General features: G+C 44.0%; 3 protein-coding genes and 1 long non-coding RNA gene across 6 annotated transcripts; 3 read left to right on the plus strand and 1 right to left on the minus strand.

The window, feature by feature from the left end:
* Positions 1 to 15650: 15650 nt before the first annotated feature.
* LOC129149027 (uncharacterized) lies at positions 15651 to 31705 on the minus strand. The gene is made up of 3 exons (XR_008556010.1): positions 31575 to 31705; positions 31276 to 31307; positions 15651 to 16056 (listed from the first exon to the last, which is right to left on the minus strand). It is a non-coding gene; the product is annotated as an uncharacterized LOC129149027 (long non-coding RNA).
* Positions 31706 to 51901: 20196 nt separating this feature from the next.
* Positions 51902 to 84628, plus strand: SEPHS1 (selenophosphate synthetase 1). Of its 3 annotated transcripts, none has more exons than XM_008150430.3 (9): positions 51902 to 52215; positions 55084 to 55353; positions 63870 to 63973; positions 65351 to 65458; positions 66388 to 66542; positions 69005 to 69095; positions 71324 to 71423; positions 79196 to 79408; positions 82704 to 84628. In XM_008150430.3, the coding sequence occupies exons 2-9, from the start codon at positions 55161 to 55163 to the stop codon at positions 82916 to 82918; spliced, it is 1179 nt and encodes a 392-aa protein (XP_008148652.1). In that variant the 5' UTR covers positions 51902 to 52215; positions 55084 to 55160; the 3' UTR covers positions 82919 to 84628. The 3 variants fall into 3 exon arrangements, with proteins under 3 accessions (XP_008148652.1, XP_028014732.1, XP_054572537.1); XM_054716562.1 differs by lacking the exon at positions 51902 to 52215 and adding an exon at positions 52638 to 53032; XM_028158931.2 differs by lacking the exon at positions 65351 to 65458 and having other exon boundaries at positions 66421 to 66542.
* Positions 84629 to 92362: 7734 nt separating this feature from the next.
* PHYH (phytanoyl-CoA 2-hydroxylase) lies at positions 92363 to 109355 on the plus strand. The gene is made up of 9 exons (XM_008150429.3): positions 92363 to 92487; positions 94888 to 94943; positions 96214 to 96324; positions 96947 to 97115; positions 100265 to 100346; positions 101974 to 102155; positions 103974 to 104123; positions 106841 to 106975; positions 109033 to 109355. The coding sequence occupies exons 1-9, from the start codon at positions 92413 to 92415 to the stop codon at positions 109084 to 109086; spliced, it is 1014 nt and encodes a 337-aa protein (XP_008148651.2). The 5' UTR covers positions 92363 to 92412; the 3' UTR covers positions 109087 to 109355.
* A 24513-nt stretch (positions 109356 to 133868) lies between these two features.
* Positions 133869 to 144100, plus strand: UCMA (upper zone of growth plate and cartilage matrix associated). Its single transcript, XM_008150428.3, has 5 exons — positions 133869 to 134012; positions 134170 to 134235; positions 134338 to 134433; positions 139134 to 139232; positions 143730 to 144100. Exons 1-5 carry the CDS (start codon positions 133955 to 133957, stop codon positions 143825 to 143827), a joined length of 417 nt encoding a protein of 138 aa, XP_008148650.2. The 5' UTR covers positions 133869 to 133954; the 3' UTR covers positions 143828 to 144100.
* The last annotated feature ends 79 nt before the right edge of the window (positions 144101 to 144179 follow it).

Below are 144179 nucleotides of genomic sequence, written 5' to 3' on the forward strand. Positions count from 1 at the left end.
GGATTGCTCCCTTTAGCATTATGAAGTGGCCTTCCTTATCTCTTGTTATGTCCTTCACTTTGAGGTCTAATTTGTCAGATGTAAGTATTGCTACCCCAGCTTTTTTTTCATTTCCATTTGACTGAAAAATCTTTTTCCATCCCTTCACCCTCAGTCTGTGTGCGTCTTTTTATCTGAGGTGGATTTCTTGTAGACAGCAGATATATGGGTCTTGTTTTCTTATCCAATCCGTTACCCTATGTCTTTTGATTGGGGCATTCAATCCATTTACATTTAAAGTTATTATTGATAGGTACTTATTTGTCACCATTTTTATTCTTTACCCCCGTGTTCTTTCTTCGCTTCCTATTTCTTTTTTTTACAGCAGACTCTTTAGCATTTCTTGCATTGCTGGTTTGATGGTGATAAATTCCCTTAGTCCTTTTTTGTCTGTGAAGCTCCTGATTTCACCTTCAATTTTGATTGGTAGCCTTGCTGGGTACAGTAGTCTTGGATTCAGACCCTTCCTTTGCATGACTTTGTATATTTCATTCCATTCTCTTCTGGCCTGATGAGTTTCTGTTGACAAATCAGTTGCTAGTCTGATGGGGGTTCCTTTGTATGTAACTTTCTGTCTCTCTCTGGCCGCTTTCAAGATTCTTACTTTGTTGTTGGTGTTTGCCAATTTAATTATAATGTGCCTTGCCGTCGGTCTTTTGGGGTTCATTTTGCTTGGGACTCTGTGAGCTTCTTGGATTTGTGTGGGGGTTTTCTTCCCTATATCAGGGAAGTTTTCTGTCATTATTTCTTCAAACAGGTTTTCTATTCCTTGCTCAGTTTCCTCTCCTTCTGGAAGCCCTATTATGCAGATGTTGTTTTGTTTCGTGTTGGCCCAAAATTCCCTTAGGCTCTCCTCCTGCTTTTTAAATTTTTTTTCTAGAAGCTGCTTTACTTGGGTATTTTTTCCCACCTTGTCTTCTAGCTCACTGATGCGGTCCTCTTCTTCTTCTAGTCTACTCTTGATGCTTTCTATTGAGTTCAGCAATGTCATTTTTCATTTCTTCTTGGTTCTTCTTCATTTCCTCTTGGTTCTTACACATATTGTCCAATTTGTCTTCCATTCTTTTCAGCCATCTTATGACCATTTCTCTGAATTCTTTCTCTGACAGGTTGCTTGCCTCCATTTCATTTACTTCCTTTTCTGGTGATGCCTGCTTTTCTTTCATATGTGGGCTGTTTCTTTGTCTCCCCATGATCTCTCTTCTCCGGATGTTTGGTTATGTAGTTCTCTTTCTCCTTTCCATGGTGGAGTGTAGAGCTCCTCTGAATCTGTGTGTTTGCGCCAATTGGGGACCGGTGCTCTGGGGTTTGCTACTGTTCGGTGGGTGTTGCAGTTGTAGATTTTCAGGCTTCCGATAACATCCACTTTCTTCTTCAAGATGACGCAGTCTCCGCGTCTGAGCCAGTCACTCTGGGAGGGGACCCAGCAGCAGTGGGGGCTGCCCAGTCAGGGGAACCCCATCCAGCAGTCCCCCACCTTCTCCTGGAGTATAGCTGTCCCTTAACTTGCCAACAAACACTCCCCGTGTGACCCTCAGCTGTTCTTTCTTTCTGTTCCAGGACAAGGCTCAGGACATGTCTGTGTATTTCACCGCCATTTTTCCCTCCTCTTTAAAACATTTTAAAGCTGCCTTCACTGGTGTGGCTCAGTTGGTTGAGTGATGTCCCATGCACCAGAAGAGGTCACTGGTTTGATTCCTGGTCATGGCACATGCCTGGGTTGTGGGCTTGTTCCCCAGTGGGGGTCAATCAGGAGCAGTTGATCAATGTTTCTCTCTCATCAATGTTTCTCTTTCTCTCTCCCTCTCCTTTTTTTCCCCTCTCAAATCCATAAAAAAACATTTTAAAAAGTACAGTAAAATATAAAAAAAAAAAACCAGAAACATTTTAAAGCCAAAAGTGTTTTATTGTCTAAGTGTAAACACTCCAGTTCTGTGAAACACTGGGATGTTTAGAACAACTCAGTCCCTGATGGTTTATCCAAGGTTTTACTATAACAATATATTTAAGTCTAAGTGACTGTTTGATGGTTCAACCGGTAGCTATGATGCTCACTGACCACCAGGAGGCAGATGCTCAATGGAACAGGCTGATGAATCTCAGAAGAAAGGGGGGAGGGGGGAGGGCAAGAAGAGATTAACCAAAGATCTTATATGCATACTAGAGACCTGGTGCATGGATTCGTGCACCGGTGGGGTCCCTCAACCAGGCCTGCGAGGATGTCAGCTCCCTGACATCCCCCAAGGGGTCCTGGATTATGAGAGGGTAAAGGACAGGCTGAAGAACCCCACTGGTGCATGAATCTGTGCACCGGGCCTCTAGTATTAACATAATAAAATACAGAATGATCTCTGAGGGGGAATAAAATTATAATAAAACTTTTTCTTTTTTTAGGTATTCTTTAAACAAGGATGTAAGTACATGTTACTATTTCCTTTCTGAGAAGTCTTTGATTTATTTCCCTTTGGAATAAACACACCACAACAAAGTGAGAATGAAAAGGTAATTCAGAGGTAAAATGGAAAGGAATTATACTTAGAAATATGTCTTCATACAAACTTAAAATCTGTTAGCATTTACATGTGTGAATATCCAAGAGGCTCTCTCAGGACTCCTGTGGGACATTGAAAATCCCTGGCATGGATGAGTAGCATATTAGTCAGGATAGGTAGGGTCATAGTGCGTGACAGAGAAACCCCATATTCTCAGTGGCTTAATACAATGGTCATTGTCTGTCATGGGTCAGTCAATACCATTGTATTGACCTTGGTGGCTTTCCTCCAATAATTGATTCAGGGGTTGAGGCTCCATCCATCTTGTAATGGTTTCATCTTAGTCATGTGGCCTCAAAAATTTGCCATAGAAGAGGAAGAGAGAGTGTGGATGATGACTTAGGAATTCTATGGCCATGTCTGGAAGGGGTGTACATCACTTCTGTCCAAATCTCTTTGGTCAGAACCCAGTTACATAAGCCCAACCTAAGTGCAAGGGGGGCTGGGAAATTGGGCTTCTTGTGTATTCAGGAAGAAGAAAATGGGATTTAGTGAACATATAGAATTGTCTTTGCCACAAGTTCTTAATTTTTTTATTTGATGCTTTTCAAATTATAAAAAAATACATGCTATTGTAATAAGTGAAATGGGTGTATAAATGTGAAGCTAATCACCTCCCTATTTCCAGTCTCCTCTCACTTCTCTTTCCTTGTAGATCCTGCCACACCCCTCTCCTTGTTCACATAACTGTATCCCATGTATATGTATAATTCAGGAGAAATGGATTCTGGAGGACACTTCTGAATTGGACTTCTTCCTGATAATGCTTCTGGAGTTGCTAAGAAACATCTGAAATGAAATTTTCACCAAGAGGTACCTCATGTTGATGGAATAACGATAAACTTTAGCAGAAATTTAAAATCCAGTGCTTTGTTCATTTTTACTGGCTGATTGCAGGTCTTAGGCACTCACTTCTGCCCCTGGGAAGCCTCTCTGGACTCCCCTTGTCACTGTTAGAGGTTCTGCCTCTGAATGTGGAACCAGCAGGAGCTTCAGCATCAGAAAGATCTGGGTTCAGATTCTGACTGCCTCCTACAATCTCTGACTTTGGACGAGTAATAAATTCTTCCAAGAACAGATCTGGAAACAGAGATCTAATACCTATAGATTGTGGTATTTGCAGTATTATAAGATAAAATCTGCTCTTAATCTGCCAGGTTGCTGGATACCTATGACATCTTTGCGTTCACAACTAGAGACTGAGGCAACTGGTATTTAAAATGTGTACAGTGTGACTGAGAAACGGGGGAATCCTCTGCAAAACACAGTGCCACAAGATGGGGAGGAAAGGAAGAGAGAATACAGACCTGAAAGAGTTAGTGGGCCAAAGAGGATTTGGAGAAATCATTTAGAAAGGAAAGAAGATGTGTAGAGAAATGAAGACTGGGAGATGTAGAAGTTATTAGAAATATGTTGAGACCGGTCAGTCCATTTTACTACCAGTATTCCTTTTCATTAGTTATGCATAGCTCCCAGCCAAAGGGGCAGAGTCCTGCTGTGGCAGATTTTGTTTTGTTTTGTTTTGTTTGTTAATGACCCAGTGGAACCCAGAGGTGTCCCCAGGGGAAGGGATGGGGCCTGCTCAGTGCTTTAAGGCTGTCTTACAGTTTTTGTAACAGTGGTCTAAAAGCAGAGGAGCCCAATTAGTGGCAAGCAGCAAAATTTTGCCAATATTGAGAAGCTGGTAGGAAGAAACAGCTACAAGCAAAAAATTAAGAAGAAGAAGATATGAATGAAGAACTCAACAAAATAAGGACAAAAGACAGGGACCCAAACATGGGTACTGACACAAATGCCCCAAGGAAAATAAATTGATAAAGGTTCTTCAGTAAGTATTTGGTAAAAAACAAAAAACAAACAACAACAGAATTCAGGTGTTTCAAACAAGAGAGAGATATTTATTTATTTACTAGTAGCCCATTTGCAGGAAGAATCCTGCAAGCGGCCGCTGCGGCCGCGTGCGCTGCCGCTGCCGCTGCAGCTGCCGTTGCGGCCACCACTCCTGCACCAGCTTGCTGCTGCAGCCCGCCCTGCTCCACCCTGCCCAGGCTTTCCCTCTGGCATCCACCTTGCTTTCCGCTTTTCCTTCCTCTTCCTTCTAAGTTGTCTTTAGTCTTCACTCCTCCCTCCCTCAGCGTACGCAAATTAACCACCATCTTTGTTGGGTAATTTGCATACTCGCCCTGATTGGCTGGTGGGCGTGGCTTGGTCGTAGCGAAGGTGTGGTTAATTTGCATATTACTATTTTATTAGGTAGGATTTATTTATTTATTTATTTATTTTTTTTAAAATAAATCTTTATTGTTCAGATTGTTGCAATTGTTCCTCTTCCCCCCCCCCCATAGCTCCCCTCCACCGGGTTCCCACCCCACCCTCTGCCCTTACCCCTATAGCTCCCCCACCACTGTCCTCATCCATAAGTGTACGATTTTTTTTTAAGTTTTAAAATTGTTATTTTATTTATTTATTTTTTATTTTATTTCTTTATTGATTAAGGTATCACATATTTGTCCTCATGCCCCCATTCCCATCCCACACCCCTCCCCACACATGCCCCCACCCCCCTGTTGTCCTTAACCGCTGGTTAGGCTCATATGCTTGCACACAAGTCCTTTGGTTGATCTCTCCCCTTTACCCCCACCCTTCCCTACCCTCCCTCTGAGGCCCGACAGTCTGATCCATGCCTCCTTGTTTCTGGGTCTGTTCTTGTTTATCAGTCTATGTTGTTCATTATTTCCCCTAGATGAGTGAGATCATGTGCTATTAGAAATACACTTATAAGAACCGAAAATGAGACAAGCAATAATGGTATGCTGACAGGCAAATGAATCAGTTTGTAGTGAGTTTCTTTCTGGGCCAACAGTTCTTTTGAGACCCAATTTCAATGTCACATAGTTCCTTATGTGTACATGTCAGCCATGACATTTCAGTTCTGGATGGTGGACAAATGGTGGTAATGCTGGTCTGACCCTCTCTGGTTTGGTCCTGGGCAACCTGTAGTGATGCACAGCTGTTAACTGCTAGTATGGCAAGGTGACGTCAGTGTCTTCCATCTCTGGACTGCTTCTCTTCTGTCTTGATGGCTGGAGTAGTCCTGTCGATTCCTCTCTGTTGCTGGAATCCACATGGTCTCGGAGTTGTTTTCTGAAAATATACAAACATATTCTCGACCAAAAGTTAATAAAGGAATATTTTCTATAAATTTGACTTGGGATCCTATTTCATTTTTTTCCCAAATGATTTTGTCTAGTCTCTTCCCGTACCTCCCATACACCTTTCCCCCTGAGAATTGTCAGTCCACTCCCTTTCTATGCCCCTGATTCTATTATATTCACCAGTTTATTCTGTTCATCAGATTTTTTATTCACTTGATTTATAGATTCACTTGTTGATAGATATGTATTTGTTGTTCATAATTTTTATCTTTACCTTTTTCTTCTTCTTCCTCTTCTTAAAGAATACCTTTCAGCATTTCATATAATACTGGTTTGGTGGTGATGAACTCCTTTAGCTTTTTCTTATCTCTGAAGCTCTTTATCTGACCTTCAATTCTGAATGATAGCTTTGCTGGGTAGAGTAATCTTGGTTGTAGGTTCTTGCTATTCATCACTTTGAATATTTCTTGCCACACCCTTCTGGCCTGCATAGTTTCTGTTGAGAAATCAACTGACAATCGTATGGGTGCTCCCTTGTAGGTAACGAACTTCTTTTCTCTTGCTGCTTTTAATATTCTCTCTTTGTCTTTTGCTCTTGGCATTTTAATTATGATGTGTCTTGGTGTGGTCCTCTTTGGATTCCTTTTGTTTGGGGTTCTGTGCGCTTCCTGGACTTGTAAGTCTATTTCTTTCACCAGATGGGGGAAGTTTTCTGTCATTATTTCTTCAAATAGGTTTTCAGTATCTTGCTCTCTCTCTTCTTCTGGCACCCCCATAATTCGGATGTTGGTATGTTTGAAGTTGTCCCAGAGGCTCCTTACACTGTCTTCATATTTTTGGATTCTTTTTGCTTTTTGCTTTTCCGGTTGGGTGTTTTTTTGCTTCTTTGTATTTCAAATCTTTGACTTGATTCTTGTGATCCTCTAGTCTGCTATTGGATCTCTGTATATTATTTTTAATTTCAGTCAGTGTATGCTTAATTTCTAGTTGGTCCTTTTTTATATCCTTGAGGATCTCACTAAATTTATCAGCCTTTTCTAGAAAATTCTTGAAAAACCTTATAACCATGGTTTTGAACTCTATATCCAGTAGTTTGCTTTCCTCCATTTCTTTCATTTGTGACCTGTTTCTTTGTCTCCACATTTTGGCTGCTTCCCTGAGTTGATAGAGTGCCTTTGTGTGCGAGGTGTCCTATAGGGCCCAGTGGCTCAGCCGCCCCAGTTACCTGAGGTGGACACTCTTGGTGCACTCCTTTGTGGGCTGTGTGCACAGTCTTGTTGTAGTTAAGTCTTGATTGTTGTTGGTATCACCGGGAGGAATTGACCTCCAGGCCAATTGGCTGTGAGGATCAGCTGTGTCTACGATGAGAGAACTTCTGTGCTGGAGACACCCTTATGAGGCAAGACTTGCTTCAGTGGGGCTTTGGTGCTCACTGAGTCTGCCCCCTGAGTGTGTCCCTTATGGATCTGAGGAGTTGTAATCTGGATGGTCCTTCTCTGATCCCTGGGTACACTGGCTCTTGGATCTCCAAGGAGATGCTAATTTAGCCTCTGCCTGAGGCCACCCAGCAGGAGCTATGGAGAGATCTGCAGATTTCTCTTCTTTGTTTGGGTTTTGGAAGTGCCCTGATGAGGCCCAGCTGTGAAGCAATGCAAGCTGCTGTGGGGCCTTGGGCCTTCTTTTGGAAGTTCTGGGTCTCACTGACTCAGCTGCAGTTTGTTAGGTAAGTTTAGAATTCAAAAGACCAGACCATTTATATGCAAAAGCCTCTGCGCTCAGCTTGGATGGGGCAGAGTCTCAGGGCGGAGCAAACAGCAATGGCTTCTTGTCAGCCCTGCCCTAAGAGGCCCCTGGGTCTCAGTGTCCCACAGTAATCGCTGCAAGCACCTCTGAGAGAAAGCCGCCTTCGAGTTTTGCCCGCTGCCAGACAGTCCAGTTTCTCCCCGTATGAGTCTGGGTCCCCAGAGTCTCGCCCAGAACTAGAGTTCAGAGCAGTCGGGAGCTTTTGTCTCCCTCCCGATTGAGAAAGCCAGCCACATACTCAGTTGCCAGCCCTCTCCGAGCATGCGCCTCCATACCTCTGCACTTCCGCAGCTCCTCTGAGTCTCAGTGTGCTTTTCTCTTTCCTTCTAGTTGTAGAATTTCCACTCAGCCAGCCTTCCTGTGGTTCTGGATGATGTACGTTTTGTCTTTTAGTTGTATTTTTGAAATTGTTGTGCGAGGCAGCAGTTCAGGTGTTTACCTATGCCACCATCTTGGTTTCTCCTGAAAGTTTACTTTTTATAAACTTAATGGTAACCACAAAAATCCCCAGGCCAGGATACATAGCTTTAAAAAAGGAAACAGAGGAAAGAAGTTGGAATACCACCCAAAACAACAACAACAATAACAATCCAGAAACACAAAGGAAAAGAACCAATGCAGGCACAGAGCTAACAGAAAACAAAAGATAAAATGGCTACAGGAAATCCTCATACATCAACAATTACCGTAAATGTAAATGGTCAGAATTCATCAAGAAAGAAGCACAGAGTAGCAGAGTGGATCAAAAAACAAAACCCAACCATGCTGCCCATAAGAGACCCATCTAAGCTGCAAAGACAAAGGTAGATTCAAAGTAAAAGGGTGGAAAATGATTCTTCAAGCAAATAACATCCACAGAAAAGCAGGTGTAGCCATACTTATATCTGACAAAATAGATTTCAAAACAACAAGAGACAAAGACAACAACAGCCAATAGATATATGAAAAGCTGTTCAACCTCACTCACAATTAGGGAAATGTAAATCAAAACTACAATGAGATACCACCTCACTCCTGTTAGAGTGGCCATTATCAATAAGACAAACAATAACAAGTGTTGGAGAGAGTTGCGGGAAAAAGGAAACCCTCATTCACTGACAGTGGGAATGTAAACTGGTACAACCACTATGGAGTGCCAGGACCAAACCAGAGAGGGTCGGACCTGCATTACCACCATTTGTCCACCATCCAGAACTGAAATATCATTGCTGTTATGAACACATAAACAACTGTTGGACATAGAAATCGGGACTTAAAGGAACTGTTGGCCCAGAAAGAAACTCACTATAGACTGATTCATTTGCCTCTCAGCATAACCATTATTACTTGTCTCATTTTCGGTTCCTATAAGTATATTCCTAGTATCACATGAGCTCACTCATCTAGGGGAAAAGATGAACAACATAGATTGAAGAACAAGAACAGCATTGATCAGACTGTCAGACCTCAGAGGGAAGGTAGGGGAAGGTGGGGACAAGGGAGATAGATCAACCAAAGGACTTGTGTGCTTGCATATGAGCCTAACCAGTGATCACGGACAACAGGGGGAGGGGGGCATGCGTGTGGGGGGGGGTTGGGAAGGGAATGGGGAGGGGGTGGTTGATGACAAATATGTGATACCTTAATCAATAAAGTAATTAAAAAAAAAAAAAAAGAAAGAAAGCCGTCTGGCCATTCCTCAAAAAATAGAGAATAGAGCTACCATACAACTCAGTAATCCCTCTCCTGGGTATATAGCCAAAAACCTCGAAATCATGTATTTGGAAAGATATATGCACCCCTATGTTCATTGCAGCATTATTCATGGTGCCCAAGACATGGAAACAACCAAAGTGTCCCGAGATAGAGGACTGGATAAAGAAGGTGTGGTACATATACACAATGGAATACTACTCAACCATAAGAAAGGATGAAATAGCTCCATTTACAACATGGATGGAACTTGAGAACATTATGTTAAGTGAAATAAGTCACTCAGAAAAAGCTAAGAACCATATGATTTCACTCATATGTGGGATATAAAATTGAAAACTCATGGACACAAACAGCAGTTTGGTGGTTGCCAGAGGGAAGGGGGTGGGAGAGAGCAGGGGGATCCTAATATATGGTGACAGAGAAGATTTGACTTTGGATGGTGGGCACACAGCTGTCTAGTATACTGTCTGACACACCCTGGGGGCTCAGTATTGCTAAGAGTGGAGTAGTCATTCCTGTGAGAGTGCAATATGCAGATATTGTAACATAGAAACCCATATCTGAAATCTATATGTTCACATTGACCAATTGTCCCCTGATAAATTCAATTTAATAAATAAATAAATAAAAATTGTCAAGTTAATGATTCCATTAACTTTTATTCTTTCTCTCTTTCTCTCTCTTTTTTATTAACCCTCACCCAAGGATATTTTTTTCTCATTGATTTTCAGAGAGAGTGGAAGGGATGGGGAGAGACAGAGAGAGAAACATTGATGTGAGAGAGACACATTGATTGGTTGCCTTGGGGTCAGGAATCAAGCTTGCAACCGAGGTACGTGCCCCTGACCGGACTCGAATCTGAGACCCTTCAGTCTGTGGGCCAATGCTCTAACCACTAAGCAAAACTGGCTAGGGCTTTATTCCCTCCTTCTTAACAGCCCACAGAGTGGCCACAGATTGGAAAGCACAGCTCCTTCCCTTAGATCAGTGGTTCTCAACCTTTCTAATGCCGCGACCCTTTAATACAGTTCCTCATGTTGTGGTGACTCCCAACCATAAAATTATTTTCGTTGCTACTTCATAACTGTGATTTTGCTACTGTTATGAATCGTAATGTAAATATCTGTGTTTTCCGATGGTCTTAGGCGACCCTGCTAGCGGTTGCGACCCACAGGTTGAGAACCACTGCTGTAGAGCCTGCTAGTTTGCTGACCACGGGCCTGGAACATAAATCCATTTTTATAATTACTCGAAAAGTTTAGTAGATAATTCAAAGGGTATGAAAGGGTATCTTTCCCTGTGCCAGTCACTAGGTTTCCTACACACAGGCTACCACTGTCACCATTTTCTTGCAGCTCATGAATTGTTGATGTCATTTGCTAATTCAAACAGGTCTGTGTAAATACTTGAGTTTCCCCTGTGGCTTTAGGCTATTTAAAAGAAAATTCTCTCATTCAATTTAGCACACTTGCATTGCTACTCCACCTTCAGTGTCACTAAAATGGCACTTCCTCCTGGAAGCCTCTCCGGTTCCTCCCCAGCCCATGTCAGGTGACCCTCCTTCATGCTCGTGACACTAGCGCTTCTCCGGGCTTACCCAGCAGAGTGGAAATTGCCTGTCTATTTCTCGCCTTGGGGCAGAGACCAGGACAGCGCGTGGCACAGAGAATGCATTCAGGAAATAATGTATTATCTGAATACCTATGTATATTCTGAATTGTGCACTAAGTTCTGGGAATACAAAGGTAAATAAAGCATGGTATCTACCCCAACCTTTCTGGCATCTTCACATAATTTACAAAAAAAGAAAAAAAAAGGCAGAAAGAGAAAAATCCACTTTTATTCATTCTACTCTTAATCTAGGTTCACTGGGTAGCACAATCAGCATTTCTCATCTGCATAATCTCTTCTTGCTCTTGCCATTACTAAGTGGCCTACAGCCTCCCTTTATTGCCAGAATGTGATCTAGTTCTCCATCAGTCTGTTGGCTGAAGCATCAAAGGCTGAAGATTTTACCTTGCCTTTTTATTTTCTTCAAAGTGGCATCTGAGTGCTAACTACTGAGACTACTGCAAGGCAAGAGTGTAACATCTGTTTTTTAAAACTTCCCTCGAAAAGTAACAGTTTACAACTATAATGTCTCAAAATATCCTCAGAGACAGCATGCGTGGGTACACTTGAGAATGAGAGCAGTAAGGTGGTAAAAAGGCAGCCAGCCGGCAGACCTGGGTCAGGCTGCCTGACAGCCGTGAGCGCCTCCTGTGGGACAGGGACTGCGGAGGCTCCCAAAGGCAGAGTCATCGCGGGAATACAAATGTCTAGTATTCTGTCTGACGCACCCTAGGGGCTCAGTATTGCTAAGAGTGGAGTATCATTCCTGTGAGATGAAGACTTCTTTACACTTACCATTTTTTAATTATCTTAAATTATCAAGCTATCTTAACTCTAAACTCCTACTTACGCAAAATGGAACTGCTGCTCCTTGCGATGGCCTCGGGCAAATCCCCTTATCCCAATGGTATTTTTCTCTTGTCAGAAATGATAAGGTTGGGCTAAAAAGACTGTAGACTCCCAAGAGATCAAACAATCAAATGCAATGGGTGAACCTTAATTAGATTCTCTCTTTAAAAAAACACCACACACACAGCTAAAAATATTCTTGGCTTTAATGATATTTAAGTCTAACTGCCTGTGAGATATTATGGAATTCGCTTTCTTGGGCGTGATGGTGGTTTTGTGAGCAAGCAGAATGTTACTCGTAGGAAATGCATAGTGAAGTACCACGATGGCTGCAAACGTTTAGAAGGAATGTGTGAGTTTGGGTGTGGGTGTTTGTACAGAGCCAGGGAGAAAGAAATAGAGAAAATCTATCTTGAAAATGATTTGTGAATTCACTTTTTGCAATCATTATCAAATTTCTAAATTGCATCAAAATCCTTTGGCCAAATACTGAAGAAAAGTTTTTATAAATCAATAGTACGTCTATCTGAATAAGAAACACATTTCTCTTTTTTCTTACCTTTCAAGCTCCAATATTTGCCTTTAAATATAAATATTCTGTGCCATCTGTAACATCTTAACGAAGTCTAAAACCTCTTAGTATATTAAAAAATTGTATCTTTTAAAAATTATTTCCATTAGCTTTATTTATCCTCATTTTTAACAACATTTTTACTCCCTTTCCTTCCCTCTAAAGCCTCATGCTTCAGGCTTTAATCAGGACCTGCCTTGCCTTCTCTCTTTGGATTCTTAATGTGTGCTAGTCTTCATCTGTTCTTTCGTATCCATCATTTCCATAGATTTCCCTCCTTCTTGCTGGCTGACAATATTTTCCCGTAGATTTGTCTCCTGTTCTGGGCAGTAATTTAGTTCTCTAATTTGCCCTGCCTTCACCACACTTCTTATTACCTCTTCATCTTTTTCATTATCTCCTATCACCAGAGGCTCCCTGGAAAGGGGGGCCACTTGGCACTCCCTGCTCCCTCCCCACCTCTCTGCCTCCCTTCCTCACGCCCAGTCCTCTGAGTTCCTTTTCAAATCTGGCATGGTTTTCTTTAAAATAGAAATGTGTGTATATATTGCACTTAAATATATCTATATACATATACAAAGGTTTTTTAAAAAATATATTTGTATTGCTTTCAGAGAGAAAGAAAGAGGGGGGGAGGGATAGAAACATCAATGATGAGAGAGAATCATTGATTGGCTGTCTCCTGCCTGCCCCACACTGAGGATCGAGCCTGCAACCCTGGCATGTGCCCTGACTGGGAATCAAACCCTGACCTCCTGGTTCATAGGTCGACCACTGAGCCACGCTTAAATATTTTAACCAAAAAATTGAAATGCCTTGTCAGGAAGTTTCTCTCTGAGGGTACAACAACGGAGCCAGCCCAGAGACAGTCCTCCACTGTCCTCTCTAACCTGATTTTTAGAGTATCTGGTTGATGAGGCGCTTTGAGAGAAGGAAGGCTGGCCCACCTCAATCTGTTTACTTAGGTTCCTCGCCCTCTCCCTCTGTGCACCCACTTGTGGCGCTCACTCTAAATGAGTGCTTCCCTCCCTCTCCCCCTGTCTCCTCCCATTCTGCCACCACCACCAACAACACCCCCCCAACACCACCCCCACCCCCACCACTCCCGGGGCTCTGTCACTTCACTTTTACTCTGGTTCACAGAACCTTAAATGATAATCCTCCTTTATTTCCCTGAACTTCTGAACTCTTCTTGAGTCTTGTACCTCCAATCTTTGGCCATCGGGCTTGGATTCCTTGGCCCGGCTAGAACTGCTGCCCGGGGAAAGTTACCAGTTTCCACTGGTTCTTGGTCCTTTCTCGCCGATGGGCCACACTGCGCTTTCCTTTCTCACCGTTCGCTCCTTCCTTTTCACTAACCGGACTTCTTCTTTTATGTCTGTTCTCAGAATCCAGTGTTTCATTTTTTCTTGCTCTCTAGTCTCCACTGTGTGGGCTACCTCCCCCACCCACCTCTTCCATTCTGATCCAGTGCAAACTAAAATCAAACTAAAATGTCCTTTAATCCCACAGGGGACAGAGAGATCATTTCACCTCTAGGAGGAAAGGCTCCCCAGCCTACACACTGAGCAGGTCCGTTTCAGGAGCCCCAAGTTTAAATGCTCCATCAACCTGTGTTTACAGGCTGTCACTGCCTGGGCTCGGTACAATAATCCGGTAACCCGGCTCTGCTCTCAGAGGTGGAAGGATTGCCCTGGCTGGTGTCGCTCAGTTGGTTTGACATTGTCCCTTGCACCAAAAGGTTGCAAGTTCGATTCCTGGTAGGGGGCGTGCAGGAGGCAGCCTATCAATGTTTCACTTTCACATCTACGTTTCTCTGAAAAGGTGGAAGGATTGTTCCACCATCTCCCTGCCATGTGCAACTGCACATTCCTCTGTCTACACCCCAATCTGGCTCAGTATTTTACTTGGCTGGCATTGTAGCTGCTTGACAGCCACATTAAAACAGCATATTTCCTAACCACGTTATTTCTCACTGAAGACATAAAAGCATTTGTTTTGTTTTTGTATATTTTTATTGATTTCAGAGAGGAAGGGAGAGAAAGCGAGAGATAGAAACATCAATGATGAGAGAGAATCATTGATTGGCTGCCTCCTGCATGCCCCACACCAGGATTTGAGCCTCCAACCCGGGCATATGCTCTAACTGGGAATCAAACCATGACCTCTTGGTTCATAGGTCCATGAGTAAACCGCTGAGTCACACCGGCTGGACTAAAAGTGTTGGTTTTTCGTCCTGGTTGGTGAAGTGCAATTGAAAACTTAAATCAGAGGCTCCCATTTCTATCCCTAAATATTTTTTATGATGTGTCATGTATTATCTTTCTCCGAAAGCTTAGTAAACACTTATTCTAGGAAGCGAAATGTCACTAACATGTCTCTTGGGATTACAGTTGAGAGACATGTACTCTAAATTCTTTAAACAAACTCTTGCTTTGGAAGGTTTTTCAGATGTCTAAACATCCTTTCTGAACAACTGGACGATCACTTCTCTTCAAATCAACCAACAATGTGTATAACTCCCTTTTACCTTTGGTGTAAGTTTCCTTTTTTCTTATGTAAATAAGAGAAGCTAATAACAATACCTCTGGCTGGTATGGCTCAGTTGTACTTTGTACCTCTGACTCTTGTCAGTAAGCACAGCTTTTCCTCTTCTCCCAAGTCCCACCTTACCATCTGCCTGCCTCTACTCCCTTTTCTGTTCTGAGTCTATGACTAAAATTCATTACAAAAATGCTGTTCTCTGCTAATTCCTGTTAGCATGTCATCAGCCAATTTGTCAACAGGTATTTACCAAGCAATTCGAGTGAATGGTCATCACAAAAACAGCCTTGGCAAATTCCCATACTGCCAAGGCATTGAAGCAAGTTCTGAGATGGAACCCTGATCTCCAGTGGCAAAAAGCAGAGCATGCCTCTGGTCTTCCACCTGTTGGGTCTGATCAAATAATTGAATGGATATCGCCTCCCCTGGGAACTGACCTTTAGCCTACTTCATAACTGACTTTTTCTTTTGCTTAGACCATATTCCACTTGCTAAGACCAGTATCATTTTCTTCAGGACCCACCCAGAAAATTCTCCGTCCAGAAAAAAGCCTGCCTAGAATCCTTTAAAATCTCTGACTCCCTGTCCCTGGGTGCTGGCCCATCTGGTATCCAGATGACCTAATAAATTTATAATCCCAACCTACTTTGGCCTCATGCGTTCTTCCTTCGGCGACCCTAACACCACCCATGTTGTAGGCACATGCTATCAGGGAGGAAAAATTTTCCTCTAGCCTCTTAAGTTCTGTACGTGGAGGCCTACAAATAAACTAACAAAAGACAAATTAACAAAAGGCATACACTTTTTATTAATATTGTACAAGCACAGGAATTCATAGAAAAGAGGTAAAACTCTAAGAGATAAATTTATAGCTCATATATGAGCATTTATTCCAATAATGCTGGCAGTATGGGAGAGCAGCAGGTCATTCACAAAAATCTGCTCTGCACCCCTCCATAAGCCAGCTGCTAATATTGGGACGAAGATTACATGGGGAAGTAGGCAAAAGAGTATGCCAAATGGGCAGTTTACAGGTAATGTGGGCTGGGGATTTGCAAAGGCCTGCAGGTTTACAAAGGGCTGGGGGTCTTCAAAGGGCTGGCGGCTCTGGTTTCTGCAAGAAGGTTGTTAATCTTTCCATGGTAATAAGCAGCTTCCAGGTGTGGAGGATGGGCCACATTTCCAGGTGAGCTCCCAGGTCCTATGTGCAACTCCCAGCCAGGTTGGAATGTGCTTTCTTTAATCAGAACAAAACAATCACAGTTAACAAAGCATGTTTAATATTTCATTTAATTATAGCTGGTCCCCAATATTCTATTTCTGCCCCTAACAGAATCAGAGGCTTTATTTACATCTATTTTCTTCTGCCAATGATTCTTCATAGTGCCCAAATTTCATGATGTTATTTGAGTGGAATTAAATTGGAATAGCTTACACTATCTGATTAATTAGAGTTGGCTTTGACTACAGTGATTAATAGGTTCAATCCTGTTAGAGTAATATTCTGTCCATCAGGCTGTGGTTACGTAACACTGTGAAGGGCTGGTAGAGACTGTTGGTCTATTTGTTACAGGAGAGCCACCAAGTCAGAGGGGGCTCTCCCCTCCTCAGCTCTTGTCACACTTGAGAGAAAGAAGTTAGACGAGTGACAGAAAGCAGTATTGAAGCATAGCAAGGGAATTTAATAAGAATAGACTTGGCATAAAGCATACGCAGGCAACTCAGTTAGTACAAGTGCCCTGCCTGGTGGGGGTTCAAAGGTTTTATACTCCTTCTGTCCCCCATAGGTTTCAAGGTTTCCCTGCTGGATAGACTAGATATCAAGGTTCCCCTTTTATATTGTTGCAGCTTTTCCCAGAATTTATGAGAACATCTGGTGATTTTATATTGGAAAGTCCCAAGACTGCTGACTTCTTTGTTTATTGGGTGAGATAAATTCCCCTTTTTTCCCCTTCCCTTCCTCCAGCCCTCACAGCTATCTTTCCTGCCTAACACATTTGTTTCCAGATAGCAAGTAATTAAATTTAATATTGTTTTAAAAATATTAGGAGGACAACACAATGGAATATTATTCAGCCATGAAAAGGAATTAAGTACTGATATATTCTACAACATGGATAAACCTTGAAACACTGTGCCAGGTGAAAAGAAGTCAAATACAAAAGGTTACATATTGTATGATTCTATTTATATAATATATATATATATATATATATATATATATATATATGCCCCTAAACATGGTCTTCGGTCTCCTCTCCCAAATTTATCATGTTAATCCTTCTGCCTGGAGCACGTCACTGTCTCCTGTCAGAGTCCACAGGACTATATATATATATATTGATTTCAGAGAGGAAGGAAGAGGGAGAGAGAGACAGAAACATCAATGATGACAAAATTGATTAACTGCCTCCTGCACGCCCCACTACTGGGGATCGAGCTGCCGCAACCTGGGCATGTGCCTTGGTAAACTGCCTGGTTCATAGGTCCACACTCAACCACTGAGCCACACTGGCTGGGCTAACCAAAAGACTGTTAAGGTTAAGTGCATACTTGATAAAAGGTCAAGTTTATAAGACTCACAAAAATGTTAAATAAAGTGGCTCTAAGCTCAGAACAAGTCAGCAGATGATGTTCAGGTCAAGGCCACTAGTATTAACTAAGAACCTACAGTGTTCAATGCAGCAGAGAAATTTGACCCAGCCCCCCAAATTCAACATTCTTAAGGAGCATGTGGGCACAAAGCAGAATGTAGCAAATGTGCAAATAAAAGTGTAAACAAGGCCCAACGGAGGGTTGTTGGCTTCAGTGTCCCTCCGTAGGGGCTGCATTGGAGACAGGCCTGGAGGATGAGGACTCTGACAGGAGACAGTGACGTGCTCCAGGCAGAAGGATTAACATGATAAATTTGGGAGAGGAGACCGAAGACCATGTTTAGGGGCATCATCTCCAGTTTGGATGGGAAGAATTTGCAACGGGTGAATTATACAGGTATGAAAAGTGGTGTTTTCACTCTCTATTTCCATTTCAATTCTAGTCTGCATTCCACTTTCTTTTCAATCCCGTGTCATATTTCTCAGACCCTCAAGCAATGCCTATTTGTACACACACACACACACACACACACACACACACACATACACACACACACACACACACACACACCGAGGTATCTATCTCAGTATTGATCTGTGACCTAGTGTTTTCTAGAATACTAGTAGTTTGAGTGTTCTCCCTGCCCCCCACCCAATCCTTGCTGACTTGATAGTTATGCTTACATTATTTCAAGTGAAGGCAAAGACTGACATTCTATAACTAAAGCTAAGGTTTAAAATATAAGTACACTCAAAGAGGTGACATAGCTTAAAAATAACCTAAATATGAGGCACCAAATTAAAAAATAAACAAATTGGGCTTTGTCAAAATGAAAAATTTCTGTGCTTCAAAGAAAGCTATTGAGAAAGTAAAAAGATGATTTACAGAATAGAAAAAAGCATGTGCAAATCATATATCTGATTAAGGTCTAGTATCCAGAATACATAAAGAACTCTTAAACTCAACGATGACAGTCACAAACCAATTGAAAAAATGGACAGAGAATTTGAAGATACATTTCTCCAAAGAAAATATATAAATGGCCAATAAACACATAAAAAGATGCTCAACACCATTAGCCATTAGGGAAATACAAACCAGAACCATAACAAGTTACAACTTCATGTCTACTACGATAGCCATAACCAAAAAGCAAGACACTAACCAATGTTAGTGAGACTGTGGAGAAACTGGCACCCTCATACATTGCTAATGGGAATGTAAAATGGTGCAGCCACTTTGGAAAACAGACAGTTTCTCAAAAAGTTAAACATTGAGGCCCACGCCATCTTGAAGGGGAGAGCGGCCTCCACTAGGAACCCAGCCTCACCACCACCCAGACTGGCCTTGGACACTGCCAGGGCCCTGCAGCCACTCCAGACAAAGTTGTGCTGCCCCACCCGCAGACCTGCAGACCCCAGGACATCCACCTCCAAGGGTGCAAGGCTCCATCAGCAGAAACTGGGACTTCCCCCTCTCCAGATGCTGGCCTCTGGACACTGCGGTTGTGCCATTCCAGAGAGCAGGCCCTCTGAGCCCACCACCCAGCAGATGACTCCTGGGCCCCTCTGTGAGCTGCCTCTGGGTCCATGCCTCTCAAACCAAGGGCACACATCTCTCTCAGCAGGATCTATGACTTCCCCCTCCTGGCTGCCTGCTTCTGGACACCTTAGTGAGTTACTGAGGACTCACCTCCCCAAACAAGGTCATGCTGTTTCAGCCACAGACTCTGAGATTCCCACAACCCCAGCCGCTGGCTCCTGGATCCCCTTGTGATATGCCGAGGGAAATAACCCTGGCCAGAGTCCCACTGCTTCAACTGCAGACTATGGGACAGCTGCCTCCCACTGTCAGGGGCTCCAGGACCCTTGTAGTGAATTTCAGAGTGACACTACTCCAGCAAGAGTCACACAACACCGGCCAAAGTCACACTACCTGAGCCTCAGGCCATGGACGCCAGGATCTCACAGTGAGCACATACCAGTGAGACCTCAGGCAACTCTTTCCACAAGAGCCGGAACCACAACCACATCCACAACAGCTTGCACAACAAAGCTAGGGGTGAGTCACATTGCCAAACAACCCATAACAAGACTTCATTCACAAATAAGAAACTAACATTCAAGAGCCAACTATATCAGGAGAACACAACTAGTTCAAGTAGGGGCTCCATTAGAACACCAAGCTCAGGAGACCTGAGAGACTGCACCACTGGGCCCCCAAAATCACCAACTACATAGAACCACCCCCAAGAGAACCTGGGTAGCAAAGCAGTTGGATCTAAGACCGAAACAATTAAAATGTTACAGCAACAATGGGAAGACAAAGAAACAATCCCCCAAAGGAAAGAAAAAGAGGAATCACCAGAAAATGAATTAAATGAAATGGAGGCAAGTAACTTGTCAGAGAAAGAATTCAGAGTAATGGTTATAAGGATGATCAAATATCTGGATGACAAATACACACAATTCAATGAGAATTATAAGGAGCTGAATGAGAATGTCACCAACATGAAAAGGCATCAAGAAGAAATGAAGAATGACATAGCTACATTAAAGAATCCAATGGAAGGTTTCAACAGTAGACTAGAAGAAGCTGAGGACTGCATCAGTGAGTTAGAAGACAATGTAGAAAAAACACCCAAGCAGAACAGCAACTGGAAAAAAAAAAAACTTTAAAAGCAGGAGGAGAGCCTAAGGGAGCTTTGGGACAACATGAAACAAACCAACATCTGCATAATAGGGGTGCCAGAAGGAGAGGAAGCTGAGCAAGAAATAGAAAACCTGTTTGAAGAAATAATGACAGAAAACTTCCCTGATGTTAAGAAGAAAAAAGACATACAAGTCCAAGAAGCACACAGAGTCCCAAACAGGGTGAACCCCAAAAGACACACACCAAGACACATCATAATTAAATTTGCAAACATCAATAACAAAGTAAGAATCTTAAAGGCTGCCAGAGAGAGACAGAAAGTTACCTACAAGGGATCTCCCATTAGACTATCAACTGATTTCTCAACAGAAACACATCGGGCCAGAAGGAAATGGAATGAAATATACAAAGTGATGCAAAGCAAGGGACTGAATCCAAGAATAATATACCCACCAAGGCTATCATTCAAAATTAAAGGTGAAATCAGGAGCTTCACAGACAAAAAAAAAAAAGACTAAGGAAGTTTATTACCACCAAGCCAGCAATGCAAGGAATGCTAAAAGGACTGCTGCAAAAAGAAGAAATAGAAAGGGAAGAAGGAACACAGGCATAAAGAATAAAAATGACTATAAACAAGTACCTATCAATAATAACCTTAAAAGTAAATGGACTAAATGCTCTAATCAAAATACATAGGGTAGCTGAATGGATAAGAAAATATGACCCATATATTTGCTGTCTACAAGAGACCCACCTCAGAACAAAGGACTCACACAGACTGATAGTAAAGGAATGAAAAATAATTTTTCAGGCAAATGGAAATGGAAAAAAAAAAAGCTGGGGTAGCAATACTTATATCTGACAAATTAGACCTGAAAGTGAAGGCTATAACAAGAGATATGGAGGGCCACTTCATAATACTAAAGGGAGTTATTCAACAAGAGGATATAACTCTGGTGAACATATATGCACCCAATACATAAACAAACTTCTGGAAGATATCAAGGGAGAGATTGACAGCAATACAATCATTGTAGGGGACCTTAATGCCCCATTGATACCACTGGATAAATCCTCTAAACAAAAAATCAGCAAAGAAACAGCAATGCTAAATGACTCACTAGATCAGATGAAATTAATTGACATCTTCAGAACATTTCATCCCAAAGCAACAGATTACACATTCTTCTCAAGTGCACCTGGGACATTTTCAAAGATAGACCACATATTGGGACACAGGCAAAGTCTCTTCAAATTCAAAAGATAGAAATCATACTAAGCATCTTCTCAGATCACAATGGCATAAAATTAGAAATCAACTACAATAAAAACAATGAAAAAAATCAAGCACTTGGAGGCTAAATAGCATGCTATTAAACAATGATTGGTTTACCAAAGAGATCAGAGAAGAAATAAAAAGCATCCTGGAAACAAATGACATTGAAAACACAACAATCCGATTATTTTGGGAGGAACCAAGATGGCGGCATAGTTAAACAACTAATCTGCTGCCTCACACAACAATTTAAAAAATACAACTAAAAGACAAAACGTCTACCACCCAGAACCACAGGAAAGCTGGCTGAGTGGTAGATTTACAACTAAGGAGAGAAAGGAGCACAAACGCTGAAAAGCTGAGTGAGGTATCGAGGCGTGCGAACCGGGCTGGCACTGGGTGCGCGGCTTTTCTTCAACCCAAAGGGAGACAAGCTCCCGATCACTCTGAAATCCAGTTTCTGGGGACACTCGGGGGACCCAAACACCTACGGGGAGAAGCTGGACTCTCGGCCATCAGGTCGGAAAGTGAGAGTGACTTTTTTGCAGAGGTGCGCCCAGCAATCATTGTTTTACTGCGCTGGAGCACGGGGCGCAGGGACTTGGAAACGTGGAAAGGCAGAGATGGCTGACACCAGCCATCGCTGTTGGCCACGCCCTAGCCTAGTGACGCCCTGAGACCCCGCCCCGCCCTGAGACCCCGCCCCGCACATTCTACAAACCCGCCCAGGCTCCACACAGCGGCTTTTGCATATAAATGGCCTGTTCTGTGGCAGCTCAACCAAATTAACTGCAGCTCCAGTCAGACTGCTCCAAAACCGCCCAAGCAAAGGAGGAGAAAACTAGTTCTTGCTGTAGCTCCTGCTGGGGGACACACAGTACACAAGGGTACACCAAGAGTGTCCACCTCAAGTAACTGGGAGGCTGACCCATTGAACCAATAGGACATCTAGTACACAAAACTACCCTACCAATTCAGGGAAGCAGAGAAAATGAGGAGGCAAGGAAACAGATCACAAACCAAAGAAATGGAGGAAAACAAGCGACTGGACATAGAGTTCAAAACCACGGTTATAAGGTTTTTCAAGAATTTCATGGAAAAGGCCGATAAATTCAATGAGACCCTCGAGGATATGAAAAAGGACCAACTAGAAATTAAACATACACTGACTGAGATAAAAAATATTATACAGCCGAGACCGGTTTGGCTCAGTGGATAGAGTGTCGGTCTGCGGACTGAAAGGTCCCGGGTTCGACTCCGGTCAAGGGCATTTACATGGGTTGCAGGCACAGCCCCAGTAGGGGGTGTGCAGGAGGCAGCTGGTCGACGCTTCTCTCTCATCTATGTTTCTAGCTCTCTATCCCTCTCCCTTCCTCTCTGTAAAAAATAAATAAAATATATTTAAAATATATATATATATATATATATATATATATATATATATATATATATATATACTAGCTTTCCCGTTGCAGGAAAAATCCTGCAATAGGATTTCCTGCTGCACTCTACCCCGCCTCCCCTCCGCCCTTGTCACCCGGCCCGCCTTCTCCTCCAGCCCGCCTGCTTTCCCCGTCGCCCCCGGCCCCGCCTCCGCTCCGCCCTTGTCACTCGCACCGCCTTCTCCTCCAGCCCGCCTGCTTTTCCGTTCGCCCCTGGCCCTGACTTCGCTCCTCCCTTCTCCTCCCCCGCCCCCTCCCGGCTTGCTTGCTTCTTCGAAGCTTTACTCCCTTCTGCAGCTCTTGGCTTCTTTCGACGCTGTCTTGATATGCAAATTAGCCGCCATCTTTGTTGAGGTAATTTGCATACTCGTCCTGATTGACTGGTGGGCGTGGCTTGGCTGGTGGGAGTGGCTTAGGTGTAGCGAAGGTGCAGTCAATTTGCATATTTGTCTATTATTAGATTAGATATTATACAGAGACCCAACAGCAGACTAGAGGATCGCAAGAATCAACTCAAAGATTTGGAATACACAGAGGCTAAGGACACTCCTCCAGAGAAGCATGAAGAGAAGAGAATTCAGAAAGTTGAAGATAGTGTAAGAAGCCTCTGGGACAACTTCAAGCGAACCAACATCCGAATTATGGGGGTACCAGAAGAAGAGAGAGAGCAAGATGCTGAAAACCTATTTGAAGAAATAATGAACGAAAACTTCCCCCACCTGATGAAAGAAATAGACTTACAAGTCCAGGAAGCACACAGAACCCCAAACAAAAGGAATCCAAAGAGGACCACACCAAGACACATCATAATTAAAATGCCAAGGGCAAAAGACAAAGAGAGAATCTTACAAGCAGCAAGAGAAAAACAGTTAGTTACCTACAAGGGAGCTCCCATACGATTATCAGCTAATTTCTCAACAGAAACCATGCAGGCCAGACGGGAGTGGCAAGAAATATTCAAAGTGATGAATAGCAGGAACCTACAACCAAGACTACTCTACCCAGCAAAGTTATCATTCAGAATTGAAGGTCAGATAAAGAGCTTCACAGATAAGAAAAAGCTAAAGGAGTTCATCACCACCAAACCAGTATTATATGAAATGCTGAAAGGTATTCTTTAAAAAGAGGAAAAAGAAGAAGAAAGATAAAAATTATGAACAACAAATACATATCTATCAACAAGTGAATCTAAATGTCAAGTGAATTAAAAATCTGAGGAACAGAATAAACTGGTAAACTTAATAGAATTAGAGGCATAGAATGCGAGTGGATTGATAATTCTCAGGGGGAAAGGGGTGTCTGTGTGGGGAGTATGGGAAGAGACTGGACAAAAATCATACACCTATGGATAAGGACAGCAGGGGGGGAGGTAAGGGTAGAGGGGGGGTGGGAACTGGGTGGTGGGGAGATATGGGGGGAAAAAGGAGAAACAGTTGTAATCTGAACAATAAAGATTCATTAAAATAAAATAAAAAAAACAACAACAATCCAAAATCTATGGGATACAGTGAAAGCAGTCCTGAGAGGGAAGTTCATAGCTCTACAGACCTATCTGAAAAAAAAAAACAACAAGAAAAAATGGTAATAAATTATATAACCCTGAAACTTAAAGAATTAGAAAGAGAGCAACAAGAAAAACCCAGAGTAAGTAGAAGGAAGAAAATAATAAAGATTAGAGCAGAAATAAACAACATAGAGACAAAAAAAAATAATAATAATAATAATAATAATAATACAAAAGATCAATAAAATCAAGAGCGGGTTCTTTGAAAGGATAAACATGATTGATGAACCTCTAGCCAGGCTCACCAAGAAACAAAGAGAGAGGACTTAATTAATAAAATAAGAAATGAAAGAGCTGAAGTAACAACCAATCCCACAGACATACAAAGAATTGTTAAAAAATACTATGAACAACTCTACTCCAACAAACTGGACAACCTAGATGAAATGGGCATATTCCTAGAAAAATACAATCTTCCAAAACTCAATCAGAAAGAATAAAAAAACCTGAATAGGCCTATAACTACTGATGAAATTGAAAAAACTTCCAGCAAACAAAAGCCTGGTCTGGATGGCTTCACAGGGGAGTTTTACCAAACATTAAAAGAAGAACTAAAACCTATCCTACTCAGATTATTCAAAAAAATTCAAGAGGAAGGAACACATCCAAGCTCTTACTATGAAGCCAGCATTACCCTAATCCCAAAATCAGATAAAGACACTACAAAGAAAGGGAATTACAGGCCAATATCCCTGTGAACATAGATGCTAAAATCCTCAACAAAATTCTAGCAAATCGGATCCAGCATTACATCAGAAAGATCATACATCATGACCAAGTGGGATTTATTCTGGGGATGCAAAGCTGGTACAACATCCTCAAATCAATAAACATGATACATCACACAAACAAATTGAGAGATAAAAATCACAGAGTCATATCAATTGATTCAGAAAAAGCATTTGACAAAATCCAACACCCTTTCTTGATAAAAACTCTTAGCAAAGTGGGAATAGAGGGATCATACCTCAACATAATAAAAGCCTCCTATGACAAACCTACCGCCAACATCATACTCAATGGGCAAAATCTAAAATCATTTCCCCATAGAACAGGAACAATACAGGGATGCCCACTTTCACCACTCCTGTTTGGCATAGTACTGGAAGTGCTAGCCATAGCAATCAGACAAGAAAAAGAAATAAAAGGCATCCAAATTGGAAAAGAAGAAGTAAAACTGTCATTATTCCCAGATGGCATGATATTTTACATAGAAAACCCTAAAGACTCCACCAAAAAACTATTAGACTTAATAAATGAATTTGGCAATATAGCAGGATGAACACCCAGAAATCAATGACTTTTTTGTACACCAACAATGAACTCACAGAAAGAGAAACTAAAAATACAATCCCATTTACCATTGCAACAAAACAATTAAGATACCTAGGAATAAACTTAATTAAGGAGGTAAAAGACCTGTACTTGGAAAATTACAGGACGTTGAAAAAGTGATAGAGGAAGACATAAACAAATGAAAGAATATACCATGCTCATGGATTGGTAGAATCAACATCATTAAAATATCTATACTACCCAAAGCAGTCTATAGATTCAATGCAATCCCCATTAAAATACCAACAGCATATTTCACAGACCTAGAACAAACTCTCCGAAAATTCATATGGAATAAAAAATTAAAAAAAAACAACCCTGAATAGCCGCAGCAGTCCTGAAAAGAAGAACAAAGTTGGAAGGGTCACAATACCAGATATCAAGCTATATTACAAAGCCACTGTTCTCAAAACTGCCTGGTACTGACACAAGAACAGATATATAGACCAATGGAACAGAACAAAGAACCTAGAAATCAACCCAAGCCATTATGCTCAATTAATATTTGACAAAGGAGGCAAGAGCATACAATGAAGTCAAGATAGTCTCTTCAATAATTGGTGTTGGGAAAATTGAATAGATACATGCAATAAAATGAAATTAGACCACCAACTTACACCATTCACAAAAATAAACTCAAAATAGATAAAGAACTTAAACGTAAGACAGAAAACCATAAAAATCTTAGAAGAATCCATAGGCGGCAAAATATCAGACATATGTTGTAGCAATATTTTTACTGATACAGCTCCTAGGACAATGGAAACTAAGGAGAAAATAAACAAATGGGACTACATCAAAATAAAAAGCTTCTGCACAGCAAAAGAAATCATTAACAAAACAACAAGAAAGCCCACTGCATGGGAGAACATATTTGCCAACGTTACCTCCAATAAGGGATTAATCTCCAAAATTTACAGGGAACTCATACTACTTAATAAAAGGAAGATAAACAATCCAATCAAAAAATGGGCAAAGGACCTAAATAGACCCCTTACAAAAGAAGACATACAGAAGGCTAAGAGACATATGAAAACATGCTCAAAGTCACTAATCATCGAGAGATGCAAATCAAAACAACAATGAGGTACCATCTCATACCTGTCAGAATGGCTATCATCAACAAATCAACAATGACAAGTGCTGGCGAGGATGCGGAGAAAAAGGAACCCTCCTGCACTGCTGGTGGGAATGCAGACTGGTGCAGCCACTGTGGAGAACAGTATGGAGTTTCCTCAAAAAACTAAAAATGGAACTACCATTTGACCCAGTAATCCCACTTCTAGGAAAATATCCCAAGAAACCAGAAATACCAATCAGAAAGGATATTTGCATCCTTATGTTCATAGCAGCACAATATACAGTAGCTAAGATTTGGAAACAGCCTAAGTGCCCATCAGCAGACAAATAGATTAAGAAGCTGTGGTACATCTACACAATGGAATACTACACTGCTGCAAAAAAGAAGGAACTCTTACCATTTGCAACAGCATGGATGGAACTGGAGAGCATTATGCTAAGCAAAACACACCAGTCGGAGAGAGATAAATATCACATGATCTCACTCATATCTATAATAATAAAAGTGTAATATACTAATTAGACCGGAGAGCCAAACGACCTTCGGATGAAGCTGTGGCTGTGAGGGCGGAGCTCCTTGTACAAATTTCGTGCATCGGGCCTCTAGTGTGGAATATAATGAACAACATAAACTAATGAACTAAAATAGATCCAGAGATATAGAAGCATCGAACATTCCATCCAACCTCAGAGGAAAGGTTGGGGAGGGGCGGCCGGGGGGTTGAGAAATCAACCAAAGGTCCTGTATGCATGCATATAAGCATAACCCATGGACACAGTCAGTAGCGGGGGTGAGGGCATGTGCTGGCGGTGGGGGGGGGGGAATGAGCAGGGAGAGGTCAGTGGGGAAAAAAAAAGATTCATAGGTAATACTTTAAACAATAAAGAATTTTTTTTTTAAGTTTAACATTGAGTTACCATATGACCCAGAAATTCCATTCCAAAAGAAACAAAACACAAAAAGCTGTAAAGGAATGTTCACAACAGCATTATTCATAATAGCTAACAGGTGGGAATAACACAAATGTTCATTAACTGATGTATGAATGAACAAAATGAAGTACATACAGACAATGCAGTATTAGTCAGCCATAAAAAGGACTGAGTACTGATTCATGCTACAACATGGATGAACCTTAAAAACTGTATTCTAAGTAAAAGAAGCCAGACACACTGATCACATATCGACTTATTCCTTTTATAGAACATATCCAGAACAGGTAAAGCTCTACAGACAGAAAGTAGATAATGCTGAGGGAGAAGCAAATGGAGAGTAACTACTAGCAGACACGGAGTTTATTTTGGGGTGATGAAAATGTTCTGGAATTAGATAGTGGTAATGGTTGCACAATTTTGGAATATACTAAAAAAGCACATTAAAGGGGTGAATTTTATGACATATGTATTGTATCTTTAAAAAATCTTAAGGTATAAATAACCTTTATCAGCTTCTGAGAGTAAATATTAACCGAGAGGAGAGTAAGGTTGAAAGAGCAAGAAGTCACAGGAGCCCCAAGCTGACAGGCCCAGACAGGAGCGTTAGGGCCCCTTGCCCTAAACTCCTCTCCCTCTCTGTTTATAGGCTGTTTAACCTGCCTACCTTTCTTCTCCCGCTGCAGAAGGAAAGTAACCTCAACCACAGGAGGGAAAGGCACCAAAGTCAACATTCTTTGCCTTAAAAGTTGTTTTGTCACCAAAAAAGGTTCAAGTAACTTTCAAAAAGTGCGATCAAAATACGTGTAGATATTTTTTTCACAGCTAAGTCAGGGAAAGGATCATAAGGAATCCTGGCTTAACAAAGTGCTTACTTTCCAAAAAATTTATCAAACGCATGTGGTCCCAACTCAAAGCCAGGATCTATACACAAGTCTCAAGATGATGGAGTGAGCTGTGCAAGTTTACATAAAACAGGCTCCTCTGAGCCCAGCAGATGCCTGATGCCTCCAAGAGGAGCAATCGGATAGTGGCTCTGTGACACGGCACGGCCCGTTGGAAAGGTAACTTGGGAAGTTAGTGCTTCAGGAACATCCTCAGGAGATCCACCTTGGATCAGGTGTCTGAACCTGGTCCAGCTAATTACACACCTTCCTTCACAACAAAAGGAGATACCCATTAGGTAACCCTAGAGGAGGCTCTGCCTTTTACATTGTTAACAGACTTTAGACCAAGGGAAATCCTTGCGAGGGAAAAGCAAGCATCGCCGAAACCGGTGTGGCTCAGTGGATAAAGCGTCGGCCTGTGGACTGAAAGGTCCCAGGTTCGATTCCGGTCAAGGGCATGTACCTTGCTTGCGGGCACATCCCAAGTGGGGGATGTGCAGGAGGCAGCTGATCGATGTTTCTCTCTCATCGATGTTTCTAACTATCTCTCTCCCTTCCTCTCTGTAAAGAATCAATAAAATATATTATAAGAAAAAAAGAAAAAGCAAGCATCCTTTGGGAGACTTCTGAGGTAGGCTAGATATTCTCCTGAAAGAGTCCTAGTCTGATTAAACTTCTGCCAACTTCCTTCCTACACAACCATCTGGAGCAACCACTAGAGAAAGGCTGAGTGAAGGTCTTTGACCTGTGATTCAGGTTCATGGTACATTTACGCAGCACTGATAAAGAACCACATGGATTAATACGTGGATCATAAAAAGATTTTACAGAGGCATGTGAGAGGAAGTATTTCTGAGCAGGTTAGGAGGAACTAAATATTTCAAGTTGGTTGCTTTTTCTGGCTGGGGGAAGAAAGCTGGCCCAAGGAGGAGACAGATGGGGGAGTCGGGACGGGGAGTGAAGAGAATGTCAGCACGCAGCCACGTTGGGCACCAAAGAATTGGAATGAGACAGCAGCAAAAACAGTCTCTTGCTAAAGAGCTTGAGAAGTAGTTGCTGTTCATATACCTGAATTTTAAATTTTAAAAAAAATCGCCCAACACTTCATAGCCTCAACCTATAGCCACCTAGAAGCAGATAAACACAAGACAAAACTAAAATTCAAAGCAAGAATAAAAACAAGACAATACCAGCACCTGGCCTCCCCAAGTGGGGGGAAGGGGGGGTGGTTAGAGAAATGCTGAGAGTGGTCATTAACATTCAACAAGTTTTAAATCCTAACTTATTGTCATTAAGCCTTTTCCTGGACAAGTTCTATTCTGAGATCCTGGCCTTTAAATTAATCTAAATTCACCTTCTATTCTTTTTCAATATTTCCCCTTTAACTTTTTCATGACTTTTCAGGTTCCATTTGGGGCTCCCTCCAGGGCACAGATTCGCTGAGCCCCAGCCATCCTCTTGAGATGTGGTTAATTCAAACTGGGATATAGGCTGTCTGTATTTCAAATATTTAGTAACTAGGGGCCCAGTGCACGAATTCGTGCACCTTGAAAGGAACTGTGGACTGCGAGGCTGCGGTGGGCACAGGGGTGGGTCTCAGCCCATCCTCTGTGCCCCCGTCCAGCCCCTCCCGCTGCATCTCCGGTCCCCTCTCTGCTGGCAGCCCCACTCCTGCCGCCACCACTCCCACACGCTGACGGCGCCAGCCCCGCTCGCACCCCGCACCCACTGATGGCATGGAGCAATTGGGGCTGACACCAGCAGTGGGTGTGAGAGGCAACTGCTGGCCCCGATCACCCCTCAGGAGCAGGGAGAGGTGGAAAAGCCCTGAGGGGCCATCAGGGCTGGCAGCTGCTGCTGGCACCCACTGACAGCACCAAGCAATCAGGGCCGGTGCCGGGCACTGGCAGCGGGTGCGAGCATGGCTGGTGCCAGCAGCAGGTGTGAGTGCCAAGCGGGACTGTGGCACGCAGGAGCAAAGAATTTTCAGTAACCACCAGAGGCTCGCCCTGATGACAGCAACCAGTGCCCCGTCTTGGTCTGGCGCCCCCACTCACCTCCTCCACCATCCTGCTGCGACCTATGCCCACCATGTTCCATGTTCTGCTGCCTGCTACTGATGCCCGACATGTTCCACATGTGCCCCCTGGTGGTCAGCACGTGTCATAGCAACTGGTTGTTCGGTTGTTCCACTGTTTGGTCTATTTGCATATTAGACTTTTATATATAAAGATATGTTTTAAAAATTTTTTAAAGATCAGTTATATGTTTAAATGATACCATTTGGGGTATATTGGGCCCAATAAATTATTAAAATTAATTTAATCTGTTCCCTTCTTTGCTTTAACGTGGCTGCTAGACAATTTAAAATTGCATCTGTAGCTTGCATTCTATTTCTATGGGATAGAGCTACACTGAGCTTTTAATACACACAAGCACCTTATGACTAAGAAGAGACTGTAGTAGGCCTGCTTTCCAAACACATACAACCACACAACCATTTTACACAGAACATCTTGCTCTAGTTATATACTCTGTCTCCTTTGTGGGGTCCAAACACAGAACCCAGTCCATTAATTCCTTCAAGCTGCCTGGAGTCTGTTTAGTGCCTGGCAGTCATTTCGGTGCTCTGCCGAGAAGCATACCTCCCAAAGAAAACAATTTATGGAAACAAAGCAGCTGAGTGATGTACCTTCGAGGATGTACCTCATTATTCCGACAGCTCTAACATGGTCAAGATCAGCAGGAGCAATGTCCATGTAGGTGTTCAATGTGTGAGTAGTTTTAGCAAAAAACAAAACGAAAGTACATTTTATCATTTCACCAACTCTCTCAGAATCACAGAATTGACATTTGGAAGGTATCTAATTCAATACCCTGGGTCGTATTCCAGATTAGAGGCCAAACATCCAGCTGCTGATAATTCACCAAATATTTATTCAGTGTCCACTGGGCGCTAGGCACTCACTTCATCCTCGCCAACACGCTTACCAAGTATTGTTATGACCAGTCCAATTTCATAGGTGCTGGGAAGATCAGAGAGGTTGGACCACTTCTCTGACGTCACACACAGGGAGGGGCTGGTATACTTCACTGGCTCTGCTGCCTCTGGCAAGTGGAGAGACGAAGTATTCTTGCTACAGCCGATAGTAATAGGCAGTGTTTGCATTAGACACATGACTGCTAAAATGTATTCAGAAAACTTAACAGTTATTTTAAACAATTTTAGACCATGAAGGTGATAGTTTGGAAATGGAGACTGTCAGGAAAACCCTTGCTTTTCCTCTTTTTCATACCTACAGGTGGGAGTTTGCTGTGATATTTATTACAGTTACACACACTGACATACTGGAGATCTACCAGGCATCTTTCCCTAACCTACATTTCATGTCTCTTTTGAATTTACATACTAGAGTTTCTGTTTGCAGAAATGAAACAAGACTCACATGGAGAAAGCTTTGAGCTTTTCAGATTTCAGGGCCCCGTCAGAGCACAGCCCAGTCAGAGAGAATGGTGTTCTGTTCAGCTGTGCTTTCTGCAGTGGTGCCTGGCACCCCCACAGAAGTTAATGTTTGAAGATGTTTGGCTATTAGTTAATTCTTACCTTTTTCAGGATAAAGAGAAGGAAACAGGCGCAGAACTGATGAGCGGGACTCCTTCCCTGGCCCAGAGCTGACTCTAGCAAGGATCCTGACTCACTCAGAGCATTAGGTTCTGCTGCCTCCTACTGGCCAGAGTGAGACTTTGCACAAAACCCACAGGCAGGAAAATTAATTCAGTGCTTCTCAACTTGATTAATACACGGACTCTTTATAAAGGGAGAAGAAAAAAAAAAACCCTCTTAAATAGATGTGCAATCCCCAGATTGAAAAACACCATTCTAAATCATGCAAATAGCAACCAAGACTCACATTCTAAGAGGTGCTTTAAATGCCTGTGGGAGATCCTGCAGGGCCCAGAGGTTACCTTTGTTCTCAGAATTAGGAACTCATGTAGTTCCCACAAATCTTGCAGTAATGACGACCCTTTGACAGGGCACCTCTCTACTTAATTTTGGTGTTTATAACTCCATTTTTACAGAAACATACTTTTCTCTTAGTTTCTGTGAAACTACTTATTTCTCTTCCTTGCCTTATATGCATTTGTCTCCCCTGCCCTTTCCCCGAAGATAGGGATGTTTTTGCCTGCCATCTCAGCATTCTGTCCTTTGATGCTCCTTGTTATGAGTTATCCTTACTCCATGGCTTCCAGTATCACCTTCTTTGAAAACTCCTCCACCTCCACCCTTCCACCTCTTCACAAGCAGAACCCGCCCCTCTCTCCTCCAGGTGACTGTCACCCTGTCCTTAGCTTGATAGCTGCTGTCACCTTTACACCGTAGGTGTAGGTCAACCACTAGACCTCCAGCGATTTAAGAACAGAGGTCAGGTCTCAGACATTTTTAAGTAATACACTTGTTTATATCAGTTGAATTTGAAAATATGCTCAGCATTATTAAAGGAACCGTCTTGACTAAGATGTTTGAATCAGAGGTTTATGAGTTAATAAAACATAGACATACACAACTGGAACACAAGACGCAATGGGAGAGATAAATGGCAGGTTACGGAGCTGATAAAGCCACAAAACACAAAGAAACAGAAAGAAGCAGTTGCCTCTCCCAAGAAGAGGAAATAGAGTTTGAGACCGATCTGAAATGATAAGTTATACGTATATGTGGGACTGGAGGGAGGAGACTGTCATATATGGAAACTATTCCAGAGAGAAGAAATCCAAATAAGATAATATACATGCCTGTGAGACAGAAAGAGTGTATTTTCTCTGAGCTAGGAGAAGTGCTATTTTTCCAGAGTCCAAGGTGCTTTTTGGGGAGAGAGAAAGACAGACAGGTCAGGTCACTGAGGGCCTTAAAGATAAAATAAGAAGAGTTGTCTGATGTCTTGACTAGGCAGAGACTGGGTGGAGTGTCTGTGGGCCAATGGAGCACAGACACCCTGCACCCAGGTATCCAGCTGAATCCCACTCTTCCATGAGAGTGGTAGTACTTCTGGGGGATAGACATTCTGTTCCTCTCTTACCCGTTGGGACAGCATGGAGAGACCTGGAGAGTACTATGCTAAGCGAAATAAGCCAGACAGAGAAAGACAAGAATCACATGACCTCACTCACATGCGGAATCTTATGAACAAAATAAATCCAGAGGCATGGATACATGGAACAGACTGACAGAAGTCAGAGGAGGAGGGAGGATAGGGGACTGGATGCAAGAAGGTGAAGACATTGGCCAACGAACATATATACATAGCTCATGGACAGACAACAGAGTAGTGAAGGCCAGGGGAGGGGTAGAAGGAGCTGGGTGGAGGTGGGCAAAGGGGGTGGGAATGAGGGGCATCTGTAATAGTGTCAACAATAAAAACAGAAAGAAAAGAAGGCTGTTCCTGGAGTTGGGACATACACAGACATGGTCTGGGCGGGCAGCTTTGAGGGAGGGTCCATGGAGCTGAGTCTACTTGGTAAACCAGGCAGAGCCCCAAGACTGTGCATAAGGGAGAGGGGCTCCAAGTGTCCCAGGGCAACATGCACCACAACAGGACTCACTGTGAGGCGGCTTGTGCAGCCGTGATGAAAGGGCTGCGCACAGGATTCTAAAGAGCATTCTCTTCCCTCTGGACACTTCAAGATACAGAAAACTTTTGGAGGGACACCCCTCCCCACCCCACCTCAGATTGGGTGTAGGGAGGAGGCAGCATTCCCTTTTGTACAAGAGCAGTGGTTCCCAAATGTGAGTGTGTACCCGAATCACCTGGAGGGCTTGTCACAACAGATTGTCCCAACCCAATAGTGTCTAAGTTTAACAGGTCTGGGGTGGGGCCCCAACTTTTGCATTTCCACTAAGTTACTGGGTGAGGCCGATACCTGATGCTGCTGGTCCAGGGACCACCTTTGAAAACCATTATACAAGAACAGCCCTGGGAGGAAAATGCTGATAGAATCCACACCTGCTCTGTTCCTCACGGAGTCCCCACACCTCCCAAAGCACCCGAGACTAAGACAGCTCCCGGAAACATGTGGATATTTATAAACAACTGCACACCAGAGAGCATATGACTCTAGATAAGGTCCCTGTTACATGCATTCACAGGAGATTGTTCCAGACGAGTGTAACAAATACCCATTTCGTTTTAACATTTTAATATTTTTTTATTGATTTCAGAGAGGAAGGGAGGAGAGATAGAAACATCAAGGATGAGAGAGAATCATTGATTGGCTGCCTCCTGCATGCTCCACACTGGGGATCTAGCCAGCAACCTGGGCATGTGCCCTGATCAGGACTCAAACCATGACCTCTTGGTTCATAGGTTGGATGTTCAACCACTGAGCAACACCGCCTGGGCTGGTTTAACATTTTAATAAATTCTCTTAGATATTTTTTTAAATAAAAAACTGTCACAGAGTTAAACCAGAGCTCCACCTCAGACAGTCCTCTCCCGCCCAGAAGTCAGCATGTCTTGCATTTGGTGTGATTCCTTCTCATTCTTGTCTTTTTACATTAACATATATATGTGTATATATATACACACATATGTATATATATATATTCAATAATAAATATTGTGTGTAGGAATATTATTTAACGTTTGTAACTGTTATGTGCACTTATTCTGTTTAGTATGGATTTAATGTGGTAAAATATACATAAAATTTACCATTTTAACCATCCTACCTAATAAAAGAGTAATATGCAAAATTGACCATACCTTCACTACACCCATAAGCCATGCCCACCAGACACGCCCACCAGCCAATCAGGAGCAAATATGCAAATAAACCCAACCAAGATGGCTGCAGCCACAGAGAGCAGGAGAGCTTGGGTTTCCTCGGCAACAGAGAAAAACAAGCTTTCCACCTGCCCTTGCCAGCCTAGGCCTCCACTCAAGGCTACAAAGTTTCAATTATAGAAGGTAAACAAATCCAAACAGAAATGGTGGCAGCCACTGAGCTGGAAAGAGTGGGAGGCAAGCGTTGCCCCCGGCAATGGAGGAAGCTAAGCTTCTGCAGCCCTGGCCAGCCCAGGCCTCCGCTTAAGGCTACAAAGTTTCAATTATATTAGATACATAAGTCCCAACAGAAATAGCTGCATTCACGGAGCCAGCAGAAGGCTTGGCTCTGCTCCAGGCTACAAAGTTTCAATTTTAGAAGGTAAATAAAACCCAGATACCAGGGCCTCCGCTTGGGTCACAAGGGGGCATGGCCGGCCTGCAAACCACCACAGGCCCCTCACCCAGGCCTCCCTGTGCCCCAAGGGAACCCACACCCTGATCCAGGACACCCTTCAGGGCAAACCAGCTGGCCCCCACCCATGCACCAGGCCTCTATCCTATCTAATAAAAGAGTATATGCAGATTGACCATCACTCCAACACACAAGATGGCTGCCCCCAGGTGGTCAAAGATCCTGCCCCCATGTGGACACAAGATGGGCACCACAAGATGGCCAGCAGGGGAGGGCAGTTGGAGGTGACCCAGGCCTGCAGGGGAGAGCAGTTGGGGGGGACCAGGCCTGCAGGGGAGGGCAGTTGGGGGGGACCAAGCCTGCAGGGGATGGCAGTTATGGGTGACCAGGCCTGCAGGGGAGGGCAGTTAGGGGTGACCAGGCCTGAAGGAGAGGGCAGTTCAGGGCAAACAGGCTGGCAGGGGAGCAGTTAGGCATCAATCAGGCTGGCAGGGGAGTGGTTAAGGGGTGATCAGACTGGCAAGTGGAAGCGATTAGGGGCAATCAGAAAGGCAGGCAGGCGAGCAGTTGGGAGCCAGCAGTCCTGGATTGTGAGAGGGATGTCCGACTACCCGTTTAGGCCCAATCCCACCGGGATCCGGCCTAAACGGGCAGTCAGACATCCCTCGAGGGGTCCCAGATTGGAGAGGGTGCAGGCTGGGCTGAGGGACACCCCCCCCCCCCCGTGCACGAATTTCGTGCACCGGGCCTCTAGTTTATATATATATATACATATATGTATGTACACTGAGTGGTCAGATTATTATGATCTCTGAATGCATAATAATCTGGCCACTCAGTGTATATCCTATATAATAAAAGGCTAATATGCAAATTGTCCCCTCGACCAGGAGTTTGACCAGCAGGCAGGCCGGCCAACCGCCCATGTCCCCTCCCCCTGGCCAGGCTGGCCGGACCCCACCTATGCACGAATTCATGCACCGGGCCTCTAATACACACACACACACATACACACACACACACACACACACACACACACACACACTGAGTGGCCAGATTATTATGCGTTCAGAGATCATAATAATCTGGCCATTCAGTGTGTATATATATATGTGTATATATATATATATCCAATAATAAGTATTGTATGAGGAATATTATTTAATGTTTGTAACTGTTATGTTCACTTAGTCTGTTCAGTATGGGTTTATTGTGGTAAAATATACATAAAATTTACCATTTTAACCATTTTTAAGTGTATGGTTTTGTGGCATTAAGTACATTTCTTGTTGTACAACCATCACCACCATCCATTTCCAGAACTTTTTCATCATCCTGAATTAAAACTCCATAACCCTTAAACAATAATCCTTTAACATAATGTTTTAGGATTTCTTCACATTGATACATTCAGTTATCATTTCAACTGCTAGATAATATTACATGATCTAAATAGACAACATTTATTTTTCCACTCCTTTCTGATGGACATTTAAATTATTTCCAATTTTTATCTATTACAAACATTCTTGTATATGTCTCACTGTGCACATATTCATCTAGAAGAGAAATAAATGAGAGGACAAATGCATTTTCAACTTTACTAGAGAGCATCCAAAATTCTTTCTGGCCCTGGCCGAGCATCAACCCCATATGCCAAGGTTGTGGGTTCAATCCCAGGTCAGGACACATACAGATATCAACCAGTGAATGCATGGATGGGTGGAGCAGCAAGTCAATGTTTCTCTTTCTAAAAATCATCAATAAATAGAAAATTTATACAAAACTAGAGGCCCAGTGCAAGAAATTCGTGCACAGGGGTTTGTGTCCCTCAGCCCAGCCTGCACCCTCTCCAATCTTGGACCCCTAGAGGGATGTCCGACTGCCTGTTTAGGCCTATTTCCCGGTGGGATCGGGCCTAAACGGGCAGTAGGACATCCCTCTCACAATCCAGGACTGCTGGCTCCCAACCGCTCACCTGCCTGCCTGCCTGATTGCCCCTAACTGCTTCTGCCTGCCAGCCTGATCACCCCCTAACCACTCCCCTGCCAGCCTGATCGACACCTAACCGCTCCCCTGTTGGCCCAATTGCCTCTAACTGCCCTCTCCTGCCAGCCTGGTTGCCTCCAACTGCTCTCCCCTGCAGGCCTGGTCCCCCCCAACTGCCCTCCCCTGCAGGCCTGGGTCCCCCCCAACTGCCCTCCTCTGCACTCCTGGGTACCCCACAACTGTCCTCCCCTGCAGGCCTGGTCGCCCCCAACTGCCCTCCCCTGCAGGCCATCTTGTGGCAGCCATCTTTGACCACATGGGGGTGGCCATCTTGTGTTGGAGTGATGGTCAATTTGCATATTGCCTCTTTATTATATAGGAATACTTTCTATGGCTGAAACACAAAAGCCTCAATTTCCCCATATTTCTAACATTTGGTCTCAGTGAACTTTTATTTTGGCCAATCTGGTGGATAGGTTGAGCGTCAACATATGAACCAGGAGGTCATGGTTCAATTCTCGGTCAGGGCACAAGCCTGGGTTGCAGGCTTGATCCCTGATGGGGAGTGTGTAGGAGGCAGCCATTCTGTTTCTATCTCTCCCTTGAGCTCTCCCTTCCTCTTTGAAATCAATAAAGATATTTTGTTAAAATGACCTCTTGTTTTAATTTGCATTCTCCTGATTACTGGTAGGTTGAACATCCCCTCCTTTATTTATAAGCAACTCAGAGGTCTTATTTTGTGAATTCCCTGTTCAGTTCTCTCCCATATTTTCTATTGGAATGGTTTTATTGTCGTTTTTTACATATTCTGGAGAACATTCCTCTGTTGATTATGAGTTACAAATATCTACTCCCAGTTTGTGGCTTGTCTTTTTTTATTTTTGTGGTTGTTAATTTTCGCCTGAGGATATTTTTTCCATTGATTAGAGAGAGTGGAATGGAAGGTGGGGGCAGGTGAGAGAGAAACATCAATTGGTTGCTTACCACACGTGCCCCAACTGGGGCTGGGAATTGAACCTGCAACCTAGGTATGTGTCCTTGACTGAAATCAAACCTGCTACCCTTTGGTACTGGCGCTGACGCTCTAAACACTGAGCCACCAGCCAGGGCTATGGCTTGTCTTTTAACTTGGTTTACATGCCTTTTTATTACACAGAAGTTTTAATATAGCCCAATTGATTGATAATTTCCTTTCTGATTTGTGCTTTTTGCATTGTTTTAAGAAATCCTTCTTGTTCTGAGGATATAAATAAACTCTTATGCTTTCTTTTATGAATATATTTACTTTTGCTCTATAAAACCTGTCGTTATCTCATAACTAGCACAATTACATCGCATTGATATTTGAATATGAAAATTAATTTACTAATATATACACTTTAATTATCCCGTTTCTATTTATAATTTTTGGCATTTCTAATTTTTTAACTTAAAGCTCAAAAAATGGAAGATACACTGGCCAACCTTGACCTCGATGGGTCACTGACACTCACTTTTCACACCCAAAAGTGAGGACAAGTATCTGGCACTGGCTGTGTAATGGGCGCAGTGTGATAACTAGGCTTGATTTGGGAGACATGTAAGACCTTGGACATATGCAGGAGCTTCAGAGAGGGAGACACTGCAAAGGGCAGGATTTTCTTTTATCAGCCAGCTGGGGTCTTGGAATCTTGATACTGGCTATTAATAATAATGGGCTAATGAGTGCTTTACCACTGGTCAAGCATGGCCACTTGGATTAAAAGATGTGCACCTTGACTCCATAGGCAGTGAGGGACCCTCTAGGTTTGCAGGCAGGCTGGGGTGTGTTCGGGATGGAAGTTGGGGGATATGTGTAGACGTGTAAGAGGGTTGGGACAAAACTGGAAGTAGAGAAATTAGAGACTGTCTTAGTCAGCTCAGGCTGCTATAACAAAATACCATAGAGCCCTAGCAGATTTGGTTCAGTGGGTAGAGCATCGAACTGTGGACCAAAGGGTCCCAGGTTCGATTCTGGTCAAGGGCACATACCTTGGTTGCAGGCTCCTCTCCAGCCTGGGCCCTGGTTAGGGTGCATACAGGAAGCAACCAATCAGCGTGTTTCTCTCACATCGGTATTTCTCTCTGTCTTTCCCTCTCTCTTCTACTCTCTCTAAAAATCAATGGAAAAATATCCTTGGGTGAGGATTAAAAAAATAATAATAATAAAATACCATAGACCAGTGGCTTAAACAAATATTTACTTCTCTAGGTTCTGGAGGCTAAAAGTCCAAGATCAAGGTGCTGGCAGATTTGGTGTCTAGTAAAAACCTTCTTCTTACTTATAGATGGCTACCTTCTTGCTTCATCCTCACATGGCAGAGAACGTACGAGCTCTGGTCTCTTCCTTTTTCATAGGGGCACTCATCCCATCATGGGGCTCCACCTTCAAGACCTCAGCTGAATCTAATCACCTCCCTAAAGTTCCATCTCCTAATACCCTCACATTGGGAACTTATGTTTCAACATATGAATTTTAGGGAGTCACAAATATTTAGTCCAGAGCAGAGATCATTGCGAGCAGAGATCATTGCAAGCCATTCAGGCAAATGAAATGTGAACTTAGGAAGAACCAGTGGAGGACCGAAGTGGATGAATGTGAGCCATATTCAGAAAAGTAAAATCAACTGAAAAACCAGACTGAGCAGAGGAAATCGTCACCAACAAATTGTCAGGGTGTCCCTCCCCCTCAAATGAATCCCAGAATCTCCGGGCGGAAAAGGATCCAGTCCAAGCACCCATGTGTTGCTTGCAGCTGTCTGCCAAGCGTGGAAATGGAAATAGTCCTGCTCATTCTCAGAGTCCCAAGGACAGAGGATTGGCTGTAGGCAGAGAAATTCGAGCCAAGGAGCACCTAACCTGAACAAGACCAGAGATGTCCTGTGTTCCAGATGTGTGTGCTCTGCGTTAAAACAAACCCTGTTTTTTGCCTCTGCATTTTTTCTTATTCCTCATCGTGTATCCTGTCTCTGGTTTTGAGTCTGGATGCTGAGGCCGGCCACTCCTAAACCATTCTCAGCATATGCCGAGCACCTTGCTAACGCAGAATCAGTGCCAGACGAGGACAGCACCGTTGGGTAGGATGAACTCAATTTATCATCCTTCTCTAAGTGGCCTCTGACCAGAGGAGATAATTAAGAAATATGGTGTATTTTGGGGACAAAGGGATTGAGAATTGAGAACAAAGACTGAATAAATAGCTGATACTTTGCTTGGAGAACAGTAAACTCTAGTTAACTTAGGGCTAGTTCTGGAACCACTTTTATTTAACAAACTAGAGGCCCAGTGCATGAAATCCGTGCACGGACAGGGGGGTCCCTAAGCCCGGCCTGCACCCTCTCGCAATCTGGGACCCCTCAGGCGATGCCGGCAGTCAAACATCCCTCTCGAAATCCAGGACTGCTGACTCCGAACCTCTTGCCTGCCTGCCTGCCTGCCTGGCTGCCTGCCTGCCTGATCACTCCTAACCCCTCTGCCTGCCTGATCGCCTCTAACTGCTCGCCTGCCTGCCTGATCGCCCCTAACTGCTTGCCTGCCTGCCTGATCGCCCCCAACTGCTCACCTGCCTGCCTGATCACCCCTAACCACCTCTGCCTGCCTGCCTGATGCCCCTAACTGCTCGCCTGATCACCCCTAACCACCTCTGCCTCGGCCCTCACACCCAGGACCCGGGCTTCCCTCCCACTGGCCAGCCGCAGGCACCTGGGACCTGGGCTTCCCTCCCTCTGGCCGGCCGCAGGCACCCGGGACCCGGGCCGGCTTCACCCGAGCAGACACCTGGGACTCCTGACCAGCTTCGCCCAGGCCCTGGCTTTGTCAGGAAGGATGTCTGGAATGACGTCTGGTCTATCTGGTCTAATTAGCATATTACCCTTTTATTAGTATAGATTCTTTTCTGGAACCACTTTTTTTTAACAAATTCTTAGAGCAAGAAATAGTCACTAAGCCTGAAACATACAACCACACATACATGTCTCCTCAACATACCTTTTCTGTATCTCTCCCTTCCTCACTCCTGCCTCTTTTCTCCTCCCCTCACCAAATACTAGGCAGAATTTGGCTTCTAACAATCATGATTCATTCATTACACTGTGACCATGTGCAGAGGGTCTTAAGCACTGGGGGACAGGGAGCCAATTACATGTAATTCAGAAAAAATGTGAAGAATGTACCAGAACCAAGGTACTCAAGACTCTTCATTTATTATATTGCAGAATCCCTGAAGGACAGGAAGCTGGACACAGTAGGGATAGGATCTCCAGCTACAAGGAAAGAACAGCTTTCCTTAAGAGAGGAGGACGTGGAATGTAATTGCGAAGAACTGGATAAATAATCAGGAGTGGATGGATATCAAGGTCTCAGGATTTGGGAGGGGGTAGTGTTCATTTTTTTAAAATTATGTGCAAAACTTCACTCATTTTAATCAGTAGAGATAAGAAGAGCAAGAGATGTGAAAATGCAATAAGAAAATAAACCAGGTTTTTCCCCCTAGTACTATCTTTCATGTATCAAAAAGGTAAAGGGAGCCCTGGCCATTGTGGCTCAGTTGGTTGGGGCATCATCCCTTGCACTGAAAGTTCGTCAGTTCAATTCCCTGTCAGGGCACATACCCAGGTTGCAGATTCAATCCCTAGTCAGGGTGCATGCAGGAGGCAACCAATCGATGTTTCTTTCTCTCTCTCTCTCTCTCTCTTTCTCTCTCTCTCTCTCTCTCTCTCTCTCTCTCTCCCTCTCCCTTTCTCTCTCTCAAAAAATCAATAAAAACATAAAAGACGAAGGGAAATGCTAATTTTGTAGCCTTTGATACTCTCTGGCTGCAAACAATGAAATCTTCATTTTCAGCACCAAATTAATAACTTTTGTGGCAAAAAGGGGGGGGGGGTTTACTGGGGAAAACACTACAGTATGGTGGGATCTTGTGGAATGTAGCTACGTTTTGAGAGGTGCAGAGCCTGAATTGTGGTCAGCGGCTCATTGTTAATTGTATTTCAATGAAGAATACCCCCTCAACTGACCACAAGGGAGAGAGCTTCTGTCCATCTTCATCAGCACAGATGACCCCTTGGTGTTAGTGCTTTGACTGAGCTGGAACCCTTCATCCTGCCGCCAACCTCAGAGCCACGCTTGGGGGATGCTGCAAGAAGCAGGTCTCAGAGGGAGCCTAGGTTTGGTGGGGAGGAGGGACACCCTTGGAGAGTCCTGCAGGGGACTTCTTAACTACTGTCGACTCCAGTAAGTGTCCTTCATTCAGAAAAATCAATTTGATGCCATTGTAATTAGGAAAGGAGCAAAAGGGAGGCCAGACATTACAGGCATGTCATTTGGGCAGCTTCACCAGGAAGCTGCAACTCTGCACTCCCTGGGGAGCCACCAGTCCGTTACCTGCAGAGCACTGGGGGGAGGGACCCAACAAAAGGAAAGAAGGGCACATGAGCAATGAATCAGAGTGATACAGAAAAAGTGCCTCAGTCAAGCCTGGAGAACCATGACTTGGCTAGAGTAGGCAGGGCCACTGCAAGCCTGTAAAAATTGGGGAATACATAATCCCCTAGACAAAGGAGCTTTCTCTCTTGGCTCTGGTTCCTTTGGTTTTGCTCTTGCTTCCTTGCATTCCCACATGTTCCCTCCTTGGCCATGTGACCGTGTGGACCCCACACACAATGGACTAATGGATTGCAGCTGGGAACACAAACTAAGCTAGCCTGGTGCTGAATTAGACTGTGTCCCAACATGGAACAGAAACTCTGGACCCTGGCTTTGATTGTAGTTCTGCTGGAAGCAAAATTGGACTTCTATGGCAGGACTGAGGGAAATGGGACCTTGGAAACTCAGAGGTTTGATTCCACACAAATAAAACTTTCTACGGTATCTCATCCTCCCGGGGAGCCTCAGAAAGTTCCTTTTCTCCGGATATTGCAAGAAGCCCACAACCACGAGCAGCCAGTGGAGACGAAGACCTCTCCCAACTGGTAACAAATTCACCCCTTCCAAAATCAAACACAAAAGTGCCAAAGCCATGACTTGAGTTTCTTGTAACCTTCTTTCCTTGCTAAAAACCATGGTTGTTATCAAAGGTTATAAAACACCACTAATGAAAATGACTAATTATTGAAATTACCGAAGCATTAATAAATTAATGGAGTAATAATGTGCTCCCTGTATTTCAAATTTCTCCTCCAAATTCAAATTCTGTTCTCATACAGCATTTGCCACTGTATCTATCACTGACTCTGGGGTCATAGAACCCCTTTGAGGAGCTAGTGAAACCTAGAACTCTCTCCCCAGAAACGTACGAGTAGACACAATTTTGCACATGGCTTTAGAAGGTTCATAGATTCTCCTCCTCTTCTCAAAAAAAAAAAAAGAAAAAGTCCCTAAGACCTTGACCTTGCACTTGGTATTATAGCAATTTTCTTTCATTGGTTGGATTTCTTACCTGTTTACATGGCCCCTATACTGATCCCAGTACCTACAATCTATAGATGCTCAAAGGTAAGGTTTGTTGTTGAAGTAACTTTTTAGGCAACATTGGTGGCATGAAGAAAATGATACTTAGAACTAGGGAGAAAGTGTGTTTATGTTGTTCAAGAAAAAAAAATTAATGGCCTTTCCAGCTGTTTCCTTTTTTTTTTTTTTTTCATGCTTACCTGAGGATATGTTTTTATTGATTTTTAGAGAGAGGAAAGAGATACATTGATGTGAGAAACATCGATTGGCTGACCCAACGGGGGATTAGACCTGCAACCTAGGTATCTAGTGCCCTGACTAGGAATCAAACCTGCAACCTTTTTAGTGTATGGGATGATGCTCCAACCAAATGAGCCACCCAGTCAGGGCCAGCTGTTTCCATTTTTACTGGGATATGGATCAGTTGGAAACTTCACAGCATGAAAATAGAAAAGTTTCTCTTGTAGGAACAAGACCCCCAATGCAATCTTAGGCTGCATCTAAATCACGTGGGGCACTCTCTATTTTTCCTCTAAGGTTATTCTTGTAGCCACACATCTTTCCCAAGAACTAAGGTTCCAGTAGACAGCTACTCTTTCATATATACCTTTAATACATTTGCAAAGTCCCTTTTGCCAAGTAAGTTAACACTTTCACAGATGATTAGGATGTGGGTGTCTTTGGGTGCCATTATTCTGGCTACCACAGATGGGATGGTTGTTTGCCCCCAGAGTAGTCAAAGAATTTTTCAGAGAGAATACTTTTTAAAAGTTGATTTGCTTTTTTTTTTTTTAATTGATTTTTGGAGAGAGAGAAAGGAGGGGAAAACACTGATGTGAAAGGGAAATGATAGGCTGCCTCCTGCACGAGCCTCTCAGGGATTGAACCTGCAGCCTGAGCTTGTGCCCTGACCAGGAATGGATCCTGCAAAGTTTGGGTGCACAGGACAACACCCAACTGAGCCACACAGCCAGGGCTGGCTGAAGAGAAGACTCTTTTTAAAAATATATACATAGGTGGGGTTCCTCGGCCTGGCCTGCGGGGATCGGGCCAAAACCGGCTCTCCAACATCCCCTAAGGGGTCCTAGATTGTGAGAGGGTGGTTCTCGGGCAATGCACCCCAGAATCAGGCTCCCTCCTCTCTGGTTCTGGGTGTGTCACCCAAGAACTGCAGCTGCCAAGTCACCACAGCTTGGCAGCTCCTGCATTGAGCATCTGCCCCCTGGTGGTCATTGCATGTCATAGCTACCAGACTGTCCACCAGTCGCTTAGGCTTTTATGTATATAGATATACTAGAGGCCCGGTGCATGAAATTTGTGCACTTGCGGGGGGGGGGGGGTCCCTCAGCCCGCAGTCTGGGAGCCTTCGGGGGATGTCCTACTGACGGGCCTAAGCTGTCAGTCGGACATCCTCAGCACTGCTGCGGAGGTGGGAAAGGCTCCTACCACCGCTGCGCTCGCCAGCCGCGAACCCAGCTCAGGGCTTCTGGCTGAGTGGCGCTCTCCCTATGGGAGTGGACTGACCACCAGGGGGCAGCTCCTGTATTGAGTGTCTGTCCCCCGGTGGTCAGTGCGTGTCATAGCAACCAGTCATTCCGCTGTTTGGTCGATTTGCATACTAGCCTGTTATTATATAGGATATTTATTGATTTTGGAAAGGAAAGGAGAGGGAGAGATAGAAACATCAATGATGAGAACCATTGATCAGATGCTTCCTGCACGCCCAATACTCGGGATCAAGCCTGCAACCCAGGCATATGCCCTGACTGGGAATCCAACTATGACTGCCTGGTTCATAGGTCGATGCTCAACCACTAAGCCATACCAGCCAGGCTGACGAGAAGACTCTTGATTGGAATCTTGAATAGGTTTACTTATAATTTGCCAGAAACAGGGTTAAAGTGGTACAAGCAAAGGAATTGTGCTTGCAGAGCTGCTAATCAGAAAAACAGGTGAGCCTGGAAATCTCTAAGTGGCTCAGTATGGCTGTATGGCTAATGATTAGGAAGAGGGCACTTTCTAGAGATTAAATCAGAGAGGAAAAGTAGAAACTGGATCATGAAAGTTTATTTTTTTCAAACCATATTAAGAAGTCTGAAATTTATTTACTTGACCTATGCCCGTGGTCGGCAAACTGCAGCTCGCGAGCCACATGCGGCTCTTTGGCCCCTTGAGTGTGGCTCTTCCACAAAATACCACAGCCTGGGCGAGTCTATTTTGAAGAAGTGGCGTTAGAAGAAGTTTAAGTTTAAAAAATTTGACTCTCAAAAGAAATTTCAATTGTTGTACTGTTGATATTTGGCTCTGTTGACTAATGAGTTTGCCGACCATTGACCTATGCTATAACGTTAGCCCGTGCTACTGTTGCTTTAAAATTTTGACTCACTTTTTGTCAAACAGAATGTTATTGATTAAATCACAGGTCTTAGATGTTAGTTATATCTTTATAATTTGTGTTGAAATGAACACATAAGTATCAAAATAAAATGTTCTTCCATGTACTCCTTAAAGTCACCTGTGCATAACCATAAGTGAGTACCATATTTTGAGAAACAGAATCAGAAGCAATGGAAGCCATGAAAAGATTTTAAGCAGCCAAAGAACACCATCAGGTTTGCCTTGGATAGACATTTTGGCAGTTAATCACTTTGGACTGAATGGAAACAAGTAAAGATCACACAAAAAAAGACCACAAACCGAGATACTTCCACAACAGTCAAGGTGAGCAATGGGACAATGAAGAAAGACAGGAACAGTGGGAGTGAGGGGAGGGTCTGATATAAAAACACGCAGGAGATAGAATTGACTAATAGTAATGACTGGGAAAAGGAAGGAGCTGGGGACAAACTCCAGGGTTCTAGAATGGGCAGCGCAGCAGATAACTGTCTATGCACCAGGACAGTAAATGGAGAGAAAGTCGATTGGGAGAGCAGGGCAGGGTTGAAAGGAAAATGATTATTTTGGCCTGCAACATGCTGCATTTGAAGTGTTTGTGGAACACTCATGTAAGTGCTTGAATGCCTGAGTGTGGGGCTTGGGGCGTCTCGAGAGCAGTGCTGCCCAGTAGAAATATACAGTGAGCCACCATGTAAATGTTCAAGTGGCCATGTTTAAAAAAGGTAAAAAGATGCAGATGGAAAGAAAAAAAAAGACATAAATGAAATCAATAATGTATTTTATATAATCCAACATATCTAAAATATTACACTTCAAGATGAATCAATATAAATGCTATTGAGATAATTTTTTTTTACGTCTTCATAATCCAGTGCATTTTTTTCCACTGAGAGAACATCTCAGTTGACACTCTAAGCATTTGGTAGCCACCTGTGGGGAGTGGCTTACCGTATTTATTGGACAGCATGGCTCCAGAAGAAAGAGCATGAGGAAGTCAAAGACAACCTGACGAACATCAGTGCTGGGGTGTGTGAGTAGGAGTGAGACACTTAAAGAGGACATATCAAAACAGATTAAGATGTAGCCAAAAAGGGTAGAGGGAGAATGAGAGAAGAGCTAACATCAAACCAGAGAATTTCACAAAGAGGACACAGAATGGCCTCGAGTGTTGCCAGGGAAAGTCCTCTGGGTTAGGCACTTGGGCTCCAAGGAGACTTAGCCCAGTTTAAATCCTGGCTTGGCTGCTTATAGCCGGGTGCTGTGGCAGAGGCTGCTGACACTGTGGATGCCTGGTCCACCTCTGAGTTCACCTGAAGCTTTGGGAACCGGTTCCAGCCCACTGACAGCATCCCACTTCCATCAGCTGCCTTTCTGGTATGCAGGGCTGCTCCACTGGCCAGGAAGTCTGTCTCCCCTAGTCCTGTGAAAGACAGGGGCAATCCTCAGCCACAGAAGGAGGGGTCAATGGATCAACACCTCCACCTCCTTGGCTGCCAATGGTACGATTTTAAGGGAGTGTATATGTTTTCTCTGCTGCTGTGAAAAATGACCACACACTCTGTGGTTTGAAACAACACACGTTTATGATCTGACAGTTTTGTGAACCCACAGACTGGCATGGGTCTCATCAGCTAGATCAAGGTGCCAGCAGGATGCATTCCGTTCTGGAAGCTCTAGAGGAAAAGTTTGTTTCCTCACCTTTTCCAGCTTCCAGAAGGCTCCTGTTTTCCCTCATTTGTGGCCCCTTCTTCCATCTTCATAGCCAGCAACATTGGGCTGAATCCTTCTCACACCACCATCTCTCTGGTTCTCTTTCGACTCCATCTTTCACTAAGAAGGACCCTTGTGATTACATTGGGTCCTCCCAGATAGTCTAGGACAGTGGTCGGCAAACTCATTAGCCAACAGAGCCAAATATCAACAGTACAACGATTGAAATTTCTTTTGAGAGCCAAATTTTTTAAACTTAAACTTCTTCTAACGCCACTTCTTCCAAATAGACTCGCCCAGGCCGTGGTATTTTGTGGAAGAGCCACACTCAAGGGGCCAAAGAGCCGCTTGTGGCTCGCAAGCCGCAGTTTGCCGACCACGGTTCTAGGATAATCTCTTTTAATTAAACAATTAGCAAACTTAATTGCACGTGCAACCTGAATTCCTCTTTACTTTGTAACATAAGATGTTCACAGGTTCCAGAAATTGGGACATAGACATCTTTTGGGGGTGGGGGTGGGGGGTGGGGGTGGGGATGGAGTGTGGTGGCGTTATTCTGCCCATCAAAGGGGGTTCCATACAGTTTCTCGGAGGTGCCAACTGAACCCTGCTGCCCACAGAAGAAACCCACTCATTTACCTTCTTTCTGGCTTTCTCCCTCCCTATCTCATTTTGTCCACTTCTTGACTTGTGCTTCCTGAGATCACCTCCCAAATAAACTCCCTTCCCCTAAAACCTCATCTCAAGATGTGCCTTGGAGGGACCCAAAGTAGTGATAGAGTAACATTGGGTAAGTTACTCAGTCTAAGCCTTAGTTCCCTCCACCACGAAAGTAAAATACGTAATAGTATTTTATCTTATCCTGAGGCTGTTGGGAGGATTCTGAGATGACCTTCATAAAACACTGTGGGGTGCATCGTACGTCAAGACGTTGGCTATTGTTGGAGGGGTGGCCGCTGGAGCACAGCAGGCACCAGACGTAAACAGACAGAGGTGGTCTTCCCTCCGTGACACTGGCCCTGATGACCGGAGAGGGCTGGGCTGGGGCCAGGGTGGGAAAACTGCAGGGTCTCCTCTGAGACCATCCATCTTCTACTCGAGGTGCATCTGCTACTGAGGGCAGTAAAGTGTGGTACAGACTTTGGGAGAATAATGAACACCAGGAATACGTACCTAAAGATGTTTGAGCTTCCAGAAAGGTCCAGTTGGCCTGAAGGCTGACGGGGGCAAGGACTGAGAGAAGCTCTCGGGAATGAGCATTTTCTGATGATGCTAGCCTCTGACTCAGCAGGGACCAGCTTCCTGCTCGTCCAGCTATTCCATTTGTGAAATCTCCGCTGGGTCCCATCCAAGGTCTCACTGTCTCCCCCTCCCCTCCTCCCCCACTCTCCACTGGTTAATCTCACCTTTTTCCAGGCATCAAATACATTTACATGTTGATGGTACCTACATTTGCATCTCAAATACAGAGCACACACCCCCACCCCCCCCCCCAACTTATTTTACCAATTGCCTTATGCCTAGACTATCTGGCAGGCACCTGAAACAACATTTCCAAAGCTGAACTCACCCCAAAACTTGTTTGCCTTCCAACAGTTCCTGTTTCAATTAGTAGCATCAATAACCACCCAGTCTTCGAAAAATAGAAATCTAAGGGTCATCTTTTTTTTAAATATATTTTATTGATTTTTTACAGAGAGGAAAGGAGAGGGGTAGAGAGCCAGAAACATCGATGAGAGAGAAACATCGATTCAGCTGTCTCCTGCACACTCCCCACTGGGGATGTGCCCGCAACCAAGGTACATGCCCTTGACCGGAATCGAACCTGGGACCCTTCAGTCCGCAGGCCGACGCTCTATCCACTGAGCCAAACCGGTTAGGGCCTAAGGGTCATCTTATGCTCCATCCTCCAACTACACATGAAATCCCTTCAAATCCCCTCCCTTTTCTGCATTCCTGCTGCTTCAGTTCAAATACCCTGGACTGCATGCTTGACTAGTAAGTACCATTACCTCCTCATTAGAGATGTGGCCCCATTTTCCCCTCTGGGAGAGGGCATCCTCCCAGATGTGATACAACCTTCTTATAAACTAAACTTGTAAAATAGAAATCTGACAAACTCTGCTGACTGCGGCCTAAAAGCCGAACTCCTCAGCATGACACATGCATCTTCACATGGAGCCCTAATCACCTCTGTTGCCATCACCTTCCCTAATCCCAGATTCCTGTTTTTCTAGTGTGACTTTTTTTTTTTTTGGTTGTGCTTTTTTTTTTTTTTTTGCTAAAAACCAAACAAAACTAAAACCCCACAAATACCTCACAAAATCAATTTTGAAAGGGAGGGGACCAGGACAGAAAGATACCTGTATTCTCCTGCCCTGATTCTGGAGTGGTGCCTGGGGATTGTGTATATCTGAGACTTCACGGGTGATCCAGGTGTGTCAACCACAGGGTTATGCCATTCATACACAGGTCCTACCAATCACATCCGAGAACCCAGAGAAAGGACACAAAAAAGAGGAGCCTGTTTCTTAAGTTGACACCCGCATCACTTCCGCACCCTCCCCTGGATGAAAATCATGGGTAATTGTCAAAGCAATTTTAAGAATGAAAAGGGCATCCATCTGTAATACCTTAATCAATAAAGAAAAAAAATATAAAAAATGAAAAGGGCATCTGCGTAGCCTCCTAAACATTCCCGCCCCAAAATACATTCGGAAAATGCTGAGCCAACCACGCTGGAAGTTTGGTCCGCCACACGCCTTGGTTTTAAGGGAAGCCCTAAAATATAGAGTCTGAACCCACTGTGCTTGGTTTTAGTCAGCAATGCAATGAAGTCGAAAACGTGGAGAAGTTAACTTCACAGCCTGAAGCTCTCCTGTCGCTGTTAACTCACACACACACACACACACACACACACACACACACACACACACACAGTATGAGCCTGCCATGTTTACTTGGATGTGTGAAGAGCAAACAGTATAACCGGGGAACCTTAAGCTCCGATTTCCTCCCGCCACATGACAAGTTCAGGAAACTCTGCAGGACGCTTACACATTCGCTAAGGCTCCCGCTAACACCTGGGCCAGGCTAAACAATAGGAGGGAGAGCCCACGAAGTCGCTGGCCATCCAGCACGCCGTTGGCGATTTTCAGCCCTTCGTCTCGGCAGAGGCGCCTTCTCCTCTGCTCCCACTCTTTTTTCAAATCGTTTCCACGGTCATTGTCTTCCAGCGCCACGCGACGTGCGCGCGCGGGGAGCCGACCCAGCGTCCCACCGCCCCGCGCAGCGCGGCGGAGCCCCGCCAGGTTTTGGGAAACGTGCCGAGCCCTTTCCGCGGGTCGCAGAAAAGTCGGTGGCCTGGGCGCCAAAGGCTGCACTGCTGCCAGTGCAAGTCGCAACTTTTGAAACCAATCCTCTTTTGCATCATGCAACGGATGCCACCGCTCCTCGCCTTTGCAACCCCCCACCCCTCCCCCGAGACCAATCATTGCCGCGCTCCGGCCTGCACGGCGCCCCCGCCCCCTTCCCGGGCCGCACGCAGCCACGGAGCCGCTCCGGCCGCGGCCCGCCGCCTCTTAAAGGGAGGTAGACGGCCCTTAAAGGCCCCTTGGGGCGGCGCACGGCGGAGCGCGGCGGCCCCGTTCCCGGCAGGGGCCCGCGGAGCCGGGCCGAGCCTTCGCGGCGCCCAGCGCGGCCCGGACTCTCCCGCCCTCCGCCGGGAGCGGCATTTTTATTCAGGCGACGCTTAAGGGAGCTCGGCGCGCCCGGTGCATTGTGGGAGCGGCGGCGGCCCGTTTTCGGGAGGAGGCGGAGGGCGCAAAGCGAACCGGTAAGTGCCCGGCTCGGGGAGGGGGGGGCGCGACACCAGGCTTAAAGGGGAATATTGGTCCGCAGGCCCCGGGCGGCCGTGCGGATCCCCCTCCGGGCCGCCCGGGCTGTCGGGAGCCGTGCACGGCGGCGCGCGCGAGCGCTGCCTGCAGAGGGGCCGAGCCAGGGCTTGGTGGGGCCGCTTTAAAAAAGAAGCACCGCCCGCGCCGCCGCCGCAGCCGCCGCGCGGGGCCGGGGAAGGAGGGAGGGAAAGAGGGCGGGGGAGGAGTGGAGGGGGAGGGCGGCGGCGGCGACGCAGGGGTTAATTTTTTCGCCCGCCGACATTTTTGTGCGGCGGCGGCGGCGGCCCGCGCGCGCGGCGGGAGAACCTAGGCCGGTCCCCTGGCGCGGCGCCTCCCCGCCCCCCCCCCCCCCCCGCGTGCGCCCTCCGGCCTGCGGCCGCCGACTTCACCGGGGCGCCCCGGCCGGGCGCGGGCCGGCCCGCGGGCCGGGGTCCCGCCGCGCGCGCTCCGCCGTGGCCAGGGGGCCGCGCGCGGTTCCCGCCGTCGCCGCGGTTGGGAGGACGGGCGTGCGGGCATGGCCCAGCCCGCGGCACCGCGCTGCCTCCCCCGGCCGCGGCCAGCCCGCCGCGCCGCACAAAGAGCCCAGGCCCGGTTGGCCTTGACAAGCAACAGCCTGCGATCCCAGGTGTCCCGGAGTCCCGTGCCCCGCGCTCCGGCGGCGTCGATGTGTGTTTCGTGGCGAGCGCCCGGTCGGTGCGCCCACGTCGCCGTGCCCCCTCCTTTGTTGGTGTCCTGGGCTTAGGGGCCTGGAGGCAGGTAGGTGTCGGGCGGGCGGGGGCCGCACCCTCTCACCCGCACTCGCTGTGCTCCCTCAGCCGTGCCGCACGCCCGCCTCGCCGTCTAGTTCCCAGAAATGTAAACGTGTCCCGGGAAGGAAAGAGTTAACCGTGACTTTAAATATTCATGGTATTGTTTTAAAGGTGTAAACAGGCGGCTTTGGGGTTGGACATATGCACATTCCCTCTCCCCCCGCAGCCTCCATCGATTGCTGATTTTCCCAAGCAGCCCGCCTTCCTCCTGCCCTCCCCAAAATACAGGAATGTGTCTCTTTAAGGTTCTGGTGTGAGTGTGACGGGTGTCCCTAGCGCCATTTGGAACTTTAAAACTCCCGAGTACCTTATGGGCTTGTGGTGTTGTAGACTTTTCCCACTTTAAAAATCTTGCAAGGTATAAATCATGTGTTAAAGGAACTTGAGTCCCCCAAATTCCAAATTCCTGCCCCCGCCCGTTTTTTTTTTTTTTTTCTTTGAATGGGGATTAGAGTAGGAAAATAACTGGATGCCTCGTGAGTTGGTTTTTTTGTTGTTCTTGGTAGGCGTGTGGCTGTGTTAAACGCGAGGCATTTTTGAGAGGAAAGGACTTGTTTTTGTTCCAGACTCTTCCAAGTCAGCGTGCTGTTGGACTTTTCCAACTCAAATGGCTTCAAAATTCCATCTCGGCCGCTTGCTTTTTGCCCTCCTGCCGTCCTCCTCTGGACAGGCTGTGTTCCTGGAAAGTTGCACAGCTGTAGCTTTCAGACCACACTTCTTGCTCACCCAAATAGGTTTTTGTAAAGACGGGTTTGGATTACAGCCCAAACTCGGTCTCTGTGAGATTTATTTAAATGTGATGTCCTTCCCAGGGGGTTGAAAACTCTATAAATGGGAATTGTGTTCTTGATCATACACTTTATAAGGGAAACTGACCCTGTAACTTGGGGTGTCTGTAATTCTATGCCCAATAAAATATCAGTCCGGAGGTTTGAGAACACATGTGAGCTTTTGGTTTAGCCCCAAAGGTTTCAAACTCGGGCGTGCTTGTTCCAGAAACTTCCAATGGTACCAAGCACTAGTGATTTAGTACAGCTTAAGTTATCAGTTTAGTTCTGCAGTGAAAATATGCAGTAGCATATTTTGTCAGTGATGTGTGTGTACAGGTTTGTTGGGCAGATGTTTGCTTTCTAGGAACTAGCACTGCATTAAAACTTTACGCCACTCTTCAACCTTGTTGTGTTCAACAGCCATTCCAGTTTTCAAGTTGTGTTCTTTAGTGAGATGACCTATTCGTTTTGTATACTTCTGGCTCAATTTTCTAAAATTGAATTTAGCATCATGAAGAATTTCATCAAATGCCTTTTCATCAGTGTCCTTTTCCTGCAAAGTATTTAGTAGGTGCTTTATTTTTCTATGTGATATAGCAAAGATATCAGAAAAGTTTTCCAGAAAAGTCTCTTTAGCAGAACATCTAATTTCTAAATCACAGTGCTTCTGGGTTGACAGATGAAGTGACTAGATGTTTTCTCATAATGCTTCCCACTAGAAGCATTTGTGACTTTTCAAGATGGCACTGTGTCATGTTAACCAGCTGGCCTAGTTCCGTCTTCAGAGGGGGTCTTGCTGCCCCTCAGAGCCACAAACATCAGATCTTATGTAGAAGACTAGAGGCCCAGTGCATGAAATATGTGCACCGGTAGGGTCCCTAGTGGCTGCCAGCTGCTGGCCAGGGCCTCCCTTCATTCCACGCCACCCCCTGGTGGTCAGTGCACATCATAGCAAGCGATAGAAATCCTGGTCAGTCAAACTCCCGAGGGGACACTTTGCATGTTAGGCTTTTATATATATAGATGCTTGTGATGGTATAGTCACTTTAAAAATTTGGTTTATGCCTCACAGTGACTGAACTGTTATAGCCTCAGATCATCCTTTCCCAGTGGTCTTATTGATTATAGTCCTTTTCACATTTACTTTTCACTTTCATGTATTCACTTGATTCTTGGCAGATACTAGTGAGAAACCTTTTAATGGTGTCTGTGTTTTGATGATACTCAGGTCTATCTGTGAAGAAACCAGTGGACTAAAAGAGGGAGGAGAGGAGCCCAGCTGTGAGGTGTGTACGCCCAAGAACCATGTCTACACGGGAGTCTTTTAACCCGGAAAGTTATGAATTGGATAAGAGCTTCCGATTAACAAGATTTACTGAACTGAAGGGCACTGGCTGCAAAGTGCCCCAAGATGTCCTGCAGAAATTGCTGGAATCCTTACAAGAGAACCACTTCCAAGAAGATGAGCAGTTCCTGGGAGCAGTTATGCCAAGGCTTGGTATGTGAACCATTGTTTCTCTATTTCTCTGAGTAAAGCATCTTGGCTGCAGTATAGTCAGAGTAAAAAACCAGACGTCTCTTCTTCCATGTTGCCTTTAAAAAAAATTCTGAGGAAGTTTCAGAGGCCCTAGCTGGTTTGGCTTAGTAGATAAAGCATCAGCCTACAGACTGAAGGGTCCCTGGTTTGACTCCAGACATGGGCACATGCCCAGGTTGTGGGCTTGATCCCTAGTAGGACATGGAGGCAGCCAATCAATGATTCTCTCTTATTGATGTTTCTCTCTCTCTCTCTTCCTCCCTGAAATCAATAAAAATAAACTTTAAACAAAAAAAGAAAGAAAAGAAAGACTCAAAGGATGAAGCAATAGTAACTTACATTATTATAATTTTTGGAGGAGGAAGTACTTGAAAATCATCAAGAAATGTGCCTTAACCATTTATAAACTATTAAGTACATGATTGAGACATATTACAGTAAAAGCATTTTTTATTAAATTGATTTTTCTGGTTAGCTGAGGATTAAGCAGAAACTCCTTGATGCCTTTATCCTAAACTTTCCCTTAAAATGCTTGCATTCTCTTCATTGCCTTAGGAAAGGAGGCGCTTAAGTATCATTGTAAATTGAGAGTTTTGACTGGGTTGCGGGGCGGGGTTGGGGTATTTCTCCTCAATATGCATTGCTTGAAAAGTCCCTGCAGGCAGGAGGGAGAAGAAAGCTGTCCCAGACACAGAGGGGAAGAAGACAGGCCTGAATCTTTTCTTGACCCCAGATGTCATCTGGAATTGAGAGCCATGTTGTTTTCTTCACTGAATTCCCAATGTCATCAGTGGTTTGCCTTTTCCCAAACGTAGGTCTCAGAAAGAAATTCTGAGTTATTGGGATATTGTTTGTTAGCTTTTGTTGTGTGGTTTGTCAGTACATGGTGCAAGGCTGATCACTTTGCCATTTGAATGCTTGGCGTGTATTCTGGGAATCTGGATGTTTTGTAGTTCGAGTGTGTGACTTGATCAGCTTTCTTATTTTCTTACCATCTTTATTTATTTATTTTATTTTTTTGGTTAATCCTCACCTGAGAATATTTTTTCCATTGGTTTTTCAGAGAGGGAGAGAGAAACATTGATGTGAGAAAGAGGCATATCGATTGGTTGCCTCCGGCACTTGCCCTGGAGACAGGGAGCAAACCACAATTCAGGTACTTGCCCTTGACTGGAATCAAACCTGAGACCCTTCGGGCCGCAGTCTGCTGCTCTAACCACTGACAAACACCGGCTAGGGCTTGGTCAACTTTCTTTTTTATTTTATTTTTTTAAAGCTTCTGAGAGGCCAAGTTAAATGAAGTCTTGAGGAGAGATATTTGCACAGTGTTCTTACTGCATTTTACATATTTTTATTGATTTTGAGAGAGAGAGGGAGGAGGAGAGAGAGAAATATTGATGCGAGAGCAACGTATCAACCAGCTGCCTCTTGCACGCCCCCTACTTGAGGATGAAGCATGCAACCCGGGCAGGTGCCCTCACCGGGAATCAAACTGGCCATCCAACCAACTGAGCCACAACGCCCAGGGCTGATCAGCTTTCTTACATAAGGTCGTGTGTGTGTGTGTGTGTGTGTGTGTGTGTGTGTGTGTGTGTGTGTGTGTTTTAGATATATTTTTATTGATTTCAGAGAGGAAGGGAGAGGGAGAGAGAGAAATATCAATGACCAGAGAAAACCATCATTCAGCTGCCCTGTGCACGCCTCCCCACTGGGGTTCGAGCCCCTAAACGGATCACGCGTCCTTGACCGAAATCACACCCAGAACCCTCCAGTCCACAGGCCGACACTATCCACTGAGCAACCCAGCCAGGGCCTTACATAAGGTTTTTATTTTCCTTATTTTCACCCATTATCATATTGTGAGTACAACACTGGTTTCAACCGAGGGTACTCCTTTCTTCCCTAATATACAAAATAGATAAAAGCAGAGTGACTTTGATTAGGAGAGAGGAAAGCTCACAGCCCAAACTCTAGGGTCCTCAGGACTCCCAGGAGCTCAGTTTGAAACATCCTCATCTAGCTGATGTCTGAGTGTGTAGAAATACCACATGAATGAATTGGATTGGATAATAGCTTACTTGACAAGAAGTAAGAATACAAATAGTTCCTAATTTATGACGGTTCATTTCATGACTTTTTAACTTTATGATGGTACAAAAGCAGTACACATTCAAGTAGAAACTGTACTTGGAATTTTTAATTCCAATCTTTTCAAAACCAGGCTAGCGATATGCTGTATGATGCTCTCTCTTGATGCTAGGCAGTGAGCCACAGCCACGGTCAGCCAGGATATCACACAGGGACACAACTGATACTCTACATTGTATTCATTGTGTATGTTCTAAGCATGTTTAAGGTAGGCTAGGCTAAGCTATGATGTTCGGCATTTTGACAGGATGTTTTCAAGTTACAATGGGTTTATTGGGATGTAGCACCATCATAAGTTGAGAAGCATCTGTATACTGAAAAAACTCTTAAATAACTTTGTTAAGAAAAATAAGTTGCCGAATGGGGCAAAAACAATGCAATTAAAAACCTTGTGGATAAAGTAATAATTTCTTTTTATAACTTCCCTCTGTTGATCTTATTGAGCACTTGGGCGTGCCGTGCTCCGTTAAGTGCTTTGATAATGGGTAGGGGTAGGATCATTTGCTCCTTTCAGCAGCCTCATGATGCTTGGCCAGGGTCCAGATCCGGAATCCACATCTTCCCATTCCTCTGCCCTCTGTCATCTGGTTTCTAAGTCCAAACGTGTTCAAAGTGGTCAGAGGAGCTGCACCATCTATAATCCTTAGCAGCGGCAAAAGGGGCAGATGTCACCAGCAAGGGAAGAGGCAGGGAAAAGAACACAAAGGCAATGGGCTTTGGTCACATAGGGATTTTGAGAAGTAAATTAAAGCAATTGAGTACAGAGTGGTATATCTTGATGGCATAACTTTACTTTGGAATCATATCTAGATTTATATCCTGACACAGTCACTTACTAGTCACTAATGTTACTCTGCATGTTTTTAATCCTCCTGATGCCTCAGTTTCCTGATCTATACAATGGGATAGTAAATTACTGTACCAGAACTTGTTTGTACATGCACCATGTATTATATATATAATTTACATATGTATGTTTATGAATTAATGTATGTATGAATGTTTGTCTATAAATTCATCCACACAAATATGCTTATTTGTTTTTAAATTTTTTCCTAAAAGTGGTCATATTTCCTGTATTCTAAGATGCTATTAATTGAAGGACAAACCATACATTGTTGTTAAATGTATGCATACTAGATGTATTCTAACTAAAGAAATGTTAAAATAAGTGTATCTGAGAACTTGGTACATCTATTGTCTGGTACTTAAGAGCTGTCAAGTATTCATGCCTGGTGATGGTATGATGATTTGGGTTTTCTTGATGGATGTTTTCAGTCTTGCTGAAAAACTAGAATTCTCCGTTCCCCACTGATAATTGAACATACACTGCTCAGATTGGTACTTGAGAACCTTCCTCCACTCCTGGCATTTCCCTTTGTTCCCACTTGCCCTCATCCTGAATTGTCCCTCTCTCTTTCACCTTGATATTCTGTCTAGTTCTTTCAGGCCCATCTCAGGCTCACACTTTCTTCCTTCCTTGAATTTGATAGGTGATTTGTAAACCAATTACTATGGGCCAGTACTGTCTGAAAGAAACATGTAAACTATATGTGTAATTTTAAATTTTCTAGTAGTCACATTTAAAACAAAACAAAACAGAATTATGTGAAATTCATTTTGATATATTTCATTCAATCATATAAAATATTATTTCAACAATTAATATAAAACATGAGATTTGGGGTTTTTGGTACTAAGTGTGTAAAATCTGATAAGTATTTTACACTTCCTATGCATCTCTATTTGGAATAAACACATTTCACATGCACCATGACCACATGTAGTTAGTAGCTTATGAAAGAAGAAATGGGGATAATGTGAACTTCTATTCAGCCCTCGGAAAATGCTCATGAGTCATCAGTTAAAATGCTCTGATGCTAGTTATAAATAGAAATTTAAAACTTTACAAATCAAATATATGTAATTCAAATTTAAGATTACTGAAATTAGAAACATTTAAAGCTGACATTCAGCGACTTTTTAAAAAATAATGTAAATTCTGTAATGCTTTGAATAGATTATATCTTTATTTTCTGTGGGGGTTTTTTGTTTGTTTTTTTTAATATATTTTTATTGAGTTCAGAGAGGAAGGCAGAGGGAAAAAGATTGAAACATCAATGATGAGAGAGAATCATTGATCAGCTGCCTCCTGCACATCCCCTACTGGGGATCGAGCCCCCAACCTGAGCATGTGCCCTTGAGCGGAATCAAACCTGGGATCCTTTAGTCCGCAGGCTGACACTCTATCCACTGAGCCAAACCGTCTAGGGCTCAGTGACTGTTTTTAGTGTCTCTTTCTGTAGTCCTGTAGTTTATGTGAAAACTTAAAAAATCTATACTAATTTCTAAAATAAATAGTCATACACTCGGAATAACCAGGTAGAATGATCAGTGTAGGGATAATCAATATGTTAAATGTGATTCTTGCTCTATTTCCACTTAAATGCTAAAGAACAGTTGTTAAATGAAATTTCTGAGAGTCTATACATATATACGCTTTAAATGAGTCATTGCACACATTCTTGTCTAATACATACGAAAACCAGTCGCTGGGAAAGTGGGTTCCATTGTCACATATTTGTGAGACTTGCCATTCTAAAACTAAACTCTATTTCCTAACAATCTCCCACCAAGAGTTTGTTGTCTGGTGTAGTGGGGGGAAAAATCAGTCTGTCTTCACAGTGTTTGTGACTTTTTAATAAACTTGATTTTATTTTGCATTAGTAATGATGGACCAAGACCTGGGGAAAAAAAGGTGCCCCTCTATCCTGGGCTCTGTTAGGTATATTGCTGTGGTGGTGCTGAGATAGTTGTGCTTCAGCATTTTACTTATGGAAAATATGAATGGTACATAAGTCCTGGTTTCATTTGGTTCAATGTGATTTATTCTTGTTTCCTTTGGAATTCTGAGTTGAGAGGGTGGCATCCCCTTGCTTCCTTTTGTACTTCATCCTGCCTTTTTCTCTGCCTTTGGTTGATGGACTGCACAGGTGAAGTCAGAGCAGGCGGTATCCTTTTGAGAGAGGTGTAGGAAAGTACTCTATTCAGCCTACTTGGTGGGAAGGCCAAATTGAATTTGTAAAATGCCTGCATTACAGATGATTTTTAAAGAAATATAATTTACAGGATCTGGTCTTAATGGTTTCTAAACTAATTTCAGGAAAAGAATTATATCTCAACCTATCAGTTATCTGTATTTTATTCTAAACTAGATGCCTGGTGCACAAATTCGTGCACATTGAAAGGAAATTAATTAGAAGAAATATTTTAGAAGCTGGGGAGGGGCCACAGGAGGGCTCCAGGGTGTGTCCAGCCCATCTTGCCCAGTCCCGATTGGCCAGACCGCAGCAGCAAGCTAACCTACCACTTGGACCGTATGCCCCCTGGTGGTCAGTGTGCATCATAGTGACTGGTTGAGCGAACAGTTGACTGACCGGTCAGACACTTAGCATATTAGGCTTTTATATATGTAGATAACAGGATGAATATACTAAATATTATACAAAGGTATAGTGTTTCAGGGCGCCAGAAGATGCTGTCATTCCACTGTGAAGAAAATTAGACAGAGGTTCAGATTGGAGGAAGCATTTCAGCTGAGCCCAGCTGCCAGGGTGAGAGGAGGGTTCTGAAGGTAAATGGAGGAAAAAGAATGACTATTTGGAAATGATGGCCACTTAAGTAAACATCACTTCAGTATGTTTAGAGGTGAGGTTAACACAGAGCAGTGCAGAAAAAAACAAACATTAATTTTTTTCATATTGAATTTACACTGGTTCTTAAAATTATATAGGTTTGAGGCATATGATTCTGTAGCACAGCATCTGTATATTGTATTATGTGTTCACCACCCTAAGACAAATCTCCTTCCATCAACATTTATCCCCTTTTTACCCTCTTCTACCTCCCTCCACCTATCTTTCCCTCTGATAATCACCATACTATGAGCTTTCTCTTTTTTTTGCTTAATCCCTTTACCTTTATCATCCAGTCCCTCAAAACCCTTTCCCTCTGAGAGCTGTTATTATATTCTCTGTATCTATAAGCCTCTTTCTATTTTGTTTGTTAGGTTATTTTGTTCATTGGATTTCAATGTAAGTAAAATTATATGGTACTTGTCTTTTTCTGACTGGCTTATTTCACTGAGCATGATATTCTTCAGGTACATCCATACTGTTGCAAAAGGTAGGATTTCCTCCTTTTTATTTTACAAGTGAGTAATGTTCCATTGTGTAAATGCCCCACAGATTTTTATCTACTCATCTGATGGGCACTTGGGCTGCTTACAAATCTTGGCTATTAAAATAATACTGCAATGAACATAGGGGTGCATATATTCTTTCAAATTAGTGTTTCTGGATTCTTTGGATATAGACTGAGTGGCCAGATTATTATGATCTCTGAACGCCTAATAATCTGGCCACTTAGTGTGTGTATATATATATAGGTGGGGTCTGGCCAACCTGGCCAGGGGGAGGGGACATGGGCAGTTGGCCGGCCTGCTGCTGGTTGAACTACTGGTTGATGGGACAATTTGCATATTAGCCTTTTATTATATAGGATGTTTAGCAACGATTTTAATAAATTGAAATACTTGTGACAGCCTTTTTAGCACATTTCCCCCACCCCCCTTCATATTATAAACTAGAGGCCCGGTGCACGAAATTTGTGCACGGAGGGGGTTGTCCCTCAGCCCAGCCTGTACCCTTTCCAATCTGGGATCCCTCTCACAATCCAGGACTGCTGGCTCCCAACTGCTTGACTGCCTGCCTTCCTGATTGCCTCTAACCGCTTCTGCCTGCCAGCCTGATCACCCCCTAACCACTCTGCTGCAGCCTGTTTGCCCCCAACTTCCCTCCTCTACTGTCCTGGTCACCCCTAACTGCCCTCTCCTGCAGGGTTGATCACCTCCAACTGCCCTCCCTTGCAGGCCAGGTCCCTCTCTACTGCCCTCCCTTGCAGGCCAGGTGCCTCCCAACTGCCCTCTCCTGCTGGCCATCTTGTGGTGGCCATCTGTGTCCACATGGGGGCAGGATCTTTGACCACATGGGGGCAGCTATATTGTGTGTTGCAGTGATGATCAATCTGCATAGTATTATTTTATTAGATAGGATAGAGGCCTGGTACAGGGGTGGGGGCCAGCTGGTTTGCCCTGAAGGGTGTCCCTGATCAGGGTGGGGTTCCCTTGGGGCATGGGGCGGCCTGAGCGAGGGGCCTGTGGTGGTTTGCAGGCCGGCTACGCCCCCTGGCTACCCAAGCAGAGGCCCTGGTATCTGGAATTTATTTTACTTCTACAATTGAAACTTTGTAGCCTGGAGCAGAGCCAAGCCTGGGGCTCCCTCCGCCGCTGGCAGCCATTTCTGTTGGGGTTATAATTGAAACTTTGTTGCCTTAAGCGGGTGGGCCCGGCCAGGGTGTGCAGAAAGCTTTGCTTCCCCTGTTGCCAGGGGCAACCCTGGCCTGCTCTCTCAAGCTCTGTTCTGCCGCCATTTCTGTTTGAATTTGTTTACCTTCTATAATTGAAACTTTGTAGCTTGAGTGGAGGCTTAGGCCTGGCAATGGCAGGCGGAAAGCTTGGCTTGCTCTGTTACCTGGGAAACCTTGCTCTCTGTGGCTGTAGCCATCTTGGTTGGGTTAATTTGTATACTCGCTCTGATTGGATAGTGGGCGTGGCTTGTGGGTGTGTCGGAGGTATGGTCAGTTTGCATATTTATCTGTTATTAGGTAGGATTTAAAAGTGACATATGTAAGGTTTCCTCTTTAAAAATGCTTTTAGGTGCTACAGTGTTTACGTACTTGCTTGGTTGGAAATGATGGATTCCTATTCTGGCTTTGTCTTCTTTTTTCTAATTGTTTTCATGTTTAACTAAAATGGGGAAGTAATATTACCATTTTATGTGTGTAATATATTTTACAGATTTTCTGTTGGGAAAAGAATAATGCCTAAAGATAAACTAAAATCAACTATAGATAAAACAACCCAAGCTCCATTTATGCTATTCTCATCTTTAAAGAAATTCTATATGGTGCCAGTCACATGATATAGTAATACAAAGGAAAGTCTGTTCAAGGCACCATTAAGGGCTAAAATTATAGCATATTGAACGTGAGTCTTCAAGTCTAACAAATTTTACTCTTCTATCTTTAGCTAGTTATGTTTCACATTTGTTTCAGCTATCCTTCTTGATAGGAAACACATTGCTGTATTGGCAGCATGCAGTGTTCCATAAGTATCTCATACAAAACTCTCCTGTTCAGAACACTGATGGCATAAGATGAAATGGCGTTTCCTATTGACTTGTGGATTATGATGACTTCCATCTTTGCAGGCATTGGGATGGATACTTGTGTCATTCCTTTGAGGCATGGTGGTCTTTCCTTGGTGCAAACCACAGATTACATTTATCCTATCGTCGATGACCCTTACATGATGGTAAGTTGGACCTAATATGTTTTTACATCTTGAACTGCTGTTCAATTGGTTTTGGGTTGTGGCTGGGGTTGTGTGTGTGTGTGTGTGTGTGTGTGTGTGTGTGTGTGTGTGTGTGTGTCCTTATTTTTGTTTAAATTGTTCTCATCCCACCACTGATATGACTCCTGCAATTGCAACCATTTGATCTATTTCCTGCTCACCCTTTGTACTGCACATGAGCAATTAGGCAGAAATCCCTCTGCTGCTTTTGTGCAAGAACACCTGCTGTCTACTAACAGTGTCTGTTGACTGGCATGTTTGTAATTTTTTTCTTTCTTTGATATTTGTAAACCCTCATTCCTGTGTTTCAGGCCAGAGATGTTGCCATACCCTGTATAGGTCTAATCCTAGATGTTTCCATCCAGAATAGAGCTCATCACAATTTAACTTCTTGACCATTTATTCTGATTCTAGGCATTTTCACCCCCAATTGTGTTTTATACTCACTGTGTAGAAGATTTGTCTGAACTGCTGGATCCAAGTTCCTGTGTGCCAAGGGCACTGGGATCAAGCTGCACACATAGAGACTTGGGCCATGAGGCAGCTAAATGGGGGTGGGGGTGGGGTGCCAGTGACAGGCACACAGGTTAATAGAAACCTGTTTTCCCTCCACACATCCATCTGTTCTCTCCTCTAAAGCAGTATTCCTGAGAGACTGAGGTATGCCACACCCCAGGTGGCCCACCTGACTAGGTGGCAAAAGTAGCTAGAACCAGAATTCATCTCATTTCCAGCATCTGCTAAAAGCATCTGGGAGAACCCAGAACAGAAGGGGCAGTAAACCACTGTAGCCCTAACCAGCACTTGGCACCCAAGTTGTAAACCACTTGTTGCCTCAGTTAAAAGAAGGTACAAAAATTTCTCCATCCAAGTGTATAGAAATTATCTTCTCTATAATCAGTAAAGTTCACTTTTTTTTTTTTTAGAATATGTTTAGGATAAATGGCTGTTTCCAAGTTTTCTTTCAGACACTTTGTTTTCACTCCACAGCTCTTCCTCCCAGACTATCCCTCCAACCTTGCTCCCCCTGACATCTTCCCACTCCCTGTTTTCCATCTAAATAAACTGTAGGCTTCTCCCAGTATTTAGAATGGTAATTGTCTGAGAAAGAAAGGTGGGAACGGGAATAACTTGGAAAAAATGAATGGCTTAGTGGTTCTGTGATTGAGGATAGTAACCAGACTGCAGATCACAGAAACAGGACCCCATACCAGTAGCTGCTATTCCTGGAAAGTACCTGGGTTCTCTCGGGAGGTATTCCGTAGGCTCCCTTTGTTTCAACACATGGAAAGTCCCCGTCCTCCTCTTGCCCTTTTTCATGTTTCTGCTTTCTTCCAGGGCAGGATAGCATGTGCCAATGTACTCAGTGACCTCTATGCAATGGGGGTCACGGAATGTGACAATATGCTGATGCTCCTTGGAATCAGTAATAAAATGACCGATAGGGTAAGTAGGAGATGGGCCAGCTGCTTACTCTCTGTTGTCTTGGTCACTTCACTTGGCTGGTCAGCCCTTCTTTTCCCATCTGTAAAGTGAGGAGCCCAGGCTGCATGGCTTCCATGTTTCATCCTGTTCTCCACTTTTTGGCAGTTATTAGTGAATTAAAGTAGTCTGGCCTATTCATATTTTCATTTCCACCACCTGCTTCCCTTTCTTCAGGGTAGACTAAAGCCAAGACATTTACACAGTAACAGCACCTTCATGCCAGGCCTGTGGACTGGACCAGCTTTACAGACCCAGGGCATGCGGCCCCCCAGGGGCCAGGCCCTTTGGTTGCTGGTTGGGCACTGATGTAAGACAGTGATGGGGCTGGGTGTCACGTGTGTTCCCGTGCTTACCTGGCAGTATCTATAGCCTTGCTCCCTGTACCTGTTCTCTGACCCGGGAGGAATTCTCTCAGATTATTTTTGAAAGGTACTTGTTTTTGTCCCCTAAAAGAAGTTTGTCCTGCCTCTTAAAAATGAGAGTTTTCAGGCCCTTTTCTGCCAGCACAAATGTGCATTTAAGCCATTGTTTGCACACAGCCCTCTGGGGGAGGGTGCTGGGTGCATATTAAATGAGTCTTGGAGTTCTTAAGGACCATTTAAAGAGCTGGCTTAGATTTCGGATAGCCCTGTGCACCCAGTCACATTCCAGTTTTTATTTCTCTGTTGTCCGGGCTTCGTTCACATTGTAACCGAGAATATCTTCCAGCTCTTCTCTTGATAAAATGGCTAGTGTAAACTATTCCATCTCCCTTATTCCCTGTATAGTCTGTGAACTTTAAGAACATCCATTAGGGTTTTATGATCCTCTTTATAACTACAAGTGTAGACTCTTTTCTTGGTTTTGAACTGAATTATGTGACTTTTACTTTGTGTCCTTTTAAACCCTAGGAAAGGGATAAAGTGATGCCCCTAATTATACAGGGTTTTAAAGATGCAGCAGAGGAGGCAGGAACATCTGTAACGGGCGGACAAACAGTGTTAAACCCCTGGATTGTTTTGGGAGGAGTGGCTACAACTGTCTGCCAGCCCAATGAATTCATCATGTAAGTTGGTTTTGTTCCATGTCACCTGGCCTGGTTCTCTTTCTTTTCTTAAGATAGATTCATTGAGATATAATTTGCATACTATAAAATTCACCCATTTAAAGTATATAGTTCAATGGTCTTTGGTAATATTCACAGTTTTCCAACCAACACCAGAGTCGATTTTAGAACATTTTCATCACCCCAACAAGAAACCCCATTCCCCTTAGCTGTCCTGGCTTCTTTTACTTTACATAATATTAGCATAATATTTTTAAGGTTCATCCATTTTGTAGCATGTATCAGTACTTTGTTTCTGTTTTTGAAAGTTATTAATATTTTTAATTGAAATATAGCGAAATTTTATATAATATAAAACCCAGTATTTTAAAGTATAGAATTCATTGGTTTTTTTGTGTGTTCACAAGATTGTGCAACCATTATCACTATCCAATTTCAGAATATACCAATCAATTCTTCCCCCCAACCCCTCAAAGAAGTCCTATATCCATAAGCAGTCACTCCCAATTCCCTCCTTCCTCCATTCTCTGGAAACCACTAATCTACTTCCTGTCTCTGGATTTGCCTATTCTAGGCATTTCATATAGATGGAATCATATAATATGTAGTGTTTTGTGTCTGGCTTCTTTAGGCATAATGCTTTCAAGTTTCATCCATGTTATAGTATATATCAGTACTTCATCCATTTTTATGGCTGAACTAGAGGCCCGGTGCACAAAATTCGTGCACAGGGGGTGGTGTTCCTCAGCCCGGCCTGCACCCTCTCCAATCTGGGACCCCTCGGGGGATGTCCCTGCGGGATTGGGCCTAAACCGGCAGTCTGACATCCCTTTCACAGTCCGGGACTGCTGGCTCCTAACCACTCGCCTGCCTGCCTGCCTGATCGCCCTTAACCGCCTCTGCCAGCATGATCACCACCTAACTGCTCCCCTGCCGGCCTGATGGCCCCCAGCTGCCCTCCCCTGTCGGCCTGATGGCCCCAACTGCCCTCCCCTGCTGGCCTGATGGCCTCAACTGCCCTCCCCTGTCGGCCTGATGGCCCCCATCTGCCCTCCTTTGCTGGCCTGATGGCCCCCAACTGCCCTCCCCTGCTAGCCTCATGGCCCCCAACTGCCCTGCCCTGCCCACCTGATGCCCCCAACTGCCCTGCCAACCTCATGTTCCCCAACTGCCCTCCCCTGTCGGCCTCATGGCCCCCAACTACCCTCCCCTGCCGGCTTGATCGCCCCTAACTGCCTCTGCCTCGGCCCCCACCACCGTGACGTCTGGAAGATGGCCACGTCTGGTCACCTGGTCTAATTAGCATATTACCCTTTTATTAGTATAGATAATGTTCCATTGTATGGACATACCACAGTTTATTCATAGGTGATAGATCTTTGGGTTATTTCCACCTATTTATGAATGATGCTGCAATGAACATATGTTTTGATTCTCTTACCTAAGAATTACTGGGTCATGTGGCAACTGTTTAACTTGAGCAACCGTCAAACTGGTTCCCAGCAGCAATGTAGGAGGATTCCAATGTCTCTGCATTCTCTCCAGTATTTGTTATTGTTTTTATTTTATTTTATTTTTTATAATAGTTATCCTAGTGGGTTGAGGTGATACCCACAGTGGTTTGATTTGCATCTCCCTGGTGGTTAATGATAATGATATTTAATGGCTAAAAAATACCTTTTAGTGTGTTTTTTAGCCATTTCTAGATCTTTGGAGAAGTTTCTCTCTTAACACCAGTTATCACTTCCCATATTTCATGTCTTGTTAAGAAAAGCCACCCTGTTCTATTTTCTGAAGGAAGTACAAACTCCATTTGTTTCTCTGACTTTGTGAATAGGTACTGATAAGCACTGTGTTCACATGGCTCAGAACTCAAAAGGTATAAAAGGCTTTCCATGTAGTCCCTCACTCATCTGGCATCACCAGTTTCCCTCCCTGGAGACAACCATTTGTACCAGTCTTCAGTAATCTGAGTGCCAAGTGTGAAACTTACTACTGGTCAGTCTGAGTTTGAAACTTTGATGCTGAAATCACCAAAACATTAGACCCACAATTTGAGCCAAATCTCACAGTCTGAGAAACAATCTGTTTCTGAAGTCTTATTGCCTCAGAAGCATGGTGGGTCTGTATTGAAAATTACACAGCAGCATGGCTGAATCAGGGCCTGATCAGGCCTTTTGCCTTTGAAGGCTAAGTGATTTGCTTCTTTATACATTTTATTGGAGGGCTGGATCTAATAGATAATTGGCAGACTCTTCTATTCTCTTTCAGTGTTTTTGTTCCCGTAGTAGTAGTAGCTTCAGTAGCAAGTTGCAAGGCTGCAACACTTGGTTGTGGTGGCTTAAATGTAAGTGCTTGCAAATGCACTGTTTTTTACCAGCCTTTTCTTTCTCCTATTTAACTGATGATGAGTTTACCTCCTTGGTTAATTTCCCAGACCATGCCCATGTTCTTTTTTTCAGGCCAGATAACGCAGTGCCTGGGGACGTGCTGGTTCTGACCAAACCCCTGGGGACGCAAGTGGCCGTGGCTGTGCACCAGTGGTTGGATATTGTGAGTAGCCATGCCTGCAGGGGGCGAGGGGAGCTGAATAGAAGTTTTCGGGATTGTGGTGGTTTTCCTTGTGGGATTTGGAGAAAAGGGCTTTCATTTGCATTCAGATCAGGTGTCTCTTTAAGATGTATCTGCTCCTGGAGTAAGTGCCACTTCTTATCCATACAGGAAGCCCTTGGACATGTTTAACATGTTTCAGGTCTAGCGCTTCTAAATGTCACCAGCTTGTCTTCTAAAAAGGAACTCCTTTAGTGTCACTACCAGGGAGTTTGGTATCAGTCACACCCTTATGGAAATACTAGGAATTGTCCATAGTTCTGTTTTTTATTAAATCGGAGTATCATGTACTGAATACTTAAAGGAGGTAAGCCCCAGCTTGGGGCTTTAACGAAGCTTCATAAAAAGAATTTGTGAGGCAGAGAGTTTAGTTTATTTGGTGCTGAAATAATAACTCAGAACATTAATAAATAATTATCTTGTAGAGAGAACATCTAGAATACACAGATATTTATCTTGAGTCACTTTTCCACTGAGCTAGAATCATAATTCATTTAATATTTTTCCCATTGTCATTACAACTCAAAAATTAATATGATTTGTGGTATATCTCACATATCTTGGTGCTTTTAATTTCTACAACTATCATCTGAAACTACCAGTCCTGATAAACAGTTAAAGAAAAACAATTTTATGTTATTCATAACCAAGTATATGTTGGGTTGATATGAAGAGTAGAGAAAATCTCTAAGGCTGCCACAGTCTAGTCATTTTTCCCTTCTCATCCAGTGATGATGGGGAGATTTCCCATCAAGTATGATCATCTGTAAATCTATTTGGAAGGCCATTACAGGGCAGTGATCCACAGAGTTGCTTTGCAATTCAACCACTCAGTTCTGGTTGCAATCAGAAACAGGTGTGGCAGAGGGGCATAAAAATGAGGGGTTTGGGACCTTCACCCCCAACCTGACACCTCCTTAGCTTTTATACCTTGTTTTTTTTTTTCAATTTTGAGCATTAAAAAAAAAAGTTCCAAAGACTATGTAACAGTACAATACCCTTTTCATAAAAGTCAGAAGCAACCAAAGAGCATATTGTAGGCTTCTATATGTACGAGAATACTATTTTTTGAAACAAAGGGGAATGATGAGTATAAAATTTAGAGTAGTTGTTACCTCTGTGGAAGAGTTGGGGAGCAGTGGGATTAGGGAGGAACACATAGATAGACTTATTACTGCATTTAGTGATAGATTGTTGGGTATCATTAAAAAATAAATGAATGCATGCATGAATTATGGCCATTAATGGACCATGATGATAATCTGTCAAGAACCCATAATCATGCCCTGGCCGATTTGGGTCAGTGGTTGGAGTATCGGCCCACAGGCCGAAGGATCGAGGGTTCAATTCCTGGTCAAGGGCACATACCTTGGTTGTAGGTTCTCCAGCCCTGGTAGGGACCTGTGCAGGAGGCAACCAATCGATGTGTCTCTCTTATGTTGATGTTTCTCTCTCTCCCTCTCTCCCCCTCCTCCCTCCCTTTCTCTCTCTAAAAAATCAATGAGAAAAAATATCCTCTGGTGAGGATTAAAAAAAAGAGAACCCAATAGTCATGATGCTGACTTCTTTGAAAATCAACTGCGGAAAAAGGGAACGCCTTTTTCTCCTTCCTTTTATGAAATATCCTTTGTGGTCATGATGACTAACCTCAGTGCGAATGCAATCGATGTTGCTTTTCCCATTCATTTGTCTATAAGATGCCTTGATCCAGAATTAGGTAAAGTCAACAACAGTATAATTATATGAAAAATAAAGCCATCAGATTTATAGGCGAGATGGAGAGGCAAACCAAAGGACATTCAAAGCTATTCATGTGAGATCTACACCCTACCACAGAGAAGCTGCCCATGCAATACCTTTTATTGCGTGCGCACTGCAGCCGTATGTCCTGCTGCTTTTACTAGCTAATAAATTGCAGTTTAGTATTTGACTACAGAAATGTGGGTCAAGAACACAAAAGATACCTCATGATATGGCTAATGGACACCTAAAATAATAGTTGCGGGGGGGGGGGGGTTAGAAAATTTAACTTTGCGTACAAAATTAGAAAAATAAAATTCCCTACAGGTTGACTAGAGAAAAATGGGCTTTTTCTTTCAGTCCTTAGAAGTAAAGGTTAATCACATTCTTCTGCCCCCCTCTTTTCTCCCTCACCTATGTTCTTATATTAGCCTGAAAAGTGGAATAAAATTAAACTAGTGGTCACTCAAGAAGATGTGGAGTTGGCATACCAGGAGGCGATGATGAATATGGCAAGGCTCAACAGAACAGGTATTGGGGCGGAAGGTTGTCTGTTGCAGGGGTTGGCAAGTTTTCAGAACAGAGTCAAGCTGGGAAATATTTAGGCTTTACAGGCCACATGCAGTCTCAGAAGACCATTCTTAGCTGGAGGAACAGATCATGGTCCAGATTGGGCCAGTGACTGCAAATCCTCCTGTCTTGGTGCCTGGTTTTTGACACATTTGGGTTTGAGAGCAGGATATGCATGTATTTGTTTATGCATGTATATGTGTTTCCTTTCAGCCAAAGGGGGAAGACAGGATCCTATTCAGAGGATTATTAAAATAAAAAATGTCAATGAAGTACCAAAAAGGGTGACTAACATGAGGTGTACAAAGTTCACTTCACTCAATTTCTATTTCATAAGCACCTATAGTGTGTCCTTCACTCTTCCAAGTGCTAGGGAGAGTGCAGTGAACAAACAGACAAAAGTCCCTGCTCTCTTAGAGCTTACATTCTAACGGCTGGTTTGAGCCTGGCTGGTGTGGCTCAGCTGGTTAAATGTTGTCCCATGCACCAAGAGGTTGCTGGTTAAAGGTTGTCCCTAGCCCAGTGGTCGGCAAACTGCGGCTTGCGAGCCACGTGCGGCTCACGAGCCGCGGTTTGCCGCTCTGTTGACTAATGAGTTTGCCGACCACTGGTAGACTAAATGTTACCGTGTAGTTGGAAGCTGTGAGGATTAGGCAGTTGTGGCATATTGTGTGCAGAGAGGTAAAGGATAGTATATGTCAGTGGTCGGCAAACTCATTAGTCAACAGAGGGGCAAACCACGGCTCACAAGCCGCACGTGGCTCGTGAGCCGCGGTTTGCCGACCACTGCCCTAGCCGATGTGGCTCAGTGCTTAGAGCATCAACCTCCACACTGAAGGGTCGCAGGTTTGATTCCTGGTCAATGGCATGTACCTGGGTTGCTGGTTCGATCACTGCTACCTGCAGGGGCAACCAATCCATGTGTCTCTTACATCAATGTTTCTCTCTCTTTCTCTTCCCCCCCTCCCTCACTTCCATCACTGTCTCTACAAAGCAATGGAAAAAAATATCCTCAGGTGTGGACTAACCAAAAAAAGGTTGCCAGTTTGATTCCCGGTCAGGGTACATGCCTGGGTTTCTCTTTCATCAGTGTTCCTGTCTTCCTCTCACTTCCTCTCTCACTAAAAAAGGCAATAAAACATTTTATTTCTTTATTTATTTAAAATATGTTTTCATTTATTTTAGAGAGAGAGAGGAAAGGAGAGGGGGAGAGAGAGATAGAAACATTGATGAGAGAGAAACTGATTGGCTGCCTCCTGCACGCCCACTACTGGGGGTGGAGCCTGCAACCAGCATGTGCCCTGATCGGAAATCAAACCAGTGACCTGGTGCATGGATTGATGCTCAACCATTGAGCCACACTGTTTGGGCTCAATAAAACATTAAAAAGCATTTTTTTTTTTTTAAGGCTGGTTTGTTTTCCTAATTATCTGCACAGAGCAACCCACACAGGTGTTTCTCTGAGAATAAAATATGTGCAGGGCTTAAGGAACAGCAGTGTAACACCCCTGTGCCCACCATCTCATATGAGAAACACAGTGTGGCCTTGGAAGCCCCTCACATCCAGTTTGTAGGTTCCTGCTTAGGGGTAACCATTATTCTGAATCTAATGTTTATTCTCATGCTTTTAAAGTTTTTATCACATAGACTTGTATTCTTAAGCAATATATTAGTTTTGCATTTTTTGTTTCATTGAATCATACCTGTATCCGTTTTTCTTGCTGTTCACTGTTTAATGTTCCTGAGCATCATCCCTGGTGTGTGTACCTGTATTTCCTTCATTTTCCCACTGTGTAGTTTTCCACTCCGTGACTTGTTGATCTGGCCTATTGCTTTTGGGCATTTGGGTTGCTGCTGAGAACTTCTTGGTCAATGGTGTGCTACATTTTAAAAAATTCTTTAATATGTTTTCTCTTCCTGTTTACTGTATATATTTTTTCTACTGTAAAAAAATGTTCATTATGGAAAAGTTTTTAGAAAATGAAAAAAAAAGAAGAGAAAAAACATTGTCCATAGTCCCAGTACCCCAAAACGGCTTCTGTTAATATTTTTATGTATTCTTCTAGGATTTGTTTCTGTTTGGTTTACTTTTTTTTATTGTTAATATTTTAAATTTGTGGTTGAACATTTTATATGTGTTTGGAATCTGCTTTTATTTGTTTAATATTACTAATTCTTTTTTCCATATTCTAGTACACATAGTTTTTAATGGCTAGATGTTCTATCAGAGAAATATAGTTAATTTATCTTTTGCCTACTTTTGAACAGTTGATTTGGAGATAAAATTTTTCCCATAATTTTTTTCCTGTATTCCAGGAATAGTTTTTGGCTGTGTTCCAGAGTTGAATAGTAATTATTTAACTCTTTGTCCTGAGGTGCCTCAGCACTTACAACCAAGGCTTTCCCTTAGTTCCTGTGCCACTTACCTATTTAAAGAGTCTTTTTCCTTTTTGTCCTTCAAATTGAGTAGTTTAACAATGGGAAAGTGATTGGTAGTGGATTTATTTTTACCTGTATGGATTATTTGCTTATATTTGAGCATTTATGTTTCCCCATCCTTATTTTTTATACGTTGTTGGTAGTGATAAATATGGCAGAATACTTGTGGAGAAATATTTGGTCATATCTAGCAAAAATTATGCATACATTTATTTGACCTATCAGTCCCACTACTGTGAATGTCACAAAGCTACAATGGCCAAAATATAAAATGACTTATACAAGGCCATTCATTGAAGCACTATGTGTAATTGCTCAAACAATCCACATGTCCATGATAGGTAGCTGAATTATCTAGTCTGTATTTACACATGTAGCTTGAAAAGGGATGAGAGGTCTTTATTACTAGGGAGCTATCTCAGATATGAGTAAATGAAAAAAGCAAGAGCAGAATGATGTATACAATATGCTGTATTTTGTTCATTCATATGAATATGAAGTAAAGTGTGTTTTATACTTTCAAAAAGAAGTAATGGAAACAAATCATTAGTAAAAATGGTTACATATAAGAGGAATTAGGGAGGAAGCAGACTCTGAACATGCATTGTTTTATAAGTTTGACTGGAATATTTTTATGTGATTTTCTGTAGGTTAGAAATTTTAATTTAAAAAAATAAAAATAGAGCACATCTTATAAATCCAAACCACTTTTTTTTTTAAGTCGCCTAATATATATCAACTTAATGACAAAACCACATGGAGAAGAATTATATGAAAGAATCTAAGTAAAAACTGTAATCTTTAATTTGGAATTATCAGTATAAACTCAGCATTTTTTCCCCTTTAAAATGCTTATTGCCCTAGGTGGTTTGGCTCAGTGGATAGAGTGTCAACCTGGGGACTGAAGGGTCCTGGGTTTGATTCCAATCAAGGGCACGTACCTCAATTGCAGGCTCAATCCCCAGGCCTGGTCAGGACTCGTGCTTAAGATAAGCCTAGGACATCCTGTGCCTGGAAGTAATGGTGTTATCAACAGCTGTTGTTATCATGTCACTTCACATAACTCAAAGAGGCTCCCACCAGTCAAATTGGAGGGGCTGGACAATGAGTATTAAGAAGAGTGACATAGTTAAGTATATCAAGGATCTAAAAATCAATGACATCATAAAGATGAAAATGTTTTTGGTCACATTTGGAAGTTGCTGGGCACCAACTTGTTCTGAAAATAAATAAAAGGAATCAACCACACATTTTACTGTTCTTGTATAGGCTGTGCTTTGGGGAAAAACCAATACATTTTTTAAAAATTCTTTATAGAAGAGTCACATCTAATAAGTGCAGGAAGAATGATTGAATTACATATTTGCTAATTTTTTTGCTACCCCTTTGATGTAGTAAACATCAGTGGCAGCTAAAACTACAGTCATCAAGACAGTGTGATACTGGTGAAAGAACAGAAAAACATACCTAGCCCTAGCTGGTTTGGCTCAGTGGATAGAGTGACGGCTTGCGGACCAAAAAGTCTTGGGTTTGATTCTGGTCAAGGGCACGTTCCTTGGTTGCAGGCTCTTCCCCGGCTGGGCCCCTGGTCAGGGTGCGTTCAGGAGGCAACCAATTGATACGTTTCTCTCACATCGATATTTCTGTCTTTCCTCTCTCTTCCACACTCTCTAAAAATGGAAAAATATCCTCAGGTGAGGATTAATATATATATATATATATATATATATATATATATATATATATATATGGAACAGACTAGAGAGTCCAGAAATATACTCCCATAAGTATAGTTAACTAATCCTTGACAAAAGAGCAAAGGTAATTCAGTGGAGAAAGGATAATCTTTTCAACAAATGGTGCTGAAACAACTGGACATTTACAGGCAAAAAATGATTCTAGACACAAGCCTTATACCTTTCATAAAAATTAACTCAAAATGGATTATAGACCTAAATGTAAAATGCAAAACTGTTGAACTCCTAGAACAGTGGTCGGCAAACTCAGTCAACAGAGCGGCAAACCGCGGCTCGTGAGCCGCATGTGGCTCGCAAGCCGCAGTTTGCCGACCACTGTCCTAGAAGATAAGAAAATTTAGGTGACCTGGGGTTTGGTGATGCCTTTTAGATACAACACCAAAAGTACTATCCATAAAAGAAAAAAATTGAAGTTGAATTTCATTCATACTAAGAACTTCTGTTCTGTGAATGACACTAAGAGAATAAAAAGACAATCCACAGACTAGAAGAAAATCTTTGCAAAACACAGTTCTGACAAAGGACTGGTATTCTATGTCATTAGGGAATGGCAATTTAAAACAAGATACTACTACGTGCCTACTTAAAAGCCTAACACTGACAATACCAAACGCTGACAGCGATGCGGAGCAATAGGAACTCTCATTCCTTGCTGATGGGAATGCAAAATGGAGCAACCACTTTGGAAGCCAGTTGGGTGGTTTGTTACAAAGCTAAATATACTATTATCTAGCAGTTGTGTCCTTAGTATTTATCCAAGTGAATGGAAAATTTCTGTCCACTCAGAAATCTGCACAAGTTGTTTGTCACAGCTTTATTTATAACTAGAGGCCCAGTGCACGAAATTCATGCACGGGCGGGGGGGGGGGGTGTCCCTCAGCCCAGTCTGCACCCTCTCCAATCTGGGGATCGGGCCTAAACGGGCAGTCGGACATCCCTCTCATAATCCAGGACTGCTGGCTCCCAACTGCTTGCCTGCCTGCCTTCCTGATTGCCCCTAACCGCTTCTGCCTGCCAGCCTGATCACCCCCTAACCACTCCCCTGCCAGCCTGATTGATGCCTAACTGCTCCCCTGCCAGCCTGTTTGCCCCTAACTGTCCTCCCCTGCAGGCCTGGTCACCCCTAACTGCCCTCCCCTGCAGGCCTGGTCCTCCCCCCACCCCACCCCCACCTTCTCTCCTCTGCAGGCCCGGTCACCCCCAACTTCCCTCCCCTGCCAGCCTGGTCACCCCTAACTGACCTCCCCAACTGCCCGCCCTCGCAGGCCTGGTCCCTCCCAACTGCCCTCCTCTGTTGGCCTGATCGCCCACAACTGCCCTCCCTTGCAGGCCTGGGCCCTCCCAACTGCCCTCCCCTGCTGGCCATCTGTATCCACATGGGGGCAGGATCTTTGACCACCTGGGGGCAGCCATCGTGTGTGTTGGAGTGATGGTCAATCTGCATATTACTCTTTTAGATAGGATAGAGGCCTGGTGCATGGGTGGGGGCCAGCTGGTTTGCCATGAAGGGTGTCCTGGATCAGGGTGGGGGTTCCCTTGGGGTGTAGGGTAGCCTGGGTGAGGGGCCTGTGGTGGTTTGCAGGTCAGCCACGCCCCCCGGCGACCCAAATGGAGGCCCTGGTATCTGGGATTTATTTATCTTCTACATTTGAAACTTTGTAGCCTGGAGTGGAGGCAAGCCTCCTGCTCTCTCTGTGGCCGCAGCCATTTCTATTGGGATTTATTTATCTTCTATAATTGAAACTTTGTAGCCTTGAGTGGAGGCCCGGTCCTGCCAGGGTGTGCGGAAAGCTTGGCTTCCTCCATCGCCAGGGAAACCCAAGCCTCCCTCCTGCTTGCTCTGTGGCTGCAGCCATCTTGGTTGAGTTAATTTGCATACTCGCTCCTGGTTGGCTGGTGGGTGTAGCGGAGATATGGTCAATTTGCATATTACTCTTTTATTAGATAGGATTATTAAAACTTGGCCCTAGCCAGTTTGGCTCAGAGTGTCAGCCTGCGAACTGAAAGGTCCCAGGTTCGATTCCAGGTCAAGGGCACATGCCTGGGTTGTGGGCTTGATCCCCAGTGGGGGACTTGCAGGAGGCAGCTGATCCATGATTCTCTCTCATCATGGATGTTTCTATCTTTTCTTCTTCCTTCCTCTCTGAAATCAATTAAAAATTTTTTTTAAAATTATAAAAAAAAAAAACTTGAAAGCAGATCCTTCAGTAAGTGAAGGGATAAACTGGTGCATCCAAAAAATGGAATATTATTGATAGCTAAAAAGAAATGAGCTGTTACGACATGAAAAGATTTGGAGGAACCCTACGCATATTACTAAGTGATAGAAGCCAATCTGAAAAGACCAAGCACCATAATTCCAACTATATGCCATTCTGGAAAAGGTAAAACTACATACAGTAACAAGATCAGTGGTTAGCAAGAGTAAGAGAGGGGGATGAACAGGTGGAACACAGGATTTTTAGGACAGTGAAACTTCTCTGTATGATAATGTAATGATGGATACATGTTATACATGCATTTATCAACACCTATAGACATCAAGAGAACCCCAATGTGAACTATGAAATTTAGTTAATGTATCAATATTGGCTCATCACATAGCAAATGTACCACACTAATGGTAAATATTAATAATAGGAGAAAGGGGGTATATGGAAACTTCCTGCACTTTCCACTCAATTTTCTATAAACCTAAAGCTCCAAAAACAGAATTTTTTTAAATTAAATATGAAATTAGCCTGGCTGGTGTGGCTCGGTTGGTTGAGCATTGTCCTGTGCACCAAAAGGTTGCCTGGTCAGGGCCCATATACCTGGGTTGCTGGGTTGATCCCAAGTAGGAGGCGTGCAGGAGGCAGTTGATTGATACATTCTTGCACCAATGTTTCTTCCTCTCCCTCTCTAAAAATCAATAAATTGTGCTTTTAAAAAGTCCTCTTCATTTATTTTAGGGTGGTTTAGACAGGCTTACCTTTTGTTGTGATTGTAATTTTTCCATACAGATTTTTTAGCTTACTAAGAAGTTACTGTTAATTGAAGCAGCTGATAGTTCTAAGTGGTTGAAATTGAAATAAACTCACTTTCACAATTTCACTGTGGGTTTTGTTGATATTTCAAAATTACATTTTCATTTTGATATACCATCTTCCTGACAATTAGGAATTTTTATTTTTATTTTTTTTAAAATATATTTTATTGATTTTTCACAGAGAGGAAGAGAGAGGGATAGAGAGTCAGAAACATCGATGAGAGAGAAACATCGACCAGCTGCCTCCTGCACACCCCCTACTGGGGATGTGCCCGCAACCAAGGTACATGCCCCTGACCGGAATCGAACCTGGGACCCTTGAGTCCGCAGGCCGACGCTCTATCCACTGAGCCAAACCGGTCTCGGCGACAATTAGGAATTTTGAGATCAAAGTGTATTTAAGATTTTCACTTGAGGAATGGTGGGGTGATTTTTTGTTTGTTTGTTTGTTTTCTCAGAAAGTCTCCATTTATTATACCAGGTAATAAATTTCTTTTCTGGTCTCTTAGCTGCTGGACTCATGCACACGTTCAATGCCCACGCTGCCACTGACATCACTGGCTTTGGAATTCTGGGCCACGCACAGAATCTGGCTAAGCAGCAGAGGAACGAGGTGTCCTTTGTAATTCACAACCTCCCTGTGTTGGCCAAGATGGCTGCTGTGAGCAAGGCCTGCGGAAACATGTTTGGCCTCATGCATGGGACCTGCCCGGAGACATCAGGTACAAGGATCCTGGGCCCAAATCTGAGGATTAAACTAGTGAGGCTAGTGGAAAGTTTCATGAAAAAGAAGAAGCCAAATACATGAGCATGACCCTATTTTGTGTGAGGTCAGTGCTGATAACCTTGGTGGTCTTGGCAACAAATGTTCTCAGCCCTTTGTGCTGTACGTCTGTACATTACCAATCTCCCGCCATCCTGTGTGTGATGGAGCAGTCTTGTTTAAGTCCATTGTTTCCTGTGTTTGGTGACAGAATGGGAAGAAGGAAGATTATGGGGAAAAATAAGTCACTACTCAATTCTCATTGGAAACCTAGCATTTAAAATAAGTAATAATCATAGGTTACACTGAACAGGCTGTTTTTTTCCTTAGGGGGGAAAAAAGTCTAAAATTGCTTTAACAATGAAATAGTATAGTATGTTTCCAAAGTGCCATTTTTTCTTTTGACCCATTTTTCCCCCTTTCCCCTTCACTCTTGTATTTTATTCTTTAAGTCATCCTTTTATTTTTTTCAGTCTCTTGTTTTTATTTTCTTTCCTTGATAATAGTAAAGTAGGTTTTCCAAATGCATATGTTAAAAAATTGACAAATTTTAGTTTACCTGTTTTTACAGATTTTTGTAATTAAAATTAAGTATGTATGTAAAGTTTAACAGAAAAGTTTTCTACATGTATTACAGTAATTTTTAATTTGTACTGAATAGGTCTAGTGAATGTGTACATTGACCAGTCACTGCGAGTAAAGAAATGCTCACGGCTGGAGCATATCTTAGCACACATGGGAACATTGGCCCCAACATGTTAAAACTGCTGGGCTGCATACACCCAGCGTCGATCCATGAGTCAGGAGATCACAGTTTGCTCCCAGGTCGGGGCACATACCTAGGCTGTAGGCTCAGTCTCCAGTAGGGGGTGTACAGGAGGCAGCCATTTGATGATTATCTCTGAACATTGATGTTTCTATCCCTCTTTTTCTCTCTAAAAATCAATAAAACCATATCTTTTAAAAACTGCTGTATAAAGTCATGCTCCGTGCTATGCAGTGTGATCACATGCTAATCATTCACCAAGTGTTTACGAACTATGACTCTTGGATTTCAATATGTAGAGTATAGTTGTAGACATGTAATATTTATTTATGTTAGTGTTTTTTCCAACATATGACCTATTCGCAAAAATTTGTTTAAAATAATAGTGAATTGCCCTAAATGGCTTAGCTCAGTGGATAGAACATCGGCCTGAGGACTGAAAGGTCCAGGGTTCCATTATGGTCAAGGGCACATGCCCGGGCTGCAAGCTCGATCCCCAGTAGGGGGCGTGCAGGAGGCAGCTGATCAGTGATTCTCTCTCATCATTGATGTTTCTCTCTCTCCCTCTCTCCCTTCCTTTCTGAAATCAATAAAAAATAATATTTTAAAAAATGAAATAAAATAATAGTGAATTAATAACAAAAACCCTGTTAACTTAGTTATAAGTAAATCTTGGTTAAAGCATTTTAAAGTTAACAGAGTATTAATTTTCACATATGACATACGGAACAGAAATTTTGTCCCTTAAATCCAAAGTCTGTTAAATCAAGGTCCACAAAATGGAGGGTTTATTGTACCTCAGTAATTTCCCTATCCTGGCAAGAGTTGAATTATCTAGGGATTGCGCATGCCTAGCCATGGCTGGTGTCGCTCAGTTGGTTGGAGCATCATCCCGTATACCAAAAAGTGGTGAGTTTGATTCCAGATCAGGGCACTTACCCAGGTTGTGGGTTCCATCCCCAGTCGGGGCAGGTGCAGGAGGCAGCCAGTTAGTATTTTTTACTTTGATACTTTTCTCTCTCTCTCTCTCTCTCTCCCTCCCTCCCTCCCTCCCTCTTCCTCCCTCCCTCTCCCACACACACACACACACACACACACACCCTTTCTTCCTCTTCCACTCTCTCCCTCCCCTCCTCTCTAAAATCAATTTTAAAAAATTAAAATATATAAGCATACCTAGACCCGATCCCTAGGAAACCCAGTTCATTCAGTCAGACAGGGGTGGGCCTGGTCATCAATAATTTTAACAGCTCCTCAAAAGATTCTGCAGTGCAGCCAGAGGCAATGACCACAAAGCCCTGCTCACACGTCAGTCCTGTAGAAGAGTTGTGGTTCTCTGGTAAGTCTCTCAGTTTAATAGAAGATCCTGTCTTAAAGAAAAAAGCAAAACCTGCTTCCTCTTCCCATAAGTGGCCTAAGGTGACCTCTAAAAATGGTTCACTATTCACTTCTCCCAGAAAACCCCACAAAATCATGCAAATTAAGAGATTCAAATCTTCATGTTCACTTTCCATAAACAGTGCTTAATTTTTGCCACACATTCTTGAAAGTGCAGAGAGTAATGCTGAACTTAAGGGTTTAGATGTGGATTCTCTGGTCATTGTGCACATCCGGATGAACAAAGCTCCCAAGATGGGGTGCAGAACTTCCAGAGCAGATTGTTCCTAAACCAGAAGAGGAGGTTGCACAGGAGAAAAGATATCCCAGAATAAACTGAGGAAACAAAAAGTTAGGGCCCAGGCCCTGGCTGGGTGGCTAAGTTGGTTGGATCAGAGTTCTCTACACCCAAAGGTGGTGGGTTCATCTCTGGTGAAGGCACATACCTAGGTTGTGGGTTCCATTCCCAATCATACAGGAGGTAACATTGATGTTTCTCTCTCCCTCCCTCTCTAAAAGACAGTAAAACATATCCTCAGGTGAGGATTTTTTTTTTAAAGGAAACTTTTGTTTTTAATACATTTTTTATTGATTTCTGAGAAGAAGGGAGGAGGAGAGAGAAATAGAAGCATCAATGATGACAGAATCATGGATCAGCTACCTCCTACACACCTCCTACTGAGGATCGAGCCCGCAACTTGGGCATGTGCCCTGACCTGGAATTGAACTGGTTCCACCGGCCAGGTGGAAGCTTATGTTTTTAAGTATTTCTTTCCCTGTGGTAGGAAAAAATAGTTACCACGTATGTTATTGAGGCCTCAAACACCTACTCCTACACAGCAGTGGTTCACAAGTAAGTCATTTTCACAGTGTAAAGTTTGTTATTATATATATGTTTTTACTATAGTAGAAGTTTTCCAGGAAATAGTTTAATTACAGTTTAATCTGGAATAGACGAAGGCAGAAGGGCACAGGCTTCATTGGAAGGGGCAACTTGAAGATAGAAGTTCTTGGTGGAGCGTAGATCTGTGCAAGATATTTTGGAAAGATAGTGACGGAGAAACTGCTCACAGGGCATCACAACTAATGATAATCATTTTTTCTTTGCCAGGAGGCCTTCTAATCTGTTTACCACGTGAGCAAGCAGCTCGGTTCTGTGCAGAGATAAAGTCTCCCAAATATGGTGAAGGTCACCAAGCATGGATTATTGGGATCGTAGAGAAGGGCAACCGTACAGCCAGAATCATAGACAAACCCCGGATCATCGAAGTCGCACCACAGGTGGCCACTCAAAATGTGAATCCCACACCTGGTGCCACCTCTTAATCTAGGCCGAAATAGCTATTTGGTTTTGTTTTTAAATAGATCTATTTCCTTTATCATCATTCAATTAAAGACTATAAACAACAACAAAAAATCTCATTGTGTCTACACATCTGGTGACCTGAGGTCTATTTGTGAATGGATGCAATTAATAAGATAAAATCCATTGCCTTTTTTCCTGTTACATTAACTGAAGATGCACCTAATCTTGAGGCAGCTTCTGAGTTGAGAATTATATTGTTATCCAATACTGTTGATTCATTTTGAATCTTTAGACACTTATCTCTTGCCGCATAGGCTCTTTTTAAAGGTGCTTTCACATAGCACAGACGTTATCGGTCTTAGTGTCAAATTGCAGTTTGTGTCTTTCACTTCATGTATATTTATCATCAGTTTGATCTTTTTTAAGTGTCTTGAAAGGTATTTTGGAAAGATGGAATTGGTGACACAGTGGTATCCCAGTAGGAAGAAGGTTGCATGATTCCTTTGAGTTTTTGATTTTTAAAGCCTCGTCTTCTAATTCAAGAGCATCTCTTTGACCCAGGATGTTTCCCAATATGTATTTAGTTAATCAAGGCAGGTGCTTAACTCTGCATGGAAAGCACTTAGAAGATAAAAAGGAAATTTTCTTTCTTTTTTCTTTTTTGTAGCCTTCCTAATATTTACAGTAATATCATTAACTGCGTTGTTTATCAATAGCAAAAACAGGATACTTTTTGCAATGTAATTAGATGTTCTATAGTGCAACAAGAAATTGCCTTCTAAAAGGGGGGAGGGTTCATGTATAATATTCATTTACAATTCAATATATAATTACACAAATAATTTTTAAATAGAATCAATAATAAAGACTGTTCTGTGGATGGTAGTGCTTAATACATTTTATATTTTGTATAGTGATTTCAGGCCTTTTGTTTTCTTAAAATCAGCAGCTATTTAACCTAATTCTGAGCATTACTTTGTCCTTTGCGCCAGACTATTTTGTGCACGCTTTTTGTGATGTGTTAAAAATCTGCATTGCCAGCATTGCAGCTCGAACTTAAACTTGTTATTCAAGTAAATATTTAATTTTTGTAATTGCTCTTGTATAATCAGATTCCCCTTTTAGTATTATTTTAGAAGAATTGGGAGGGTTTTGGCTAAAGTACAATTTATTGGGGAAAACTAGATTTTAGTTTTATAAAACTTTTAAGTCTTTCATGGGACCTATATTTTCTTGAATTAAATTTTGTAGTTCTAGAAAAAATAGGCGATCTAAAAAGGTGTTTATCTGTGTTACTTAGAAGCATAGGCTTCCTTATATTGTAACCTACTAAGCGATCTGGAGGGATTCCTGTCATTAAGCACAAGTGCACTGACCCCTCAAGTGTCTGCATAAGAGAACAAGCACCACATCACTGCAAGTTTCCAAATGCTTCCCACATACAGGCCCCAGAGCCATGGAACCCATCAACTTCTTGCCAAAGGAAACCGCCACTGGGGAGAGAAAGCCCGGGAAGAGGCTTTACCATGGACACTCCCCCCTTTCGGGAGCCCAAGAGCAGCCTGTCAGCATGTGTCGCTGGAGCTCAAGCCATAGAACGGTGTGCAGTACCTGAGAGGCTGCTACAGAACTGAAGTTAATTGGACATTTTATAGGGATTTATACAGATGTTGGTCCTCAAAAACTACAAACCAGTGGTCTGCAAAATAAAATGTGTTGGGAACCTCTGAGATGAACATGCTGTCGAACTTTTTTTTTTTTTTTTTTTTTAAATACACTAGTGATGCCTAAATCTGAACAACTGTCAATGTAGATCAAGTCTTGAAGACTGATGATTTCCTTGGTGGCAGGCCTGCTGAAATCAAGAAATGCTTGAGGAAATCATCTTTGAGAAGATTTATATATATGACAAAATGTTGGGTACTTAGAGGTTGGTGTCATTCACGGGATCCAAGGAGGAAGAGCTGATCTTAAAGGAGTGTTTCTCAGCAACCAGGTCCAGCTCACCTGTGTTAGAATCACTTGGGGATTCTGGTCAAAGGCAAAATCTTGGGCTCCACCCCAGATCTGCAATCAATATGGGGAGCATGGGACTAGGGACTCCCTTAAGCACCCTAAGTGGCTATGTGCACCAAAGTTAGAACCACGGGACTAACGGAATGGTGCCGAGGGCTGGGAAAGGCAAGGGAAGGAAGGAAAGTGAACTTGTTCTTAAAATACACTTTTCCAGGAATTTTTCTTTTACATCTTGACCATTCTGTTGACTGACATCTGGGCCCAGCAAAACCAAAAAGCCCAAGTGTCTTGAAAGATCCTTGAAGAATCAGGTGATTGTCATTGAGTATTTGTGGTCATAGTATTTGATAAAATCTATGTAGAATATCTTTACGTTAAGTGAGCTATTAATCAATAGACAATTATCTGGCTTCCTGGAAGCACTTTAAAACTTCACACTGAGATGTGTTTATCTTGGTATAGGGATAGATTTCCTTTAAGCCCTATGATAGTTGCATCCAAACGTACAGTTTGTCAGAATGCAGAGAATTCGTGAATACAGCCTGAAGAGGCTGGGCCCTGGTAAGGTCAGTTTCTTCAGGCAGCAGGAGGTATTTACCAAGGAACATCAGAGTTAAGCTTATTTGCTGTGTTGAAGCATTTATTGTGATTCGGTCCAGGAAAAGAAACTGAAATACTGTGCAAGCAATATGTATTTTTTCTTATTTTTTTATCCTCAGGAGAGGATATGTTTATTGGTTTTTGTTTGTTTTTTAGAGAGAGAGAGAGAGGAAAAGAGAGAGGAACATCAATTAATTGCCTCCAGTATGTTCCCCGAACCCGAAACCTGGGTATGTGACCTAATCAGGAATTGAACCTGCCACCTCTGGGTGTATGGTAATACACTCAACCAACAGAGCCACACCATCCAGGGCAGCACAAGAGCATAATTAGCTAAGACTTTAAAATAGATCAAATCCAGAGTTTTCTTACCAATGCTCATGACTATTGTCAAATGGTTGAAAAACACAATTAAAAAATTTAAATTACTGTATCTGTAAATGGAGAGTGAGATGGTTGCCATGGGCTGGGGGTGGGGAAATAAGCAAATGTTGGTCAGAGGCTATAAACTTTAATGTAAAAGAGGAGTGAATTCTGTACAGCCTGGCAACTGTAATTAATAACACATACACTTGAAATTTGCTAAGGGGGTGGGTCTTAAGAGTTCTCACCACACACGCAGTTAACAGATGATATGTTAATTTGACTGTCATTTTACAATGCATACATATATCAAATTATCCCCTTGTACACTTTATATATAATTTTGTCAATTACACCTCAGTAAAGCTAGGGAGAAAAAAGATATCTGTAACCTACAACCCAGAAAGTGGTGTTTTTGAAGAATATTGATGGTAAAATTCTTATGCTATAATACAAGGCAAAAAAAATACCAATTTTATAAAATATATATATGTGTATATTCCAAGTATATATGAACGGTGAAAAATACACGAAAATTTAAATGACTTTCTCCTAGAGACTAGGAGCATGAGTGAATTTGTTAAAATTCTGTATCTTCAGTTTTTCCACGGCATATGTATTGTTTGATCACAAAACACTGAACCATTTAAATATTTGTTATATATTTAAATATATTAACATGATTAATGGAAAAATGAAATATACATGAAGGGCCATGGAAGCACAAAATTTTCTTGGGAGACAGATAGGTCCCTTCCTTCATTCTTGGGCAATTTAGCTTTGGGACAGAAACCCTTCTTTCCCCAGCAGTCCCTGGTTCCACCTCCCTCCCCTCTGTGCACACACTGCCTGTGGAGGAATTCTTTGTGCAGATTGTTAAGCCCTCACCAGCTACTTCCTGCCTTTCTCTCCAACTAGCTGTGAACCCTCTGCTACCACGAATGCTTGCCTGCGCCCCCTCTATTTCCCCGGGTAGGCAGCCTTCACAAATCAGGTCCGTCCTTAAGAAGCGTCTGAGGTGTGTTGGTTGACTTCATGTGGTGCTAGATAACTTACCTGAGTCCTCTTGACATTTCTCGATCCAGACAATTCATTTTATCTTTCCATCTTCTCTCGGATTCATACATATCTCTTTTAGTTCCTAGTTCAAGCTGAAAGATTAAAAGTCTTTTTGTACCATACATTATCTCAGATTTTCACACGTTTTAATTATGGCTGACACCAGATACGGGCTTGGAGAAAATAAGCTTACATCTCTTTGGAAGTAATTTATATAAAGTTTGTCTAATAGCTACAACATACAGCTTATAATTGTGTCCTTATATCCTGCTTTTCTTTTTTTTTTCTTTTTTTAAATATATTTTATTGGTTTTTTTAACAGAGAGGAAGGGAGAGGGATAGAGAGCTAGAAACATTGATGAGAGAGAAGCATCGACCAGCTGCCTCCTGCACACCCGCTACAGGGGATGTGCCCGCAACCAAGGTACATGCCCCCGACCAGAATCGAACCTGGGACCTTTCAGTCCGCAGCCTGACGCTCTATCCACTGAGCCAAACCGGTTTCGGCTATCCTGCTTTTCTTAAATTATTTTCATAAGAGACTGTGAACTTTATGGGACATATTCTGAATTCTAATTCAGATCTAAAGAAATGATAGTGGAGTGCGCACACGTGAGTGTGTGTGTGTGATTTTTTTCTTGTTCCCATTACCACAAAATACCAGAAATGGGGGTTCTCAGAGGATGAGAGTGGAGTTAGTGATATGTCAAAGTCACCTGGAAAGACTTCATTGGGGTTAGGTCTCACCTAGGTAATCTAGGATGAGCTCATCTAGAGATTCTTAATCATATCTATCAAGACCCTTTTTCAAAACAAGGTCACACTCACCCTTTCCAGGGGTTAGGAAATGGACATATCCTTTTTTAGGGGAGGGCATGACCTTTAGGGGGAAAGATCAGGAATTTTTGTTTGAGATGTCTGTTAGAAATCCAGAAATCCTAGTGATGATGTGAAGCAGGCAGCTGGATGCAAACAGTCTGGAGTTTATTGGATAGTACAGGGCAGATACAGATTTGGGATACAGTTTACAGAAGGAACTTAAAGTCATGAGACTGGAGGAGATTCCTGAGGAAAGTAGTGTTTATAGAAAGAGTTATCAAAGGACTGAATTAGGAGCCCAGTGAATAAGGAAGAACCAGCAAATGAGGCTGAGAAGAAGCAGGGAGTGAAGTTGCTTCATTGTTTCACTGAGTCCGTAAGTTTTGAAATGAGAATCGGCCATTGGATGCTCGATATGGTGGTCACTGGTGAATTTGATGAAAGCAATTTCAGTGAAATGATGAGTGTAAAATATTGACTGACAAAAAAAATTAGAGGAGAAAAAATGGAGACAGTTTATGCAAATTTTATCAAGTTTTGCTACAAAAGGATAGAGAAATGTGTGAGATAATTAGAAGAAATGGGATCAATAGGAGGCTTTTATAAGACGGGAAATAACAGCATTCTTGTATGTTGATTGGGGGTAGGGGATAACCAACAAAGACAGAGAAGAATTGCTGAAACAAGGTTCTACAACAGTCTAGGCAGGGGATGGGAGTTAATGCGCAAGGAGAGGGCTGGCTTTCCTAGGAGCAATGAATGGTCCTGTAGTTGCTGAGGACGCTGAGAATGGGCAGAGTTTCAGGAAGATGGCAAGTATGCTTGCTTCCTTTTGGTGCATGAGTGGATTAAATGAACTTTAAAACCTGCTACCAAATTACCCGACCTACAGTCATATCTACTCTTCCTAGGAGGGAATGAATGGCATTTGGGGGGAGGGAGGAGAGAGGGTGCATTTTTCAGTCTGGAATTGATTATAATTTCTCATTCATATGATGACATTTTCTTAAATGTGAACAACACTTGAACAATTTCATCCAAGGTTTTCTTAGGTCATACTCCTTTTTCTTAGCTGCTCAAATATGGCTATTTAAAAAAATCATTTTCTGCCCGGCTGGCATGACTCAGTGGTTGAGTGTTGACCTATGAACCAGGAGGTCATGGGTTTGGGCTTGATCCCCCACGTGGGGCATGCAGGAGGCAGCTGATCAATGATTCTCTCTCGTCATTGATGTTCCTATCTCTCTCCCTTTCCCTTCCTCTCTGAAATCAATAAAAATATATTTTATGGGGGAAAAATAATTTTCTTTAACTTATACATTTGGGGGAAACTATGAAAATTCTGTTTCAACATTTCAAGGTCACTTTCAATATTTAGATAAACTAAGCACATTACTTGAAGAAAGAGGTAAATTTGAAACGATATTCAAAATTCCAACTTTTTTTTTTTTTTCAAAATTCCAACTTTAATAAGAAATGAATAAATACCAAACTCTGAAGGAGAAAGAAATGATCATTCTTTTGATAATGTTTACAATCCATTGTTCTGTTTCAATAGTTTTAAAAATATTTTATATTCACACAATTACTAAATATAACTACTTAAGGCATTTCCAAATAATCCTAATTGCTATTTAAAAAAACTAGCAAAATCCATAAAATTTCCTCTTTACCTAAGGAGAAATTACTATTTTAATTCCCCATGGGATCTTAAATAAAAAGTCTTAAACCCAACACCCCTCTAATTTAAAAAAGGCAGATAACAATTGGAAGTATTCAAGGATTTCCTTCATCTCTTTTAATAATCATAAACTTAAACGCATCCTTTGTATAAATGCCTTATGGTAGGGAGGGCAGGGATTTTCACACACTTGTAAAATGAGGGTATTTTAAGGGAACATTAAAATTACAGGTGTAGACCCACCAGCGCAGCTCAGTGGTTGAGTGTTGACCTATGAACCAGGAGGTCACCGTTCAATTCCTGGTCAGGGCATATGCCCAGGTTGCTGGCTCAATCCCCAGTGTGGGGCGTGCAGATGGCAGCCAATCAATGATTCTCTTTTTAGCATTGATGTTTTTATCTCTCCCTTTTCCTTCCTCTATGAAATCAGTAAAAATATATATTTTTAAATTACAGGTGTAGATAGCTTCATCTCGCTTGTATTTCTCATTGGTCAGGAAGGCCATAACTTCAGGGCCTGTGAGGGTAAAAGTCCAGATTTTTTAAAATAATTCAGGTAGGTGTGAATTGAATTTACAATTTATTTTTAGCTTTATTTTTCTCCTCCCAGCAGTCCCCACTTTCACCAGGCGGGGGCAGTAAGGAGACACCTAATGGTGTGTTCCCAGTACCTTTAGGGTTTTCCTCAGAAGCAGAGTCTATTTCCTGCACCTGCCCAAGGCCGATACTTCATTTTAAACTATGATAAACATAAGGGCTTTTCCTGATCCAGTTGACAAGTTCAGGGTCAGGTTCAGCCATGGGATGGTCAGTCTGGGGGCATGAAGTTAAAGGCTAATGAGAGAAGGCCCCGGGCATTTCTGTTAACCTAAAGGAATCTGGGAGTCTGGTAGGGAGGAATCATGGAAAAAGAATCAAGAACCCAGAGGTGAAGCCAAAGGACAGGCCTTGCTCAGATGCTGACTTTCTCCTTTCTGCCTTAGAAAACAGGCAGTAGCTAGTAATTCAGAGCTCGGGACTGCTTCTCTCCTTAACTATGGCAGTTTCATCATATTGGATAAACTCACCACTTAAGAAATGATGACATGTTTATGAGGAGGAACATTCTGGAAGTAACTCTTTAAGCTAAAGAAACAATGAGAAAAACGAGAGAAAAAAGAAAACAATGAGATCCTGAGTGCATCGTCTGTAGATACTGGAGGAAAAGGGATCTCACAGAAAGAACTTACAGTTCTTACAGCTACTTTGGAAAACAGTATGAAGGTTCCTCAAAAATTTTAAAAATAGAACTATCATATGATCCAGCAATCCCACTTCTGGGTATTTATCCAAAGATAGTGAAATCAGGATCTCATAGACATATCTGCACTCCCATGTTCATTACAGCATTATTATAATAGCCAAGCTATGCAAATAACCTACATGTATTGACAGATGAATGGGTGAAGAAAACGTGGCATATGCACAAAATGGAATATTATTCAGCTTTAGTAAAGAGGGACGGCCCTGGCATGGCCGATCAGCTCAGTTGGTTAAAGCGTCATCCTGATACCCCAGGTGTGATCCCTGGTCAGGACACAAACAGGAATCAACTAATGAATGCATAAGTAAGAAACAACAAATCAATGTTTTTCTCCCTCCCTCCCTTTCTCTCTAAAATCAATAATAATAATAATAATAATAATAATAATAGGGGCGGGGGGTAAGAGAGCAACCAAAGGACTTGTATGCATGCATATAAGCATGACCCATGGACACAGACAGTAGGGGCGTGAGGGCATGTGCTGGGGGTGGGAATGGCCGGGAGAGATCAATGGGGGGAAAAGGAGACATACGTAATACTTTAAACAATAAAGAATTTTTTAAAAAAATAATAAGAATAAAGAGGGAAATCCTGCAATTGCCACAACATGGATGGACCTTGAGGACTTTATGCTAAGTGAGAAAAGCTAGTCACAAAAGGACAAATACTACTTATATGTGGAACCTAAGAGTCAAACTCATTGAAGCAAAGAGTGAAGTGGTGTTTGCCAGGGGCTGTGGGGAGGGGAAAATGGAGAGGTGTTAGTCCAAGGGTACAAAGTTTCAGTTATGCAAGAGGGATAGTTCTAGAGATCTACAATGCAGCCTAGTGCTGAAGATTTGCTGAGAGTAGATTTTACCTATTACCATAAACACAGAAATAATGATAAAGCATGTGAGGAAAATTCGAGAGATCTCCTCTCACATGGATGTTCATGGCCTTGATGGTAGTGATGAGTTTCACGGGTGTATACGTACTTATCCCCAAATCATAGAATTGAAAAAAAAAAATTCTAGTTCTTTTTTATTTTATTTTAATATATTTTATTGACTTTTTACAGAGAGGAAGGGAGAAGGATAGAGAGTTAGAAACATCGATGAGAGAGAAACATCAATCAGCTGCCTCCTGCACACCTCCTACTGGGGATGTGCCCGCAACCAAGGTACATGCCCTTGACCGGAATCGAACCTGGGACCCTTCAGTCTGCAGGCCGAAGCTCTATCCACTGAGCCAAACCAGCCAGGGCAAAAAATTCTAGTTCTTTAGGAAATTTAAAATTATACTAGACTGTGTGGCTCAGACATTGCAGTGTGTCATTTATTTCATGCTCTTCCTTTTTAAGGACCAGCTTCCAATATTTGGGACTGGACTCCCCCGAAATTAAATGCCGCTTTTAACAGCATGTTACTTGGAGAGCTGAACTTACACATTTTTATTCTTTCAGCAGCTTAGTGGAAGGAACAGTCCTGTGGACCAAAATATCCGAAACTACGCAGTTAAGAATGTGGGCCACGTTGCGGTTCAGTTTCTTACTGGGTGACCTTCGGTCCCGGAGCCCTTCAAGCTGAGGGGGAGGGGCCCCGCGCAGGCCGCGCCCCCTCGGGGCCGGGGCGGGGCCGCTCGCAGGAGCCAAGTAGAGGCGCGGCCCGGCCGCCTTCCCTCCAGCTGCTGCCATGGACGGGGCGCGCGCTGCCGCTCGCCTGCGCGTCGTGCTGGGCCACCTCGGCTGCCCCTCGGCCGGGGCCGTCGTATCCTTTGGGCTCCGCGGGGCTCGGGCTGGACGGGTGGTGGCCTCAAGGGCGATCGCGGACCTGCGCGTAGGCTCTTCCCCTTCCTCCGCGCCCGGGTCCCCGAGATGGGCACAGCCCTTCCGGGCGCCCGGCGCGAGTGGGCAGGAGGAGGGCGCATCGCCAGCCGCCTGTGCCGGCTGCAGGGGCGACGTGGCGTCACTCCAGCCTCCGGCCCCCTCGGGCCGCCGTCTCCCTCTTGTCACCAAGGGGGTCGTTTTCGGAGCTGCGCCGCGCGTGACCTCCGCGGCGGCCCGGGCACCTAGAAACGTCCCCGCGCAGTCGCCCGTGGGCGGGCGCAGGGCGGCCTGGAGGAGCCGGGCGGCGGCAGGGCCTCCGCGGGGCGCCCCACCCCCCCGCGCTGGGAAGGGAGCTCGCGCGTCTGTCGCGCCCTCAGCTGTTCTCGCCGAGCCCCGGGCTGCGACCCCGAGGCGTTCACTCCGTGTCCCGGAGCAGGACTGGGCGTCTGGGTCCGCCCCTGGATTCGGATCGGAATGAGTCCGGGAGGGAATGGGTGCGCAGCGGCGTGGGGTCCAGAAAGATGTCACTGCAGCAGGTGACACGTAAATCTAATCCCTTTATGGAGCTGTGCTTGCTGCTCAGATTAAGTGTTCTCTTTCGGGGCGCACTTTTGGAAGCTCCCTATAAACTCTGCCTGGGGTTGCTCCTGGAAACGACCCGATTCGCCTCTGTCGGGCTGTGTGTGGGACCCTGAAATCCCGTGACCAGACTAGCGGTGTCTTTCACTTTCACTATTGCTCTCCAGCTGAGTTCCAAGCAGCGACCTGTCAGAATCGCTGCACATTTAAAATCGCGTCCCTAGACTGATGAAGGGGAACCAGGGTGTTACATAATCTCGTTTTACAGGTGAGAAGTTTGAAGCTGGGCGAGATTAAAACACTGGGCCAAGGTCATTTAACTAAAGCCGTGTTTGTCAGTGTGGTCCTGGGACGTCAACACCACATGGAAGCTGGTTAGAAATGTAGATTTTCAAGCTCATCTCGGACCTAGGGAATCAAAATCCCTGAGGATGGGCCCACTTGCTGTTTCTGACACATGCTCAATCGAGAGAATCACTGCTGTATTGAGACTAGATATAATCAATTGAGGTTCCTCTCCGGTCTGTAGCTACTTTGAAATTTGATATTCTGATCTTGCTGTTTCTTGCTATAATAGTGTCAAGGTCAGAACTCAGTGTTTTCACATGTAATTCCTTTTTTTTTTCTTTTTTGGCACTGGAGTGTTGACCTTTGAACTGTCCTGGCAATCACATTTTTTTTCTGAGAATAGTTGACAAAGGTCATGAACTCTGCCACATGAAAAACAGACAGTAGCCAGTAATTCTGACTCCTGGCCTGCCTTTCTTTTGGACTATAACATTGTTCCAGTTATATAAGATGTCATTTAAAAATAACATGTTTACGAGAAGGGACATTCTGAAAATAACTCTTTAAACTAAAGATATGATTTTTAAAAATGAAGAAAAGAAACAGTAGATGCTAAATCAACAATCTGTGGTTACTGGAGAAAAAAATTAGAACGAATTACTAGTTCTTTAAGATATTTAAAATTATATTTGACTGTGTGGATCATACTGTTCTTGGAATCACTGCTTATTTTATAGGTTTTTTTTAAATGACCAGCCAAATTGTTTCTAATACTTTGGCCTGGACTCCAAGTAAATTAAATACCTCTTTTGACTGCACATGTTTCTCCTTACTTCTAGAATTGACCCTTTCATTTTTAAAAAAATATATTTTATTGATTTTTTTACAGAGAGGAAGGGAGAGGGATAGAGAGCCAGAAACATCGATGAGAGAGAAACACCGATCTGCCGCCTCCTGCACACCTCCCACTGGGGATGTGCCCGCAACCAAGGTACATGCCCTTGACCGGAATCGAACCTGGGACCTTTCAGTCAGCAGGCCGATGCTCTATCCACTGAGCCACACCAGTCAGGGCGACCCTTTAATTTTTATTCATTCAGTTTAGTGGAAGGAATAGTCATGTGGAATAAAATAGATGGAAGCTATGAAGTAAAGGTTGTGGGTCAAGTCTTGGCTCAGCCGTTTTCTGTTGGGTGACCTTGGACCAGCTGCTGAGCCCTCCAGCCGAGGTTTCCTGCTCTGAGTGGCAGGACTAATCTCAGAGCTTCCAGCCCCCTCCTCAGCGGCTGTGGGAATGAAATGAAGCGAGGAAGCAGCAGTATGTAACTGTCAGCGGTTCTCTACATAAGCAGTTTGCTTGATATCTGTTTGGGATCAGTCTTCCCATGTGAGAGCCAATCCAGTTTTTCTAGAAACTGTCGTTTCTAGAAAAGTCTGACTCCTACATTTTTATTTGCCTTAATTCACATCCTAGATAGCTCACCCCACTGCAGGGGCTGTTTCTTCTGCCAGTTTCCATCCTCAGTTCCAGTAAGTAGATCTAATTTTAATTTTTAACCATACAATGCATATAAAGGCTCTTCTAGTGGTAACTAGGATATAAAACCCAATATATCCTGTTGCCTGGTAACAATTCATTCTGCAAAGCCTCCATTTCCAGGACTTGTTCTAATTAGAACACTTGTGGAGATTTTTGAAAATCCTGACTTTAATTTTCTATTTGTATTTTAAAATTCAGAAAGGAAAAAAAATATCTGAAAGGGCGCAATCTGGTGTTTAAAATTCAGGCACGCTATATCTTATTTAAATTCACCTGTCATATGCTCATAGGATGTATCAGCTAACATCTTTAGTTTATCTCAAGTTGCCTTTAAAGAAAAAAACAAACATCTGATCTCCAGGAGTATTCTCACGAAGCCACAATTCCAACTAGAGGAATGGACTGGGTGATTTGAGTGTGTGTGTATGCTGTACATGTATGTGGATTTTGTTATTTTGATTTCTTTGGAGAATGCATGAACTAGACAATTAAAAATATAAAATCTGCCCTGGCCACAGTTGCTGAGTGGTCAGAGCATGCACACTGGAGGGTCTCGGGTTCGATTCCCAGTCCAGGACAAGTGAGTTGCAGGTCCCATCCCACCCCAGGTCCCCAGGTCGGGACTCATGTGGGAGGCAACCAATCAATCTCTCCTGCCCTCCCTCCTCCCTTCCATTCTTTCTAAAAATCAATGGGAAAAAATATCCTCACTCCTTGGGTGAAGATTAACTATATATAACCAGATTGTGCCCTTTCTGATATTTTTTCATATATATATATATATTCAGAAATATATATATAGCCAATCTGAAAAACTATACCTATTCATTACAAAACAAAATTTAAAATCAGATAAATAGAATCTTCAAAAATCATATATAATTTCATTACATAAAGGTGTAATCACTGTTAAAAATTTTTTGTATTTTTGCACTATTTTTATAAATAGTGTCTTAGCTTTATAAATTATAATCATATTTTATTATAATAAGCATTGTCCCTGCTATTATATGCTGCTTATTTTTAATGCCTGAGTCATATCCCATTGAATGGAGATGATATAATTCGTTAATTCTTTCATTTCTTTGTGACAGTAGTTAATGCTTTGGATTTAAAGCTTTACTTTTTTTTTTCATATTACTTCCTTAAAGTCTTTGAAATAGAAATGCTGGATGGAAGGGTATCAGCATTTCTTGGGTTCTTGATACATATTGTTAGGTTGTGATTTGTGATTATTTAAGATGTATTTTTCTCCTTTAGGTATACTCAGGATAATAATGTTCTAAGCCTAGAACAGAGAAAATTTTATGAAGAAAATGGGTTTCTTGTCATTAAAAATTTGGTATCTGATGCTGATATCGAACGCTTTAGGTATGTTAACTGTTTGTTATTTTACAGAAGTATATGTTTTATGCATGTGATGGGAATATAGTAAGATTAGCTTGTGCTCCTTTAGTGATTTGGCTCCTTAGGAAACTGGGCTCTGGAGCCAGACTGGCTGGCTTTAATATTAGCCCCACCACTTAACATTGTGTGTCCTGGGCTATTTGCTTACCCTTCCCATTGTCTCTGTCCCCACATCTGTAAAATGGAGATAATAATAGTACTTATGACCTAGAGTTGTTGTTAGGACTGAATAAGGTAAACATATTGAGAGAAGACTTGGAACAGGGCCTGAAGTGCTGCTAGTGCTACAGAAGTGTTTGCTGTTCTTCAGGTGTAACCAAACCACATGGATTTCTTCAAATGGCCTTCTAAGCTAAGGAGTATTTGCATTCTGGTAGTGAATTCCAGCCTCACAGTTAGGAGGCAGGGACTTCTGAGTTGGCCATTTTCTCCTCCTTTCCATCAGAATTATTCAACCTGGGGCTGGAGGCCAACTTAGTGCAGAGGGAATGCCCCCCACCCCAATCTGTGAGTTTTCCCCCGAACAGGGTCAGGCAGGTGCTTGGAGCCAGCAGTAAGGACATCATTTGCCAACTTAATTTTCTAGGAATGAGTTTGAAAGACTCTGCAGACAAGAGGTGAAACCACCTGGATTAATGTTAATGAAAGATGTGACCATTGCGAAGTCAGAATGCGCTCCAAGTGAAAGAGTGATTACCAAGGCCCAAGATTTCCAAGAAGATGAGGAACTCTTCAGATACTGCACTCTCCCTGAGGTTCAAGGCCTTGAATATTTGTTCCTCTAAGCTAATAGCCCATTTGCATGCTTGCCTCGGAAATCTGTTCTTTTCACTTTACTTAGCTCCTTTCCGCTGTGGTCCTAGAGCAGTGGTTCTCCATGGGAGGTGAGGGTATTTGCAATGTCTGGAGACATGCTTGGTCGTCACACATGGACACGGAGGGATGGTGTGCTACTGGCTTCTAAGGTGTAGAAGCCAGGATGATACTAATGGGGCTCTAAGATCCTGTAATGCACAAAATAACCCCCTCCCCGAGACAAATGATTATTCAGTCCCAACTGTCAGTAAAGCCCTGATTGAGAAACCTCACTGTGGAGTTTGCTAATTACCTTTGGTTGAGAAGGGAAGGAATTCTGTGTTAAAGAGAGAGTCTTTCTTACACTTGATACAAGCGTATCAAAGGGTGAAATTGCTGAAGCTATTCAGTGTAAAGCCATTTCTTTTTTTGTTTTGTTTTGTTTTATGAGTCTGGTCAGCAGAACTGTGAGTTTGATTTTAAATTTAAACTAGTTTTTAAAAGAATTATTATTCTTTAAGAGCAATTCATACTTATGAAAATATCCAAGTAGTCCAGAGGGGCATAAAATGAAAAGTGAAGTCTCCCACCCATAGCCTTCTTCACTGCTCAGCTGTCTTATGTACTCATCTGGAATTGTTTTGTGTATATGCAAGCATATTTGTATGCCCCCGCCTTGTAACATGGGAACATACTGGTTGTCACCTTGTTTTTTCCATTTCCGGGAGATCTTAGATATCTTTCCATTAGTATCTCTGGATCTACTTACATTTTTAAAACTACTGTGCATTATTCTATTGCACACATGTACCACAGTTCATGAACCATCCATTTAGAATGGTTTTAAAGGAGACATTACATACAGTACTTATTAGAAATTATAACCCAAGGGCTGTTAGAGAATTTGACTCATAAAGAAAGACTGTACAGGTCTGTGGTGTCCAGCCCCAGGCATTGGTGGCCGGAGGGGAAGTGGCCCTTCTGGACCATCCATTCATCTCAACCTCATGTTATGTGATGGACTTGGAAGCTCGGTGGGTGGTTCAGGGATGAAAAGCTCGAGATTGGAGGCCACGTGTGGTAAATGAAGCATTATCGGGATTTTCAGGTTTCCTACATTTCTGAAGTATAAACCATGTCTCTGGTGGTTCATGCAATAATTTTTAGAAGGTACGCAATATTTTAATAGCTATCTAGTTTAATGTGTATTGAAAACTAACCAGCACATCTAACCCATGATCTCGAGGATATTATTAATCAGGATAAGGCTAAGTTAAAAGGAGTTAAAGAATTATTAGCTAACTATATTGGGAAAGTATGGCAAAAATGGTGAGGATGGCTTTTGAATGACTGAGGATTAGAAAATACTGACCTCAGTGAAAAATAAACAGAAAAATGACAGGCTTTATAAAAAACAAGCATCAGGCCTGACTCCTCAGGCTTATTCCTCATACTCAAAATAATTCCAAATGAGCACGAAATTCGTGCACAGGTGGGGTCCCTAGGCCTGGCTGGCGATCAGGGCCGATCAGGTTCCCTACCTCTCTGCCTTCTCCTTCCCTTGCTGCCTGTGTCCTCCACCACCCACCCGCAGTCCCCCAGCCCAGCCCAGGCCCGGCCCTGATTGGGCGCAATCCGGACCTGCCAGCCAGGGGGGGTGACTGGGAGGCTGGCTGGCAGGCCCCGACCTAGATCAGGGCCTATTGGGCCAGCGGGAGGGGCCAACCACCACCGCGGTGGGCAGGCGGTGGGCCGATCGGGCATGCCAGCTGGAGGGGAGGGACAGGGGAAGGGACCCGGGAGGTTGGATGCCGGCCACGAGGAGGGAGCTGGCCCTCGGCCCCCCTGGGAGAGGGCCATGTCCACCGCCACCCACCCCTGGTTCCCCATCCCAGCCTGGGGGCTCAGCCCCAATTGGGTGATTGGGGCCTGCCGGCTGGGAGTAGGGACTGGGAGGTTGGCTGGCAAGCCCCATTGGCGATCGGGGCCTGTGGCCGGGGGCAGCTCCTGCATTGAGCATCTTCCCCCTGGTGGTCAGTGCATGTAATAGCAACTAGTTGTTCCATTGTAAAGGTTGCTTAGGCTTTTATATATATAGATTCCTTATACACAAGATACCAAATAGCGAGAAAGCAGTAAAATGTGCTTCATTTTTTGGAGTCAGACAGAATTGGAGTTTGAATATCAACTTTTTCATGTAGCTGACTCTGCCACCTTGAGCAATTTATCAGCCTCAGGCTTATTCATGTGGGATATTTGTTTTAAAGGATTATTATTTAGCAGGGACATTAATTTTCAGGGATTACTGTGAGGCTTAATTGGGCTGATTTCATAAAGCCCCTGGCAAGTAGTAGGCATTCAATGTTGAGTCCTTTCTGTACTTCACACTTCCCCAGGAGGGTTAGGTGCCGAAGGCAACACCCCAGCTGCTGGAGCCTGTGACTAATTCAGCCCTCCCTGTCACATGCTCTCATTGCGGCTTATTCTTCATAGCATGTGTCTCAACCACAACTGCCCATGCCATCATTTGTTTAACATCTTTCTTCCCACCAGACTATAATATAAACTCTGTGGGGCAGCTCACTGTTGTGTCCCGTTTCCTGTCACTCTGCCTGGTTCACAGACCTCAGTAAAGAGCTGAGTGAATGGTCACACTGACGGTGAGGGTCCTCTGAGCTGCTGCTCTCCTTTCCTTTGCGCTCCTCGTGACAGCTGCATGTGGGTTGGGTCCTGTCGTGGTGCCTACCATGAACAGTCTCCATGAAGGAGGAGGAAGCTAGCTTCTCCCTGGGCAACTGTCGTCAGCTCTGATTGAAAGAAGTGTATACCTGTCCTTCCTAGTTGGTCTCTCCTAGAAGCTTCTATCTCTCTTGTAGAAAAAGTGGTTAAGTTTCCAATAGGCTCTGAAAAGCCTGTTAATTCAGAGTGTTAGAAATTTCCAGTGCTTTCCAAGTGCTCACTTTTTCAGCCTTTGTTTGCAACGTTGTGAGATTGGCTTTTTTAAACTATTTGTCATCTTGGTTCTCATAAAGATAGTTGTACTTTGTGCCACTTGCTTGTGCATCTGATTTCTCATGACCTCTCCTCCCTCCCCCCACCTTTCCTTTAGATTCTGAAATATGTGGAGTGCTTCACGGGACCCAACATTATGGCCATGCATACCATGCTGATAAACAAACCTCCCGATTCTGGTAAAGGGCTCTTATTTGTTCAGGGGAAGGAAAACATGTTTTATTAAATACATAAGGTTGATGTTCTGACTATAGCCATGTCTGTAAGTGCTACACTTTGCGTAAGTGAGTATGTGTACTGTTAAAAGAGAGACAGCAGACCTACAATGGAATCCCTTGTGCTCGCCCACATCAGCACGCTGAGCCTTAATACCTAACCACATTGCATTTCAGTTCCTCCCAGGAATGAAATCTTAACTGGTCAATCTGGATTTTCCTGGTCAGCACTAGTGAGGTCATCTGCCCAATAGTCCCCCTGCCCCTCCCCTAAGAACAGTCCTCTTCTCTAGTAACTTCCTTCTCCCTCCACCATCTGCCTACCAAAGCCTTCCATTTGGTACAGCTCCTCCGAGCTCCTTCTATCTGCTGCATTGAATGCTGCTCAATTCCTAAGTCATTCAATACAGCCAATTCGATCTTTAAATTTACCCACTTGAGTTTTGTTTTTTTACAGTACTTTAATTCAAAATAGCTTATATCATAACAACATTTAGTATAATAGTGATTTCATATATTAACTGTAGGGTTATTACTGCTGGATTTTCAGATGATAGGATTCTTAAAAATTCAGGTTAATAAACAACTGTTTATATCGCATAAGCTCCTATTATTCAACATCTCTAAGCTTTATCAACCATCCTCACCTGTGATAGTGTGAATTCTGCCTTTATTATTATTCTATTATTATTATTATGAACAAAATTTAAACTATTTTTATAAATCACATACTACAGTTGTTCTTAAAATTTATTGTGCGTTCTAAAATATAGCTTCTAAAACCTTACTTCCTGAGAAACTAATTTGGATGGTAGTACTCAGGAATCTGCATTTTATTTACCGTCCCCTGATATTCTTATGCAGATGGCTGTTGGGCCACGCTGAGAAATGTTGCTATACCAGCGGTAGTAAATTGGCCATCAGAGATCTTTTCATCTTTTCTACTTTTTCTTCCTCGAGGGCCGGGAGAGGCTTATGTGACAGGCCTGTAGCTCAACATCACCAAGTCTCTCCTCCCTGGATGTCTTGCACATTGACCGGGGAGATCAGGGGGCCCGGGGAATCTGAGTCAGAGAGCAAAACCAGGGCGAAATGTAAATGTAAATGTGGCGTGGCATCTCTGACTCTGCAGTGATTATATATCAAATGCTTCTAGTTTGGTGAGGAAACCTCTTAGGGGCTTTTTTATTTGGTTAGCTAATTAAAAAATGTTTGCAGACTATCAGGGGACCTCAAAGTTGACCATTCTCTTCAATGTAATTAATTAAACTTTGTTTTTTAACACTAGGCCCTGTGCCCAAACCAGAGTTAGAAAGGAATAAAGCACAATAGAGATGATGACATACGTATGACTTGCTAGAAAATAGCGTATGTGAGTACTCGGCCGCCCGAAACCCAGAAAAAAGTGGAGGATCCGGAGTCCCTGTGTTGATTTGATATTCCAATTTGGTGCTTATCGCCTGAGGCAGATTTTCTAGAATCTAGAACATTGTTTCATTTCTTTGGTTTTTGCAGGGATTGGTCATTATTCTGGTTTTTCGGGCAGAAGAGAAGAATTCTGAGCGTCTTTTAACAGCTGGTTCCCTTTCAGGCAAGAAGACATCCCGCCATCCCCTGCACCAGGACCTGCACTACTTCCCGTTCAGGCCCAGCAATAGCATTGTTTGCGCCTGGACGGCCATGGAGCACATTGACCGGAACAACGGCTGTCTGGTGGTGCTCCCAGGCACACACAAAGGCACCCTGAAGCCGCACGATTATCCCCAGTGGGAGGTACGTCCGCTTAGCAGCTGAGTCTCGATCAGAATCTTTCGTTGTTTTGATTTCCCATCAGTCCACATCAAGAGCTTTACCCATGAGATGGCATTTCCTTTCACAGCCAAACATTGGTCTAGGATTTGGAATCCTACTCAGGGAAAATTCAAGGATGTTAGATAAAGTACTCATTTTTGCACTTTCAACAAGGGTGTGAAAGCCAATCAACATGGGGAACTTTGGTAGGTGCCGTAGGATCCGAGATTATGGAGCCTAATTTGCAAAGGTAAGACATACACATTGCACGACCAGATGCACGTGCCAAGTGCCAAGTAATTCTTACAGTGATGGGTGGCTCTTGGAGTGAGAAAGAGGGAGGGCTCATCATCCAGCTGGAGAGACCAGCAGAAGCTCTGGGGAGGAGGGAGCAGTATTCCACTGCACGGCTGTCCCACGGTTGACTGGTTCAACTGTTGATGCTGAAGGACAGTTAAATGCTTTTGACCTCAGAAGTGATGAGACCAATCTGGTTCTTCAAGACCAGTTATCTTGGGGTGCGGCACAGGATGTATTGAAGATGTAGGAGTCCAGAGGCAGGGAAACCAGAGAGACTTTGTGCTTTAGGTGTAAGGCAGTACATCTTGCAGCCCCATAATGATGGTCAGAATGGGAAGAGCACCTGTTATTAAGGCAGGAAGAATGAATGTGGTCCTGTAGGAAGTAAAGAGAATATAGCTTTAAAGACTTCGGTCTCAGTGAGACTTTGGTGCGCTGATGATTAGTGCTAAGTAAAAAAAAAAAAAAAAAAGAGTCTGGATTTTGACATGAAATGTGAAATTGTGAGATTTGTCAATTAAGGTGAGGTTTAGGGAAGGTTTGGTGCAAGCAAAGGGGAGTGCTTTTGGAGAGCCGCAGGGCCTTGCTGAGTCCCTGGAAGGCCGGCTAGGCCTGATGGGCTGGAAAGTGGGCGTTGTAGCTCGGTGGGAAGAATGGGTTGGGGCACCTGGTGTGGGCAGTTGAACCCCGACTATGTCTGGTCTCTTCCATCCTCTGCTCAGATTTGAATCCGAGTGGCCGAAATGGGAGGTCAGTTTGGCTCAGCTTGGGGCATATCCACCCTGGCCAGGAGAGAAGTGCACTGGATCAGGGTCCCTCACAGAGTTCAGCCTTAGGAGGGGAGATGGGATGCTGCCTCTACCCTGGAACAGCAGCCCCCACCCCCTCACAAAGGCCTGTAAACTTTAAATCACTTCTCACTGTAGTTTTTAATAAAGACATAACCTTCCCCTAAAGCAATAGCTAACTTTGGAAACAGTTATAAACAAACACAGTGTTATAATTTGTAATTCTTCTTTCTTTACTCTGGACGAGACATGAGCTCAGAAAAATTGAACATTTTCTCTCGCCTAGTTTTGGAGAATAGTTTCTCAGAGATACTCCTGAATCCTAGGAGAATGATTTATGCAAAGTTTCCGGTGAGGAGACTATCATGCTGAGAAAGAATGGTCATGGGTTCGGGCTGGAAAGTTCTCCTGCATTAACTGAAAAATGCAAAGCTGACCTAGAGCTTCATTTATTATTCAGTAACAAAGGGTAGGAGGAAATTCCAAAGTTTTTATTTGGTAAAAAAAAAAAATCTGTGATTTTAATATCAACAGGTGACTTTAAAAAACCAGACATCTGACAAGCTTTTGTATAGTTACATTTTTTAAAAGAATCTAACTTATTTATCTCCACTTGGAAGAACTTAGAGTACCTTTGCTTTACCTGATGATCTATAAAGTTTGTAATTACTGGCTTCCTCAAATACAGACTTGGCTCTCTTTTGTGATCTAGGGGGGAGTTAACATAATGTTCCACGGGATCCAGGACTATGATGAAAACAATGCCCGGGTTCACCTTGTGATGGAGAAGGGAGACACCGTTTTCTTTCATCCTTTGCTCATCCATGGATCTGGTCAGAACAGAACTCAAGGATTCCGGAAGGTATGCATTAACATAACAGCACTTTTCAAAGATGAATGCTCAAACACAAAAATGCCAAGATATATTGAAATTTAAAAGATTTGACACTTTTGCCGTGGCTGGTAGCTCAGTGGTTAGAGCATTGGCCTGTGCACCAGAGGGTCACGGGTTCCATTCCCAGTCAAGGGCAGGTACCTGGGTTGCAAGTTTGATCCCTGGCCCTGTTTGGGGCATGTGTGGGAGGCAACCAATCCATGTGTCTCTCTCAACAACGATGTGTGTGTGTGTGTGTGTCTCTCTCTCTCTCCATCTCTCTCTATCTCTCTCTCTCTCTCTGTCCTCTCACCCCTCTCTCCCCTTCACTCTCTCTCAAAAAAAAAAAAAGAAAAGAAAAGAAATCACTGGAAAAAATATCCTTGAGTGAGGATTAACAACAACAACAAAAAAGATTTGTGACTTTTAACTAAACTAGCCTTTAGTCCAATTTAATTGCCAGGAAATATATTTCATGCTTTTTTTGCTCAGATCAGTAAGAAGCCAGGCGACCTCAGGATCCCGTTCATGATTTGCTTCAGAGCCAGAGGTTTCTTGGGATCTGACAGCCTGTGCTGTGGAGGCAAAAACCGTTGCTGACATACTAAAATAATAAAGTTTTGAGTGTGGTATATAGCTCATAGTAACCATATAACAGAAAAGTTTATGGTATCATTGCTATTGAGAAAAATACTATTGATCCAAAAAAAAGTTTCTGAATTGGCTGTCCAGAAATCAGATTTAGCAGGCAGTCATTGTTTTCACCCCTCAGTGTTAGAGAATTTTTAAAAAATATATATATATTTTTATTGATTTCAGAGAGGAAGGGAGAGGGAGAGATAGAAACATCAATGAGAGAGAGAATCATTGATTGGCTGGGGATCGAGCCTGCAACCCAGACATGTGCCCTTGACAGGAATCGAACCTGGGACCCTTTAGTCCGCAGGCTGACGCTCTATCCAGTGAGCCAAACCAGCCAGGACTTAGAGACTTTAAACTTAATGATTTCATTGCTTACATTAAAACTTGACAAATTTCTCATAAATTCGCAATTTCTCATTTCTCTAAAATTCAGCACATCTGGCAGTACTGTAGTGTGGACTCACATGTCCCCCTTGACAACATGACTGTCAGTACTAAATATCGGGGGCTTCTTTGGGCTGAGTGAGGCTGTTCGCTTGTTACGCCAACCCCAGTTGTCTCCCTGAGGCAAAGGGTTCGTTGCCAGGCTTCATCTTTCATTCATTCATATTTCCACCGGGCTCAGCAGGGCCAGGATGAGGGTGAGGGGAGAAGGCGCTCTCTTCAGGGGCAAAATGTAAGGGGCAGCGACTAAAAAAAACTAAAGAATCCAGTTAAATAATATTGGTTACTATAATATTTTGAAAAATCAAAATCACTGCAAAAAAAATCCATGATGAGCACAGAGCCAACATTTTGAATCTGAGTGGCTGCACTGGGAGGTTCTTCACCAGATCAGGCTGTTCCCTAGCACAGACCTCAGCGCTGCCAAGCGGGGTATAGGCACCACAGTACAAAACATGACGAGTTTCATATGCTGACTTAGCAACTTCTCAATATTTTTTTTCAACTACTTTAATGTTTGGAAAAACACTAACCTTTAAAAAATACATAAAAACATGTATAAAGGATGCACATTCCCCCCCCCCTTTTTTTTTTAAAATGTATTTTATTGATTTCAGAAAGGAAGGGAGAGGGAGAGAGAGACAGAAACATCAATGATGAGAGAGAATCATCGATCGGCTGCCTCCTGCACAGCCCCTACTGGGGATCCAGCCCACAACCCAGGCATGTGCCCCTGGCCGGAATCGAACCCGGAACCCTTCAGTCCACAGGCCAACGCTCTATCCACCGAGCCAAACCCGCCAGGGCACATTTCCCCTTTTGCCTCAGGGTCCAGTGTGGCTCAGCATGGCACTGGGACTCACATGGGACATGGAGTTTGTGACCACACGGCCTAGAAATGCGATGTTTGGGGCAAAGTAGGAAGTCCTTCTGACAGGTGTGGTCGCCTTAAGATGACTAACCTGTGGCTGGGAAGGGGAGTTTTAGGTGGTGCCTTGCAGCAGATCTGTTTATAACTGTTTATAACTTTTTCAAGAATGGGAAGGGCCAAGTAACTTCCGTGTTGCCTTCATAAGGGAACAAGACAGGTATCTTATGCTGTCAGACTTCCAATGTCCTTTGGATTTGAGAGGGGGGTGTATTATTTTCCTTTGTAAGGTGTCGCACCCGCCCCCCTCCCCCCCCACCCCGTAATCTGTGGCCATTGAAATAACAAGCCATCACAAACTTCATTGAGTAACTTTTGTGACTAAGATGATGACAAACCCTGGAATACATTCCCTGTTAGCATTTGGGGATATCTACTCCTTAGAAAAAGCAAACGTTAGGAAGTTAAAGAGCTCTGATTTAATGGAATTGTATTCCTTGCCCTATAAATGCCTTTTGAAAATAAATACCACAGCTAGTTAAAAATCTCTTGCAATTTCTCAAGCAGCCTTTAGCTGGGAGGAGAAAAAACGACTGAGCCACGAAGAGACTGAAGTAAGGCACCATGGGACAGCTTTCAGTCTAGAAATCAAATGCTGAGTGAAGTAACTGACTTTCTAAAAGAAACCTTGCTTGGTTGCTGGTGTTGATGGGATTTCACCCCTTAATATTAATTGGTTCACTTTGCCCAGGCAATTTCCTGCCATTTTGCCAGTGCCAACTGCCACTACATCGATGTGAAGGGCACCAGCCAAGAAAACATTGAGAACGAAATTGTGTCGTTAGCAGAAAAATTGTATGGAGTGAAAGAAGGTGTCTCCCTGAAGGTATGTGTATGAAATGACAAGAGGAAGATCTCGGTTTTTGTCTTTGCTTCAGATGCTCACAAATCCTTCGTGTTGATTAATGTGAGGTTGTGAAGTGCTTGTGGTGAGAGCTCTTTGCTGAAACGTGGCTGAGGCCCACGGAGAATGCCCATGGGGTTTCAGTTTGTACTGCTTCCCCGGTGTGGGGAGCTGATGGCGGGCTGGCTTCTCTGTGAATTTGGGCTGTCCTGGCGTATGCAGGCTGCCTTGTTCCAGGACAGTCAGATAGGATAGAAAATAAATATATTTAGAGGACAGGAAATGAAGGACAACTGGCTACCTCCTGAATGCACACAAGGAGGGTAAAGGTTTGGACTAGCAATCATAGTCCTCCTTTATTTGTAGGAATAGAAATTTATACATTTGGAAATCCAATAAGACTCCTAGGAAGCAATTCTTAGGCAAGTGTTTGTTTGCATGTACAGAGATAGATCGCGAATGCTTATCAATAAGAGGTGTGAGATACTTCGTATGCTTTCCTAATTCATACACATCACTTGTAAATTATTTGCTTTTAATTAGTGGACATTCAGTGCTGATGAGGATCAATAGAAAAATGATCAGTCAAGGCAAATAGGCATATTTGCTTTGTAGACTATGTACATTTTAGCCTGGGAGCCAAGAAGCTGATCTGTTTTTAAACTTACATTAGGTAGTCACAAATGCATGCATTTCCTCTGGGGTGACATGACCCTCGCACAGACAGAGCCTTCCGGTTCTGTGAAGAGCGCTGAACGGGAATCATTTTCTGAACACCTTCCCACCTCAAGAATCCTACTTCGCCCTTTACTCCTTCCTCCCCTTAGAATCTATGAATGTACCCCATCCCTGAAAATGCTCTGATCTCACATTTGCACATTCTAGAAAGTATCGTCCTTCTCCCTTTGTCCAGTTTGTAAAATGGCTTACAAAGGCAACGTAGTTTGTCAACGTAGTTGTGGTTTCCGTCCAACACCCTGAATTTTAAGGCAGGAAAAAAAGTATGCATTCAGTTTGAGGTTTGTCATTATTGCACTAAATGAACTACCTCCTGTATTTATTTTAGTTACCTTCTAAGTTACAGTTTATCAACTTTACTTACAATAGCAATACAAAATTTTGCTCTGTAGTTCTTTTAAGGTACAAACAAAAGCATTTCCATACTCTTTTTCTTATTTTCTTCACCAAAATCCAATGCAGCAGTCATTAGAGCTGCATGCTCCAAATGAGAAAATAGCCCCAGAGGTGGGCCTGTTATGTGACACCAGCTAGACTTCAGAGTCAGGTCGAACTCCAAAATTGTTCTTCTCTCTATACCTTGCTGGTTGCTCAAAAATAAACAAGGAATAAGAAATAAATTTAAAAGTCTGAATTGTTTTATGAAGAACAAAGAAAAAGCAAATAAACCAGTAACCTATAGCATCATTGGCATGATTATAACCTAATCAGGAGTAGATGACTCAAAATGAGTCAGGCAAATCACCTAACGCAGTGGTCGGCAAACTGCGGCTCGCGAGCCACATGCGGCTCTTTGGCCCCTTGAGTGTGGCTCTTCCACAAAATACCATGTTCCCTAATTAAGTTAATAACAATGTACCTACCTATATAGTTTAAGTTTAAAAAATTTGACTCTCAAAAGAAATTTCAGTCGTTGTACTGTTGATATTTGGCTCTGTGGACTAATGAGTTTGCCGACCACTGACCTAACGGAAGGCAGAAAGATGGGTAGTGAACTGTTTGTACTGTGACTGAGCATAATAATCAGCCGGCTGCGGACCTGTGATCAACAAGAGGACCCAGTACAACAGGGCTGACAGCGTGGGGATTCCCTGCCTTAGATTGTTTAACATGATATTAGATGTTGGCAAGTAAATCGGAGTCTCAGAATATGGTTTATCTTCTAACTGATCTGACTATTTTGGAGGCTTCCACGTCCCATCCCTTCTACCCCCCATTTAACCAGTTGTAGATGCTAGAAATTTACTTCCTTTAATGGTGAAGAGACAAACTGAACTCCTTTTGTTTGGCATTATTTCCAGGATGTTTGGAGATTTCGAGGACGGCTTGTGAAAGGACAAAGAGTCAACCTTTGAAACAGCTCTTTGCTATAACTCTTTTAAAGAAATCAAAATGAAATGAGGTTTCTAAGGAAAATATTTTCTTAATGAGATGACACAATCTTTTCTATCACTTGTTAACAAATCAAAATGCTTATATTAGGTACCTAATCGCATGTGGGCAATTTTGCAGTGCAGTGGTGTTGCTTTCATGAATGTAAAAACAGTAAAAGTGAAATAATATTCGTTTTAAGGAAAATGAAGATATGGTTGCCATCAAATAAAGGTAATTCTGTATAATTTAAGTGTGTTAAATCTGTTTGTTTATTTTTTCATTCACTTCGCTCTTTTAAAAAAATTATTTATTAAATTGATTGGGGCCAATTAGCTCTTTACCCAAACAGAAATAAATGCTTTGAAACTCAGGTTGTTATATCCCTCTCCTGGAAAACACACCACCTACTTACTTCATGTCACGAGAGACTTCTTTTCAAATATAGGACAGTGTACAGCGCAGGCACGCTGATTGACGGGCGTGAGAAGGGCATCATGGAGGCGGATGCTTATGCTCTGACGCAGGGTGCCTTCCCTGAATCCACCCACCACCCTCCCTAGGAAAGCGGACTGTCCAAGTCCTTCCAAAGGAGGAAGACAAGGGTAACATCTGCTATTCCTTATTGGGCAGGGCAGCCGAAACCCTTCAGTATTTATGAATGAAACCTAACCTCTTCCAAGGTACAGGGAAAGTTTTAGATACTTTTGGTGCGGCAATTGAATGAGCAAGAACTGGAGGAATTTATCCTAACAGAGCATCGTCTTTCTATACCAGCTGAGGGCAGCAAGGAGACATAGTCTCTCTTTTTCTTTCTTTTTTTTTTTTTTTTTCAGTTTAGTAAGAAAGAAATAGAGTCCTTTTCTTGTCATTCTGCTGAACACAGTTTTCCTAAATCTAGCTTCATCGTGTGTGGGATTTTTTTGTCGGTTTCCCTTGTAAGGACATACAGTTGAAGCTCAGTTCCACCTGCAAACTGGGGAGAACAAGAGTATCACTGAGGGGGACTAAGGAAATGGGGTTATGGAATAATTGAAAATAAAATGTACATAAGGAATGCCCGTGTGAACAGCAAGTATGGAGCCCTGTCCAACATTCCTTGGGCCTTTTGTCTGTGGAACAGAAAGAGCTGACCTTGAAGATTGCTGAGATTCGTCAGACCTTGGCCTTGAGACCCCAGACTGAGTCTCCTGGGGCTCATCTGTCCCCAGAAAAATGAAGGGAAGGCCCTTCCTTCCTGGGGAGCAGCTAGAGCAGAGCCCTCGGTCCCCGCCATCCAGCCTCCACCCCTGGGGCGCTGTGCCAGCACGGGCCTGGGCCCTCTCCTGGAGCCTGAGCTGACCAAGACCCGCTTGCTTCCTCTGCAGTCTCCTGCCTTTTGACCTAAGACACTGAACCACGGCCCCTTTCCTGAGCGCCCCAGCTTTGGGAGTGGCACCGGGGACCTGGGGTGGCTGGTGCACCAGCCTTACCCTCCATCGCTTGGAAGTTGACCTGTCAGGGCTCTGAAGAGCATCCCGGTCAGGGTGGCCCCGAGCCGCTCTCCCGAGGATGACACTTGAGGGTGCGAGGCCCACACCCAAGGCGTCACTGCTCTAGAAGAGGATGACAGCTTCGCAGTTGCAGCCCGCTGAGGAACTAAAGACTTGACCCAGGTGCTGACTTAGACACAAGTCACCGAGGCCAGGTCCAGCACAAACCCCAATCGCATCAGGCCATTGTCCCCAGGTCAGCCTCCCAAGATGCCGCTGAGGCAGGTTGTACGGCTGCCCACAGATCCCTGGCGAACAGCGGAAGAGGCTAAGCTTCTGGATTCTGCTGTTGCCTTCAGATGGGGAGGCCTGAGTGCTCTCCCTCTCGGGATGGGTGGAGGTGCCTTAGCTTTACCCTAGATCAGTGGTTCCCAACCTTTCTAATGCCGCGACCCTTTAATACAGTCCCTCGTGTTGTGGTGACCCCCAGCCATAAAATTATTTTCGTTGCTACTTCATAACTGTGATTTTGCTACTGTTATGAATCGTAATGTAAATATCCGTGTTTTCCGATGGTCTTCGGCTCTACAGCAAGACTTAAGTGAAAAGCCTATTTGAGTTGGGCATGCCTGTGTGAGTTGAGTGCACCTGTGGACTGGCTAGGACCTTGGGTGTAGGAACCAGCTTGAGCGCATGGGACCTAATCAGCAAGGAGACCGGGCCAGTCCATGACATCTAAGAGAGTTGGACTGCAGGCCGGCTGGCCAGGGACACAAGGGCTTTAGGGACCCAGGACTCCCCTCTCCCGCTCCTAATTCTGCTCCTCTCCGTGCAGCTGTTCCGTTCTCTCTCAGATCAGCTTCTCCTGACTCCCAGATACGGTGGAGACTGGCTCCTGCCAACAGTTGTGAATTTGAATCCCCCTTCCCACAGAGCAGTCAGACTGGAAACCTCCGTTTCAATTCGGATTCTTGGGGAAGGGGCTCACTGGCTCGTGTTAGGTCTGATTATTTTTTAACGTTGTAAGCTTCTCCCTTAGATAATGCCAGCAATGCTGTAGCAATTAGTCCCAATCAAGTGTGTTGGGTATATTTCTTTTCTGTTCTTAGTGTTTGTTGAAGAGTCTATTCAGCCTTCACTTGGTAAAGAAGATCTTAAAAAATGAGGTCTATGTTACCAATAAAAACAAAGAAAACCACTCCCAGACCAGTAACAACTATGCCTAGGATGTTGCTAGAGCCTTGCAAGGAAGAGGGGTGCCTCAGACCAGCTTCACTAAGGATGACCCCTGGCCATAATTTTGTGTTGGTCCCTCGTTGCTCTCAAGGAATCAGGCATCTTCCTCCAAAACAAAAACAACACAAAACACCCACATTTCTTCCATCATGCAATGGTCGGGAGGCTTTCAAATTGTTTCCATTCACTCGTCATAATTAAAAATAAATTATTTAACACCAGGGAAATATATATATGATCTGCTCATTATCAAGACATTTATCTCATTAAATTCAGGTCACTTGAAAGGGATGTGGAAAAACTTGGGCAGGGTGAGTGGGAATGAAAATAATTAGAGGGTTGGAAACTAGGACTTCATAGATGGCAAAGACAGCTTTAGGAAAAAATATTAGGCTGACCAAAATTTTGAGTAATCTGAAAATTTTTTTATATCTTCCTTTCACATTTCAGAATTTCACTCCGGTCTCACAGGCTCTCCCAGTCACACAAACTCCCTTTCATACATCCCTACACAGAACACTTCACTCACACAAGCCCACATTCACCACTTGTTAACACCTGTCCTGTTCACACAGACACTCTTTCATAAATTCCCTCAACAGAGGAACCCACACACCAGTCAATGTGTGTGATGTACACACGCACACACACACACACCATATACCAACATTTCAGGTCTCAGTCCCTCAGATTCACCTGACCACTGTTCCTGCTTCTCTCAGCTTTCATCCAAGCTCTCCACACAAATCCCCGTCCACACAACTTACTGAGGGACCATGGCCAGGTGCTGTCGTGACCCCTGGGGGCAATAGAACCAAGTAAGGAACTGGTCTTTTGCTCTCAAGGAGCACAGAGTTTGCTTGAGAAAGGGGTTGGGGAGGGAGGGAAAGCATGTAAAAGTCTAAATGCGTGGGGTAAGGAAGGCCCTAAAATTGAAGTAGAGCAAAAGGAAAGTGAGGGCAAAGGGGGGAGAAGGGCAAGTGGGGACACAAGGAAGAGGCCTCCCCTGCCAGGAGAGGTCAGGAAACAGACGTAATGAAGAGAAGGAAGCGCTTGAGAGTAATCTTGAGGAATTAGAAAGACATTGCCAGGTGAGCAATAAGGACAAGGTTGTTCCCCAGAGAGAATGTGAGGAAAGGGAAAGCCCACAAGGCACGACAGGGTGTGAGAGACCAGAACTCAGAGGGGAAGACGGAGGAGATGGGGGTGGAGAGGTAAACAGGGACAGATAGTGAAAATCTTTCTATGCCACGCAAAGTAATCTGGAATTGATTCAATACTCAGGGGTAAGTCACTCAGGATGTTTTTTGTTTGTTTGTTTGTGGTCACTCAGGTGGAGGTTTAACTAATAAACAAACGGATTAACTCATAACTGGGAGCCCGCAGGAGAGGCACACTATGCTCAGTGTCACTGTTACCTGTCTCCTACTCCATCCTCATCACGTTGTTCACGCTTCTCATGATCACAAAATGGCGGCAGTGGCCTCAGGCACTGCATCCTCACACAGCAACATCCAGAGGCAGAAAATAATTGCCTCTTTTTGTGTGCGTCTCCTTGTGAGGATTCAGAATCCTATCCTTGTGTCTCTTTTTAAAGAACTAAGAGCCTTTCCCAGAATCTCCTCCTCTCCAGGTTTCTCTCGCCCCTAAAGTTCACGTGCCCTTTCCTAAGTCAGTGTTTACCAAGGAGATTTACTTGATTGGTTGACTAATCAAGACCCTGCCTATGGAGTCCAGGGCTCTCTGAAACCCAGAGCTGACAGAGAACTGGACAAATCTTGGCTCTGTTGGTAGAGAATGAGGTGGCAGCTGCCATCACTGTGTTGTGCATCCCTGGAGGGTTTAGGTGGTGGTGTGGTATAATCAAACTTGCACTGTAGAAAGATGAATCTGACAATAGTTCACAGGATAGAGGAGAATGAGACTAGTGGCAGCAAAGCCAGCATCAGAGGGTTTGAAATGACAGCCTACATTAGAGCAAATGCATTCAGGGAAAGGGGGACAAAACTGGATGGTATTTAAGACATGGAAATGATAGACGTTAGATACAATGATGACGGAGAAGGAGTTCAGGTGACCCCTGGTTTCTTGGGGGTACTCCCGTTTCCCTCTGCCAAATTCACCTGAGAGACCCCGGCAAAGCCACTTTGGGATTCTTTAAAAGAAGGGCTTCCAAACCCTTAGAGATTCCACTGAGAATGAGTGCCATGTGTATGTGGTTCCTTCTGCCACCAACTCATCTTCTTTTTGAATGTTCTAACCTATCAACAGCTCAATCACCTTTGCTGGTTTCATGCCCCTGATCTCTAAATCTGTGCTTGCCTCAGATCTTCTCTCCTCTCTTTCTGCTCATTCTCAAGGTCGAGAACTCCAGATGGGGTTTCCTGAGGTCTTTCTAGGTGTGTGGGCCACAGAGGGTTTTAAGGTGATCAAGACTTAGCTCCACAGCTCCCAGATGTCCTTTCAAAACTGTTCTGTCCAAGAATGTGCCTGGATGGAGGTGTGAATTCTCCTCTCCCCTTTCCACTTAAAAAAAATCTTTATTGTTGAAGTATTACAGATGTCCTCATCCCCCCCAACCCCATTGTCCCCCTCAACCCAGTTCCCACCCTGCCCCAGGCCTTCACCACCCTACTGTCTGTGCCCATAAGTAAGATCTTTCATTAATCTCTTCCGGCCTCCCCTCTCCCCTTCCCTCTGAGATTTGTCAATCTGTTCCATGTTTCCATGCCTCTGATTCTATTTTATTCACCAGTTTATTTTGTTCATTAGATTTCTTGCTCATTTATTTTTAGATCAATTGTTGATAGATATGTATATAGTGATTTTATTGTTCTTTTTCTTCTTCTTCTTCTTCTTCTTCTTCTTCTTCTTCTTCTTCTTCTTCCTCTTCTTCTTCTTCTTCTTCTACTTCTTCTTCTTTTTCTTTTTCCTCTTCTAAAAGAATACCCTTCAACATTTCATGTAATACTGGTTTAGTGATGATTTGCTTCTTTACCTTTTTCTGGTTTGTGAAGCTCTATATATGACCCTCAATTCTAAATTAGAGCTTTGCTGGGTAGAGTAATCTTGGTTGTAGGTCCTTGCTATTCATCACTTTGAATATTTCTTGCCACTCCCTTCTGGACTGCAAACTTTCTGTTGAGAAATCAGCTATCAGTTGTATGGGCACTCCCTTGTAGGTAACTAACTGCTTTTCTCTTGATGCTTTTAATAGTCTCTCTTTGTCTTTAACCCTTGGCATTTTAATTATGATGTGTCTTGGTGTGGGCCTCTTTGGGTTCCTCTTTTTTGGAACTCTCTGTGCTTCCTGGACTTGTAAGTCTATTTCTTTCACCAGATAGGGGAAGATTTCTGTCATTATTTTTTTTCAAATAGGTTTTCAGTATCTTGCTCTCTCTCTCCTTCTGGCACCCCCATAATCCTGATGTTGGTACGCTTGAAGTTGTCCCAGAGGCTCCTTACACTATCTTCATATTTTTGGATTCTTTTTTCTTTTGGCTTTTCCGGTTGAGTGTTTTTTAAGATTCTTACTTTGTCGTTGGTGTTTGCCAATTTAATTATAATGTGCCTTGGCGTCGGTCTTTTGGAGTTCATTTTGCTTGGGACTCTGTGAGCTTCTTGGATTTGCCGGTTGAGTGTTTTTTGCTTCTTTGTATTTCAAATCTTTGACTTGATTCTTGCGATCCTCTAATCTGCTGTTAGATCTCTGTATAATATTTTTTATTTCAGTCAGTGTATGCTTAATTTCTAGTTGGTCCTTTTTCATATCCTCGAGGATCTCGCTAAATTTATCGGTCTTTTCTAGAAAATTCTTGAAAAACCTTATAACTGTGGTTTTGAACTCTATATACAGTCATTTGCTTTCCTCCATTTCTTTCATGTGTGATCTGTTTCTTTGTCTCTGCATTTGGCTGCTTCCCTAGTTGATAGAGTGGCTTTGTGTGCTAGGTGTCCTATAGGGCCCAGTGGCTTAGCCTCCCCAGTCACCTGAGGTGGACACTCTTGGTGCACCCCTTTGTGGGCTGTGTGCACAGTCTTGTTGTAGTTAAGCCTTGATTGTTGTTGGTATCACTGGGAGGAATTGACCTCCAGGCCAGTTGGCTGTGAGGATCAGGTGTCTCTATGCTGGGAGAACTTCTGTGCTGGAGACACCCTTATGGGAGAAGACTTGCAAAAGTCTCTGTGCTCAGCTTGAATGGGGTGGAGTCTCAGGGCGGAGCAGACAGCATTGGTTTCCTATTAGCTCTGCCCTAATAGACCCCTGTGTCTCAGTGTCCCGTGGTAATCGCTGCAAGCACCTCTGAGAGAAAGCCGCCCTCGAGTTCTGCCGGCTGCCAGACAGTCCAGTTTCTCCCCGAATGAGTCTGGGTCCCCAGAGTCTCGCCCGGAACTGGAGTTCAGCGCAGTCGGGAGCTTTTGTCTCCCTCCCGATTGAGAAAGCCAGCTGCATACTCAATTGCCCGCCCTCTCCGTGCACGCGCCTCGGTACCTCTGCCTTCTGTAGCTCCTCTGAATCTCAGTGTGCTTTTCTCTTTTTTTCTAGTTGTAGAATTTCCACTCAGCCAGCCTTCCTGTGGTTCTGGATGATGTCCATTTTGTCTTTTAGTTGTAGTTTTGAAATTGTTGTGTGAGGCAGCAGTTTAGGTGTTTACCTATGCTGCCATCTTGGTTTCTCCCTTCCATTGCTTTTTAGAGAGTGGAAGGGAGAAAGGAAAGTGGGGGGGGGGAGGAGAGAGAGAGAGAGACAGAAAGAGAGAAAGGGGGAGAGAAACATTAATGTGAAAGAGATATACAGATTGGTTGCCTCCTGCACGAACTCGACGGGGGTCAGGGATCAAACCTGCAACTCAGATATGTCCCTTTGACCAGAAATCAAACCCACCACCCTTCGCTGCCTGAGCTGACACTCTAACCACAGAGCCACACCAGTTGAGGCTGTTCATATGGGTGTTTTTTAAAAAATGAATAAAGGTGGTTATAAAGTCACTACTATATTTGGATTTCATTGGAGACACCTAAAAGAGCTATATAGCAACTTTACTTAAAAATGTTAGTGCCTCATATGACAAACCTACAGCGAACATCATACTAATGGGTAAAAACTAAAACCATTTCCCCTAAGAACAGGAACAAGACAGGGATGTCCACTTTCACCACTCGTATTCAACATAGTACTGGAAGTCCTAGCCACAGCAATCAGACGAGAAGAAGAAATAAGAGGCATCTAAATTGGAAAGGAGGAAGTAAAACTCTCATTATTCACAGATGACATGATATTGTATATAGAAAACCCTAAAGACTCCACCAAAAAACTACTAGATTTAATAAATGAATTTGGCAATGTAGCAGGATATAAAATCAACACCCCAAAATTGGCGGCTTTTTTATCCACCAATAATGAATTCTCAGAAAGAGAAACTAAACAATCTCATTTACCATTGCAACAACAAAAAACAAACACCCAAAATACTTAGGAATAAACTTAACCAAGGAGGTAAAAGACCTGTACTCAGAAAACTACAGGACATTGAAAAAAGAGAGGAAGATATAATCAAGTGGAAGAATATACCGTGTACATGGATTGGTAGAATCAACATCATTAAAATGACCATACTACCCAAGGCAATCTACAGATTCAATGTAATCTGTATTAAAATACCAATGGCATATTTCACAGAGCTAGAACAAATATTCCAAGTATTTATATGGAATCAAAAAAAGGCCCTGAATAGCTGCAGCAATATTGAGAAAGAAAAACAAAGTTGGAGGAATCACAATACCAGATTTCAAGTTATACTACAAAGCCACCATAATAAAAAAAAATCCTGGTACTGACACAAGAAAGGCATATTGATCTATAGGACAGAACAGAGAACCCAGAAATTGACCCAAACCATTATGCTCAATTAATATTTGACAAAGGAGGAAAGAAAATAAAATGGAATCAAGAGAGTCTCTTCAATAAATGGTGTTGGGAAAATTGGACAGATACATGCAAAAAATAAAAATAAAAAAGAAACTAGACCACCAACTTACACCATACACAAGAATAAACTCAAAATGGATAAAAACCTTAAATGTAAGTTGTGAAACCATAAAAATCCTAGAAAAAACCATAGGCAGCAAAATCTCAGACATCTCTCATAACAATATGCTCACAGATACATCTGCTAAGGCAAAGGAAACTAAGGAGAAAATAAACAAATGGGACTACATTAAAATAAAAAGCTTCTGCACAGCAAAAGAAACCATCAACAAAATGAAAAGAGATCCCAGCATATGAAAAAACATATTTGGCAATGATACACCTGATAAAGGGTTAATATACAAAATATATAAGGAACTCATACAACTTAACAAAAGGAAAACAAAAAATCCAATTAAAAAATGGGCAAAGGACCTAAATAGACACTTCTCCAAAGAGGACATACAGATGGCCAAGAGACATATGAAAAAACGCTCAAAGTCACTGATCATCAGAGAGATGCAAATTAAAATGACGATGAGATATCACCTCACATCTGTCAGAATGGCTACCATCAAAAAATCAACAAATGACGCTGGCAAGGATGTGGAGTAAAGGGAACCCTAGTTCACTGTTGGTGGGAATGCAGACTGGTGCAACCATTATGGAAAACAGTATGGAGTTTCCTCAAAAAATTAAAAATGGAACTGCCATTTAATCGAGTGATCCCACTTCTAGGAATACATCCTAAGAAACCTGAAGCACAAATCAGAAAGAATGTATGCACCCCTATGTTCATAGCAGCACAATTTACAATAGCTAAGATCTGGAAACAGCCCAAGTGCCCATCAGTAGATGAGTGGATAAAAAAGCTATTGAATACTATGCAGCAGTAAAAAAGAAAAATTTCTTACCCTTGAGACAGCATTGAGGGACCTGGAGAGTATCATGATAAGTGAAGTAAGTCAGTCAGAGAAAGACAAGCATCAAATGATCACACTCATATGTGGAATCTAAGTAACAAAATAAACTGATGAACGGAGTGGATCCAGAGACACGGGAGCATGGAACAGAGTGTGGAATCTCAGAGGGGAGGTGGAGAAGGGTGGGTGGGTGGGAGGTAATCAACCAAAGACCTTGTGTGCATGTATGCATAACCCATGGACACAGACAATGGGGTGCTGAAGGCCTGGGGCAGGGAGCAGGGGCAGGCTGAAGAGGTCAGTGGGGGGAAAAAGGGGACATATGTAATACTTTCAACAATAAAGAATTATAAAAATTAATAAAAAAAGTTAGTGCCTCAGACCTGGGTTGCAGGTTTGATCTCCAGCCCTGGTTGGGGCTTGTGCAGAAGGCAACTAAATCAATGTGTCTCTCTCACATCAATGTTTCTCTCTCTCTTTCTCCCCACTCCCTCCCTCACTTCCACTCTCTCTAAAAAAAAAAAATCAATGGAAAAAATATCCTCAGGTGAGGATTAAAACAACACAAAAATATTAATGCCTATAACATGCCTAAAATTATTTTAATTATTTAAATTTATAACAAAACTGCCCTAACCAGGTTGGCTCAGTGGATAGAGCGTCGGCCTGTGGACTCAAGGGTCCCAGGTTCGATTCCGGTCAAGGGCATGTACCTTGGTTGCGGGCACATCCCCGGTAGGGAGTGTGCAGGAGGCAGCTGATCGATGTTTCTCTCTCATCGATGTTTCTCTCTCATCGATGTTTCTAACTCTTTATCCCTCTCCCTTCCTCTCTGTAAAAAATCAATTTTATATATATGTATATAAAATTTATAACAAAACTGTAGAGATCAGCTTAAAATGTGTGAAGAGAATCAAAGTTTTTCTAATTCTTTTGGAGGCTAATGGACATTATAGAACATTGCACTCAACAACTGCAGGGTGCATTTCTTCTCTACAAGTGAACCAGAATGTTTATCATGACACACTACATGCGGGTCATAAAGCAAGTCTCAATAAGTTCCAAAGGACTGAAATCGTACTAAGTATATTCTCTGACCTTAAAATTGATCCAGGAGAGACATCTGGAAAATCTGTAACTATTTGGAAATTAAATAACACGTATTTATATAACACATGGGTCAAAGAAATCACAGGGGAAATTAGGAAACATTTGGGAATGAATGACAATAAAACAATATATCAAAATTTGTGATATGCAAATAAAGCATCACCATTGATGTTTCTCTCTCTCCCTCTCCCTTCCTCTCTCAAATCATAATAAAATATTTTTTAAAAGGAAAACTACAAACCAATATCCTTGAACATGGATACAAAAATCCTAAACAAAACAAGAGCAGTAGAACTCAGCAACAATAGGAGGGATAATTCAGTATAACTAAATAGGGTTTACCCCAGGAATACAAGGTTGGTTTAACATTTAAAAGTCAATCAGTGTGCCCTGACCAGTGTGGCTCAGTTGGTTGGAGTATCCTAAAAGGTGGTGGGTTTGATTCCTGTCCAGGGCACATACCCAGGTTGGGAGTTTGATCCCCGGTTGGGGGGAATGCAGGAGACAGCCCAATAATGTTTCTTTCTCACATCAATGTTTCTCTCTCTTTCACTCCCTTCTTCTCTCTAAAAATTAATTTTAAAAAGTCAATCAATCTAGTATGTAATTCATGACAGAATAAAAGAGAAAAATCGTATGATTATCTCAATAGATGCAGGAAAAGCATTTGACAGCATTCAATAACATTAACAACAAGCCTCTGAGCATTCTAGGATTAGAAAGGAACTATCTCATTCTGATAACATATGTAAAAAAACAACTGTTGACATCACAGTGATGAAAGACTGAACACTTTCCCCTAAGACATGCTCACACATTTCCTTTCAACATTGCACTGTGGACTTTAACCATTGCAATAAAGGAAGATAAATAAAAAGCATACAAATTAGAGGGGGTAAAGGTTAACTTTTATTTATAAGTGACATGACTGTGAACAAAGAAAACCCCAAAGACTATACAAAAACCAATAGCATTTCTATAGAGTAGCATCAAATAATTAGAAAACAAAAAATTTTAATTCCATAAATTTAACAAAAGTTGTGCAGGGTTTCTACACTGAACAGTATAAATTGCTGCAGAGAGAAATTAATGATAAAAATAAGTAGAGAGCTCATGCTCATTGATTAACAGACTTCATGTTGTTAAGATTAAAAGTCTCTCCAAAATGTTTCTAAAGTACATGTGAAAATGTAGAATAACTTAGAATAACAGAGGAAGAGCAAACTTGGAGATCTTACACAACATGACTTTAAGACACTATAAAAAGCTACAAAAGTCAAGCCATGTGGTATTCACATAAGGGGAAGACAAGAAGATCAATAGAAGAGAATAATCCCACAGATATATGGTCAACTGATTTTTGACAAAGTCATCAAAGCAATTCTTGTGGAAAAAATTTTAATCATCAAATGGTGCTGGAACAATGAGATATCCATAAGGAAAAGAAATGAATGTTGACTCCTATCTGATACCATACAGAAAAAAATTTCAATATGGATCATAGACCAAGCATAAAACTTGTATAAGAAAATAGAGAAGATATCTGAAATCTTGGCGTAGGTAGAGTTCTTAGAACATAGAAAGCAAAAATCATTAAAAACACTAATTGTACTTCATTAAAATGAAAAACTGCTGCTCATCAAAAGACGCAGTTATAAAAATGAGCAGGCAAGCCACAGGTCTAGAGAAAATATTTGCTGACAAAGTATTTAAAAAATATATTTAAACTTTTTATCATAGAAAATCTATAATAAAAAGACAAACCACACACACACACACACACACACACACACACACACACATACACAATGGGCAGAAGACTTGAACAGAACTTTACAAAGGAATATATTCAAATGGCCAATAAGAACATGAAAAAGTGCTCACTATCCTTTCCACCAGAGAAATGCAAATAAAACCCTAATGTAGGAGCTCCAGTGGCGCAATCGGTTAGCGCGCGGTACTTATAAAACCCTAATGTAATATGGTTTTATCAGCACCCACTTGGCCAGCTCAATTAAAAACACTAACTCTACCAGATGTTGGCGAAGACGCAGAGCCGCTGGAACTCATACACTGTTGCCTCCTCACACTCCAGACTTTGAGTCATAAAGGTGACAGTTTAACCTTCACCCTCCACTTTAATTTGTCCAGGACCCTGGCAAGAAGGGGCCTGTCTCAACTTTTCTCTCATCTATAAAATGGTGATAATCCCCACCTTCCCCAATGGGTTATACTGAGACTTAAATGTGGTAATTTAGGTCAAGCAATCATACATGAGCTTCCTTCTTAACTTTTCCTCGAACAGCTGACTTTATGCTTGGAATAGTAAGTTCTGTTCCACACTTTCCTTTTTCTTTCTTTTTAAAAAATATATCTTTATTGATTTCAGAGAGGAAGGGAGAGAGAAAGAGAGATAGAAACATCAATGATAAGAGAGAATCATTTATCGGCTGCCTCCTGCACGTCCCCTCCTGCACCCAGGCATGTGCCCTTGACTGGAATTGAACCTCGGACCCTTCAGTCTGCAGGCTGATGCTCTATCCACTGAGCCAAACCAACTAGGGCTGTCCCCACCCTTTCATGCCACAGGACAGCTAGTCTCTGCTTCTCTCTCTCTCCCTAGCTACTTCCGGAAGGCCGAGAGTCTCAAAGATCAGTACCTGCCTCCCTCCCACCGAGACTTCCAGCTGCTGCTTCTCTGCCTGTCCATCATTAGCTGCACTCCCTGGAATTGCTTGTGTCAAAAAGTGCACGTGGCAGAGATCTGGGAGGCTTTTTTTGTTTTCCTTTTTAATTATAATTTCACCAGAATTGACAACTCATGCTGTTAAGGCACTGTAAAATCCTGGAGTAGCCACTTCCTTGCTATATACTTCAGTGAAAACAAAAAACAAATCAAATAAAAATTTTCTGAGCTGGAAGGCAGCAACCTTTCTTGGGGATTGGCAGAGAACTGGCACGGAAGGTGCCCTGGCAACAGAGATTGCCACGCTCTAGCAGAGATGTCAGGAGAACTGATGACATGAAGGATGGTGCTTTTGCCACAAGGTACCAAGGGCTACTGTGGGTTTTTTTAATCGTCACCCAAGGATATGTTTTTAAATTGATTTTAGAGAGAGAGAGAGAAACCTTGATGAGAGAGAGAAACATAGATTGGTTGCCTCTTGTATGCACCCCAACCAGGGACTGAACCTGCAACCTATGTATGTGCCCTGCTCGGGAATCGAACCTGTGCTTTTTGGAGGATGGGACAAAGCTCCAACCAATTGAGCCATGCCAGCCACTCTCTGGCTAGGAAAGTGCACAGACCTCTACACCCGGCTCAGGCAGCTGACTCCTGCGCAGGGAATGAACTACAAGGGTGGGGTCACAGGGAGTCCAGAGAGTGGGGCTATTGCTTCCCCCCAGGCTGATGCTGCATGGAGGGGAGTGCTTTAACCAAGAAAGATGGTGTCTGCGGTGGGAGAGGGACTCCGCACAGGGATCTTGGCTGCTGTTCCTTCAGCTCTCTCCCCCGAGCCACAAACCCCAATCTCTCTTCACACAGCTCTAGTCTTCTCTGCTCTACCTCCACTGGAGCCCAGGGTGAGTGGCTTCAAATGAGATTTTGTGTGTTGGCCCTTTAAAAGGGCACCTCTGTCTCTAGCTGACTCTGGTCTCTCATTGGCGGAGAATCCCTGCTGGTTTTCACAGCCAGATGTTTTTTGGGTGCCTCTACAGCTATGGCATGGAGTTGAGACCCCACATTCCTCAGGAGGAACTTCTGCAGCTGAGATATTCCTCTGATTCTCAGCCACCATCCATGAAACTGGGCAAGCCTTTTCACATCTCCGTTCTTCCTACCAGTCTTCATGTGGCTTCTTCTGTAAATCCTTGGTTATAAGATTTCTGTTCAGCTGGTCTTTGGTTGGTTATTCAGATTGATGGTTCTATATTTTAGTTGTAATTCCAGTTGGGTTCTGGGAGGAGGTGAGTATAACTTCTACCTCCTCGGCCACCATCTTCATACCCCATTGTAAGACAAGTTTAGAATGCCTGCCTTGCGCTCCCTCCCAAAGCACCCTGTGTTCGCCCTCCGAAAATTCATGTCTTCCTTTCCATAGGGGCTTTCTTAGAAGCTTTTCTGCCTGCACTGACCTTTCCAAGAGAATTCTTTGTTTTTAATCTATGCCTTTGGTGCACACAATTTACGCTGTCATTAAAAACGCACACACAACGGTTTCCAGTGTGTATATCTTCCAGGTTGGACTGTATACTATTGAGGGCAGGGACCCAATTATATAATACTTATTAATTGTTCCTGACAAAAACCATTCTAGATATAGACTCTCATCACTAAATGACCAGTTCAGATGTCCCCAAAGTGGCCCATGGAATGTTAATAAGTACTCCATGAATAAAGATGGTGTGGTCAATTACATTTGGGTAATGCTAAACAGAAACAGATTTCCCAGCTGCAAGACTTGTCAGAGTCTTTAAACTACTCCTGTGCATTGAACTTGGTGGGTAGGAGCAAGATAGTGTCTGTAGTATTTCTCAAATTTACTTATACCCTGGAGCCCTTTCATCTTGGAGCATCTTGGAACACTAGTGTGTCCAAACTTTGGGGAAGCTTCACCGTAATATATTCCCCAGTGTTGGAGTGTAACTGATGTCATGTAGGATAATGCTCTGGTAAGATGCATTTTGGCATCCAGTAGGAGGAAGAGGGCCAGGGATCACACCTGCCATTTTCCAGTCCTGTGGTTCCCCAGGCCTGTTGTGTAGGGCTTAGTTTAGCAGAATCCCCACACAGGCTTGCCTTCAAAAGCACCCCCAGGAGGATGGAAAGATGGGGGCCTGTGTGCCTTTTTCCTTTGCCATGGCTCAGCCTCTGCCCAGGCTTCCTGAGGTGACTCAGTTCCTCTCTTCTCTGGGCCTGCCTCAAGCAGTGCCTACACACAGCTGTCTGTCTGACCGAGTACTGGCCCAGCTGCCCAGGACCGTGGTGGACTCAGAATACAAGCCATACATTCACTGGATTTCTGGACAGCCAGGGACCCCAGCCAGCAAGGCCCACACTTTACCCCACAGACCTCATTTATATGTTCCTCCATGGGCTTTGCCAATGCAGCTTTTCCTTTTGCCTAGATAGCCCATTCTGAAAGAAAGCAGCTGTTTCATCGAGAGAGAGAGAGAGAGAGAGAGAGAGAGAGAGAGAGAGAGAGAGGGAGAGAGAGAGAGAGAGAACCATTTGTTCAAAGACATAGCCAACTCTCCAGGTGCCAGCTCAGGCCCAGATTATCAATAATACCTCTGTCCCTGCAAAGGTGTGCAGGATCCTGCCCTCCAGGCACTCTCTGGCTAGAAAAGTGCCTGATACCAACATGGAACAAAGAGCAAGCATCTGCTGGTCTCTGTGAAGGGCTGGATGCATCAGACTGACCACAGGCTGGGAGGAAGTCAGAGCAGAGAAACAATTTATAGTTGTGGTACAGGATGGCTCAGAGAGAGATGAGCGGAATCTAGACAGATTGGTAAAATTTAATTTTTTTTATATAGCATCTTCAGCTTTTTCTCTCTGGGTTATAAAATGATTGCATGATCACTGTCCAAAACTTGAAAAATACAAAAACTCTCAAAAAAAAACCGAAAGGAAGAAATAGACTACTAATATTGTAACTTTTTCTCAATGCACATATATGTATTTTTAATACAAAATTGGATGAAAAAAATTGGATGAGTCTGTGAACGTGTGTATATATACAGGGTATCCCCAAAAATGTATACACATTTTGAGTAATTATTAATTCCAAAGGGTTAAATCTAAAAAGAAAGAAACATTAGAATTAATAATTATTCAAAGTGTGTATACATTTTTGGGACACTATATATATATATATATATATATATATATATATATATATATACACACTAGAGGCCCAGTGCATGATTAAATCATGCACGTGTAGACTGTCTGTCCACTGGTCGGGACCCGGTGTGGCTGGCAGCTCCGAAGTCCCGGGGCCCCTAGGGCGAGGCGGGGCGGGGGCATGGTCCTCTGGCGGCCGGAGCCCAGGCCGGGGTCTTGTCTTCACCTCCCACCCAGGAAGGCTGGGGCCTCCGCCACCTCCTCTGCCTTCCGGCTCCCTCATGAGCCCTCCCTTGGCTGGCCCAGGCTGCGCGGAAACCCGCGTCCTCTGCAGACACCGCTGTGCGCTCCTGCGGCCCAAGTGCCGCCAGACTCCTCCCCCGGGAGCCGCGCCGCCTCATCAGCGGGGGCCTGCAAATGCCCGGCTCGCTGCCCCAGAGGCCCCTTCTGTGCTGCAGCGTCCTGCCTGCCCAATCACCACCCCAGCCACCCCAAGTCCCGCCCCCTGCGTCTCCCGCTGGCCCAATCGTGGGCATAGCGGAGTGATGGTAATTTACATATTACCTTTTTATTATGTACGATATATGCACATGCACATATACTTGTGTATAATCAGAATAAACATACCAGGTACACTTGGCAGTGGTTCTCAACCTTAACTGTTCATCACAATCACCTCAAATCTTTGTTAAAAAAAAAAAAAAGATACTGCTGCCCAGACCCCAGACTAATTGAATAAGAACCTTAGAAGTTGGGGTGATGGATATGTTAACTAGCTTGATTGTGATGATTATTTCACAATGTATATCAAAACATTAAATTGTACACCTTAAATATATACAATTTATTATATTTGTTCATGATGCCTTAATAAAGCTGGAAAAATTAAATGATTCAGGGACTTTTTAATTAGCACTTGCTGATAAAAAAGACATGAATTTTTCAAATTACACACACACATACACAGAGAGAGAAAGGGAGAGAGAGAGAGAGAGAGAGAGAGAGAGAGAGAGAGAGAGAGAACTGTAGGGGTTGAGACCCAGGCATTGGTATTTTTAAAGCACCAGGGAGGTTGGAATGTGTAGTCAGGTCTGAGAAGCACATCCCTAGACCCTCCAGCTAAGGCACCTCCATCCATCCCGAGAGGGAGAGCACTCAGGCCTCCCCCTATGAAGGCAACAGCAGAATCCAGAAGCTTAGCCTCTTCCGCTGTTCGCCAGGGATCTGTGGGCAGCTGTACAACCTGCCTCAGCGGCATCTTGGGAGGCTGACCTGGGGACAATGGCCTGATGCGATTGGGGTTTGTGCTGGACCTGTCCTCAGTGACTTGTGTCCAAGTCAGCACCTGGGTCAAGTCTTTAGTTCCTAAACAGGCTGCAACTGCGAAGCTGTCATCCTCTTCTAGAGCAGTGACGCCTTGGGTGTGGGCCTCGCACCCTCAAGTGTCATCCTCGGGAGAGCGGCTCGGGGCCACCCTGACCGGGATGCTCTTCAGAGCCCTGACAGGTCAACTTCCAAGCGATGGAGGTTAAGGCTGGTGCACCAGCCACCCCAGGCCCCCGGTGCCACTCCCAAAGCTGGGGCGCTCAGGTAATGGGCTGTGGTTCAGTGTCTTAGGTCCAAAGGCAGGAGACTGCAGAGGAAGCAAGCGGGTCTTGGTCAGCTCAGGCTCCAGGAGAGGGCCCAGGCCCGTGCTGGCACAGCGCCCCCAGGGGTGGAGGCTGGATGGCGGGGACCGAGGGCTCTGCTCTAGCTGCTGCCCAGGAAGGAAGGGCCTTCCCTTCATTTCTCTGGGGAGAGATGAGCCCCAGGAGACTCAGTCTGGGGTCTCAAGGCCAAGGTCTGACGAATCTCAGCAATCTTCAAGGTCAGCTCTTTCTGTTCCATGGACAAAATGCCCAAGGAATGCTGGGTCAGGACCTCCCCAAGGCCCCTATCCCTGACCTGAACCAACTCTTCACCTCACCTCTTCCTTCACTATCCCTCCTTCCCCTCCCATAAGACCTGACAAGGTGATTCATTTTCAGAACAATGAAGATCTATCCATTAAAGGTTATCTTCTGTCAGAAAGATAACCCTTCCCTTATATCACTTGCTTACTCTATCCTACTCTAAAGGGATTCTTCAGCTAACCAAGAGAACTTGCTCTAGTGGGATACCTTTCTGGTAGAGCATTCGCTACCTACACACTCTTGTAGCTTCCTCTCGTCAATACTATTATGATATTATCATGTTCCCATGTCTTTTAAAACATTTCTGATAGATATAAACTGCTCTCACACATGCACCATAATGTGTGCCGTGCTGTTTTATTTAGATTGTTTCCAAGCGGGCTCTGTGGCGCAATGGATAGCACATTGGACTTCTAGTGACGATAGATTGTTTCCAATTTTTCACTTTTGTAATAAATATACTTTAAACTCCCTTGTACATGAATCTTTGTACATGAACTAGTAAGTATGGGATTTTTCGATAGGGGTTGGGAGTTGTACTTTAGTATGAGAAACAATACAGAGGTGGCAAAAAGAGGTGGAATAAATATAAGACAAATTTAGGGGACCAGGGAATTATAAAAAACCCTTGAATTCAGAGTGATGTTAAAAAAGTTTAATTGGCACAGGATTAACACTGACCAATCTGAATCAAGGCTAGCTGTGAGAGCAGAGAGCAGGGTTCTCAATGTTCCCTGTTGGGCCAAGCATCACCCCTTCAGATAATGGATTATGGAAAGTGGGGGTTCTAGAGGAAAGCCTGGGGCACCTGGGGTAATAGAGGGCATTAGGAAGATGGCTCCGGAAAACAGCTATTGATCAACTGGTGAGGAAGTATTTTGATATTTTCTTTTACTTATCTATTAGATCTTTATTGTTGAAAGTATTGCATATGTCCTCCCCGCCACCCTCACCCATTTACCACTTCTAGCCTGCCCCTGTCCCTGCCCCAGGTTTGCACCACCCTACTGTCTGTGCCCATGGTTACGCATATATGCATACAGATTCTTTGGTTGATATCTTCCCATCCACCCTCCCCCACCTTCCCTCTGAGATTCGTCAGTCTGTTCCATACTTCTGTGTCTCTTGATCTATTTTGTTCAACAGTTTATTTTGAAATTTAGCAACTTGCCATAACAGTGCTTGCATGCAGAATATCAGCTCCTTTATGGGTGATCTCATGGCAGTACTCCAGGCAGCTATAGAATGTTCCATGCCTTTTTCAAAGCTTTTCTCAGCTAACACATCATCCGTCCTAGTGGTGATGGTGGAGGGCAAATGTTTCTTGGCTTCCTTGTAGAGATACAGGAAAAGCGAGACACAGAGAAGGGCTTATAACTGTCTCTATAGACTCAAGGAAGTCATTGGTCATGCTGGGAATAGAACATGAGGCTAGTGATGCAGATTCACTCTGAATGGAGACAGCTCCTGACAGACAATTTCACTGGGAGGCTTCTAGCCAGTTTCCATCAGGACCGATAATATTTCCATGACACACAAGGAAAAAAGCCATAAAGAAGCTCATGACACTCTGGCTAGGTCTTAGAGAAATGAATGTCTTTCTTAGGAAAGTAAGAAACCAGAAAGGTTTTAGAAATGTTGTCCTGACTCCCGAAGTCCTCATTTCCCACATCGTGTCAACATAGTCAGCTCTAGAGGGACTTCAAATGAGTTAAAACTTTTTTGCAAACTGTCACTATCTTGTTCAATAAACAAGCCTTTATATTTACATCTAAGGTGTTTCCTTCCCACTGCTCCTGAGGCTTGAGGAGGTGGGAGGAAAGGTGTTCATCTATGTTCTTCATGGGGGCTCCTAAGGAAGCTGAGTTCTGGGGACCCCCTGGTTTCAAGGGTTATGAGTCTCCTTCTTGGTACAATCCTTAACTCACCCTATCAAATGGGCGGTGGTGTGGGGTGGGGCTCAGGAGCATAATTAGTCCATTGGAAAGAAAGTGAAATAAAGGAACATGTTATAGTCTTAACATTAGGTATAGGCAATGGGCTTTTATATATTTACTAGAGGCCCATTGCACAATATTTGTGCAAGAATAGGCCTTCCTTCCCCTGGCTTCACTCCCAGCCGCCTGGGAGCCGGCACATCCCCGCTCCCAGGCCGCCTGGAGCCGGCAAGTCCTCACTTCTGTCTGGAGCACCACTCCAGTAGCTCCCTTCGCTTCCCCTCTTCCCCTCATAGCAGGCTTCATGCTGCTCCATGCCTGCATATGCAAATTAACCTCCATCTTTGTTGGGTTAATTTGCATACTCACTCTGATTGGCTGTGGGCATAGCGGAGTGATGGTTAATTTGCATGTTTCTCTTTTATTAGGTAAGATTTTGGGATAGAGCTTACTGTTGGGCTATGACATCTGGTGATCTCACTTGCATGGAAACCCTCTCACCAAAGATCATTTCCACCTACAATTCTGATGGATCAGGTGATATGTTGAGTTGCTGCCCTTATCAAAGTTAAAATTGCACTGACAAAGTTAAACAGGGAAGGAGGACTTTATTCCAGACTATTTCAATAGAATAAAGAGAAGAGCTGGGGTTGGGGAAATAGCAGGACACCTGTGTTTGCTAGTTGGCCTTCACAATTGGAGTAAGGAACCCACCAAAGTCAGGCATGTACCCTCCTACAGAGGCTGGGAGGAGGGGTGTTGTCGCCTCCAATGTTTTCATTTCAAAAAGATGGTTCCCAGGTCCCTGGGAAATAAATTTCCTGGGTTGCAAAACTAGCAAGAAACTGGGAGAAGATTTGTTTATACACTGAGTGGCCAGATTATTATGATCTCTGAACGTATAATAATCTGGTCACTCAGTATATATATATATATATATATATATATATATATATATATATATATGGCCTGGTGCATGAATTTGTGCATGGGTGAGGCCTGGCCAGCCTGGCCAGGGGGAGGGGACTTGGGCGGTTGGCCAGCCTGCCTGCTGGTCGAACTCCTGGTCGAGGGGACAATTTGCATATTAGCCTTTTATTATATAGGATATACACTGAGTGGCCAGATTATTATGCGTTCAGAGATCATAATAATCTGGCCACTCAGTGTATTTCAAAAGGACAGAATAATTGCAAGTTATTACTTACTTAATTGCAAGTTTTCTAAAGTAAATGCTCTAAATAAAGAAAGGTCAGGGGCCATAGTCAGGAAGAAACCTGTCTAAAGTTTAGTCAAGGTGAAGAGAATGTTAAGGCTGTCTTGCTTGCCCTCTAAGGCAATTCATAAATGAATTTCTTCTGATTGAGGAGAACCCTTAACCCAGTGTTACACAAACTTGGACATCTGAAGTCCCTGTACAGGTACCTTCTTCTGAATAGTCCATTGAAATGAACTCATAAATGCTTCCTTTTAATGCCTTCAACTAAGAGTGTTTTCACTGATTAAGTCAACAAACATTTATGGACTATCTATTCTGTGCCAGACACCATTTCAGGTATGAATAAGGTGGAAACTTCTCCTAAAAGAGACCTCAGTGAAGGAGATAGAGGAGTAAGTGAACATTTAACATATAATGTGAAAGTTCCTCAAAAAAGTCAATCATGAACCAACAATTCCATTCTTAGGTATCTACCCAACAGAAAGGAGAACATCTGTCTACACAAAAACTTATGCAAGAATGTTCAGAACAGCATTATCCATAATAACCAAATGGTAGAAACAACCCAGATGTCCTTTAACTGGTGAATGGATAAATATGGTCTATCTCTACAGTAGACGATTACTCAGCAGTAAGGAGGAATGAGGTATTGATACATGCTACAAAATGGAGGAACCCTGAACACAGTGTTATGAAAGAAACCAGTCACAGCAGGTCACGTGTTGTATGATTCCATTTAGATGGTGTGTCTAGAAAAGGCAAATCCATGGAGACAGAAAGCAGATCAGTGGTAATCTAGGGCTTTGGGGGTTGAGGGGCAGGGGGAGTGACTGCTAATGGGTATGAAGTTTCTTTTGGTGGTGATGAAAGAGCTTCAAAATTGACTGGTGATGGTTTGGTATAGTCACAAAATTATGGTTATGGGAAAATGGAAAGAGCCCTGGATTTGACCTCAGAAGACCTGGTTTGAATCCTAAAGTATTGTAGGCTTGATTTTTCCAATGACATGTCCTTTGAGCTTTCAGCTTTCTCTTCTTTCCGTTTTCTCCACCTCACTGAATGATCTCACCACCCATCTACCCAGTTACCAAACTAGAAACTCGGGAGCCATCTGAAATGCACACCTCCAAACCTCTCACTGCCCCTAGATGATCAGTCATCAAGTCCTACTAATTATATTTCTTCAACCTTTTTAAGTATTCTGTCCTCCCCATTCCTGCTTTCTCCTGCCTTTTGCCAACATCATCTCTCACCTGTACTATTGCAAAAGCCTCCTCTCAGTCTCACCACTTGAGTCTAATCTCTCTCATTCTCCAGATGGCTGGGAGGGTGGTGTTTATAAAAGAAACCTCATGTCGCCTCCTTGCTCAAAATCATTCAATGGTCATTACTGTCATGATAGCAAACATGCTAAGAATTTTGGATGCATTAACTGGAATGCTCGCATCAATCCACTGAGAGAGGAAGGGATGGGGCAGAGAGGGGTAAAATGACTTGCCCAAGGCCAAGCAGCTGCTTAAGTCTAAAGCTAGGACTGAACCCAGGGAACCTGGCCCCGGGTCTGTGCTTATAGTCACACTACACTGCCTCACAAAGGGGGCGGCCAAACTCATTTCTGTGACCCAGGCCCGCCCACCCCAGCCCCTCTGTGGCGCCTGGTGCACTGCACTGCCTGCAGTTCCTCAAAGGGGCCTCACTCCTCTGGGCCTTTGGACAATGCCTTCTTCTTCTTCTTTTTTTTTTTAATGCCTTCCATTCTAACTGGACCCTGGAAACCCTTGTCCTTGGAGATGTTGGACAGGTAAATACATGTGATTGAAATAAATGGAACTAAAAAAGGCAGCGAGAGGAATTAGGGTATCGAGGATGTCACAGGTATTTCCCGTACCCCCTTTTCACCCAGGAGTCCCGTCAATATCACTCTGTCCTGTGGCCCGCCCCTCTCCTGGGGACACCTAGTTAATCTGATAAATAAGTCCTTGTCGTGTCCTCATGCACATTGCCCTCCTGGGTGGGCCATGCCGAGCCCACCCCAATAGCTGGGGTCAGCCATCTGGACGGGGAGCCCTGCGTATGCTACCAGCCGCCAGGGGCTTGGACAGGTGTCCGTGGCACTTTCCTCCACTGGAAACCAACCCATTTGTTTTGTTTACTCTGCCGGTTACTAGTGTTTTCCTGCCATTAACATTCTTTTCCTGGCCAATGGTCTAAGTACACAGGGACGTTACCAGGCAAGCCTGATGAAAGGGGCGTTTCGGGTGGCTGTGTCGTAGTCTGGTGGTGAGCACCATTAGGGGAATTCTAAACAAGGCCTAAATCAACTCTTCAGCTGGTACAAAAGATCGGAGGATGGTTCATGATAGAGGACAGTGCCAAGACATCTCCCAGGGGCCTGTGCTCCCGTGACCCCGTAGGGCTCCGATTCCACGGGCACCCCGAGTTCCGGAGCCCGCCGCCTCCCCTACGTGGGCTTTGCCTTTGTCTCCGTCCACAGAGGCATGCCCGGGGGCTCTGTCCACGCGGGGACTCTCCCTCCACAGGGGAAGGCTGACGGCCTCTCTTCCTTAATGTCTCGAAAGGGCTGTGGGACCGAAGCTCCCTGCTTCGCTTGGCAGTGAGCCTCCGCTGGGGACAAAGTGTCAAGGTGAGGGGTACTCTGGTGACCACCTGTCCATGCCAGTGTCACGCTGATGGGGGTCTTCCTGGTCCCTCTCTGCTTGACTTCTGAGTGGAAGTCCCCCTCGACGCCCCCCGCCCCCCCCCTTGGTCCCTCCCATGGGCTGCAGTCCCCACCTCCTCTGCAGCAGATGCCAGGAGCTCTTTAAACTTGCCCTTGGCCTCTGGAATCCCGACTCTGAGGCTGGGCATTCCAACACAACTCCTTGGGTGCGGATCTTGGAAAGGCCACTTCCAAACTGTCACAGCCCGGGCCCCAAGGACAGGCCCCGCTTCTGTGAGGTTTGCAGGGTGCCAAAAACATCTCCGGTGCTCAGGCTGGAGCAGCCAATGGAAGCCATGACCCAGACCCCTCCCACTCCCTCCTCAGTGGCATCCCAGCCTCCTGAGACTCTCCTCCCTCCCTGCCGGCCTGTCTGACACAGGAGTGAGGACCCAGAGGCCTCGGGCTGCAGAACCCTCTCCACCTGCCCTGTGGTTCCCGGACGGAGCCTCATCCTCTCCACAGATGGCCTGGAGAGCGCTGCTCCTTGCCGCCGGTTTCTCGGCCGCGATGCTCCTGTGCAGTGAGTAAGGGGAGGCTGCGGGATGGACTGGTGTGTGTGTGACCCAGGACCCCCACCGGGGCCTGGCAACCACTGTCCTGGGAAGGACTGGCCTTGCCTGGTGGGGGTGAGGGTCCCTTCGGTGTGCTGCGCCCTCACTCTATGCTCGCGCCCACAGTGCTGCAGGAGGGGACCGGCGCATCCGTGGGCACCGGGCAGGGGGCCGGACAAGAGGCCCAGGAAGGTGAGTGCAGGGGCCACCCAGGGGTGCAGGGCAGGTGGGCCAGCCCCTGCGGTGGCCCTGGTGAGCCTGCACAGGTTGTGACCGGCCTCCTTCGGGCTCCAGGTGTGGAACGGAAGATTTTCATGCAGGAATCGGATGCCTCGAATTTCCTCAAGAAGCGTGGCAAGCGGTCCCCCAAGTCCCGAGATGAGGTCAACGGTAAGGACGCTGACCACCTGCCTTCTGCTGGGCCCTCTGGCTCCTTCTCGCCCCCGGCCAGCTGGACTGTGGGGACCTAGCTCCACGGGCGCCAAAGGGCCCGCAGCTCTTAGTTAGAAACCCCACGTCTCCTGGATTGCAGGTCACATCTGTTTCGACTGACTATTGTCAGGGCACGAAACAAAAGGATGGTGAGATACATCCCGATTCCAGAAAGTTAGAAACATGCAAGGGAAAATCTGCGTTCTAGTTGGGACAGACACACGACCTCAGTGTGTGCTCATAGGGGTACTGAAAAGTGAGCCCTTATATGCAAGAGCAATAGCATTGCGAGCAGGGAGAGGGCACGTGGCACTCCAAGCCAGGATTGTGGGTTTGGTGACAGCTTTACTGCTAAGTGGCCTTGGCCACTTCCTCTCCCGGGGCCCAGTTTCCTTATTTACAAGCCCCTGAAAGTGTGGTGTTCAGCCAGCAGTGTTTTGGTGTTTTTTTTAAAGTTTTTATTTCCAATGCATTTGGGAGGCTTTTGAGCTCAGAGGCATGTCTCCATTCAGCCTGAAGTAGCCCCTGGTAACCCCTGCCGAGCGGGGACCCTCATTTCCATGACCCGTCGACCCTCAAAGGCATTTGTGTTTTCTGCCCTTGAACTAGATTCTTCCAAGGGCTATGGGTGCTGACTGTCTCCCAGGCTGGGGCTGGATTCATTGCTTGTGTGTGTCTGAATAAACTCTTTGTGTCGCTCAGCAAAGTAACTTGCTCCGTAAAAATAACAGGAGTGTTTTCAAATGATGGGGAAGAAGAGAGTGGAAAATGCTGGGAGATAAAATTCCTCTTTTTTAAAAAAAAACAAAACACCTGGATAAATATTAACCAAACTGGGAAAATTTCCAGGCCTCATACAAGTTGAGATTTAAAAGCTTGCAAATGTCAAGAAACACTGAAAAGACTGATGGAGATTGGGCAGTTCTTGATAGAAATCAGAGAAGCAACCGCTGGCAGACTCCCAGTGGGGAGCAGGTGCGAATTTTAGGGCAAATAGTTTCCTCCTTGGAAGCTGAGCAGAACAATGAGGCACACGACTGAGCCAGAGGTTCCTCGCCTCAAACAGAAGCTCAGGGTGCTGGTCGTGGGGAGCCAGGGCAGCCGGGAGAGTAGCTAGGGTGCACCTGAGTTCATGTCTTGTCCCCTTGTCAATTTCAGTGGGTGGACAGGAGATCCGTGCCCAACTATGTCTCGGGTTGGGTAAAGGGCAAGTGATAAACTTGAATTTGGAACCAGGGAACAGGCATCTTACACCTCTAAGCTTCTGGGTAACAATGCAGGTCACTTTAGGGTGAAAGGAGGAACTAATCTGATAAAATGCATGTTCTTGAGAAGAGATGTACACAACGCCCAGTGTAAAAATAGCATCTTGTCCCAAGAATTAGTTTTTTTTTAAAATATATTTTATTGACTTTTTACAGAGAGGAAGAGAGGGGGAGAGAGAGTTAGAAACATCAATGAGAGAGAAACATCGATCAGCTGCCTCCTGCACACTCCCCACTGGGGATGTGCCCGCAACCAAGGTACATGCCCTTGACCGGAATCGAACCCGGGACCTTTCAGTCCGCAGGCCGACACTCTATCCACTGAGCCAAACCGGTTTTGGCCCAAGAATTAGTTTTTATTTATTATAAGTCAAAGGTCCAATGTGGCACCTCCAAAAAAGCCATTTGGGAAGATTGTTGCTTTTCTGGCGTACATAGGGATGGAAAATGCTTCTTTGGGAATTGGCATGGCTCATTAAGCACCTGCTTAGAGTCTAAACCCCTGCCTCCCACCCCACCCCCACCCCCAGCAGCTTTCTGTAGCATCGTCGGAGCTTGTGGTGGGTTGTAAGATTCTGCCATGCACAGTGTGTTCTGTCCAGTAGTGGAGTGTGGATGCCTGGAGCTCAGGCCCCAGTCGCAGACCGGCCTTGACCAGCTGTGTGGCCTTGATTAAACCACTTCACCTCTCTGAGTGAATTGCCTCCTAAGAAATGTGTGGATGTGGGGCAAAAGGCGAGGCATGGGGATGGACTGGAGTACCCATTCCTTCTGCCAAAGTAAAGATTCCTGCAATATGTAAGTAAAGGCACAAGTGTGGGGAAAACATGGGATTTAACAAAGGAATCTGCACTGAGACCAATTCAAATAACTTGATTTTTCACCTGAGTTAAGTTAAATAATATGAACCTAATATAAACAACTAGTATTTAATTAATTTACTTATTCTTGTAAGTTCCTTACTTTCAAGAAGGGTTTGAGATGGTTTCCGGTCTTCCCATCCCAAAGAAATACTACTTGTTTCTCCAGCACCCCTGTGCTGTGGGGTGGGGCAGACAGCGATGGCTTACCTGCTTCCATCATAACCCCCACCTCCTCTCGCACATCCAAGCTGGTGGGGGCAACAGCACCTCAGCCTCCCCCTTTGACGTGAGGGGAATCACACCTCTCCTCCTGGGAGGGATGAGCATTCTGAGGGAGCAGTTCCTCCTGCACCAGACACAGCCGCCTGCTGCCTTGGATGCTCCAGATGAAGCCCAGACAAAAGAAATGTCTTGAAACCAAGAGCACTTTAAATCATTTCCACATTTAATTTCCACAGCTCTCGCACCAAAGAGGTCAAAGTGCAGATTTGAGGGCAGAAATGGATGAACTTGGAATCTAATTTATTTTAGATCTAAAACGTAGAGGTTTTATTTTTCGACTAAATTAGAGCAGGTGAGAAACAGCTGCACCCGCTAATGAGGTGGGATGAGGTCTTTCAGGTGGGATTCCCTTTGGGCTCAAGGTGGTGCCGGTGAGCTTCATTGTTCATCGGCCAAGGAATGATCACCATCTTCATGTGTTCTCAGTGACAGTTTTCAGCTTTTACTGGGTGTATTTCTTGCAACCGTAGAAGTGTACTTCCAATTTTGTCACGTGGAACTCGGATTCCTCATAAAAAGGTTCACAGCCAACTTTACTGGAATGCATTGCCTTACAAAGTAAGGGATGCCTGCGGTTAGTGTTTCCACCAGGAAGTTCGACTGACCATCCATATCCTGTACTAGTTATCTATTGCTGTATAACCAACAATCCCCAACCTAGCAGCTTGAACAAATTACCTCAAAATTTAGCAGCTTAAAACATTTGTTGTCTCACATTTGCTAGGGTCAGAAATCTAGACCTAATGAGCTGGTAGCCTCCGGGTCAGGTTTCTCGGGCTGCCGTTATCTCAAAGCCTGACTGTGAGAAGATTCCTTTTCAAGCTCATTTACCTGGTTGTTGGCAAGCCTGAGGTCCTTGCTGTTGGTCAGGGACACCAGTGTCTCTCCATGAGTGGGCCTCTTCGTAAGACAGCTTACAGCATGGCAGCTGGCTTCTCTGAGTGGAGCAAAACGGAGAAAGAGGCCAGCCAACCCAAGACAGAAGCCACAGTCTTGTTTGTAACCTACTCGTATGTGGAAAGTCTATTCCACAACTTTTACCATATTCTGTTCATTAGCAGCGAATCACTAGACAAGGGGAGGGAATTAGCACAGCTAGGGGCATGAGTATCGAGATCATCTTAGATTTCTATCAGTGGCCATCATGCCTCTTAGTAGAGGGACAGGATCTCTCTTACTTGCCTCTTTAACCCTAGTGTGTATCATACATTCTGACCATGATAGGTGCGCTAAGATGTTGAATGAATTTGAAGGTATTAATTAATGTGAAATGAACTTTAAGTTGGATGACTCCCTCTTATAATTCACTAGTGACCTGTCACATGAAATTGTGCAAGACCCAGGACCCCTTCCCACCTCCTCCTTCCCCCCCCCCACACCATGGGACCGCCCCGAGTCCTGGAGTCCCACCCTGCATGGCCAGCGCACTGCAGGACGGCCCCAAGTCCTGGAGTGCTGCCCTGATGCCCTGCCTCTGGGCTGCACGGAGCAGCCGCCAAGCTCTGCCCCTGCGGCATGCACGTGGGGCTGAGGAAACCCCGGCAGAAATTGGGGGCCCCGCCTCCACTGCCCCGTCCCCGCTGTGCACATCGCCATCTTGTGTTGTGTTATGGTGTGAGGGTCAATTTACATACTACCTCTTTATTATAGAGGATTTCTTTTTTTTAAATATATATATATTTTTATTTCAGAGAGAGGAAGGGAGAGAGAGAGAGAGAGAGAGAGAGAGAGAGAGAGAGATAGAAAGGTCTAAAATGAGAAAGAATCACTGATTGGCTGCCTCTTGCATGTCTCCTACTGGGGATCGAGCCTGTAACCCAGGCATGTGCCCTGATCAGAAATCCAACCGTTACCTTCTGGTTCATAGGTCGACACTCAACCACTGAGCCACACCAACTGGGCTATAATTAATTTCTGGTCATTGGACTTCTAGTTTCTAAGTGGCCCAATATATCTGGACATACCACTAATTTTATGATTGAAACTAAATTGCTTCATCTTTTGGGGTCTCAGTCTTCTCATTGGCACAAAGAGGCGGCTGGATGGGAAGACCTCCCAGTCCTTCAAGTTCGAAAGTCTGTGTCAGGAGTACACCCTTTCAATGAAGCCCCCACCCTTAGCCCCCCCAAACAAGCCCTTCCCAACCAGATTACATTTCTTAGGCAAAATATTAGTAATGGGTGTTCCCCTAAATGTGTGCAGATACCCCTGTTCTTGGGGGCAACTCTCTCCTCTTACCCTTCCACAGCGGAGAACAGGCAGAAGCTGCGGGCTGACGAGCTGCGAAGAGAATATCACGAGGAACAACGGAACGAGTTTGAGAACTTTGTGGAGGAGCAAAACGATGGTGAGAGCTCTTCAGCCAGTGTCTCCGGGCAGTGGGGCTTTGTGGGAAACCACAAGTTGTCTCTACTTCTCCCCACATTTTAGAGGCGAAGGGAAGCTCTACTTTCATGTCTAGGGGAGTCTTGAAAAGAAGGGAGAAAGCCAGAAATGGATGTAGAACTTGAGAAGGGACTGGAAAGGATAGTACCCTCGGTTACCATGGCTCAGGGACTGTGGGGCTCACTGCATTTTCTCCTGCTTGGGGATCACTGTGGTGGCTGTGTCCTCTGTATTGGTGAACTTGGCACTGGTAGAGTTGGATTGGGAGGCTTTCAAACTCAGTTTTAAGTGTCTTGGACTCAGATCAATGTAATGGCTTTAGGAACTACCCATCCTGGGAAACCAAGGCCTCCCTTTACTTATTCACTATGATCAGCATCTTATCTGATGGGTGGAGGAAAACCAGGAAAACTCAGCAAGCACTGGTCACCGGTGCCCTGCCTTTACCCTTCCCCACCTGCAACACCAACATCCACAGGTGACATGAAGGCTCCAACACACGCATAACATTGGGCATCGGCATGCTTCTATGTGGTTTGCTTGTGCCCTTACCTCGCTGCTTTAGTGACTTCCCTGCTAAGCTGTCACCTTTGCCTCAGTGTCTCACTAGGCAATCAGCACCTCTCATTTCTGCCCTCAACCCTTGGGCAGACAGGGCTCCTGCTTCCCCAAGGAAATGCCGATTTCATCAAGGCCTCAGTGAGGCAGCTGGGAGTGGGTGTGGGTGAGGGAAAAGGGAGGCTCTTTCTTTGAACCACACAGCCTTCCACCGGGTTGCATTTGACCTTGGATCTACTGAGTACCCTCAAGTAAAAATCCTTTGGTACACTTATTTATTTTTATTTTAAAATATATTTTATTGATTTTTTACAGAGAGGAAGGGAGAAGGATAGAGAGTTAGAAACATCGATAGAGAGAAACATTGATCAGCTGCCTCCTGCACACCCCCTACTGGGGATGTGCCCGCAACCAAGGTACATGCCCTTGACCGGAATCAAACCTGGGACCCTTCAGCCCGCAGGCTGACGCTCTACCCACTGAGCCAAACCGGTTAGGGCCCTTTTGTACATTTAATAGTGACCAGACCAGCAGGCCTGTGTGTGTGTGCATGTGTGTGCGTGATCCTTTTTTTGGTCTTTCAAGACTGCAATGCTCCTGAACAAGCTCCGGGCTGCATGTAAGCTTAGACACAGGCCCGGTTTAGGTCACCTTTGTTAGAGAAGGTCAGCAGTTTCCGTTCTGAAGCTGTCATCTCCTGGCTTGTTTGCACTGGTGGGTTTGAGGGCACCTGGTAGTGAAGAGGATAGGATCACCCTCTTAGGGCACCTGGTAGTGAAGAGGATAGGATCACCAGATACCCGAGGGCTGCAGGCCAAGCCCTTTGCCCTGCGGCGGCACCTGGCTGAGCCTGCAGCAGGTGTCAGGCTTGGATCCCGGCAAACCAGGCTTTTCTGGGAACAACTCAGGCGTCATAACTCAGAGGCAAGCACTTCTGTTTACCTTGGTGGACAGCTTGGGGAGAGGCATTTTAAAATGAGAATGTGGCCTCCAAAATTCCTTCAGCGGTTTGTTTTTTTTCCTCATAGCGTGAATAACAGCATTTTATTTTGTGCCTTTTTAAATGTCTCAAGTCCAAATCCTTGGCATCTGGGTAGAATAATTCACTGTTTTCCCTTTCATGATGAAATTAGGATGAGAGGTCAGGTGCCTTGGGGATGACGTGTCCTCCTCCAAAGCCAGATGGGACTAAGATCGGGACCTCAGGCCTTGCCACAAAGATGCGGACACTGCAGGGCAGGGCACAGGCCTTCCGGGACGGCAGTGCAGCCGCCGTCATTGCTGAGCACCTGCTCCGTCAGGCAGTGGGCTGCACCGCCCAATCCTCACCACCAGCCTCTGAGGTCTTGCAATCTCCATTTTACAGTTTCAAACCTCATCCTGAGACAGGATACATGACTATCCAAGGTGGCATTGCTGGTAAGGGGTCTGAACCAAGCCAGCAAACTCGTGTTGTTGTAAGTGAAGGATAATCAACTGTGTAAGGTCTGGAGATATTCGCTGCAGGGTCTGGCCGTGAGGATGGAGTGAGGAGGGCAAAGCAGAGGGGCCCAGAGAGGGTCTCCCCAGAGCGGCAGGAAGGAGGCAAACAGGTGGGGCAGGCCCAGCAGGCCTGAGGGTACAAGTGCACTTTTCTCCCCTGCCTCTGCGGGTAGCACTGAGTCATGCGCAGTGGCCAGGCTGCAGGAAACCTGCACCCAGGCCTGCTCGGATCCCTTCCCTGAGGCCCCACACCCACAGCTCCCCCCGCCCCTCGCCCCCACCAGGACTCTGGTTTCAGTTAGCCATCTTCATCTGACAAAGTCACCGGTTCTCAGAATAGTAGAGAGCAGTTGGATGTTCCTCCTCTCCCCGAGGTTCTTGCTTCATAAAAGCAAGTGCGGAGGCATTCCCTTGGGGAACCAGGAGGACTCGATTTCCAGTGGAGGAATTGTAGGCAGTGGTCTGGAGGGGGTTTCTGGGTAAGAGTGGCCTTCCTGAGGACCTGAAAACCCCACCCCAAAGGCCTCTCTATCAACCTACCCAGGCCACCGGTCCTGGTTTGGGGAAAGCGGGCGGGAAAGTTTAGTGCCTCGCTCAGCTCTGCCGTGGCTCCTGGTTGCAACTCTACTCAAAACCACCGCGTCACAGGCAACAATAACAGGTCTGCCTCCGAAGCTCCAGGACAGCGTGCTGATCTCCCACTTCTAAGGCAAAGTGCAGCACATGCGGGCTCCCGCCTTCAAAGCCGAAGCCGGTCAGGCCCTCTGAGGTTGGCGGCATAACCAAGGGTCCCGGCCACACGTGGTCCCCACACGAAAGCCACACTCTCAGGGCCTCTGGTCTTCAGCAGGGAGGCCCTTCCCTTTGACTAAGTAAAATGGTCTAAGAAGAGTCTGGCATGGTCTGGGGGGAATCAGGCTCTCAAGATTGGCAAAGAGTGGCTGGTCTACGCAGCCTGAGAAAGGTCTGAACCGTGACCGCTGACACCCAAAGCTAACATCCAGCCTGGGCCTGACTGTGGCCTCGAGTCTGTCTCTGGGGGCCAAGTCCCTAAGTGGAATTTTAGCACCAAGGGCTCACATAGGAAGGAAACATTCCCAGCGTCCACACGGCCCGAACACCCGTGGGTGACGAGGCCCTGCTGTCGAGGTCACCTGGCTCTCCCAGGTGCTAAGGGCTCTCTCTCCACACGCAGAAGCCGCAGGCCATGCTGTGAGCCCAGGGCCACGAGGAGGCCCTGCACGGCACTGAAGTCAGGGTCACAGGCTTTCTGATCCTCGATGTTGTTGCCTTCTTTCGTTAGGACTTCCCATCCTCCCAACATTTTTCAAAAATACTTCTAAAAAATGGTAATAAAATATATAGAACATAAAATTTGTCACCTTAACGAATTTTAAGTGCATAATTCAGTGGCATTTAGTACATTCACAGAGTTGCACAACCGTCACTATTTCCAAAACCCTTTAATTACCTCAAACTGAAGCTCTGTACCCATTCTGCACAGCCATTGGCACAGCCTGGTGACCGCTAGTTCATGTTCCGTCTCTGAATTTGCCTATTCTAGCTATTTCATAGAAGTGGATTTACACAATATTTGTCTTGTGTCTGGCACATTTCACTTAGCATGTTTCAAGGTTCCTTTATAGTATAGCACGTATCAGAAGGTCATCCTTTCCATCCCTGAATAATTCATAGGTACATACATGTATACATATATCTCACATTTGAAAAATGTTTTTATTGATTTCGGAGAGAGGAAAGGATAGAAACATCAATGATGAGAGAAAATCATTGATTGGCTGCTTCTGTACGCCGGACCCCTCCCCACTGGGGATCGAGCCTCAATCCAGGCATGTGCCTTGACCAGGAATTGAACTGTGACCTCCTGGGTTGACACTCAACCACTGAGTCACACTGGCCGGGCTAAACACATTATTGTTAAAGCTTAGAAAACACAGAACAGTCTGGAGATAGCAATTACTCATAATCCCATTATTCCAAATTGACAACGAGTTTTTGGAATGGTATGGCTTAGAGTCTACTTTTATTACTATTTTGCTACTTTTGTATTTTGTGCCTTAGGTATTATAACTTTGAGCCAGTTTCTGCATACGGCTCTCCCCACTTCGCTGGCTGTGCAGGGAGCACTGAACTGGAGTGCCAGACCCTGGTCTCGGCTCCCCTGGCAACCAGCTCTGTGACCTTCACCTGTCTGGGCCTGATTGGTAAAATGAGACCTTTGGATTCGGTGTTTCCCAGGCCCTGCCAGCTCTATCCTGTGATTCTGTCACCAGTGCCCACAGGTGTTGGTTCACGGCACCGCGGTGGGAGGTTTGGGTTGACAGCTCCAGGAGAGCTTGGTGGCTGCCTTCAGGTCAGAGTCCTCTCTACCCTAACATGATTTCATCTGTCCTCCCAGAACAAGAAGAGAGAAACCGGGAGGCTGTTGAGCAGTGGCGCCAGTGGCATTATGATGGCCTGTACCCATCATATCTCTACAACCGCCACCACATCTGACCTCATCCTGATGAACCTAGAAGAGGGAGCTTGAAATGCACGTACTCACCCAGGTGTTCCACCCCAGGTGTCGAGCAACTCTCTCCCACACAAACAGGCCCCTTCAAAGGGTCTCAATTCGGGGCCTGCTGTGGTAAACACATAAGGCCTTTCATTCTGATGGATTTAAATGCCCTGGCTTTCGCTTCTTTGCAGATGAATTTTGAGGTGAGCGAATGCCTATGGGGCCGCTTAGCACCAAACCTATAGTTTCCCCTTGCTTAGCAATTGTTCCCAAAGAGTCCCATTCCATAGAACAATGAAAAGAATCACAGTAAAGAGAGATTACGTTTGCTTACAGCTTACAAATAAA

The sequence above is a fragment of the Eptesicus fuscus genome, chromosome 5 (genome assembly GCF_027574615.1).
Source record: "Eptesicus fuscus isolate TK198812 chromosome 5, DD_ASM_mEF_20220401, whole genome shotgun sequence".
Lineage (NCBI taxonomy): Eukaryota > Metazoa > Chordata > Mammalia > Chiroptera > Vespertilionidae > Eptesicus > Eptesicus fuscus.

Bases quoted from the DNA above. Each gene is read 5' to 3' on its own strand.
- PHYH (XM_008150429.3), top strand. From the start codon at position 92,413: ATGGACGGGGCGCGCGCTGCCGCTCGCCTGCGCGTCGTGCTGGGCCAC. The intron at 92,488-94,887 runs GTATCCTTTGGG...TTCACATCCTAG, and splicing joins GCCCCTCGGCCGGGGCCGTC to ATAGCTCACCCCACTGCAGG. The intron at 97,116-100,264 runs GTTCAAGGCCTT...CCTTTCCTTTAG, and splicing joins GATACTGCACTCTCCCTGAG to ATTCTGAAATATGTGGAGTG.
- UCMA (XM_008150428.3), top strand. From the start codon at position 133,955: ATGGCCTGGAGAGCGCTGCTCCTTGCCGCCGGTTTCTCGGCCGCGATG. The intron at 134,236-134,337 runs GTGAGTGCAGGG...TTCGGGCTCCAG, and splicing joins CGGACAAGAGGCCCAGGAAG to GTGTGGAACGGAAGATTTTC. The intron at 134,434-139,133 runs GTAAGGACGCTG...ACCCTTCCACAG, and splicing joins GTCCCGAGATGAGGTCAACG to CGGAGAACAGGCAGAAGCTG.
- SEPHS1 (XM_008150430.3), top strand. From the start codon at position 55,161: ATGTCTACACGGGAGTCTTTTAACCCGGAAAGTTATGAATTGGATAAG. The intron at 65,459-66,387 runs GTAAGTAGGAGA...TTTAAACCCTAG, and splicing joins GTAATAAAATGACCGATAGG to GAAAGGGATAAAGTGATGCC. The intron at 69,096-71,323 runs GTGAGTAGCCAT...TTCTTATATTAG, and splicing joins TGCACCAGTGGTTGGATATT to CCTGAAAAGTGGAATAAAAT.